The sequence below is a fragment of the Sorex araneus genome, chromosome 2, assembly GCF_027595985.1.
Source record: "Sorex araneus isolate mSorAra2 chromosome 2, mSorAra2.pri, whole genome shotgun sequence".
NCBI lineage: Eukaryota > Metazoa > Chordata > Mammalia > Eulipotyphla > Soricidae > Sorex > Sorex araneus.
Window position 1 is genome coordinate 343,228,135 of NC_073303.1, and position 144,179 is coordinate 343,372,313.

The 144,179-nt window shown below is 38.2% G+C and overlaps 1 protein-coding gene across 1 annotated transcript; it reads right to left on the reverse strand.

Annotated features, from left to right (window-relative positions):
• Positions 1–2,798: 2,798 nt before the first annotated feature.
• Positions 2,799–114,413, reverse strand: KLHL14 (kelch like family member 14). Its single transcript, XM_004606050.2, has 8 exons — positions 112,703–114,413; positions 83,123–83,244; positions 32,329–32,418; positions 22,896–22,974; positions 14,971–15,161; positions 14,727–14,885; positions 9,565–9,722; positions 2,799–4,853 (listed from the first exon to the last, which is right to left on the reverse strand). Exons 1-8 carry the CDS (start codon positions 113,647–113,649, stop codon positions 4,713–4,715), a joined length of 1,887 nt encoding a protein of 628 aa, XP_004606107.1. The 5' UTR covers positions 113,650–114,413; the 3' UTR covers positions 2,799–4,712.
• Between the last annotated feature and the right edge of the window lie 29,766 nt (positions 114,414–144,179).

A 144,179-nucleotide genomic window follows, 5' to 3' on the forward strand; every position in this document is an offset into this window, starting at 1 on the left:
GAATGTTCAAATATTGTTTTATATGAATTTTTTGCTTTCTCTCACTGCTATTTTATTTCTATCAAAATTTTGACATCTTTTAGATTAGGTACATCTAGGAAATGAGACTTGATCCATCACAATCCTCTCATTGTCTTGTGAGAACATAATCTATAAAGATACCCACTAAAATGTACTAATTGACTTTGGTATGCTTCACCAATCCTATTTCATTTAGCTTCTTTTACTCACTTAAAAATGTTAGGTAGAACCAAGAAAATAAGGACAACAGTGTTTGTATTAAAATCTTTTTTGGATATGTTCATCAACACTCCAATATGTTCAATCAACACTACAATGTAGATCCCTACATTATAGATACCTACAATGTTGATAATGATTAACAATTTGCTTAATGTTCTAAGGATTATACAAAGGGAGAAATGTAAAATTGGCCTTAATAGAGGAAAACAAATGTAGGCACTAATTTTAAGCTCATAGAGACAGCTTAATTAATTAAAAAATTTGGTCCTCATTCACTATTCTATTGTTTTCTTTATGTTTGTTTTGGGACATACCAAGGGTTTCCTCCTGGTTCTGTGCTCAGGACTCACTCGGCAGCATGTAAGGCGTGTGCCTTACCATCTCTACTGTCTCTTTAGCCCCTGCTATTCTAGTTTTAGGCCATAATGGGTCTAGATGTGAATTTAAAGTAGTGGTTACTTGGATTAGAAAAAAGAAAAATTAATTCATGTAGCTGCTCATAATCAGCACTGGAGCTTTTAAGAATTCAGTTAAGAAGGCCTGCAACTACCAGCTATTTGCTCAGGAAAAGAAGTAATGGAGAGCATCATGTAGAGGTACATGTTTTCTTTTTTTTTCTTTTTTAATTTTTTTATTTTATAAGTTAGTTCACAATATTTGATAACCTTTAATATTCAAACATAAATCCCACCACCATTACACCTTCCCCCCACCAAATTTGGATATTTTCATCCCAAGCCCCAAGCCCTGTCTCGAAACACAATCGAAATAATATATTTTGTATGATCTGTTATGAAGAACTGCTGAACATGCTTGCAGAAAAGTGTTCATATAGGATGCAGTGTGAAGATTGTTCTATGTTGATAGGATCCATTAAGACATTCTATAGGATATCACTAACACATTCTTAAAGTTTGAGTGATGTAAGATTTGGTATATATATATCTGAAAATATGTATATATATGTATATATATTTCCCTTTATGATTTATTGCCTACTATCTGAACTCCATCAAATATGGTGTGGTAATTTTGGAGAATGGCTGGGAGTGTCTTATGATGTGTCACAGCCGAGCAGTCCAGGAATACGTTTACTCATGTGTGAGGTTTGGCCTGAGCATGTGGAGAGTGCCATTGAGCGTGGTGGCAATTGGGTTGTGGAGGTTTTCAGCTGCCAGAGCTGGGTCCCTTTGGGTGGAGAGGACTCTCACCCGCCCCCCCCACTCTGGGGCACCCCAAATGAAACAGCCTGACACGAAGTCTGGTGACATGTCTGTGGGGGTCTCATGTTATGCTCCCTCCTGGGAGAAGTAGTCGTGTGATCTGGACGGTGGCTGATGATGAGATTATCTGGCGCCGGCAGGAGGTGGTTTATAGAGTAATCCCTGGGTCACCGAAGATTGGAAGAAGCAGGCAGAGGATCTCTGCTCCTGGGCCCCACTGAGCCCAGAGTCTAAGGTCACAAAGTCCCGAGTTACCTGGGTTCCGTAGGACTTCACTCATGCGTGAGGTTTGGCCCAAACATGTGGGGGGTGGCCTTGAGTATGGTGGCCGTTGGGTTGTGGAGGTTTTCAGCCGTTAGAGCTGGGTCCCTTGGGGCGGGGAAGGCTCTCACCCACCCCCCTCTGGGGTGCCCTGTGTGAAACAGCCTGGTGTGGAGTCTGGTGGCATGGCTATGGGGGCTTCATGTTATCCGGACATGTTTTCTATTCTACTATCCACCCTAGCTTGGATAGGCAAAGATCTAGGAAAGACAAATCTCATTGTCCTTGTTTTCATGGAGCACTAGGAAAAATTTAGTGAACCTTTAATAGCGAATTTGATAATCAATAATGGTGGATTGGCTGGGAGACATTAAAGCAAAGTCTTTTTAATTTACAGGCTCTTAGCTTGGAAGGTTGTCCAAATATTATCTTCAACTATAATACTCAATGTTCCCTATTTCCTCCCATGGTACCTTTCTATGTCTGGAAAAAATTATTTTTCATATAAAAAATTAAGTGCCTTGTGTAGATAATTGATCTACTTAAATAATATATTCTTTAAAAATGTGTAGCATATATATGTGCACATATAGTACTTCTAATTATTTATTTCTCTATGTATGTATTTAGTTTCAATAGAGCCTGGTAAGCTACCTGTGGCATATTCACTATGCCAAAAACAGTAAAAAGTCTCACAATGGAGACGATACTGGTGCCCACTCGAGCAAATCTATGAACAATGGGATGACAGTGCTACAGTGCTATGTATTTAGTTAATAAATCTTGGATGTTATGCCTCATAACAATTATTCCTGCAGAAAAGTCAAACTGAATGATTTTTGTCTCACTACAGTTTTTAAGAAGCACTATATAATTTAACATTTAAAATTGTATGTATTTATATATTGCCAGAAAGATGAATAGACTTTAAAGTGTATCTATATAGGTATAGTGAAAATATTTATACAGCTACATATTACAAACCTTTAAGAAATTCAATGTTGAGATTTATACATATGATTTACAAGTAGGAATACAAAGATACAGTTGATTAGTACATAAAGATTTTATTTAAAGTTTTTTCCTTCGAGCAAGCTTCATTTATACATTCTAATACTGTACAAAATTTACATTCTCTGTGACTTATTTATTCACTTTTCACTTTCTAATAGTTTGTGTCTTTCTGAAACACAGAAAGCTTTACTTATAGTTCTCATAAATGCTTTTATTTTGGCTAGAAATAAAAAATAAATGAAAAACAGGTATAAGGAAAGCAAAATTCCTTGTATAAACTGACTTTCAGAGGAAATAGTGAGAATTGATGATAAAGATTCTGAAGCAGACCTTGTTCTCTCCATGACATCAGCAGGGATTTTCCCATAAAGTACTGTAACTTCTCTTTCTATATATTCTTATGATTTCAAGGAAAAAGAAATGAAAGTTGATTGCACTGGATATATATATATTTATATATATATTTTTACAACGGATCCTTTGGATCTGAACATACAAATAAATACAAAACAACAAAGATTGCACTTTACTGTAGAAACGGCATTGGAATCCAGTACACCCATCCATCATGACATGCTCCACAGTGAAAGCGTATCACCAAGGCATTTAAAAAATTTGTAGTTTCCCCATATTGTTGTTGAGAATGACACATTTGTGGAGGGAGACAACAATATCTCGGGGGTGACTAAAAATGTTTGGGGGTTCATCTCTCACCGCTGTTATTCCATCTCTATAGAGCTAAAAGAACTGACTTTATGTTCCTGCCAGTTTCAGTCATTGATTGGCCATACTGACACTATCTCATGCTTTCCTGACCTCTGCTCTTACACTCCTCAGGCTCCTGAAGACAACCAGCAATTGCTCACGTAACTGAGCTCAGGCATCTCTGGTGATTACAAACAAATATGATGAGGGGAACGATGAGGGTAAATCATGTCCTGCTCTAGAAACAAATCTAGGGTCATTTGTAAAGTGAAAGGTGAGGAAAGGGGGAACATATTTTAGGAACGTTCTAAGTTGCATGTTTTAGGGACAGAGAGACATCTAGCATTGTACATAAAAGAAATTCTCCCTTTTTTTTTTCTGTCTTTGGATGCTTAAAAAAAATCTCCCAGTTTTCATTATGGGTTGTTTGGGTCTGTTGTATTTTACTATAGGCTGATTTCTCAGTCCTACTATCTGAAATAAATGACAAGTGTGTTCATAACATGTATTGCAAGAAAAAAAGAGAAATCACAAGCCTTTGATAACTGATTAGTGACACATTATACATATTTTCTTCATTTTTAAAGATAAATTTGACAAACAGATATTTTGACTCTGGTTAGCCTAGGATCTATAGGGTAGAAAGCAATTGCTACAAAATATAATATCTTTCTCTTCTCTTGTTCCATTATGCTCTGTTAAGGGCAGAAATTATAGAAAGAAAAACTCTCCTCATTAATCTGAAATGATTTTCTATAATTGTGTTGCCTATGGTGTCTGTGAAGTAGCCATAGATTAGGAATATAGAATCAAGTGGTAATTTCTGTAATGCGGTTGTAGGTAGTTTGGTGGGTCCAATTTCAAATAATTTATGAACACAATATCCCCAAAACTTTAACATAGAGCACATGCAAGTAGATTACAATGCACAATACTGATCTTAGGTCTCTCTGGGGGCATTCTTCTGTATTTTATCTTTCTCCTTTCTGAAGTTAAGATTCACATGAGTTTTTGTAAAGCTGGGACAAGTTAAAACCAGTCTGAAATGGAAGAGACAGTCATCACAGAATGTTTGGTGTGATCCGAGTTTCAGATGCATTAGCTGTTCAAGAACAGGTCTTTTTCTTTTGCAGTTATTTGTAAATCATCAGAAACTGAAGGTGGGTTTCCACAGTTGTACCATTAGAATGCATTGATGTGACCATAACAGTGATGTCACTTGGCACTCCTAGAATATGATATTGTTCATTTCTGGGCTTCCTGGTGTTATTTGTTATAAGGTACACAGGCAGGCAGGATGACTGTTGCACAGGCTGGGCCTGCCAGTGGTTCTGCCACATCTCCTTCGAGTTCTGTCCAGGTGCCTTTTTCAGGACAATAGCATATTGTAGATGACTTGTAGGCCCCCTGTATTGGCAAGAGCAGAGAACATTTGAAGAAGGAAATTCACAGACACATAAGGGTAATCGTATAATATTTTCATTGTCACTGTCATTGTCATCCCACTGCTCATTGATTTGCTCAAGCGGGCACCAGAAATGTCTTCATTGTGAGACTTGTTGTTACTGTTTAGAAAATATTGACTCCCTGCTCTTTTTTTTTTCCTTTTTGGGTCACACCTGGTGATGCACAGGGATTACTCCTGGCTCATGCACTCAGGAATCACTCCTGGCGGTGCTCAATGTACCATATGGGATGCTGGGAATTGAACCCGGGTTGGCTCTGTGCAAGGTAAATGCCCTACCCACTGTGCTATTGCTCCAGCAACTGACTCCCTGCTCTTGCTACAAAATTCCACAAGTTTTTTTTTTCCAAGGGAAAGTCAGAGATTGACAAGGTTTTAAAATTGTGTTTGTGTGATAACAAAAGTCAAGCACCCAAAAAGTCCTAGGTGATCAAAGTCCTTTAAAACTAACCAGACATTGGAAATTATCCAGCTGATTTACCTAAAAGAAAAGCAAAATTCACCTTAAGTATCAAAAAAATTGAAGTAATTTTCTACTTAGATTGCTGTCTCACTTTCCTATTTTCATATTACTACTGTAGAGTATAAGAGTTGAAATTCAAAACCAGTTTAAAATAAACTTGAAGACCTGCCAACTCTGTCACATACTTCATTTATTTTTTTAAATGTTTTGATTTTTTTAATTAAAATTTTATTTTATTAAAGCACTATGAGTTACAATACTTCATGTATTTTTTGAATTCCCCATAAGAAGTGTTTAATTTTCTGGGATTCTTTTGGTTAGCTTCTGGAGCTAGTGCTTGTATAACGTTTTCCTCTCTAACCAAAACAGCTTTGTCTCTATCATAGGAAACAAATAAAATTTCCAACTAATCTAATGATCTGTTTTTGAAAGTGTACTCCCGGTGTCTCATTCCAAACATTTAAACTCCTGCAGCTAGTAACCCTACACCCAAATATCTAGTTACACTTGAGTATAGATTTGCATCCATATAACTAATAACTTTTAAAAGCTTCTCCAAAACTTTATATAGCAATGTTACCTGATGTAAAGGAAATAAAACCCTTAATTAAAATTAATCTTTTAATTTCAGCACCAGATCAAACTCTCAGAGCCTCACATATGCGAGGCAAATGCTGTATTACTGAACTCTATCTCCAGCCTCCCAATTTAAATTGGATATTGTAAAAACAGTCATCATTTAAGAAGTGAATATGCAGACCATTAGATTTATGTCTCTTGATTTTGCAGTAAATTTGAACTATACTTTCTCTGGTGTCCTTGCCAGAAAATGAAATAAAATTGAAAGGTAGAAATAAGAAGAAAAGGGAACTTAAACTCTTATATTACAGTTTCTGAAAAATAAGGACATGTGGGTTATTTTGTTTTATTAGAGTCTTTTGCCCCAGCGCCTGGCTGTCTTCACCGGGGCCTTTCAGAGGGGGTGAATTGAGTTTTCCTCCCCTCCCCGAGCAGAGCCCCTGAAGCCGAAGATCTTGGAACCAAGCCACAGCCATGCTCAATGCTCCTCTCCACACGTTCAGACGAGCCTCACATATGAAGGAACAGGCAGAGGGACCCAGGAGCGCAGGACCTGGGGCTGAGATCTCCAAGCCTGCTCCGGTCGGGATTGGACCTCTTCCGCCCAGATCCCCTATTTTCCAGTAGCTAGGCGGTCACACCCAGAAACTGTCCCTGGCTGTGTAATCCCATCAATAGCCAAGACCCAGAGACTATAAAACCAAGCTCCCGACATCTTATAGCCTACTTCTCCCTCTTGGAGAACCTGGCAAGCTATGGAGAGTATCCTGCCTGCACGTCAGAGCCTGGCAGGCTCCCCGTGGCATATTCATATGCCAAAACCAGAAACAATAATCAGTCTAATTTCCCTGACCCTGAAGGAGCCTCCAATGCGGCACCGTTGGGAAGGACGAGGAAGGAGAGAGCTTTCTAAAATCTCAGGGCTAGGATGAATGGAGACGTTACTGAGACTGCTCAAGAAAATCGACGATCAATGGGATGATGATGATGATTTTTATTTGTTTTTGTTTTTTTGTTTTCTTTTCAGGTCACACCCAGCGATGCACAGGGGTTACTCCTGGCTCTGCACTCAGGAATCACTCCTGGCGGTGCTCAGAGGACCATATGGGATGCTGGGAATCGAACACGGGTGGGTCGGCTACGCGCAAGGCAAACGCCCTCCCTGCTGTGCTATCGCTCCAGTCCCGATGATGATGATTTTTAACTTAAATATTTATTTAGGCATTGTAATTTACAAAGTTACTCATAGTTGAGTTCCAGGCATACAAAGTTCCAGTACCAATCCCATCACCACTGTCAACTTCCGTCCACTAATGTTTCTCTCGTACTCCCCAGCTTGCCTCCTAAGACAGTCACATTTTGAAGTTTGGTTGTTGTAGGTTGAATCTCAGGCTTTCAGTGCTGTTGGTTCTGTGGTTCAGATACAGAGATATACCACAGTTCTACACCACCAATGAGCCAGTTACCCTTCTTACCCACTCCCTTTCTTACCTCTGTTTCTCCTCTTCTTAGTTCAACCCCCCCACCCCCGTAGTTTCTTTTCTTCTCTATTGAGGGTTATATTAAATAACACCACAAGGTAATTACTAGTTAATTTTAGAATATTCAACATTCTATAAGCTAATTTTACCCCCCTTTTCAATAAGTCAATGGCATGGAAAAAGAAGTGAGGCAGGGTAATTTTTAAAGATTGCAAGAGATGTATGAGATATAATAATCAAGTACAAGTAAGCCTTATTGATTTCTGGTTTGAACATATCAACTTGAAGAATGTATTTTTTTCTCTAATAAGAGAAATTTAAATATGGTTTGTATATAAAGAAATCATTGCTAATTTGATTTGGTATCATGATGTAGTGTGTTTACATAAGTAAATTATTAAGATAGATACTGAAGCATTGAAGATATAATAATATAGAGTGTGCTTCAAATAACTTGGATCAATTATTTTTAAAAGGTGGAACGATAAGAATTATAAGATGTTGAAGCTGAATAACTCCATATAGTCTCAATTTGTGTATATGTTTCGAAATCATAAAAGAGATAAGTGAAAAGTAGTGAAAATTTATTTTATTGTTTGTTTTGGAGTCATAGCTAGCAGACTCCTGACTGCACTCAGGGATTCCTCCTGATGGGTTTGGGGGAACATGTATGATGACAGGGATGAACCCCAGGCTGGTCACATGCAAGGCAAGCACCCTACCTGCTGTTTGATGGCTCTGACCCCCAGTAGAGGCAACTTATACATCCAAAATATTAACTTCAGAATTTTGAATAATTCATTTCCAATTTTAATTCATGACTGATTTAGAACTTCTCAGATACTTCAAATAATTTTAACACAAATACTTGTAAAACCACTTCAGTCGATTTTTAGTTGGAAAGTCAGAAAAAGCACAGGAGAAAAGAAACTCATTTTATTTTACTTTATGATATGGATGACTAGTTAGCAAGCTATTCTATAGCAAACACAATTTTTCTCTTTTACTACTTAAAGTACCTTATTTATTTATTTATGTATATACATATGTATATATGTGTGTGTGTGTGTGTGTGTGTGTGTGTGTGTGTGTGTGTGTGCGCGTGTGTGTGTGTTGAGGACCTCTGGAACTCAGCCATGGCCATGCTCAGGGCCACTCTTCACACGTTTGGACGAGCCTCATACATGGGGGAGCCAGCGGAGGAACCCAGGTGTGTGGGACCCGGGGCCGAGATCTCCAAGGCTGCTTGGATAGGGACTGGGCCTCTTCCACCCAGATCCCCCATTTTCCAGTAGCTAGGCAGTCACACCCAGAGCGACATCTAATAGCCTACTTCTCCCTCTTGGAGAACCTGACAAGCTACTGAGAGTCTATTGCCCACTTGGGAGAGCCTGGAAAGCTCCCCATGGCATATTTATATCCAAAATACAGTAACAGATATATACATACTTCTCGGAGAGCCCGCAAAGCTACCGAGAGTACACCACTCACATGGCAGAGCCTGGCAAGCTACTTGTGGTGTATTCGATATGCCAAAAACAGTAACAATAAGTCTCATTCCCCTGACCCTGAAAAAGCCTCCAATCATTGGGAAAGATGAGTAAGGAGAGGCTGCTAAACTCTCAGGGCTGAGTGTAATAGAGAACTTACTGGTGCCTGCTTGAATAAATTGATGAACAACAGAATGACAGTGATATATAAATATACATATATATGTATATGCATATATATATATATATTTTTTTTTTCCCTTGAGAAGGTACATGTGGAGCTGGAATGAGTATGGCAGGTTAGAGTGCTTGCCTTGAAGAAGGATGATTGGAGTTTTGGAGTTCCATCCCCAACACCCAGATAGTCTCCTGAGACTGCTTGGAGTGAACCCTGAGAGCAGAGACAGGGGAAAGCCCTGAGCATTGCCCGATGTGGGCCCAGAACACCAACAACAACCCTGAACAAATGAAGGTATGCATTGGGTGGTAACACATTGTAGGTGAACAAAACAGCAGGTTCAACTCCATCCCCCCCGCCCCCGCCCCGCGCCACACACACACACACACACACACACACACACACACACACACATACACACACACACACACAAAAGAGGAGGAGGTAAAAGTGGATACATACCATACTCCAACTGTAGCCTCCCACTAGGTAAATGCTGTCGTCAAGCACTGCACAGCCAGGCCCACTTCGACCCTCCAAAATGGGAGTCTGAAGAATGTTCCACTGGTCACCTTTTGGGTCATAGCACTCTACAAGCATTACGTCAAGGTGGGAGAAACCTAAGTGATATCAAAATGAAACCACAGAAACATAAATCATGGGTCCCAATTTAAAGCAAAGGACTTCCTTAATTTAAAAACAAAGGTCTGTACTAGAATTACAAAGTAGATAACTTATGGTATTTGGAGACATACACCTAAATGTATTTGTGAAATTGGGAGATGGCCAGAAAAAAAATACAACCCACCCTCAAAACCAAACAAACCAACACATTTTGGGTGTTTTTGATTAATTCAGAGCAAGAATGTCTAATTAGATGTCCTTGATAAAGACTGATTATATGAGAATCAATCTTATTAAAAATGGTTTTTCCATCAACAACAACAAGATTTTAAAGTAAAATCTTACTTTAAAGGGTTTAAATATGATAATGGCTACAATAAGCTTTTATGGAGTGCTTAAAATTAGAGTTATTTCCTAAATGTTTTACATAGATGCATGCACTTAATCCCTTTCCACCACTCTGTGAGATACCATTATATTAATTTTATCAATGAGGAAACTAAGGGACAGAGAGAATTAATGACTTAAATGTCACCTACCCACAAGTAGACAAGCTGAGATTTGAACACAGGCCTTAAAACTATATTTACATAGGTTTGGACTTTAAAAGACAGTCTATGTTTGTAAACAATTATGACTTTGTGAGTGGCTTCTAATATTCAGTGATCAAGGTCTACAGCAGGGAGCTAACTTCCACTGGACAGCTTCTGCTCTCACTTTTAATAAAGTTTCTTAGTGCAAAAACTGTGTCACAGAGCATAATCTAGGTCCCTAGATTCTATTAGAGTCCTGCTTTTATTTTAGGGAGTCAAAAATTCCCACTGGGAGCTTCATGGTCACTGAACTGACCAAATCTTTAACGATTTTTCCCCCTAATTAAATGCAAGTTAGAGATATTTACTAGCTGACGTTTGCAATGCACTTACTAAATTAACCAACATACTGGACTCTCCAAAGTAATTGAGAAGACTGAACAAAAGTGGATTTCTTTTTATTTTTGAAGAAGTAGACAGATTATTTAGGGCCATTAAGTTTTTACACATATAATAAATCACATAGATTTTGGGAACAAGGGAGCAATATGCTTGTTGCAACTCTGGGGTATATTCCTTTCCTTTACCATAAAGAGGTTGATGATCATTTAAACATGTTTTATGATCATTTTTAAAAACATCCATATAACAAGGAATTAGGAAAATCTTTGCTTCTGAATTTCTAGTGATATTTTATATTTTATGATATTTATATGTGTGCCTTCTTCATGCCAAGTACCTACAGGAGACTGCAATGCTTACTACAAAGGAAATTATCCCTATTTTACAAATAAGAGGTTAAACATTTTTTGTCATTTCAAAAAATATCTTTGTCGGGGCTGGAGAGATAGCACAGCGGGTAGGGCGTTTGCCTTGCACGCGGCCGACCCAGGTTCAAATCCCAGCATCCCATATAGTCCCCTGAACACGGCCAGGGGTAATTCCTGAGTGCAGAGCCAGGAGTAACCCCTGTGCATCGCCAGGTGTGACCCAAAAAAGCAAAAAAAAAAAAATCTTTGTCTTTAAAAATATCCTTTGTGTAGTTAACATTTGCAAACTAGAAATGATAATTATCTCTATATGACAAAAAGGAGATTAAATGTCTTTGTTGTTGTTGTTGTTGTTTTACTTTGTTGTTGTTTTACTTTGTTTTGGGGGCTGTATGTGACTGAGTTTAGGGCTCTGTGATGAGGGATCACTCCTGGAGGTCTCTGCAGGGACTAAATGTGGTCTGGGGATTGACTCAGGTCAACAGCATGCAAGGCAAATGCCTTACCCACTATTCTATCTTTTTGGACCTAAGAGATTAAATATCTTGAATAAGACAACACAGCTGTAAGAGTGTAAGAATGCAATGGATTCCCTCAGTCTCTTTAAATCACAGCAATCTCATTTAAATTATCATTACCCAAGTCTTTCTCATCAAGTGTAGACTTAAATGTTAAAGTTTATAAAATATTTAGGCAATAGTGTGCCAAAAATTTTAGTAAAAATCATGTCTTACTGTAGGATAACATTGGTTTGCTCTTCCTCCCTTGCCACAAGGAGTTTGGGTTTAAGATGAGGGACAGACACTCCCATTCCTTTGTTTATCTGTAAACTCTTCTCTGCACCCTCCTTCCCAACCAGTTAATCACCTTTTCCCTAATCAGATTCTGTTATCTTGTAAGATCAGATTCTTCTAAGGACTCTGAATTTGTATTGTAAGTGTCTTTTGCATAGTTTACCTTAGAGCAGTGGCCTTTCTGTATGGACACAGGAAGACAGTTAATAATATGCTTTGTAACTTGGGAGCTGATTGACTCCAATAATATTTACTCCTGGGCATCTGCTTTCTCAATTCAGTTGCCCTTAGTTTCTAGCACCTCAAGAGCAGGGTCCCCATGAGGGACAGAATGGACCCAGGGCAAGCTGTGAGAGGTTACCCTGGCATCGAAATGGGCCAGGCCAAAGCGCCACAATACTCAAGTATAAGTTGAGAGCATGGTCATAGACAAATGCTGTCACGATCCAAAAGTAACGACGAGACTAGGACCCTGCTGGGGTTAGGAAGACTAACCTGGCCTGAGGACTGTGGTCTGGATTATAGAGCGAATGTCCTCAGGAAGAACCAGACTTTAAGGTTATATCTCTTACTGTGCTCATACAGGATGACATTGCTAGAAATATTAGAAGTAGATTTACTATAACTATTTAAATAGATTACTAGCTCACACCCTGGCACACCCTTGTTTGGACCCCCACCCTTGAGTAGATCTCCTTAGATAAGATTTCCTTAGATGAGATTCTGTTAATCTCCTAAAGAAATGGTCTTGCCCTTCTTTGTTCGTTTGTTAATGTTAAACTCACCTTTGTGCTACGGCCCTATGTAATTTGCTATATAAGCTAAGACTGTGAGACAGAAGAGGAGAGAGAGGAAGAAGACAGAAGAGACAGAGGAAGAAGACAGAAGAGACAGAGGAAGAAGACAGGAGAAGAAGAAGGAGACAGAGGAAGAAGACAGGGGAGACAGAAGAAGACAACACAAGAGAAGACACAGAAGACACACAAGACACATGGGAACACACAGAAGCGAAGGAGACAACACAGACAGAAAAAGGCACAGAAGCAGAGACAGAGCAGTCGGAAGAGACCAGAGGAGAGACTACAGAGACAGAGACAGAGACAGAGACAGACAGAAGCAGGGGAGACAACAAAGCAGAGCTCAAGGCAAAAGAAGTGAGAGTGAGTGGGGGTGAGAGAGAGAGAGAGAAGCAGAACGGAATGGAGATTGGAATAAACTGCAACTGATACCGACCAGCCTGGCACTCGACCAGCTGGGCAATCGTTCCTTCCTTCGCCTGCCCATCTCCATCAGCCTCTCCGGGGTGGGGGGAAACGCGGCGGGAGAGATAGAGCGCCGCTGCCTTGTGCCCCGCTAGCCCCCTCCTCTTTTGTGTGCTCACACATCTTAATATAAACTATATTGATGTACAGGAATAGAATACAAATTGAAATATAGAAGCAACAGTGAAAGAGAAAAAGAATAAAAAGAGAAATGTGGGGATCTGGGAGAGAGTTAGTGCAGAGGCCGAGTTCATCCGTAATACTTCACGGTCCCCTGAGCACTACTGGTAGGAACTCCTGAGTACTACCAGGTGTGCCACAAAACATAAGGAGACAAAGAACCCAAACAAAAAGAAATGTAGCAGAAAATGCACAGGGAGAACATTCAGATAAACAGCCAGGGGTAGACTAGGATACTGACATTTCCAATTGCATTTGAACTGGAAGAAATTTGCATACATAATGCTTATTGTTTAGTCCTTATTACATTTATTTGTAAATATGTAATAGGAAAAACACAAAAATGCGTGGGTTTAACTTATTTGAGTGGGGGCTCCCCAACTATGTCCAGGGACTCGGAGCCTCCTTCCAGCTACGAGCAGGCCAGCAGTGTGGGACTGATGGCTCACTGCTCAACCCAGTGACCTGGTGTTGCTCAGGTCCCGCTGCGTGGCAGCCACCAGAACCCCCCCCCCCCACAGCAGTGCTCAGAGACCACTACCAAAGCCACCCCAGCAGTGCTCGGGGACCACTAGGGCTACATCTACAGTGCTGAGGGGACATATGCTGCCTTTGAGCTATCCTTCTCCTGATGCTGTTTAGCCTGTTTTTAAAGATGGGTATACTATTGAAAGGTATATGACAGATGAGCCTTCTCCACCATCATCAAATAACCATATTTCTTGAAGGTCAGAGCTGGGAGAGATTTTAAAGCTGAACTAGATCATGGCTTAATTTTTCAGATGAGGACAAAAAGATTCAAAGCAGTTCAACAACCTGCTCAATATCATAGCTAAGTTCAATGTTATATGCAGGCACATAAAAAGAGGCTCCGTATACATAAATGTGGAAGGAAAGAAGCCAAAATAGGATTTTCTGTAGACTATGTTTTAAATAAGTTTACTCATTAATAAAAGCAAATGGAAAGAATTTGAGAATCATAGCATGATCTTGAGTTCATTAAAGAAATTATTCTTAATTCAGATGAAATTCTAAGTGTTTTATTTGAGAAAATCATGTATTTACTCCTTTATGCAGCTTTGACTAAAGTTCTTTATGATTACTACAAAAAACAATTTTCTGGAAAAATACATTACTGTAACATTGGTGATAAGGAATAATTTATTTTACTGAATTCATTGTTACAACAAATTGTGCTTTTCAGTTATTAATGTTCTCGGTTTTTATTTTCTGCAGACATCATTATTCATTTCTTTAATGTGTGTGGTAACTTAAAAATAATCCTATCTGCAAAAGAGCCAAAATAAATGCTTGCCCAAGGGTACTGCTAATTTACACAGAGTAGATTTTATTTGGTCAACATGTTTTTTACTTGGTTAACTATGATTATCTAACGAGAAACCCCCTTAGCAAGGAACATGAGATGCAAATGCTATTGTGATTTGAAAAAAAAAAAAAGACCTTTCAAATGATTTCCTCCAATTGCATACAAGCGATCATTCATTACAGCCAAAGTGTGGATGGCGCGTTTTGTGTTCATATCTTGTTTTCGAGCCCAGACATCCATTACAGGGTCATAGCAATATAGCCAAGGGACATATTCTCCGTTATGTACACCCCCTGTGAATTAAGCATATACATACAGACAAGTCAAGAAAGGGCCTTGGAACTATACTTTGTGACAGAAAGTAGTGGAATGACTTGCCTGAAATGTAAATCTTCCCGTTGTGCACTGCTCCTGCATGAGCGGCCAGCGGCTGAGGCAAAGAGGACACGTAACGCCATTCGTTTGTTTCTAGGTTGTAGCACTCCACGCTAGACAAGTAGCCGGTTTCATTCCTTCCACCAATGACGTATAAATGCTTGTCCAACCGACAGGCATAGAAACTGGCCCTTCTACAATGAAAAGCTCATCATCAGTCACCAAAGGGAAAGAAGGTACATCCTAGTTCAGGCAGGGACCACATTCTTGGGAAGGGCACCTAGATCTGATGCATTACCCACGATGCTTAACAATTTTATAGTACATAGTAGAGGAGAAATACACCAATTCTTTGATTTTGCCCCTTTTATCTTTTTTTTTTACTTACACTGTTAAGATAATCATTAATATTTCGGGTATTTGATACCTTTTAAGGATATCACTGCTCAGGAAGACAAAGTAAAAACTGAGGTAGATAATATAACAATAATAAATTATCTTGACATTCACTTTCCTTACGGTCCTTCAAGGGTCATTGTTCCCAATTTATAAGAGAACTACATCATCAAAATTTTTCTTCAATTATAATTTTTTTCTTCTCCCCTCCCCTTCCTCCCCTCCCCCTACTTCTGCAAATAGAGAAACTTTTGTGAACTGAATGTAGAACTGAAATTGTAGGATTTTCACCTATATGGCTTTTTCCCTTAAATTTTATATAGCTATAGAATATTTTTTTTAAAGAGGGACTGTTTATTACATTATCTCATGATGTCATCAAAAGCAAAAGATATAAGCTGTGTTAAAAGGAATGGAATCAGGGAGACAATTCTGGTATAGGTCACATACCAGGAGAGAAATATTGAGGATGTAAATTAGAATTTTATTTATTTATTTATTTTGTTTTTTTTAAATTTTTTATTAGAGAATCACTGTGATGCACAGTTACAAACTTATGAGCTTTTGTGTTTGCATTTTACTCATACAGTTATCATTTACCCATCTCTCCACCAGTGCCCATTCTCCTCCACCAATGATCCCAGTATCCCTCTCACCACCCCCACCCCATCCCCCACCACCCTGTAAATTAGAATTTTAGAAGACATGGAAAGGGGGATGCAAAAGGTATTTTAAAAAGGTTATTTATTTATTTATTTGTTTATTGAATCACAGTGAAATACACAGTTACAAGTTTGTTCAAAATTGGGTTTCAGTCATATAATGTTCCAATGTATGTCACTTCACCAGTGTACATTTCCCATCACCAATGTCCCTGTTTCCCTCTCATCCTTATGTCAGGCACTTCTCTCTGTCTCTGTCTCTGTCTCTGTCTCTGTCTCTGTCTCTCTCTCTCTCTCTCTCGCTCACTCGCTCGCTCGTTCTCGCCCTCTCCCTCTCTTCCCCACCCTCTTCCTCCTTTCTTCTTTGGACATTATGATTTGCAATACAGATGCTGAAAAGTTATTATGTATATCCCTTTACCTAGCAAAAGGTATTTAAAAGGATGATGTAAGTAACAAAATACTTGAGGGAGAAAAAGGCTTGAGAAAGACTTAAAAAATTAAAGTTAGGTTGATTAGTTTAAATCTTTTTCTTTTTCCTTTTTGTTTTTGCGTCGCACCTGGTAGTGCTCAAGTTTATTTCTGGCTCTGCATGGTGCTGGGGTGAAACCCTGGTTGGCTGCCTGCAAGGCACACACCTTACCCACTGTACTATCTCTCTAGGCACTGATGAGTCGAATCTTAAGCAAGTCTTTGACTCTGCTTTATTTTTCTCATTGATGATAAGGGAATAATATACATTATAAGGATAACATTTTGTTCAATAATTGTTAAGTGCCAGTCTTCTCATATAATTTTTATTAGATAAGTTCGTGGTTATCATAAAAACTGATGCCAAGACTTTTGGGTAATGTCAATAAAAACACTAGAAATCCACGAGTATAATTTTTGTTTTGGCTTGTTTTTGGTCACACCCAGCAATGTTCAGGTGTTACTCCTGGCTCTGCACTCAGGAGTTACTCCTGGAGATGCTCGGGATACCATTTGGAATGCAGGGGGATCAAACCTGGATAGGCCATGTGCAAGGCAGACACCCTACCCACTATACTATGGCTCTAGCCTCAAATCCTTTGAACTTTTTTGAGTTTACAAAATATTCAAGTTGAGTTCACAAAGATGCCAGATCTCCCTGAAGACATATTGTCTGCTGTATAATTTATTGGGTGTGTGTCCTTTGATATGTTTTTTTTACCCTCTATAGGGTTGTTCAGCTGTAGTAATGGGGATAGTAATACTACCTTCCTTTCAGGCATATTTGCAAATATATATATATATATAGAAGGTGCACGTATATATATATTGTTCATGCTCCTGAACCAAATATAAAGTTCACAAAAATCAGTCAAGACATTTGCCAACAAAATTTTATTAGTATTTTAAGTTGCAACTAAATCCTATAAACTTCTTTTAAATGTTTGCTTAGATGGTATATTACAATATGGAATTATATATGTTTTCTTTTCCATCTCTTCTTTTTTATTTTAGGCACCAGGATTTACAAAAGCTTTTAATATTCCAGTTGGGCATTCACTGGGGGATTCACTCAGTTTCTAGAATTGGTATATACTACTGGTGATGAAATGTTTATTTTTATTTTATTTTTTCCAATTTTATTGAGGCATAATTGACAAATAAAATTGTAATACATTTAAAGCATATATGTGATGTTTCCTGTATGAATATCTTGTGAATGGGATTCCTAAATCAAGTAACTATTTTTTTATTTTTATTTTTATTTTTTTGTAAGAATACTGAGGATCTACACATACCAAAAGATCTACACAGATAATACTGTATATAATACAGTATTATTAGCTATTGTTATTGCTCTGTATTAGATCCTCAGATTTTTCAACTGAGAAATTACAAATGGAAGGATTTCCTTCTTTTATATGGCCAAACAATTTCTATATAGTTAAACATATATACACACACTAAATTTTCTTTATCCATTTACCTGTTGTCAAATATTTATGTTGTTTCATATCTTTGCTATTGTGAATAGTCCTTCAAGGAACATGGAAATACAGATACCTTTTGAAGATACCTTAAATTTCTTTGGATATATATGTGGTAAGATGATATAATTTTGTTTTTTAAATAGTTCAGTTGTTTTTTAAATAGTTCTGTAACTGTTTGTTTTATTCATCATTTTAGGAGACTATATTGGCTACACTTATCTTTAAACTATTTTGTCTTGGTGCTTTTGAGAAATATATGTTCTGTAGAATATTCTGAAGGATGATAAAGATTACCAATACTAGAGAAACGAGAAAAAAGAATAGAAATTTTTTAAATGACCAGATAAGACAGATTTTAATAAAAAAAGGGTTGTTAATATGAACTCAGTTCTTTTGAACAGTTCATGAAGGTCTGAAATTGTAATAAAATTTTAAGAAAACACTGCATATTGATGTTTGCATATGTGTATTTCTAGAGGAATATGTTTTAATAAAGATTTGGGGAAAGTTTTTAATTTTAATTTGATTATAAGGATTTTCTAACCTATAAAATCTTGGGTTTCCTAATACAGTTGATAAAAATTCACCTAACTATAAAAATAAATTTAAAAAAAATGTATAATTGAGTACATAAGCATGAATTACTGTTTTATTCCATTTCCCTAGCTAAATTTCATTTGGTCTCATTGAACATGATAGGACAAGGTTATTTTACTAGGGCTCTAAACTTCTTGTTAAAATGTTAAATTGAAAAGGCTGACATGTGTCTACAAAAATCCTTGTTAAAGTAAGACAGGTATATCTTTATACCACTCACATAGAAGTAGGTCAACACCTCTATTCCATACAATCCTTTGACAGGTCTTGGAGCCTTTGAAATCATTAACTGATTTAACAAATGGGTCTTCTTCACACATTTAAATAATTTAAACTTTGTGAGCTGTAAAGTGGGCAAGATTCCGAGCCCCCCCGCCCCCCGCCCCGCCACACACACACTGAAGAACAAGTCTAGAAGAGAAAATGCTTGAAGGCTATTAAGTATGACAGCACTGTCTTAATTCGAAGCTCAGACAGTGGAGAAATGTAAAAGTTCTCCCTTTAGTAATATGAATTCCTGTTATCTAATCTTCATTTCAGTGTTCTCAAATTTTTTGATTTGGTTCCTTCCCTATTGTGGCACCTATCAACTCTTTTCAGCTGACACATTCTTAATATGCTGCTCCGTGTGTACTCCTAGCTTTATCCACACAGTGTCACTGTTAGGATCTAAATGGGGGGAAAGTCAGTAAATTTCACTACCTGACTACAGGAGCAATGAACATTATATAGAAATTCAAACAGCGAAGATGCCCAGTCCGAGTTACTTCCCTGACACACTCAAAGTGGAAATGCATCATAGAAACACTGATTGTTGCTGCTGAAACTGTGAACATTAGCTTAAGGCTAAACTTTCACTGACTACCTCTCTTTTGGAAACCTTCCCTCCCGTCTTTCGTCTTTCTGGCACGAAGAACACACCTGGTGTAAAGCTATTTTATTTATTTATTTATTTATTTTTGCAAAAATTCAAGATTACTGATGTTTTAATGAGATTACACTATTTGTATTTGGAAGGGCTCATTTCTTTCTCCCCTAGTCTCTCCTGACCCACTGCCCTAAGATATATCCAATATATTAAAGTACATTTAAAAGGGCTATGCAAATCTGCAAGCATGATTTGAGCCTTGCACAGCTACACAACAAGTCTTTAGAAGTTCTTTATGACCCTTTGGGCAATCAGTTTATATCCTAAAGCATAAACTTCAATCACCACAACATGATAGATTGAATTTCTGATTTTCATTATCCGGTTGAAAAGGACAGTTTTCAAATAGGATGTTCTCACACCCTTTCTTGTGAGACTGCTGGAAACAAAATATTTAAATTTGGACACACAGCTAAAGTATTTGCTTCAAGCTCTCCACTTGCTCTGTGAAACATCAGCTTTGTTCTCTAAACTACTTTTTCTTTTTCCTTTCTATTTCCCTCCCTTCCTTCCTTCCTCCCTTTCTTCCTTCCTTCCTTCCTTCCTTCCTTCCTTCCTTCCTTCCTTCCTTCCTTCCTTCCTTCCTTCCTTCCTTCCTTCCTTCCTTCCTTCCTTCCTTCCTTCCTTCCTTCCTTCCTTCCTTCCTTCCTTCCTTTTTTTCATCATCTAGGGTCGATGATGGTAAAATTAATATAATAGTGGTCTAAAATATCTTCTTTAAAAAAAATTTAGTCACCCAAAGCATTAACATTGATTTTTCATTTTCAACCTCTCCTTGCTGAAGAATCAAATCATAAATCCGATATCAAAACAATCCACTAGCATTGCACTTAAATTTATATTTTCATATAGCCAGTTGTTCCATAAACATCTAGGGACCAGACATGCAGTTCATGAGCTGGCCCCCGGTTAAGTAAGCCTACAGACTGTGTGAATGAGGAAGGTAATTGGCACTTCTATTATCTATATTTTTTCGGGTTTCTGATTGGTAGATCTATGCTTGGCAAAATATTCCAGGAAACCGAGCAGCCACTTCTTTAAGGCTGGGCTATTCTAGAAGTCGCTAACAAGTTGGATCTATTAGTCTCAATTGTTTTGCTAACTTCCAAGCCCCATAATGACTTCGGTGCAGTTTTGTAACAGCTAGAGAAAGGGAGGAGGTGGAAAATCTCTGTTTAATTTGATTCATGAGCTACACAACACAAAACTAATGAAATGTTTCAAGAAACTTCTATTCTGATGTGAAAAGTCTCATATATTTTAGTGTTTTTTTTTCCCTTTCCTGCTTAATCACCAATTAAACCAGGCTAGTAACTGATAGTACTTGCTATTTTGAATGGAAACTTGGCAATGACAGAAAAAATTCATTTTAAGTTATGGACTGCTGCCTGGGTCAACCAACCCATAGGAGATATGGAGCTAGAAGATTGACTGGGCATTTGTGAGAGCTGCCTTTTCCCATTCAGCTCTGTAAGGAGCTCTTTATTTGGTCTATCGAGTTGATTGTTCCATATCTAAAAAAAAACTTCTTTTACTAGGGACCTGACATGATATACCATAATGACTTAGAAAGAAACGTTAAACAGTCCATCCTGTCAACGGTGGCTGCCGGATGCCGACGGACCATGGCAGGCCCTTTTATCAGGTCAATGAGCTGCTAAAAATTGTCTAAGTAGGACCCTGCCATGATAGGCCATAGTGCCTCAGAGGAAGTCATTATAGAATATCAAGTAAACAATACACATTTAAAAAAAATTACTAATTAGGTTTTGCAGCAATACTTCTCATCCTTAGGGGCTCTACAGTGAGATAATTGACCGCGACGTGAGTTATGCCTCCCAAACCAAAGGCATGAAGGTTAATTATCATGGTGTGCAGCCCCCAGCAACGGGGCCCATGGTGATAAAATGCTGAAATTTCAAACATATTATGGATATTATTTTTGTTAATAAAATATTTTTTAAAAAATGATTTTTGATTAAAGGGTAAAGTGATACAGCAACAGTACAAGAAAGCAGAAAATAATTCGTCAAAGAGAAAAGGAAGATGCACTAGAGAAAGATAGTTTTCTGTCACATGGATTTACAATAGGTGGATTGAGAGGTTTGTCAGGATGTTGGTTGGCTTAGAATATTTTGTTTGTTTTGTTTTTGGGCCACACCCAGAGTTGCTAAGGGCATCCTGGCTTTGCTCTCAGGGATGACTCTTGGGAAGGCTTGGGGGAACATGTGGGATGTTGGGTAGAACCAGGTTTGACAGCATGCAAGGCGAGTGCCCTAAATGCTCTACTATCACCTCAACTCCAACTTAGATGCTTTCTGGAGACACCTTTGAACTAAACTAGACTTTTCTAAACATGTCTTTGACCTTTACAATTTGTACCGCATCATTTTTGGTGTACCACTTTTAGTTTCCTGTAAGGGAGTTATAATATATTCATGTGAAATATAAAGTTAGATATTAAGTATCCCTATAACATGGATTCATATATCTTGCTATAATAATATATACATATTTAAGTGAATGGTATGAGCAAAACATTTTCTTTTAACTTGGAATTTATAATTAAGGCTCTAATTTGAATTCAGTGTAATCTAATGGAGTATTTTATAAAAGAGATGCTAAGGTGAAGAGTCATGGGGGAAGAAAAAAATAATTTCAAACATAATTCAATTGAGGAGATAGGTCAACCTTATATTTACATCATATTTATGATGTAGAATTGCTCTAAGTATCTAAGGATACTTAGATATTGAGATTTTTTAAAAAACAGGTGTTAAAATATAGTTATGAATTTGCTAATGCATATTTAGACAACTTCCAGGCCTAGATAAGAGACGAAATGTGTGTAAATGCAATAGCTATCCTGAGTTTTGGTACTAGGATATAAGGGTGATTAATTAAAAAATGAGAGGACATTTTGCTTTTTTAGAAAACTAACAAATATGCCCTTGAATGTCTGATGGAGGAATATATGAAAAGAAAATGAAGGGATCTGAGTTATTGAGATGAAATTTTTGATATTTCTGTACTAAACTGCATCACTTTGAAAATGTTACTCTACATATCAATTATGGTATCTAAATATACTATCACTAAGAAGAGTAGAATGGTCAGTGAAATTCTAGCTCTGCTTGCCAAAAATTTAATGCAATGTTATAAATGTAGATGACTTATATATTCCCACCACCCCCTATATTAGGACAAATTATTGACTGATTATTTTTCTCCTTTGAATTAACAAGCCAGTTGATTTAAACTGGTGAGGCCAAGTTTAATATTTTGCCTTATATGTCTTTTATCACCTATCATGAAAAACTATTTGGTGTTATGCCTCCTGTGAAGTGGTCACAAAGAGATCAGACACCACATATAAACACTTACCTTTCTTGCATTGGTGGGAGTTGTATCCAGCTATTAAATCGTGGGTCATATCGGCTGACAAAATTTGTACTGTGTTTTCCTGTAAGAATATATTTGAAACATTTAAAACTGGATTCTGGTGTTTCATACTTTTAACAGTATTTTAAAAGAGTCTCTGTTCTCAATTCACACATGTATTAAATCTAAGTGGAGGGATTCTTTTTTTTTTTTTTTTTTTGGTTTTTGGGTCATACCCGGCGATGCACAGGGGTCACTCCTGGCTCATGCACTCAGGAATCACCCCTGGCGGTGCTCAGGGGACCATATGGGATGCTGGGATTCGAACCTGGGTCGGCCGCGTGCAAGGCAAATGCCCTACCCGCTGTGCTATCGCTCCAGCCCCAGTGGAGGGATTCTTAACACTGTATGAGAAGCAACACATTACTAGAAGAACCAATGGGCTCACATAAATCTATTTCCTGTTTTATTTTCTTCTCCTTTTCTTATTGTTTTTGGAAAATGAATTGAAATAAAAATAAATCAAAATAATATGAAAAGTATGTTAAACAATTTTGTCACAAAATTAAAGCATTTTGTTTCTGAAATCTAGAGCCTCTAATTTCCCATCTATGATACAACCATTCCCTAAGCATACACGCTATCCCATATACCACAGATCTGGCATTTGTCCTTGTACTTCTGACTTGCTTCATTAACATAATATTCTCTATTTTCATATAAATTGCAATATATTCATAATTCCTTATGGCTACATACTACTCTAATATCACAACTTCATTATCCACTAGTGTTTCTGGATAACTGGATTGCTTTCATATCCTCGCTATTGTGCTCTGTGCTCCAATGAACACAGGTGTGCACATATCATTCCAAATGAATTCTTTTGTGTCTTGGTAGTAGATATCAAGAAGTGGGATCACCGAGTCATAGGGAACTCTATTCTTAGTCTTTAATGATAAAAGATACAAAAACGCTTGCTGTGGAGGTCTTCTCTCTTCACATAGACATAGTAGCAATCACTATGATGTGTCTGTATCTGGAAAAGACTTGAAGGTGAGAGAGTGTATGTGGGGGATAGACAGCTGCTGTGATATATCACAATCTATTTTTTCACTAAAATGGGAAACATCTTGAGAGCTTGCTAACCAGGTTGTTCCCTCGGTTGAACCCATGAAGATGAGTAAAATCTCCAAGATATTGAGATGATTTTATTTACAAATAGACTGAAACCCAAATAAGAAATAATTGCAGAATACAAGTGTATTTCCATTTTCTGTGGAGTGCCTGAAATGACAATAAACTTTTATTATTTTAGGTAATATACTTGAGGTCTTAACTTCAATAGTCTGTTTTAATCCAGATGTCTACAACTAAGCATTGGGATACAGGTACTGACTTTACCACAGGAATACACAGTAAGAGTGTCTGTATCCACATGCACTCATGTGTAAAGAGACATGTGTAAATAATGCAGTTATTAATTACATAAATATGTTATGACTACTATCTTATGTATTCAAGGTTCTGGGAATATATTAGTTAAGCAAAATATGACAAAATATTTTGTCCAGGGAATATATTAATAAACAAAAAGACAAAACTCTTGTCTTTATCAATAACTAATTAAGTATATTATGAGTAAATGTTGTGAAGAAAACAAGAATATCTGTAAAGCAGGGGTATGATTTTATGTTCACAGATGTTTTCTGAAAGTCCTGCAAATATCTACCAATGGGCTAGGTGGGTAGAAAGTCCTGGGCTGCCATGAGTTCAAAACCAGTAAAAGTGTTGGAATGACTTGAACAGAAGTCAGAGGTTATCAAGGTTGATAAAGGTTATCAAGGTTAACACAGTAGACTGGTGTAGTATTGTGCATTTTTATATGACAAAAGGAAATCACTGGGTTAAGCATATAGGAAATATGTGAACATTTCCTTCTTACAAAGATCACTAAGGATGCTATGTGTAAGTAGACATGTAGAGGGTCACTACGGAAAAGGAGGAGCTGTGACAGGAGCCACAGCAATAGTCAAAGCAAGATTTTGCCTATTTTTTCTTCCATGTATCTTGTGGATGCAGGTCTCATGTTGAGGTCTTGTATCCACTTTGATCTGACTTTTGTGTACAGCATTAGGTAGAGGTCAGAGTTCATTTTTTACATGTAGCTATCTAGTTTTTCCAGAACCATTTGTTAAAGAACTTTTGCTTGCTCCACTTCATATTTCTTGCTCCCTTATTAAAGATCAGGTGATTGCATATTTTAGGGTCTGTTCCAGGATATTCAACTGCATTCCATTGGTATGCAGGTCTATCTTTATTCCAATACCATGCTGTTTTAATTACTACCTCTTTGTAGTAGAGTTTGAAGTTTGAAAAAGTCAACTCTTCTTTTTCCCAAGGATTACTTTAGCTATTCGTGGGGGTTTATTGTTCCATATGAATTTCAAAAGTGTTTGCTCCATCTCCAAGGCCAGGAAAAACAGGCCAGGAGGACTGGTCAATGGTTGGTCAATGGTGTGAGAGATGGAAGGTAGTTAAGATAAAGGAGGATCCATTATGACAATATTAGTTGGAAATGATCACTCTGGACAAGAATTGAATGTTGAAAGCAGGTAAAGGGTTATACATGAGAACCTTTAAGCAACTGTATTGTGAACCATAGTCCCTAAAATGAGAGAGAGAAAAAGAGAGAGAGAGAGAGAGAGAAGAAAGAAGAAGGCGGAGGAAGAGAAGGAGGGGAGGAGGAGGAGGAGAGGACAAGGAGAAGAAGGAGAGGAAGGAGAGGAAGGAGAAGAAGAAGAGGAATAAGAGGAAGAAGAGGAAGGAGAAGGAGAAGGAGAAGGAGAAGGAGAAGGAGAAGGAGAGGGAGAGGGAGAGGGAGAGGGAGAGGGAGAGGGAGAGGGAGAAGGAGAAGGAGAAGGAGAAGGAGAAGGAGAAGGAGAAGAAGAAGAAGAAGAAGAAGAAGAAGAAGAAGAAGAAGAAGAAGAAGAAGAAGAAGAAGAAGAAGAAGAAGAAGAAGAAGAAGAAGAAGAAGAAGGAAGAAGAAGAAGGAAGAAGAAGAAGAAGAAGGAAGAAGAAGAAGAAGAAGAAGAAGAAGAAGAAGAAGAAGAGGAAGAAGAAGAAGAAGAGGAAGAAGAAGAAGAAGAAGAAGAAGGAGAAGAAGAAGAAGAAGGAGAAGAAGAAGGAGAAGAAGAAGAAGAAGAAGAAGAAGAAGAAGAAGAAGAAGAAGAAGAAGAAGAAGAAGAAGAAGAAGAAGAAGAAGAAGAAGAAGAAGAAGAAGAAGAAGAAGAAGAAGAAGAAGAAGAAAAAGAAGAAGAAGAAGAAGAAGAAGCAGCAGCTGTCATAGAGGCAAGTTGGGGTGGGGGGGTGGCTTGAAGGGGTGGAAGGAAAACTGAGGAAACCAGTACTGGGAAATTACACTAGTGGAATGATGGGTGTTAGAACATAGTATGACTGAAACATAATCATTAACAGTTTTGTGATGCTCTATCTCATGGTGGTTCAACAAAAACATAAATAATTAAAAAATGTTCAAGGCAAGAACTGATGACACTCTGAGTAAGATATATAAGCAGAGATAGTAAGATGTGGTCAGATTTGGGGTCTCTTGCATAAAAATAGCTAGTAATATTTCTGATGGATTAGTATGAGAAATATTAGTGTGAGAAAAAGCAAGTAACTAAGGAAGACAGTCAGGTTTTTGGCTTGAGTAACTGGTTGAAAGGTTATACAATTCGTTGATGAAAAGAAAGACCAGAAAGCAGTGGTAAAGGGATGAGGAAGAGTGTTTTACACTTAAACTTGAGGGGTTAATAGTTTCTTAAACTTGAAGATGAAATAATGTTATAGGTCCAGATATATTATTTAAGAGTCCTAGAACAGAATCAAGGGAATTTAGGAAAAGGATATGAAAATAAATGAGAATGGGTCCTGGGAATAAGTTGAATACAAGAGGAAAAATTAGCCCAAAAGTTTTTTTTTTCAGATACCAGAGGTAAAATGAAAACTTATTTTTGAAGTCCCATCAAATAGTGCTATAAAAAGGAGTGAGCAACAGAAATTTGACTATAGATTTGGCAACATAGAGTTTGATGGTAACCCTGACAAGCACTTTTTCATTCGATGGTCCTCTGGTGAATTTGGGATGTAAGAAAATATACAAAACTTTTGTTTGGTTTACTTATTATTATGGATGCCAGAGATTAAACTCAGGTCTCCTGCATGCAAGGGATACACTTTACTTCTGAGCTATACACCCAGATGCTGTCTGTGTTATTTAGTGAAGAAGCACTGGAAAGTTCTGGCATATGAAAAACAAAATGAGAAATTTACCTATGTTTGGAGCAGAAGCAGTTACAGTCTGGAATATAGACTAACTGTGTCATGGTGAAGTGAATAGAATAGTAGTACATGATGAAGTTTTTATTTTTTGTTAGTTTCTTATTCTTTTGAACAAGGACGCAATGGCACCCACTGTAGGTTGAATTTTCAGAGGAAGAGGCACTTGAGAAGAGAGAAGTTTGAATAATTTACTCAGGACGTGGCTGATTAGGAAAATTTAACAGAACTGTCTAGTCATCAGAGAGATTTATTAGTAATGCGTGTGGCTATGGGTTTTTCTATATCTACATTTAGTTGCTCAGGATTAGAGGAAGGTGGAAGACATTTTGATTTAACTAGGTATGTGGCGAGCTGGGAATGTGGCTCAGTGGTAAGGGTCTAGATCTGATTCCCAGTGCCTCACCAAAAGGAAAACAACAACAACAACAACCAGAACTGTGATTCTAAAAGTCACCTGTAGTGGAAGGAGAAGTGTTCATGAGAAGGTGAAAGCATTAACCCTACCTGGGAAGATGTCCCTAGTAGAAAGTACAAGTCACACTACAATTAGGTGCTAAATGTCCAGGTATAACACTGTCGCACTTTGTCCCTTTGTTCTCCATTGTGAGACTTATTGTTACAGTTTTTGGCATATTGAATACTCCACGGGTAGCTTGCCAGGCTCTGCAGTGCGGGCGAGATACTCTCGGTAGCTTGCCCAGCTCTCCGAGAGGGACTGAGGAATCGAACCCAGGTCGGCTGTATGCAAGGCAAACGCCCTACCCTCTGTGCTATCGCTCCAGTCCTTTGAAGTGGTAATGAGGAAGAATTAGGGAAACTGATGACCTCAATAATAAGAGTTTATGGGAGGAAGTGATCAGGGAAACATTAATCTCAGGATTCAAACTTGATTCGAATTTTCATTTAGAACGTTTTCATTAGAGGAAAACGTTCATCTCATGGCCAAGCAGTAGAAGTTGCTTTCACATGCTGAGCAGTGTTTCTGCTTTTGTTTGCAGTGGCAGTGGCTTTGCTCAGAGAAATGGCTAAGTACCAGTGATTTGTGGAGTGAAGTTTCAAGGGGCAGGTGCAAAAGAGGGGCAAGACTGAAGGACCAGGAAGATTAAGAAGAAGAAAATTCTAAAGTTTGTATAGGATGTGAAGAGGGACAAACTAGTTTCAGAAGGAAGGAGTTTTAGGGAGTGAAGAAAGTGAGAAAAAATGGGCCGATTCTCTCCTTTGTTGGCTTCTGTTGACAGACTGATAAACTGCAAATGAGTAGGTGGTTGTATACAAAGGGATTCTGTATTACTTGTCAGCTCTTTGGGGACTTCTCTGTTTCGTGTGTGTTTTGGATCATCTTCCACTTCTTTTGTAGTGATGCTGCTTTGCCATATAGTTAACTATCGTTTAATCGATGTGAGTAATGGAGCAAAGGTGGCTCTTTTCAGCCAGTGGTAGAAGGAAAGGAAAAAGAAAGAAAAGAAAGTATATCCTGCAGGATATGGGGGCTCAACAGTTAGTAAGTGACAAATCTAAACTGGGCAGTAAATGACTATATGTCCTAATGACACGAATGGCATGAATAGAAGTAACTGTCGATAGCTGAGTTGAAAAAAAATGGTTTCTGTTTATATTTACAATAATATATTTTATGATTTCAAAATTTGTCTTGCAATCAATGAAAAGATTACCTTTCTGAGTTTATATTCATGTTTTAGGAGCATGTATTGAAATAAAAAAAACTTGTATTTCATCAAGAGTGTGCATCTTGGGCACCATTTTTGTAAGAACTAAAGTTTAACCTAAGATTTTATTTTTGGAACTGAGAAATATAAACATTCAAACTCATGGATTTTTTTTCCCAGTTAGAACAGATAAAATAGCAAACTATATTTTATTATAGGATTTTGTTCTTTGTGTGTGTGTATGAGAAATTGAACCCAGGGCCTCATATATGCAAACCAAATGTTGTACCACAGAGCTACATAACCAAAGGATAGAAGTGTTATTTCTTATAAGTTTTTGTACTAATTTATTCTCTTCTAATTTTTAGATATTTTAACATGAAAATCCCATATTTGAGGTGATTAAGTCCCTTCATGGTTTTCTAATTAGGAAAGTATAGGCTTTTTTTGTGAGCAAGTAACAGCCATTTGACATTGTGATATAATTTAATTTTTACAATTTAATTATAAAAACCGGCACATTCAAATTGTTACATAATATCTAATTAGATACCTATGTTTGTGTGAGAGAGCAGTAAGGTTCTTCAGTCAGACAAACCTATGTTGGAATCAGTTTATCTGCTAGCAAGTTACTTAACCTTCTGAGGTCTAGTATCTTAATGCAATAAGTACAGCTACCATAGAAAATCCTCAGAGAATGGTTGGGAGGATTAAGGACATGATACAAGTGAGTGCTCAGCAAAAGTTCTGGCAAAATGTGAGTGCTTAGTACTACTACTAAGACAAAAAAATGTAAAGAAAGGAAGAAAGGAAGGGAGAAAGGAAGGGAGAAAGAAAGAAAGAAAGAAAGAAAGAAAGAAAGAAAGAAAGAAAGAAAGAAAGAAAGAAAGAAGAAAGAAGGAAAGAGAGAAAGAAAGAAAGAAAGAAAGAAGAAAGAAGGAAAGAGAGAGAAAGAAAGAAAGAAAGAAGGAAAAAAGGAAAGAAAGAAGGAAAGAAAGAAAAAATGTGAGTAATGGTTGACCAGATAGATGGAATATAAAACTACATGGAAAATATTGAATGGATTGTGGTGATTTTACACACACACACACACACACACACACAACACACACATACACACATCTCACTGGTATACCCATTCTTTAGCTGTTCTTCATATGGTGGTTTATAGATGTTTCCCTGTGTGAAGAACTGCTTTCTCATAAACAATCCCTCTCACCGACAGCCTTAATACCCATCCATGGTGGAAAACCTAATTCAGTAACTGACGGAGAGGTATGGGGCATAGGACTGGTTTGATTTTCTTCATGGTATGATCAATTCTCTTTTGTTTAGGAGAGTCAGACAAGTGGTTCATTACTGTTTTTCTAATTCTATACAAAATGACTTCACAGGCCACATAACTGGTAGAACTTTGAAAGTTTTTAAAATAATGTGTTTTGATGATATAGAGAGAGCTTTCAAGTCTATACAGGACTGAAAATAGAATTAAAGTAAAATAGAATAACTTAGGTTATATAAAATTTAGTTCAGAACTGCCCTCATAGCTAAGACAAAGAAGAGACACATTAAACCATGTGACAAACATTAGTAATATGTTCCAAGAGTGGACAATATAAAGATATTTTGAAGAAGTTACGTGATGTAGGCCTTCACTTGAGGCCTGGTGAGTGTCAGCGAGAGGTTTCCCACTCGCAGATTCAATACTGTGTTTCTTCTGGTCTTTCCTCACAGCATATTTGTAGAGCACTTTAAACTGAATTGCTATTCCCCCCAGAGGCTGAGATCAGGAAGATTCAATGACCTAGTTTCATAGAAGTCTGAATTAGTTCAAAGATAAAATCTTGATTCTCTGGTCTAGAGGAAGGACAGTGTGCATGATTCTCTTCTCTCCTCTATCCCTGCACCCAACCCAGTCCTTCCAAGCAGTGTTTATAGAAATTGAACAAAAGGCATGGGTATTCCAATGTTTTCTTGTCACTCATTACTTTTATTTTGCTCTTCCAAAAGAAGTTCTTGTAGATTGTTTGCTTAGATAAACCCAAGGTGTATAGTGTGTTTATTTACATAGGCTCCACTCAGTTCAATTCACTGCTGAGGAACAACAGGTTCAACAGTAAATTGGGGGCCTGGGGATAGATCAGCCCTAGAGCACCTGCCTTGCAGGCATCGGTCTCTGAGCCACACTGCTGTTTGTGATTCCTGGTGCTGCAGCAGTGTTCATCATGGCCAAGTGCATGACAACCAAGCATGTGTAACATAAAAAGAGAAGAGAAGGGGGGAAGGATGTAAACTGTGGATTGGGAGTTTATAGTGGGCCGTATGCATGCTAGGGTTCATGGATAACATCTCAAATGCAACACGATAAAGGTAAGCTCAGGAGAGATATCACATGTCATTTTCACTCTGAATTTGTTTCTAACAAAAGTCAGGAACTATTTCCTTTCTCACACAGAAGAAGATGAACCAACAAAACTGCGGGTCTTGGGAAAGAATGTTCCCCTTCTTCAAAGAAATGTTTTTGGAGGGTGGCCTGGATTGTTTTCCTTTAAGGTTTTCTAGAGTGAACAGATGTAACAATTTTCTATAATTTGCCTTGGTGCAGATGCTGAAATAGAGCATTCACAGTAAAATATATGCAGTATATGTAATTTCAGCTGGATGTTCTGGGGTTTTAAAGTAAAAATGTGTACCTGCAAGCTGTTTTATGGCTTCTCGGTCATAATGATCTCTGTTACACAGAAGGCTACAACTGCAACTTCTTCATGAGCAAGTTTTCCAAAAATACCTCTGTAATTTTGCATATTCTGCAAGGCACAGTGTGCTCGCTGGGTTTGGTTTGGGACGTGTGTTAAGATGCTTAATTTCTCCTTGCAAGAAATTTATGATGTAATCATATCCACAGGGAGGATGGTGCATGATCTGTGGAAGTGGCACTCACAGAAGGTACAGTAACTAGAATGGGTGTCAAGTCATAAATGCTGCAGAGGAGCCCCAGCGAAGGTTATGCACAGCGTGTTTACAGATAATGTGAATTTATCAGAACTGCATTACTAGACTGATACAATGAGTGAAAATTGTTGAGGAAGGTGGTGAGAATTTTTAATAGCTGCAGCTTGCTACCTGCCACTAGGGAGTCTATGCTAGCTGGTGGCATTCCTCAAGGGATGGATAAGGAGAGGGGCTGGGGTGGCACTGTGAATTCAAATCCCCAGACAGTCAATGAGTGAACGCTCTGCTGCTTACATCCTCTGCTAGCTCAGGATTGACCCTCCCTCCAATTGTCGGCCCAATCCACTGCTTCGTGCATCTCTGCTGCACAGAAATATATTTTCCATAGTAATTAAAAATGAATGGTGACTAGTGCCTTTCATCACACAGTGCATCCTGGTTGGGACCCCTCTGTTCAGTTGTTCAATAGTTACCATTGGGGTTCCATTGGTCTTCTCCACCCAACACGAACAAGAAGTTTTCTACCTCCACGACGCAGTGGTGGGCGCTGTTGTATGGCATAACTGGAAGAAAGAAAGAAAGAAACCAAAGAAAGGTGTGACATTTTCATCTGAGGACTCAGTACCTTTGCTCAGTTGTTTGCTCTCACCAAAGTGAACAACATGAGAAGCAAAGTCAGAAGAAAGAGGAGGCCACAAGCAGCAGAGCGGGCACCCACCAATCCACAGCAACCTGCCTGGTGCTCACTACGACCTCACCCAGCCCCCTTTGAAGAATTTTACATAATGTTATTCTAAAGATTATTCAAGAACATCCAGTCACGCTGCTTTTGCTTCTGAAGTTCTCCTCACCTGCCTGCGGATGGGGATCACGTTCTAAAACAACGACTGACACTCCCAAATGGTCAGGGTTGGGGGGTATTTCATGGTACAAATAGCTCTGCGCACACTTGGAGCCATTAAGATGCACTGCCCCAACTTGGTTTTCTGGCAATCTTGTCATAAACAGACTCTGGGTGCTTGGGAGCTTTCTATTCCACAACAATGAGCAAGCTGAATTTCCATACAGTTTTAAGTTTTTAAATTAAGGTCCTGCTGATTTAATGCCTTCTCCAAATGTATACGCTTAATTTCCTGTACAATGTCATTAGCAGCACAATCCCACATTTTCTATCTATCTGCTTCGGAGCTCTTCTGTAACAAAGATAAAAACTGTCAGGAGCATCACAAATATCTATTTCCCTCATCTGGCCCTTCTCCCTGCCTGAATGTGATGGCTACTGAGGAGAGGACACTATTCAGAAATCCGCTACGGCAAGTATTCTATGCATTCCACTTCATCGGCATTTTCTTTGGGGACAGCCATATGCCAGAGAAGTGTCATCCTATGTGCACTGCAGTATCAGTTTCTGCTATTTTAATGTCATATGGCAAGTGCAAACGTATGCAGCATTAGTTATCATACCACATACCGTGGTTTGGGCCCAGTGACACCAGTAGGAAAAATGATGTCCTTGTTCAGCTGATCATATGGGCACCTTAAATCTAGGTGAGGACAAATGGGGAGGTGAAGTGCATGTTCAGGCAGGGAACTTATTGCTTGCCACGGATCAACAGAGCACTTAAGAAACCAGTGCAGTGGGAAATCAATATGAGTCAGGGCCAGCTCTTACTTTTTGCTCTTCTGCCAATGCTGAAAGGAGAGAGAAATAGAGAGAGAGAGAGAGAGAGACAGAGACAGAGACAGAGACAGAAACAGACAGACAGAGACAGAGACAGAGAGAGTACATCAGATAGACAGACTACATCATACTAGATTTATTCGGGAAGATATGCTTCACTCACTTAATTTTGTTTTTAATCTTCTATTTTTTTTCTGAAAATTCACTTATACGAACTCAGCTATGTGAATAAAAATAATAAATATTCATAGCTTTGAAACCTATAACATAGCTTCTGAAACATCTGATCAGATTAAGCTCCTTGCTAACAGATTTTAAGAGTTTTGATTATTTGTTTTTATTGTTCCTATTCAGTAATTTTGAACGTAAATACACAAAATAACAAGGCATTGAAACACAGACTCCCTTTTTGGGATTTGTAGAAATTTGGTGATAATGTAGAAATCAGGTATTCAGTGGATTTTTGTGGCTCATTAATTAGCTGTGTGGACTAAAGGAGTCACCTTGGGATTGTCCTTTGCCCTTCAACCTTCAGGTGTCTCTTTGGAAAATGCCTTTAATTAGAAAGGTCCTACAAGTATCAGTTCTTAGTCTACAGGAGCAGAGCATTTGTTGGGTTCATTGAGTCCAGTTTTATAGTAATTTCTAATCTCTGATAACGTAGCAACACTTTTGTTTAGATCTTGCCATTCATTTGTTCCCATTGAGGCAAGCAGAAATTATGTGAAGTAAATAATTCATAATTTATTCTTAGACTTCTTTCTCCTTTGATCACTTCCATTGTGATGCTTCAAGAAAACAAAAGATTCTATTATACCAAACTAATTAATGAAACCTTCAAAATAAGAGAAGTCTTTGAAAGCCCAATATGGAGCTACTTGACAATTTTTATCATTTATCTACATATTTTCACTCTTGTTTTAAGATCTTGTATGCCAGGGGCTGGAGCAATAGCACAGGGGGTAGGGCGTTTGCCTTGCACCCGGCCGACCCGGGTTTGATTCACAGCATCCCATATGGTCCCCTGAGCACTACCAGGAGTAATTCCTGAGTGCATGAGCCAGGAGTAACCCCTGTGCATCACTGGGTATGACCCAAAAACCAAAAAAGAAAAAAATCTTGTATGTCATACTTCTTGATTATTTTGGTATTCTCACTCTTAAATTATTTTCTTCTAAATTACCTCTGTAAATCATGAGGCTATAATTATACACAAACTCTTTCAAGTTTTTCTGCATATAAAGTACTCAGGTTTATTAGAAAATAATCTAAATGAAAATTCCCACATTTAAAAAGTAATATAAATCAAAGTTTTGCCAAGACCTGATTTCCTTGACTTCTGATTAAACCCAAGGGAAAAGCAAAATTAATAGGGCAGCAAGCAAGAGCAAGCATCTGTTTAAAATGGCACCGCGCTCAGCATTCACTGATCATCTCTTAAATAGCCAGAGACACACGTTTGTCTCTTTCTAGATTTCTCTAGAGGTGATACAGGCCTCGCCCTCACACACAGGTACTGGAGAAGAAGTTTGTACTCCAGGTTCATCTACAGCCCGGTGTGAGCTTTTTAGCGTGTCAGTCAGTGAGTTAGAGGGAAAGGGTAAAGAGAAGCTAATCAGGATGAAATGAGATTAAAGGCTGTCTAATTTTACAGCAACTGTGATCCATCAGCCACTGTGAAAGTGACAGTGGAAATGAATGATGGAGACAGACAGGTGGGGCTGTACATTTCACTGATTTATCCTCAAATGCACTGGGCCTTATTTTATTGAGTGAACATGACCGCATTTATCATGACTGTCATCTAAACCCACTTCCCTCCATTTAAAAAGGTCACTTTACTCGGAAGGAGCAGGAGAGAGGCACTTTCAAATCAGATTTAAAATGTAATAACATGTGTTTATAAGGCCCTTTATGAGAATTCTCAACTTCACTGAACGAAGTGGTAAAGAAAAGGGGAACAGGAAAGCAGGAAATTAAAGCGAACCTTTGGCCATCAAAAGAAACATGTTCATTTAGTTTCTAAATTTAGAGCAATTCCCACTGAAATTCTATTCTAATATAGGAATTTAAATAAGGTATTTACATTTAATATTTTAATTAAGAGAGTAGAAAGCAGATAAGAGTGTAAAACAAACGTGGAGACTTCAGTCACAGTATTTCTCTGCAGAATGACTAATCAGTACACCCTGAATAGATGGTAGCGATTGGTACAAGCCGATTCTCTGCCACAATTCACTTATATACCTGTTAATTGTTTTCCCATAATTTTAAGGCCATAAGAACTCAGTTATAGTCTTTTACCTCCCTGTACTAGTGCAATAAAATGTGCTGGAATGTTATGCACAAAATTGGTCTTTGCGCATATGAAAGCAAAGAGTTGAAACCCTGGCTTTTTCTGCAATTGTATTCGTCACTTGCCAGCTATTTACTATATGATAGGCTCTGTGCAGGTGTTTTTGATCTCTATCTCTGTAAATAAAATATGCTATCACATTTATATGTGGCTATCTGTATTATGTCTCAAATTATAACAACATATGTTTCGTTCTCTCCATTCATTTATTTCCATTCAGGCAAGCCAAAACTAAGTGAAAAAAATATAGATTCTAATATATGATTTATATACCTATATTTTAATATCTTTCTATGAATACCACTAGCTGAAAAAGAGACATTACTCATTCATCTCATTTACGTAAGAAAGACTGAGGTCTTCAGAGGTTAAGTCACTTGTTGAAGGTCATACTCAACTAATGAACAGCAGAGATAGAATCCAAACACGAGGATAACTGGATCCCAACTCACGCTCTTATCCATTTCACTCTACTGATTTTCAATAGGTATGCTCATCCAACCAACAAGTAATTACTGAGTACCTGTGTGTTCAATGATGGTGCTCCTGAATTTTCTGTATAATTTTTTGTATTGAATCACATTTTAGATGTTTATTATTTCTATATTGAAAGGAATTCTTAATTAAAGCTATTATTACACACTCCTTTACATTTTTCCTATAAATATTTTAAAAGCTGGCTTTATGAAAGTAGAGTACATTTGTTTGAGTACATTTGTTTGAGTCCAAAGAACTCTAAGCAGATAATTCAGCTAAATCTTCGTAGATTCTATTAGCAGAGATTTTTAAATTATTTATTTTTTTAAACAATGGAGGCATTTTTCAACCTTGTAAGCCTAGAAAAACTATCTTAGACACAGAGGTCCTTTTACTGGAATGTAAAACATGGACTGGGCTTATAGTATTCATGAAGGCTTTATTTACTAGGAAGTCACAATTACTATTTCTTTCCATATTTCATATCTAAGGAATGTGTATTTCCACAGCCAAAAAATATAGGTATCATTCTCAACCACAAATTTCCATGAACCTTCAAACGGAAATGCAAAGGGGTTATGCAAAATTGATAGGAATACTAATAAATGATTATTGAATATTTGTCATTTTGAATGCCTTGATCTCTTTTGGGCCTCAAATAAATAAACTTGCAAAACTGTCAAATATGACATATTTCTTAATTTAAAAAATAATGCTAAAAAGATAATTTTGGTAAAAAGATAATCACAAAAGAGTAAGATATCCTTCTCCCCCTTACCCCCAGTCTTGGATTCTCTACCTCTTTCTTTCTTTCTTTCTTTCTTTCTTTCTTTCTTTCTTTCTTTCTTTCTTTCTTTCTTTCTTTCTTTCTTTCTTTCTTTCTTTCTTTCTTTCTTTCTTTCTTTCTTTTTTTTTTGCTTTTTGGGTGACACCTGGCAATGCACAGGGGTTACTCCTGGCTCTACACTCAGGAATTACCCTTGGCGGTGCTCAGGGGACCATATGGGATGCTGGGATTCGAACCTGGGTTGGCCGTGTGCAAGGCAAACTCCCTACCCACTGTGCTATCACTCCAACCCCTCCTCATTTTCTTTAATACAAATGTCATAGGGTATCTGGACGAACTATGTAGTTCCCTGCTTTCTGTGTTCAAGAATACATTAGGAGACAGAGTGGTAGTCTAGCAGGGTACTTGCCTTGCATGTGTCAGACCCAGGTTCAATCCCCGGCACACCATATGGTCCCCTGAGGCTGCTAGGAGTTATCCCTGAGTGCACAACCAGGAGTAAACCTTGAGCACTGTTGTATGTGACCCAGCCCCTAAAAACATTCATCTATTTTCCCCCCCAACATTATTTGTTCAGTTGCTACTGTATGGAAGGTAATAGCTTGCATGTCAAACAGCTTCCGGAAAGGTTCTCATCAGGGGAAACATGAGATTTTTGTGATTATAAATAAACTGGCACTTTTGCTTCAAATGAGTCCAATGAAGAAAAGTAAAGCATGGTTCAGAAAAGAGGTTGTGACAGGGAGGAACATTTTGGTAGAGATCAGGGAGGATTTTTCTGAGTATGTAACTGGGTGTTTTGGGTCACACCCAACAGTACTTAGGAATTACTTCTGGCTCTGCACTTATGACCACTTCTGGCAGTGCTTGAGAAACTATATGCAGTGCTGAGGACTGGACCAGGATTGGTTGTATAGAAGGCAAATGCCTTAACCCCTTTATTAGCTCTCTGGCATTAATATATGACTTTTTGAAAGAGAACTGATTTAAGAGAAAGAAAATCAGCCATGTAGGATATGTGTGGAAGTCGCAGGCATCAAGATGTGAACACAGGTGAGGAGTGCACAAGGAGCTTCAGAAGTCTGGAGGATCTGAGATAAGGAAGGTCAAGTGTAGACGAGGTGTCATGCTGCAAGTCTGGTCAGGAGATAACACCAGGATGATCTACATTCTTTTTATCAACAGCAGTATTCCATTGCATGAATATCTTGCAATCCATTTCCTTCTGATGCCATTTATTAACCCTTTCAACAAACATTTACTGACACTCATTACATGCAGACACTTTTCTGTTTGCTGGGAGTACAGGAGGGAACCAAGCTGACAGTATCACTGTTGTCATAAAACATACATTGTAGGGCAGAGAAGAATGTAGACAAATACAAAATGCATCACAAACAGGTGAGGACAGGTGCTATAAAGAGACTAAAATGGGACACTGTATTGGAAATAGAGCCAGGATGACGAGTGCCTGCTTGTTAGTCTAGATGGAATGGTCAAGGTAGCCCTGACTGAGGAAGGGTAAAAAGGAGAGCCATGATTAGAAAATATGGGGACAGAATGCATACAAAGATCATGAAATGCAAATGAGTTGGATGTACCTTAAAAGCTGAAAAATCTCCTTGTAGAGCAAGGAGGCTGAGGGCCAAGGAAAGAGGCATGAGACAAACACAGGAGGCAAACAGAGACTGGGTAGATGGGTCCTTACAGACTAAAGCAAGCAGTATGTGCTTTATTCTTAGCATGATAGAAAGACACAGGAGGGGCTGTAAGCAAAAGAATGATGCAACCTGATTTGTGTTTTTAAAAATCATTATTCTTTTTGATAAAGATGTCATGATAATAAAATAAGGATGAAAATAGAATACTTTTTTCCTGAACTAGACAAGAGATGGCAGAAGCTTGACCAGGAAGGGACTGTAGGTTTGAAAGAAAGGGGTATGAGTGAAGGCTGCTTCTATCATGAATAGTCTTCTGAAGACTCGTAGACAAGTCTTGAAGACAAGTTACTTGTAGGTATATGATTCAGACATAGGAATTTATCTATAAAATTCATTTCTCCTACAGAAATGTTGGAGCCAACGGAAGGGTGCATTTTTCATGTTGATGCATATGGTCACACTGTAGTCTATTTTCATTTGAAATTTCACTAATATAGTAGGTCAATAATTGATTTAAATAAAAACTTATTTAGTTATGGAAAGGTAAAAACATTTTCATACATTTAAAGCCCATTTTCAAATTTTATATATTTTACTTCTGGGTTTGAATTTCTTGATATCATAATTCATATTATATGTAATTATGCATTTTCTTTTTTTTAAGTGTTCCTTTCTGGAAAAAATGATATTTTGTAAACTTTGTATTGCTAGAATGTATGTTTGTGGTATGTTTACTCATTGAAATAAATTCAAATAACAAATACACAGTCCCAATAACAAATATAATCTGAAAGAGAGATGCATCACTTTAATAATACTGAATGATTATTATCTGTCATGATATTGAGGAGGATTATTATTTTTAAATAATTTCTTCAAGATAATAGTATAGTTTACAAATGAGTGTTCAAAAATTTGCTACTTGGTTTTATTGTATCATCTAAACTTTCTGTGAAGATAGGTAACTTGGAAAATGTTTCTATATAGATTAAAAGACACAGAGTAGAACATCTTATGTGCAGCAAGTACTTATTGATATTATTGTCTTTTTCCTTGTTATATTTGTACTTCACTATGTATGAAAACTAGAAATGCAAATGTTTCATGTATTTGGGGTTGATTTAATCATTATGGAAAGTTTGTCTGAAAAATTAAGCCCTGTAAGAAATTCACATGACTCCAGGGAAATGATGCAGTGGGTATGGTGCTTGCTTTGCACACAACTAACCCAGGTTCAACCCCCTGCACTGCTACGTTCACTGCCAGGAACGATCCCTGGGCACAGACCCCATAGTAAATACCGGTTATTTCCAGGTGTAGTCCCCCCAAAGAAAGATTCACATGATATAGATCCAGTGATGGAAAAGTTTTAGTTAAGATTCTGAATTAACCAAGGATTGCCAGTACTTGCTCTTCTATTCTAAGTTGTTCTTTAAAAAACAATGTTTTTGTTTGCTTTTGGATCACACCCAGCAGTATTCAGAGTTTACTCCTGGCTCTGCACTCAGGGATCCCTCCTGGCAGGGTATAGGCACCCCTATGGGGTCCTGGGGTTGAACCAGGGTCGGCTACATGCAAGGCTAGTGCCTTTCCTGTTATACTATCACCCCAGCCCTTACTCTAACTTGTTCTATACACACTGAACAATTTTGTTTTTTTGTAGTCACTGGAAACAAAACTACTGGAAACAAATTTACTGAAGTGATTTCAAGACGGATAATTCTGAAAACAAATGCATATTCAGTAACAACTGAATCTGTGTCAGAACCAAGAGACAAGGTGTCTCTCTCTCATACAGTTGAAAATTACATTTAATCAACAGCTTTATTGACAAGAGTCATTCTCCTATTACTATTTTCCCCATGTAACCATTATACTAGCTGCATGACTTACTGTTTGTCAAGTCCTGATTGAGCATATTAAAATTTCTATCCTGGGATGTGCATTATATAATGTTTAAGGAATCAATACATCAACAGGTCTTTATACTCACTACCATGTATACAGACTAGAGTGGTAACACAGTGGGTAAAGCATTTGCCTTGCATGCATTCAATTCCTCCATCCCTCTCAGAGAGCCCAGCAAGCTACTGAGAGCATCCTACCTGCACAGCAGAGCCTGTCAAGCTAGCCGTGGTATATTCGATATGCCAAAAACAGTAACAACAAGTCTCACAATGGAGACGTTACTGGTGCCCGCTCAAGCAAATTGATGAACAACCAGACGACAGTGCTACAGCATATATACACCAAATGAAGGGACTTGAAAAATATATTAAACAACTTCTATCATTCCTGAAGTGAGACATCAATGGCAACACAATAGTTGCAGAGGAATTTGACACCCCACGCTCACCTATGACGAATCAAAAACCAGACAGAAAATTACTAATGAAAAAACAACTTTAAAGAGGGAGTTGAAAGGACATGTTTAATAAATATTAATAGTGTTCAGTGTTCTCTATCTTCAAAAGATCCAAGTACACATTTTCTCTAGTGCACAGGAAACATTACTGAGGATAGATCACATGCTGGGACGCAAAACAAGGGTCAATAGTCATGAAGTTTAAAATGGAATCAACTATCTTTTTAAATCACAGTGGAATATATCTAGTAATCAATACAAAAAGTAAACATCTTCCCATCCCCCCAAAAAACTTTAGAGACTAGGGGCTGGTGCGATAGCACAGCGGGTAGGGCACTTGTCTTGCATGAGGCCAACCCAGGTTCAATTCACAGCATACCATATGGTCTCTTGAGCACTGCCAGGAGTAACTCCTTAGTGCAGGAGCCAGGGATAACCCCTGTGCATTGCTGGGTGTGACTCCAAAAAGCAAAAAAAGCAAAAAAAAAAACAAAACAAAACTTTAGAGAATAAATAACATGCTCTTGAATAACTATCGGGTCATTGAGGGAGTACAATAATTCCGGAAAATTGGTGAGAATGAAGATATAGGCTCTTAGGACATATGTGGCACAGAAAAAAAAACAGCAATAAGAGGGGGAGTTCAAAAAGCAACCGCTGTTGGAGAGGATGTGGGGAGAAAGGGACCCTTCTACACTGCTGGTGGGAATGCCGGCTAGTTCAGCCCTTTTGGAAAACAGTATGGACGACTCTCAAAAAACTTGAGGTTGAGCTCCCATTTGACCCAGCAATACCACTGCTGGGAATATATCCCAGAAAAGCCAAAAAGTATAGTCGAAGTGACATATGCACTTATATGCTCACCGCAGCACTGTTTACAATAGCCAGAATCTGGAAAAAACCCGAGTGCCCTAGAACAGATGACTGGTTGAAGAAACTCTGGTACATATATACAATGGAATACTATGCAGCTGTTAGAAAAAATGAGGTCATGACGTTTGCATATAAGTGGATCTACATGGAAAGTATTATGCTAAGTGAAATGAGTCAGAAAGAGAGAGACAGACATAGAAAGATTGCACTCATCTGTGGAATATAGAATAATAGACTATAAGACGAACACCCAAGAATAGTAGAAATAAGTACCAGGAGGTTGTCACCATGGCTTGGAGGCTGTTCTCTCATTCTGGGCAACTCAGAGAAGGGAACAGCAAGTAAAATGTGGTTGTTGGTCATGTGGGGGAAAGATGATGCGGGCCAAATATAGACTAGAGACTGAACGCAATGGCCACTCAACACCTTTATTGCAAACCACAACACCTAACCAGAGAGAGAGAACAAAAGGGAATTCCCTGCCATAGTGGCAGGGTGGGGTGGGGGGAGACGGGACTGGGAAGGGGGGGTGGGATGTTGGGTTTACTGGTGGTGGAGAATGGGCACTGGTGAAGGGATGGGTTATCAAACTCTGTAAGGGAGAAACATGAGCACAAAAATGTATAAATCTGTAACTGTACCCTCACGTTGACTCACTAATTAAAAATAAACTATAAAAAAAAAAAAAAAAAAAAAAAAAAAAAAAGAGGGGGAGTTCATAGCAATACAGGTTTATGCTGTGGAAGGAGTAGCTAGGTGAGGAATGATGAGGTAGCCTGGAGCTGACAAAAAGAAACTGGTTGAGGGTCTTGAACATTGTGGTGGCAGAGAGGTGAGGTGTGCACAGCAAAATTATAACTGCCAATTCTCTTAGAAGAATGTTACCTAAACTATAATTACAATAAAATAGCTTTCTAAGCAGTATAATTAGCAGGGGCCTTCAGATGTTAGTAGAGAATACACTGATATTAATGGTGGGTTTGGAGTTGGAACACTGAATGTCAAAAACGCTATTACCGACAGTATTGTAAATCATGTAGCCTATATAAAATTTTTTTAAAAAGAAAAATAAATAAACTATATGATGTAGTGAAAACAACTCCTTACACCACAGAATTGAGGTGATATGAGCAACCAGGGGTAGAGGATTACAAGTGTCCAGTGGATAAAGAGACTATGGCACATCTGCACAATAGAATACTATGCAGCTGTCAGGAAAAATAAAGTCATGAAATTTGCCTATAAGTAGATAGACATGGAGAGTATCATACTGAGTGAAACGAGTCAGAAGGAGAGGGACAGTTATAGAATGACTGCATTCATTTGTGGCATATAAAAATATATGTATGTAGTAGAAGAATATCCATGGCTGGGGAAAACAGGGATTAGGAAGACTGATCAACTGTTGGAACTAACCACAAGTGTGTGTGGGGCTGAGGGTAGGTAAGATAGAGAAGAGACTGCTATGACAATAATAGCTGGGAATAACCACACTGGACAAGAGCTGAGATTTGAAAGTAGGTAAGGGATATTCTGGATAATCTTTCAGTATCAATATTACAAACCACAGTTCCCAAAAGGAAAGAGAAATAGACAGAGAGAGAGAGAGAGAGAGAGAGAGAGAGAGAGAGAGAGAGAGAGAGAGAGAGAGAGAGAGAGAAGATAAATTCCTGTCATAGAGGCAGGGGGGTGGTAATAGGAGGGATCTGTGGATACTGGTACACTAGTTGAGGGACAGGTGTTGGAATACTGTATGACTGAAATCCAATCATGAACAGCTTTGTAAAAAATAAATAAATAAAATTGAAAAAAAGAGAAAGTGTTTGTGGACAAGGTGGAGAGATACACTGAGCTGAAGTAGTGAATGAGCACCACAGGGTGTGGCCCCAAACATTTACATCTATTTACATTTATGTGGAATCATGTATACACACGTCTTTATATGTAAAAGCTTCAGTGTTTCACTTTAAGATCTACATAAATAAAGAAGAACATTGAAGAATTATTTGTCAACCAACTCATTCATTCATTCAAAACTATGGACTGAGGAGCTCAATTATTTCTTGTAAAAATTTCTGGGGCATCATTTCTGTGTTACAGAGCTCATCATGTTGAGAGAAATAGAGAATATAAACAAAGAGGCAAAATACTTAAAACTCTTGGAGAAGGGTGAAGCCCTAGGAAGAAAAAGGCTAAAACTTCAGATAGAAGGACAAGCTAAGTTATAAGTCTTGAAAGAAATTTCCTAGGCTGTTACAGCAGTAAAGGTAATTGTTAGTAAAATGAACATGAATTAAACACATAGAGATTAAATTCATACCATGTGCCAACTTTCAGCAAGACCCTAGTAATGTTACTTCAATTTCAATTAGACTAGTATATAAAATTAATTATTAAAATGAGATTAAAGTAGCAAATGTTCTTGTGATCTGATCATATTACAAAATCTCAACATTGGAAGTGTTACTATTTTGTTGAGAACAGAGCAAAGGCATTTGGAGAGCAACAGAGCAAATAAAAGTGACAAACGGTTATAGACACTATTCTTTTAGGGCAGTTAGCCTATTCCCTAACTCAAATTCTTTCTGTACCACTTTATCCTTAGGCAGTCTAGCAGCAAGGGTCTCTGTTCTGATTAAATCTCTTGATAGTTCTGGAAGCAGTTGGTACAATTATCAAACAGTGAGCAATGCATTGTTCCTTTTAGATCACCTCTTATAACACTCTTGCTGCGTCAGTGTGTCATTGTGCTACTGCACTTCTTTGCATTGAAGAACATTTCTCTGCAAGGATTTAGGAGGATTTGTTAAATATTCCTAAATCCTGGCCTTTTCCCTGGAAGGAATTCCATGACCTTTTCATGGTGCATAAATATGCATATTCATGTTAACCTATGTGTCTACTTTTGTTACGTCTGGAAAACATGAGAGGCCTTGGGTTAGACAATGAAAATGATACTGAGTCAAGAGCTTAGAACAAACTACCTAAAATAAAGAACATCCACAACCTTAGGTGATGAGCTCAACTGTACCCCTGGCTACAAAGAGGCACCAAGAAGTATGTTCTCTGGAATGTCTGGAACCTGTATTGCTGGAGAAAAGTGGAAAGCGGGAGCTGTGCAGATTTGGAGAGGAAAACACATATGGTAATATGAGTAACTTGATGAGTACTAAAGTTCCTGATTCTCTCTCTCTCTCTCTCTCTCTCTCTTTCTTGTTCTCTCTCTGCAGCATTTTACTGGCATAACTAGACAGTCACTGAATGTTAATTGCTAATTATTCTATGAATATATTTATGAACACGTACAAATATTTGGCACTCCTGTTAGAATATAGTCTGATACCCTAGTGTTGCCACTAATCTAAAGCCATTTTTGGAAACCATCTTTGTAGGACTAGCTAAATGTGGGTTCCAAATGATTGCATATATTTATCAGCACATCCACACTCACACATGTATGCATTTAACCTGTATATTCAGTAATGTGGGAAACAATTAGTGAGTAGGGGTTGGGGAAGGGTAACCGGGTGGTTATGAAAGGTAGTAGAAGTATTGAGCATTTTCTATCCACAGGAGAAAAAGGTTACACTCTATTTTTGCAGATAATAGAGACTGGTAGAACAATTCTTAGGTCTAAGATTTTCATGTCCCCTGGGGCTTGGCAGGCATGGAGAAAAGTTTGAAGGTAAAAGTTTTGCAGACCCATCTGTGAGGGGCCTGTGAAGGGAGAACCAATTCAGAGAGGGCCCACTCTTGTAGATTTTGTGAGAGAACAGTAGACAGTAATTTCCCAAGGGCTGGATTTGTACTAAGAAAGCTTGTTTGCTGCCACCGTTCCTGAAAGAAACCCCTCATCCAAGAAGGCTCATTGTAAGGTCAAGGTGCCCTGCACGGTGCCTTACAGATAACAGAAAGCCCACACCACCATGAGTAAACCATGGGAAGTTTTCTGAAAGAAGTTCAAGATAGACCCCAACAAAGTAGCTCATTAAAAAAACAAAAACAAAATCCCTGAGTATATTTTCCTTTCTGTTGTTGCTGATTTGGGACCATGGCCGGTGATACTCAGGGCTTTCTTCTGGCTTCTGCACTTAGGATAATATAATAGAATGCAGAGCACCTTGTGGTGCTCGTGAGACGATAGGGAATGCTGAGAATCAAACTGGGTTGGTGGTGCACAAGGCAAGCACCCTACCAGCCCTACTATGGCCACAGCCCTGGCATAGCCAGGAGAGCAGGGAAGTCAGAGGAAAAGATCTTTCTTGCCTGGTGTCTTTAGCATTCTGACTTCCTTCTGTCGTCACCTCCTCCAGCTCTGTATCCATCAGAAGGATCACCCAGACTGCTTGGGCTGACTCAGGTTTTTGGAGGACACATCTGCTTCTCTCACCCTCGGGCTTGCGTGTGGGAAAGGATTACTATCATAGGCATGAGATTGCGATTGCTTTCCTCAGAAAGGCTGATTGTAAGGTAGCCTCACATCGATTTACTGAAACCTTAATTTTGAGGAAGTTCCCGTAACCTTCACTAAGAATGGCTGCCTGAGCCCTGATTGTACAAACGGTGTGAGTCTTACTGAATATTTTTGCTTCTGGGAGTATTTTCTTCTTCTGTTCACTTTGTGGTGATGACTTGGGCTTACAAACACTCAGTTGTGTTGCTCACAGGGATGGCACATGTGGAGTCACAACACTGCCACTCGCTTGCTTGCTAGTGTGTAGGAGATTACGCACTCTTTGTCACAGTACTGGGAATCACAAGGAACAGTGATGGCATGCAGCATACGGGGCGGTTCCAAGGATGGAACCCCTGGCCTTTTTTCTGGAAGGCAGGCCCTCTGCCCCCAGCCCCATGCCTGGAGTTTGCACTTCCTATGCTGTCTTATGCACTTCCTGTAAGAACCTCTGGCAGGCTCTCTAAGAAGCTTCCCCAGTAGACAGTTCATTGGTTCTGTTACAGCTCAAAGTTGGAGGGAATAAGTCTATTGGTGTGACTTCAGTGGGAAAGAGTCTTGGAAGTTTGCTCCTGGTTTCCTCTGGACTTTTCTCCATATTATTTTTTCTCTTTTCTGCTCTTCGTATCTTTTCACTATAATCAACTGTAATGTGAGTCTGCTCTATCTGCTGTTCCTTGTAGTGAGCTGGGCTCTCTGATACAACAGGAGACAGGAAACTCACAATAGACTGAGAGAGTGAGCTTCTGACTCATCATCCCAATATGATTGGGACGAGGCTGCTTCAAAATCTTTCTGAGGTAGAATCCACAGGGATGGGGGAAACTCCGATGGGAGGCTTTAGAAAACCAGTGGTTAGAAAAAACCAAGTACTTTACTTCCTCTGTGAATTTTGTTTAATAAACTAAATATATGCATTTACCAAAGACTGTTTCTGAACTCCTGAGGAGCATTTTCATGTGGTGGAAACATGGGTTCCCAATTTCCTGTGGTGGGAACCTCATATAGATCTCTCCTAAATAGCCACTAGAGCCCGACAGTTCTGTCAGAGGGTTTGTCAGAGAACTTGACATTATTGTCCTTTTTATTCCCTCAGAAGATTTGCAGTCTCATTAAAAGAGAGATACAGAAATTTAGCATTTGGAAGGAAGCCATTTGAAAAAGCAACATAGTGGTGTGAGAGTTTTGTGTTAAGGATTTAGCTTAAAAGGCTGGAGTCATGCTTTGCATGAGGGACACTCCGGTTTGACTCCTGACTCTACTGTCCTCTGCATACTATGCTGGAAATTTTACCTGAACACTGCTGGTCAAGGCCAGTTACCAAAACCAAAAATATAGAAGTCACCATTGTCCTTAATCTCACCCATTCCACCCTTCTGATGTCTTTATAGATTGCTTTGCTTTTAGAAACCAGCAACAAACTCTCATCCTGCTGACCCTTACAGCTATCATTTTCCACACCCTCCTCTGGGCCATAAAGCTTCCTGCCAATCAAAGTGAGGGACATGTGAGTAGTTGCCTTGAGATGATCCCATAAGAGCAAATGGCCCTGCAAAGGGGTTGCTGACAAGCAGATGCTAGTGGAGCTGCCAAGTAGATACCTTTCCAGTCCAAGAATAGAATTGAAGCTCAGAGGAATGGAAATGCAGTGTTGAGTGGAAAAGGAGTTCATGGAGTGAGAAGCTATGGCACTTGTGGAGAAAGAATCCTGGTAAGACTTTGAAATTTGTTTCTGCGTGATCATGAAGGTCAGTGCAACCTTGCCCTTTGGGTGATAAGGCCACAGTCCCCCTTTCCTTCCAGGCTTCTTAATACCTTCCCATCCTCTGTTTCATTATCATCACAAAGCACTCAGAATGATCCCTCTAGAACCCAAGTCAGAGCACAAGACACAAGAGTCACTTCTACTCAGTCTTTTCCTTCCTTCATTTTATCCCTAGAGGATAAAACGACCTATAAGGATCAGAAAGGCCTGCTGTTGGCCACCCTTTTGAACTTAAAAAAAAAAACCTTTGGTTTTGCTTTTTGAGTCACACCCAGCAATACTCAGGGGTTACTCCTGGCTCTGCACTCAAGAATCAACTCTTGGCAGTGCTAGGGGATCCATATGGGATGCTGAGGATCGAACCTGGTTCAGCTGGGTACAACCAGTGGTTTTCAATTTCAAATCGAGGATGAGAAGCAATTTGATTGAGGTGAAATAATAATTCAGTAAGAAACTAACTTCCGCTATTGCACTCAATATTGGAGATATAGGTACAATTTCCCCTTTTAAAACAGAAGATAGTATATTGTCATAAAGATCTAAGTTTGGTATCATTTACTTAAGTATGTGAAATTTGGAGATTTGATTTTCTTTATCAGAAAGATGCAGATTTTAATATCTACCTGCCAGAGCTATTCAGAGAATTCAATTAAATTGGTACCTTACAAAATCATCAGGGTCATTACAGAAAAATTATAAAAGTTCTCTTACTATCCCCTTTCCTTACTCCTCCACAAATATTCTTACACTAAAGGGACAAAATTTCAAAAATGTCTTCATTTTCATTATTAACTACTTAATAAAAGCATAAAAATATTTAAGCATGAATTTGCTATAGAGTTCACTCAAGATGCAGTATACTGAGGCAGGAATCTGGGGTTCCCACATGTTGACCTCATCTGCATTTGTGGACAGAATAAAGTTCATAAATTTTAAAGAACTATGTGCATAAAGTGGTTTTAGCTGGCTTTCTAATAACACATATTGCAGTAGAATAAAAGACTGCCTTTAGTCTTTACCTGATAAATATCAGATCCTACTACACATATGAATTAAAAAAAACTTAGTCTCTGACTAATCAGAGACTCATCTGAGAGGGGAAAACTATTATATACACATACACATTTAGTGCTAAGCAGACTGTAGTTAGCAATATTATAGGGGCCCAGAGACTGAGAAAGATGAGGCAAGTGAAAATTAAAATTGTTAGTTGCTTCTGAAAGTACTAGCTAAAGGTAGATTTATGTTCTTGTGTCCTTGAACAAACAGTAGTAAATGGACCCATGGAGAGGTGCTAGGGAATCTAGCCCAAACTATCTGATGCACAAGGACAGTTCTGTGGGGGTGGCGTGTCAAATGAGGTGTGAGGAGTAATAAAGTTGTAAAGACAAGGAGAGACAAAGTCAGGGAGGACCTAGATGCCAGAGTCTGTTCCTTTAGGCAGGGAGGGGTGAGAGAGCTTGAATCTAGATCCTCTCCTTCCATCTTGCTGGTGTTCACTCGTAACTTGCATAGGTTTATATTAAAATTAAAAAGGCATCACCTTAAAGTTCATAGACACAACAACACAAAGTAAAAGGCTAACAAAGGAAGAAGGCTAAAAGTCTAAACAATTTCAAGTCGAGGTCAAGTGAAATGGGAGAGTGGTACATCAAAAAAAATGAAGTAGAGCATTAACTAAACTGAAGCAGAACAAATATATATGTATATATATACACACACACATATATATTACATATTCATGATGTATGTATAGAGGAATAGGCAAGAATATTTTGTGTACTAAAAGGAAAGAAAAAAGGGAATAGCATTAATAACTAAGAACATTGATGTTATTGTAAATAAGACTGCCATTTAAATACCAGCTCACGTTGGATTCATTTTTCTTTCATGCTGATAAAACAGGGAGCAACATTATACCTAGTTCACAGAGTGATGACCGCTTTGGATGTTGTTGCCCTACAAAGATGGAGACTTATTACTCTTACCAACAATGGTGAGTGAATTGTCCTGTTCTCAGAAAAAATAACCTGAGCATCAAAGGCTAGCAGCAAATACTAAATCGATTAAGCCTGTCTTCTTTTTACTGTTTCTCATACATTATTGGGGCTGGAGTGATAGCACAGCGGGTAGGGTGTTTGCCTTGCATGCAGCCGATCTGGGTTCGATCCCTTCGCCCCTCTCAGAGAGCCCGGCAAGCTACCGAGAGTATCCCACCCGCTTGGCAGAGCCTGGCAAGCTACCTGTGGCATATTCGATATGCCAAAAACAGTAACAACAAGTCTTACAGTGGAGATGTTACTGGTGCCTGTTTGAGCAAATTGATGAACAATGGGATTACTGTGCTACATACCCAATTGCTCTCAAGCCCTTACTTTCCTCTTGACTCACTCAGTTTCAGTGCTCATCTTTGCAATGGTGTCCTTGCATATATTCCCAATTGTCTTGCTCCTTTTTCTATTCATCATACTTGCAAAAAAAAAATTCCAATCTTGGTTATATCCATTCCCAAGTCAGCACCCACAATTTGATATGATTAAATCATAACAAGATGAGATATCCTTTAAAGTTTATGTTGTTGTCTAAAATTCCTGCTGTTTCTCCAGACCAGTCGTTATTTATGATTCTAGTTTAGGGTGAGCAAACTATGGCCTAGGGACCAAATCTGACCCACCACATATTTTTATTTTTGCCAATAAAATTTCACTGAAATTTCACACTCATCAGGTTATATGTAGTTAATTGTTGCTGAAGAATTGGGACAGAGACCTAAATGCTTGCAAAATCTAAAATATCTACCTTTTTCCCTTTTACAAAAAAAAATATTTCTGACTCCTATCCTAAATAACTATTTTCTGCTTTTCCCTCTCATCTCAACTCCATGGTATCTTTCTCATTTAATATTTACTGTTAACTCTTATTTTATTAAGAAAGTAGAAACATTAAAGAATATCCCACAGGCTCTAGTATCTTACCTATTAATCATATGCATCTGTATATTTTGAATCTGCCTTTCCTTTGGTGATTAAGGATGAATGGGCTATTCCTACTTATTTCCTAAAACCTTCCATTTTTGTGCGAGGTCCTACCATTCTCTTTCAACTATGAAAGGATTTTTTTTCAGCAACTTTATCATGCTCCCTATCATTAATTTTCCTCTCTTTATTAGATCTCTATCAGTGAAGAAACAGGCTGTTATATTGACCCCTTAAAAAATATTTCTTGGATCAATACCATCTTCTTCCTATGGAACCCTGAACTCTGTTACTTTGTCCATGCATGGTCCTCAAAAGAGTGGTCTTTATTCACAGTTTTCAATGTATCCACTCCCACCTTTTTTTAATTAATCAATTGATTTATTTTTGTTGTTGTTGTTGTTATTGTTCTCAGGGGTAATGCTGGCCTCTGCTCTCAAACCCGGGTCTGCAACATGGAAAGCAACCACCCTGCCACTGTACTTCCACTCCAGTTTGCTTTTACTTCTATTTTGACTTGAACTCATCCTCTTCCACTTTTAGCTTCATCATCTCACTGGTCCAGCTGCTGTTGGAGCCCGTGCTGTTTCCCAGAGCTCATCTTTTGTGATTTATGGGCAGCATATCTGCGGCGGATCACTGCCTCTTTCACAAGTGTCCTTCACCTGGGGTCCCACCCTCTCTAGACCCTACTCTCACAGCGTTTGTAGCTCCCACTCTTTACTCCTTGCTGGCTGTTTCTCATCTGCTCTGTGTGTCATGCTGGTGTGACCTATGTCCTTCCAATCACTTCTCAATTCCATCTGCACACACTGGCTGAGTGATCTTCCAGCCACACAATTAAAAACAAAAGCAAACTGAACCCAAAACACAGTGTAGTTTCACCTGAGCTTCAACTCTCTTGATGTTGATCTCTTAATATCTCTTCAAACAAATTCCCAGCGTGACTCCCAAAGTGCCTTTTCCATCTAAATCAGTATCAACTTGATCCTTCCACTTTTGCCCAGAACAAAACACTTAGTGACATTCTTGACTCCTTTTTGTTGCCTGCCCCTTCTCTGCTTAATAAGGTAAAATGATTCACTCCTCGAGATAAAAGATTTCTTTAAATTTTTTCTTTACCCACTCAAATACATAAAAGGTAAGCTATTATGTATTTATTTTCTAGTATGCTCTTTTCACCTGTAACTATCTGTTAAGCTATTTTTGTTTCAATAAATATAGATTTTCAGAGATTTTTGACACTAGGTATGTACTGCTATTCTTGGTGTGAATATGCTGAAATGTGTCCAACTATCTCTTATTGTAAAAATATTTCTGGTTCTAGTTCACCACTACTATAAATAACAATGATGTGAATATCTCTGTACATATGAATGACTATTTCATTAAAACATGTTTTTGGAAGGCTGGAGCGATAGCACAGTGGGTAAGGTGTTTGCCTTACATGCAGCCGAGTTCAAATCCCAGCATCCCATATGGTCCCCTGAGCACCGCCAGGAGTAATTCCTGAGTGGAGAGCCAAGAGTAACCCTTGTGCATCGCTGGGTGTGACCGAAACAGGAAAAAAATAAAACAAAACAAAAACATGTTTTTGAAATGGACTGATGAATCAGGACAACTATATGCATTTAAAAAAATCTATATTTTCTATAACTGATTTATAAGTGTACAAATACATACACTGTCCAATTTCCTAGATATGCATGATGTGCAAATATTTATGAATGAAAATGCAACAAATAATAATCTGGCAATTTTTACTAATTAGGCTTAATTGTAGTAATGGATACAGTGTATGTAGAAGACATTACAGTCCAATTACAGAGAAGGTGCCTTGAGATTGCAGTATTACAAACCACTTGCAGTAGCTTGCTGATATAGGAGCTCAGACTGGCAACCACAGCTTCAGTTGATGATGATTTAGAGAAGCAATTCACTCAGCATATGATCACAAATGGAACCTAATTCCTCTTTCATCCAAGTTGCTCACTTCGTGATATAACAAAGTGTTACAGTAGTAATATTAATTCTGGTACTAAGCAGGCAAGTAAAAGGTTCTCATTAAAGCAGAATAATTATAGAAACGTAGTCAGAATAAAGTAGGATATTTAACGTGGCTACTTAAATTAACTTCCTAGATTGAATCTTTTATGTGAGGGCTTCCCCTGGAATTCATGGCAACCACTTTAGCATTCCTCATTTTTCAGACACCTGGAGAAAAAATGTTGAAGGAAAAACGAAGTCGGTTCCTTGCTGTGGCCGCAGACACCCATTGCACTACCTTTAAAATCTTCGTTTTTGAACCACTGCAATTCTGAACTAAGCCACTAGATGGCGTACACTGTTCTTTGCTTGCCCCCCAGAAAAAAACATCAAGAATATGCTCAGATAAGGAATTCTGAGAAAGGCCACCAAAAGAAAAAAAAAAAAAAGAGGAAAACTGTTGACAGTAAGACAAAAATTAGATCTTTAAAACTCGGGTGTTTATTTTGTGGTGTAGATCATGCTGAGTTGGAGAACTGTGTGAATGCAGTTTTCTTTACTTCATTCTTCCTAAGTAACTATAAATATTTGAGATGATCCAAAATCTATCTCTGATTCTTTGGTTTGTGACAGAAACATGAATTTCAGATGAGCTCAAGTTTCACTCCTGAAGGAAACACATGTGATTTGTTTCCTTGCATAAAATCATGTAGACAAATACTTAGAGGGTTATCTTGTGCTACTATTGCTAAAGACATTTTATTTTAAGGTCAGATTTACTAATAATTTGATAGATCTACAGATAACTTCTGTGGCATTTATGTGGCAGAGATGTAATTAACTAGAATTTACAGCTGCCCTTTTGTCTAAAAGCAATTTGATCCATAAATCAGTATTGACTTGCTTTTCTATATTTATATGGTGTATAAATGGTTAAGAAATTGATTTGGTTTTCTTTTTATGAAACATACATTCCACACACAGTTGAACATTTATCAATTGAAAATTGCTTCAAGTTAGGAAACAATTATTTATCCCTTAGAAAGAATACACAAAATATTTCTCACCTTAAAGTCCTCCCACGTTTTTACAACTATGCAGATATTTGACTATATCTTCAACATAATTTCAACATTTTACTCTTTATTGAATTTGATTTTTAAAGTAGCAAAGCAGTTTTTTTAAGTTACATGTTTCAGTGTAGGACTTTTCATTTTGTATTCTTAAAAAGAATAAAAAACGTCTTCTTTCCTAAAACGACTCTCCCAGAATTTTACTAATAGCACATGCATTTAAACTATGGATGATCCTTTTTTGATTAAGTAGCTTCACGGAATCCTCTATTCTATCATGTCATATTAACCTAAGTCCTTTATGAATTATAGTCCCTCATCTCAAGTTGCAGTTAACTTTCTGACTTCCTAGTCAAAGATAACAGTAGTAAATCAGTATGATCATTCTTTGGGGAGAAAGTTAGATTCAAACCCATCAGGGCTTTTGGACAGACAAAAATAGCTGTTAAGTTTATTTCTACCAGACAATGAGACAGAGAGATGCCTCCACACCTCGTGCCAGGCTGAGTCTCATCTGGAGCACACCAGAAAGGGGTGGATGAGCCCATCACCTGCCCAAACAGCCCCGGCAGCCGGAAACGTCCAGAACACAATCATCACCATGCTCATGGCTAATCTCCACAGGGTTGGGAGAAGCCTCACCCATGAGAACAAATCTGCTGAAAAACATGATGGCCTCTCAGTGTCTGTGTTGCAAGCTATAATACCCAAAAGTAGAGAAAGAGTAGGGGGAATATTGTCTGCCTTAGAGGCAGGGGAGGGTGGGAAAGGGGGGTTATACCTGGGATATTGGTGGTGGGGAATGTGCACTGGTGGAGGGATGGGTGTTTGATCATTGTGAGATTGTAACCCAAACATGAAAGCTTGTAACTATCTCATGGTGATTCAATAAAATTTTTTTAAACTTTTTTAAAAATTGAAAAAAAAAAACGCAGGTATGTGGGTTTTGTGACAGAAAACCAGGCTTCCACAGAGTTGGGTATGGAGAACTTCCCCTCATCTCTCTGTTCTTCTGGGAGCCTGGCAGTAACGCCCATGAACTTCCTTGATTGCCACATGAACGGTCATGATCCAGAGACACAGAAATAAATCTCAGAAGGGAGCAACAATATATGGAGATGTCTCTGGACCCCAAAGTCACCACACAGTTAAAAATTTAACTCCAGCTATATCACCCTACTTAAAATTTTAGAATTCCTGGAGTGTTTGGCTGCAAATACGCCATCTCATACTGCTCGCTGATAATGACATGCAAAGTAGAGGCAGCTGATCTTGATCAAAGTAAAACATATTAGTACACAAGGCTCAATCTGTAACAATATTTAGTAATCTCTTATACAAGGGCTTAATTGCTTCAGGGTGAAATGCCACAATCTTCTACAAACAATTTTCTAAGGAAACTTTTTTAGATCATTTTTAGTGGAGTATTCATAACAAGCAATACAAAAAAAATTTATGGCCTCCTTTTGGAGCAAACCTGGGGGGTGGCGGCAGGAAAATTCAAAATAATGATGGTGGGAAGGTGTAATGGTGGTGGGATTGGTGTTGGAATATTGACGGTAATAAATTATTGTGAACCACTTTATAAAAATTAAATTAAATTAAAAAATCACAATACAGGGGCTGGAGTGATAGCACAGCGGGTAGGACGTTTGCCTTGCACGCGGCCAACCCGGGTTCGATCCCCAGCATCCCATAGGGTCCCCTGAGCACCGCCAGGAGTAATTCCTGAGTGCAGAGCCAGGAGTAACCCCTGTGCATCGCCAGGTGTGACCCAAAAAGCAAAAAAAAAAAAAACCATCACAATACAGAGACAAAAAATGTCTATTGATGGATCTTCAGCTGAAAAATCTATAAAGTCTGTGAAATTATTAAAAGATCTTCATAGCGCTTCAGAAAGCAGACACTAATTTTATGTTCTCATTTTTTTGGAATTACATTCATCTGACATTTAGAAGTAACTAAAAGGAAATTTTTTTAACAAGAAATAAGATTTACTATACTATAATAATAAGTGATGACTATGTTTAAAAGCAGTTAATTCATCTTTATTGAATGACCAGTATTCTGGTTTTTGTATTATTTCAGTTTTTATTATTTTTTGTTACCTCTTTTCAACCTGTCCTTTTGTTATTTAATTTATAAGAACAGTGGCAATGGAAATTAATTTACCATATCCACTATGAGAAGTTTTTGATTTGTATTATACATTTAAAAAAAAAACTTTTATTTTTATGTGTGAGAGAAAATGCATATGTGTCAGTGTGTGTGTGGTGAGAAATAGGAATGATAAGAATAAATTTTCATGAATTGTGAGGTTTGCAGTTTGCTTAAATTTTAACAATCAGTGTTACCCCTGGAGTTCACATAATTAATATTTTAAAAGTAGTTGTCCCATCCATAATAAGTCTTGTACATAGTTTTAATATTTCTTCAAATATTAGTTTTGTAGATATAGCCCTTTGCATCAAGGCATCTAAGACCTTTTGGCTTAATTTTGTATTATTAACATACCCTTATTGGCCCGATGGGCTTTGTTACCATTCTAGGTTAGGCCCATAAAACCATGGCCAGCTCAGATGGAAATGTCCTCTCTCTTGCAGTTACCTCAGTGATGGGCAGGCTGTTGAATTAACAGCTCCAAAATCTTTCCTGTGACATATTGTATGTAGCTCTGTCACACTATCTTCCCATTGTTCATTGATTTGCTCAAGTGGGCACCAGTAACGTCTCTATTGTGAGACTTGCTGTTACTGTTTTTGGCATATCCAATATGGGAGGAGTAGCTTGCCAGGCTCTGCTGAGCGGGTGAGATACTCTCAGTAGCTTGCCTGGAATTCTGAAAGCAGCAGAGGAATCGAACCCAGGTCGGCCGTGTTCAAGGCAAATGCCCTACCCGCTGTGCTATCGCTCTGCCCCATTGTGTAGGTCACACAAATGAGGCAAATGGACTAAATAACTCATTTCTGTTTGGCTTACTTTGAGTATAAGGATAGTTTTTATTTCTGTCATCACCGCAATGTGAGTAGTCTTTTGGTTTTATTTTGTTTTTTCTTTTTGGGTCCCACTCAGCAGGGCCAGGCAGGTCTTACTCCTGGCTTTATGTTCAGGGATGATTCCTGGAGGGGGTTCTAGGAATCTGATAGGATGCCGTGGTTTAAACCTAGGTCTGTGGCATGCAAGACAAGCAACTTATCTGCTGTATTATCTCTCTGGATCCTGTAGTGTGAGTAGTTTTAGGGAAACAATAATTTGTTACAAATGAAATTTGAAGAGAGATTTAGATAAATTGAGCCTCAAAGAAAACATGTGGAGCTGAGAAAAACAAGGAAAGAAATTCCTCATGATTGCCTGGAATATGTTATAACTTTCATGTTTCCTCATGGGAATTAGATGATGAATTCTAGCATTAACTGAAGATTCAGAAAAAACACTTTAGGAAAAACCAAAGAGCTATTATAAGACTGTTTTCCTTTTTAACACTCATGAAAAATTTGATCTTTGTTTCCGTATGATTATGTTTCTGCATGATTATTGTGTGTTTGATTTCTGCATTCAGTAAATGTTTACTTATTGAACCCTACTCTCTGCCAGGCATTGGACACACAAAACCCAATATTCTTAGAGTTAATTTATTATTTCTCTTTTCACTCTCTCTTCTTCCTTATTGATCTGGTTGATATTAATTACGGATACTGATTTTTTGACTTTGCATCTCTAATCTTTTCCCCTCTGTCATTTAGGGCAGTATTTTTAGTTCTTTCTGGGGAGCATCTCATATTACACCCAGTTTATAATTTTTCCTTCAATTGTGTATTCACCAAATATTTATTAGACACCTACAATGTCCCAGATACAAAGCCGTGTTCGATGGGTACAAACAACTCAGCTCAACATATTTAAGACTAAATTTATCCCATTCTCTTCTAAATTGTAACTTCTTAGTTTTCGAATTTAATCAAAGACATTTGTCCAACTAAGATAGTCGGTCTCATACTTTCTAAGGCCCAGCGTTACCTAATGATAGTTAACTGTGTGAAATGACTTTTAATTTTGCTACTTCTTTATTGTTTTCATAGCCATTGTTGTAAATCAGGTCCTTATTATCTCCTGCCTGAGTTATGCAATAAATGTTTACCCTGCCTCCAATTTCTCCCTTTCCACTTCACCCTAAATTAGCTTTTAAAACACAAATTTAATTATGTTACTTCCCTGCTTAAAGATTTTTGGTGACTCCCCACTGACTATAGAATAAGATCTAAATGTTCTTCACCTGACCCTTTATACCTGATCTCAACCCACCTTTGAGCAGTTTCCCTCCTCTACGATTTCCAAAATTTGAAATGTAATCACACTCTGCTTTTGTTCACTCTTTTCTCTTTCTGCCTAGAATAATAAAAACTCATCACATTGATGTTTTACTTTTCTTCCAGTTTAGAATAACTTTTCTTTGAGTCTTCTACAAGGTAGGCAAGCATTATTTCCCAGAATTTAGAGTTAAAAAAAGCAGGATTCTACAATGTAAATAATTTATGGAGGGTCTGTCTTTTTTTTTTTGAGAGACCCAGAAAGTAAATCTTCTATGGTACCATTATCTAAAAGCAGATTAGATGAAGGTGTGTTATTTTTTTTCGAAGGTGTATTATTTTGCTGAATAAAATTTATTTGGATTTCTAAATTCTAATTCATTCTATTAGAATTTAGACTCATATTTTTATCTGAGGGCATTTTTACACGTAATATCAGTCCTTAAGTTCCATATTCATTTGAATTTTTATGCTAGTCAGATTTTGAAAAATATATTTAATATTTTATAATCATGATAATAAGCCCACATTATTTTAATCTTTTTACATCTTCACAGCAATATAAATATATCTATGATATTGGTAGAATCTAGTTTTTGTGAATATTCAATTAAAATAATACACAGTTTTAGCAAAATTTATAATACATAATCTACAATTTGATGGAAAGACCAAAACCAGTTTTCAACAGACAACATTGTACTCATTTTAGGAAATTATAATAGGCAGTTAATAAACAATCCTTAGGAAAGAATACATTTTAGAAACTTACCCCTCATTTTAATTTTAATTTTTTAATTGTCACGCATCTTATTTTTAAATTTGAACTATGAATAAGATATGTCTTTATCCCATAAATTCACTATTGAAATATCAGTATGAATTGAACATTACTTTCATCATTAACAACCGTAAGCACTCTGAGGTCTTACTAATATTATGCAACAATAACAGAGATCAACTTGTTAGAGGTAGGTCATTTTAAGGATATGCATGACTAGGAGGATATAGCAGTATACCCTAAGCATCTCCCTAAGCATCCTATATCTAGTTTTATCTTGCACTATAATATCATATTGAACTGATTCATTTTTATTTCCAGTGAACGGATTGAGATGTTAGCAATATAGGTCAAGTTGTATTTATTTCCCAAATTTCTTGTCCAAATTTTGAAATAGACCAAATGTTGGGCAACTATATTTAGAATTACATTAAACTGAGTAGTATTTCTTTTTTTTTTTTTTTGGTTTTTGGGTCACACCTGGCGATGCACAGGGGTTACTCCTGGCTCTTCACTCAGGAATTACCCCTGGCAGTGCTCAGGGGACCATATGGGATGCTGGGATTAGAACCCGGGTCAGCCGAGTGCAAGGCAAAGGCCCTACCCGCTGTGCTATCGCTCCAGCCCCAAAATGAGTAGTATTCCTAAAGAAGAAGAAGCATGAGCAAGAGATGAGAAGTCTGAAGAACTACTTCAGGATTTGCTTGTAGTTTGGAAACAGCACTGTCTGTATAGCACTGTCTTCCTGTTGTTCGTCGATTTGCTTGAGCGGGCACCAGTAACGTCTCCACAGTGAGACTTGTTACTGTTTTTGGCATATCAAAAAAGCCACGGATAGCTTGCCAGGCTCTGCTGTGCGGGCGAGATACTCTCTGTAGCTTGCCAAGCTCCCCAAGAGGGACGGAGGAATTGAACCTGGTTCAGCCGAGTGCAAGATAAATGCCTTACCCGCTGTGCTATCACTCCAGTCCCATTAAGTGAAATTAAGAGATTGGCTTTAGAAGACATAATGGGGAGTTAGATTTTATCTTGTCTGATTTTTGGACATTTCTTGCTAGGTTGGCAACTCAAATATAAATTAAGAACGTTACTTAACTCAATATGGAATAAAATAATAGCTTTAGGCATTGATTGGCAAGATGAAAAGGAGATTAGAGGAAAGGATGGGCCAAGGATGATACTGAAGTTTTCAGGTTGATTAAGTGAAATCATTTATTGCACTAGAAAACAACAAAGACAGAATTCTTTTAAGGCAAGATAGTGATTTTAAAGCTACGTGGAGATGTTCAGAAGATTTTGAAAATTACAGTATCTGATAGGTTCCACAAGAGACAAGTTAATGACCTGTCATCAAATGTTATGGATGTTTCCTTCAGGAAAGAATTTTAGGCTGAGAAGGTGCAGGATGGCAATTTACAAAAAAAATATGAGTCACTGGAAAAAAAAATATATATAGCACTACACTTTTGGAGTAAGATGACATAGATGTATAGAAAGGATTCTCTCTGGCCTGGAAGTCATTGCCTAGCAAAACCCTCTATTTTTCATTATTTTAATACCAGATCACAAAGCTTATATGCATATTTAGAAATTATAACTGCTGCCACTTAAATTTTTTTCTCCCTTGGAATGTCTTGTTTTTAAGGTTCCTCCACTCCCCCCATTGACTATCTCAAAAAGAAACGTGGGAGAATGATGAAATGGCACTGTGATAGAGTGAGGAGTCAAAAGTCAAGGACAATACTTCTCTAAACAAAATACATGTGCTCAGAGACTAGTCACCCTGACAATTATAAGCTCTATTCCAGGCCTCTGCACATTTAGATAACATTAGTAGGCAAGGGACAGCAAGAGTAGCAAGGCCCGCATTTAAAGTCTTGCTCCAAGGAAATCAGGGCATTTACTATAATCAGTGAAGATGCACACACTTCAGAGAGGCAGAGAGATACAGCAGTTACCCAGCAGACTTGCTTCCCTGGTGCCATGCATTACCAGTTTGAACAGAGGTTAGAGGTCAGGGTAAAGCATCTCCAAATGGAGCTATTTATGGAAGGGATGAAAGAAAGGAAAGGAATGACTTTAAATAAGAACTTTAAGAGTTATACTGATTAAAAATAATTCACGATTGACACCTACCTCTAGGTATTTGTTGAGACAATTCACATGCAATTTATATTTCTACCTTTTTTCTTATTGACTTAAAAGAAAGGTTCTGATTCCAATCTTCTTCAACACACCCTTTGAAGTGACTAATCAAACTTTTCTTTTTTTTTTTAACTTGACTGACATTCCTCCAGTTACCAATATGAAAATCTTTATGTGGTAAAATATGGTAAAACATTTAATAATCCAGGGGATTATTAAAAATTATTAAAAATTTGGGGAAACTTCACTAGTAATCTCAATTTGCATTCATAGCGTAAGCGCAGCGAACCCACTTTCCTCGCTCATGTAAACCCATAAATACTCATCTGATCTTAAAAGGAGGCAGGGGCTGCATGGGAGGGGACCTGAGACGGCAGCAGAGAAGAGTTTCTCTGGTAGAGAGTCTTGTTGGGTTGCTGTAAGCGTGAAACCTTATCATCAATAGCACTATAAATTATGGTGCCTCAAAAAAAAAAAGGAAAATACAAAATTTCAAAATTCTTTTAAAGACTAATAGGCAGTGTGACTCTCAAACCAATCCTCAAAAAACCCAACTGCAGTGAAAGAACCAGCAACAACGGCACTTCTTTTAGCACAATTCACCCAGCACCATGCATTCGACCTGTGCCCCTCCCTCCCTTAGAAATGCAGTGCCTTTTCTTTATCACAAATGGAGCCTCGAGTCTGATTTGATATGAAAAACACTTATGACAACCAAGAAGTACAAAGAACAGCTATGCTCATGCTCTGTAATCAGAGAATTAAAGAACTCACCAAACCCACCAGAGTGCCCTTCTATTGACCCAGTGGTCTGAGGTCTCACTATAAATGCCATTTATACTTTCTGATATAGAGAAACAAGTCACTAATTTTTCTCTTCATAATCGTGTGAGCAAAAGCATAAAACCGAACCATGGAAACTGCTCTTGATGTTCTGTGGCAAAGAAAATCATAGGGAGGAGGAAATGTAATCTGTTTTTCCAACGGCCGACACTCACAGTCACATCTACTGTAGGGGAATGGGCCTAGTAGAAAGTCTGGTCACAGACTTGACATATGGCTAGTGGTGGGCTCATATTACAGTTCTCATACTACCTGCCTTCACTCTATTTTGATTATTTGGGAGCAACCAGATAAAATGTGATCAAAATATAAAATCCCATATACACATACACTCCCATATACGTACATATCTAATTCTGGTTGGTGCCAGAAAGATAATATACATCTTGGATGTGTCCAACTTCAGTTCAATTCTCCTGTACCACGTCTAGTTCCCTGAACCCCACCATGAGTGATCCCTTAGCACAGAACCAGGAGTAAGTCCTGAATACCACTGGGTGTGGCCCCCAAACTGGAAAAGCAATGGCAACACAAAATAAAAACAAAGCAAAACACAAAGCGTTTAAAAAAAATAGCTCTGATTATAAGGAGCTTGGGCAAAACCTGTTATTACAGCTCCAAATAACCAAAAATGTATCTTTATTTTGACATTTGCCAACTGTGATCAAGTATAGGAAAGACAGTTTTATGAACAGTAAACTCTGGGGCTATTCTGACTGAAGATCCATTAACCAATCCAGGATGACTCTCCTTGGACCATACAAGATTGCACCTAAGAGCTCCCTTTTCTCTGACTTCTGACTGGACTTCGTTTCAGCTTCAGAAGCCTGAGGGAAGGAGGAGAGAAAGGTGAGGCTCTTTTCACACACTGGGGGAAAGTCATCCCAAATGGAGAAGGGAACACCAAGTAAATTGTGAGTGGAGATCCCACGTGGTAAGGGAAATGCGCGCTGAAAGTGGACTAGTGTCCGAACATGATGGCCACTCAATACCCCTATTGCAGACCACAACACCCAAAAGGAGAGAGAGAGAACAGATTGGAATGCCCTGCCACAGAGGCGGGGTGGGGTGGGGGGATGGGATTGGGGGGTGGGAGGGATACTGGGTTCATTGGTGGTGGCGAATGGACACTGGTGGAGGGATGGGCTCCCGAACACTGCATGAGGGAAACACAAGCACGAAATGTTTGAATCTGTAACTGTACCCTTACTGTGACTCACTAATTAAAAAATTAAAAATAAAAAATAAAGAAAATAAATAAAAAGGGTAAGAAGATTATAAAGAACTTGGTGAATGGGTGGGAGTGAATGGATGGATGGAAGGATATTGTATGAGTAGATAATTAACAAATTGTTAAACATGTGAGAGGAAGAGAAGCTTACTTATTAATGACTAAGGCAACAAAAAATAAGTAATTCACCCTTTATAGAAAAAAATTCATTAAATAAAACAATGTAGAATCAAAAAAAATAAAAAGAAAGGTGAGGCTCTTTCCAGGAGATCAGTGTGGCATCCTTTCAGTTGAATGAAGTTCTGATAAGTGGTTTTCTCAATAGTCTTATCTGTCTCTGGTTCTAGTAACTTCACCCTCTCCTTGTTTTTCAGGCCTAAGGATGGAAATAGTGTCCTGTTGTGTTAGGGCTGGGGGACAGAGAAGAACTGAGGACTTCTTGAGGTGTTCCCAGCTATGAACCACGTATTTCAACAGTTCTCTTATTATTAAACGATTTCATCTTGTGCCTGAAACTTGTGTCAGTCACCAACCATGATTTAACTTTGATTATGGCATCTTCTGCGGACTTACATTTGCATTATTTGTAAAGAAGGAGAACTAATTATTTTCATTCAAAATGATTTGAATGAGGGAAAAACTTTGATATATGCTTTTCTAACTCAACTGCTGTGTATGTGTGTGTGTTGTTATGTGTGTGTGAGAGAGATGTTAAATTATGCTAGATAGAGAGGAAACAATGTCAATTTCAGACCAAAAAACTCCAAATAAAGTTTCTTATAACATAGATTAACCAAAAACACACTGAACTAAAGTGAGAAGTCACAAGTTAGAGCTACACATTTATCAATTACTGCATATACTTGACAAATCACTTAAGTACTCTTAATTTTAGTTTTCCAAAAGTCAAAAGCGAGATTAATACTTGACCTATTTATTGCTCAGGGTTACTTGTGGGCTGGGAGAAGTCCCAACAAATGATAGGCTCCAGTTGTGGAGACTAAATAGGGATAACACCAGAATGACTCTGAGAATAAAAATATCCAACAAATAAAGATGTAATATTCTATTTAGCGTTTAGAATTTAGCAAATTCTAAAATGCTGAAGACCATTAAATTAATATATGTTATCAATTAATATATCTCCACTTAAAAAAAAACCTGAAAAACACCCTTAATTAGACTCTGAATTTATAAGAACTCTGTTTTGTGTCTCCAAATTGAGAATCAGAGAAACATCAAAAATATCCACTAAGAAAGTAAAGTAAAATTTACCAGTTACACATGCAGGGTGGGGGGCTGGGGAGGTGGGAGGGAAGGGGGAGGTATACTGTGATTCTTGGTTGTGTAATATGTGCACTGGTGAAGGGATGGGTGTTCAAGCATTGTTTAACTGAGACTTAAACCTGAAAGCTTTGTAACTTTCCACATGGTGATTCAATAAAAGAATAAATTAAAAAAAAATCCAACTAAATTCACAACTTTTTTGACATTATAAAATTTCAAAACCATTAATCTATTAATCTATCTAGTTCATTACTTCCTTCTTCATAAATTTTCTTATTTGGCATATTTCTCATATTATATTCATCTCTACTAAGTTTAATGTTTCTGAATTTCCCTTTACTTACATTCAGTTAGCTTTGACAAATCTATTAGTTTCAAAACTTTAATTTTTATTTAATATTTAATTTTATGTCAATAAAAATACTAAACATGAATGCTTATTTTTTTCAACAACTTCAAAAATTTCTTTTATCCTCACCACTCATCTCGTTTCTTTACCGGCCTACTTTCATCAGGTAACCTTAGTTCTTTGGTCATGATCTATTGCTTATCATTTAACTTTGCTTTGTCTGTGCATCACTTTCATATCCTTATACTGCACTCATAGGTGGAACAAATGTATGTCCACGCTTGGCCTTAAAACTACAGAGACAAATTATTTTATATAACTGCAATGTTGAGTGACGAGAAAGGTTCTAAAGTCTTTGGGTCTTCTAATCTGGCTTCACTATGCACTAGCCCATACTTACTTCTTGACCTTGGCTTCCTCATCAATAAAACGGAAATAATAATGACCCCAATCTCATATTGTTACTCTGAGTTGTTAATGAGGTAACCAGTGTGGAGCATGGCACACCATGTCTTACATACAGAATCTCTCCATGCGCATTAACCTCAAGCCATTGAAGGTGATGAGTGAACACCTCTCGGAGACAGTGTGGTATCATGATTGGTTATCCAACTTTAGAAGGAAAAATATTCAGGCTATGCAACACTAACTCAAATATTTACTAACTGTGCATTTGAACAGTTACTTAGTCTTACTAAGCCTTCATTTCTTTTATCCTCATTAGAGTAATATTCCGGTCCCAATGTAGGTTCTTCTGAGCACTATATGAAAGGATGTATACAATGTGTTTAACATTAATGCCAGACACATATAAATGTTCAACTAAAATGTACAATATTGTTTTTGTATTGCTCATATTAAAACTTTCCTTCTTGTCTTTCACGCCTTTACTACCTTTTTTGGGTATGTTTTGGCTGCAAAAATGATGGTATACATAAAAGATATTTGCAAGTTCAAAGATAGAATTAAAAGAAGCAGAAAAATTTAACCTCACACATTTAAGGACTACACATATCTTTGAATGGCTGACATCATCTCAGCACAACAGTATATGACCTCCTGGAGGACTCCCTGGCTAATGAGCCAATGTTTAGCTACTTTCAGTGCTTGCCTGTGGTCATGAGAAAAATGAAAGTTAATTCTCTGATTCAACATTTGCCCACTGTCTGTGAGGTATGTCTTGAGAGTCAAGCTGGGTTGTGGAGTTAGTCAACAAGGTATATACAATGTCCTCTCTCACTTGTTGGTGAAGTATTTTATTCATATTCAGAATAAAACTGTGTCCAGAGTAAACAATATCCAGAGTAAACAAATATTCACCAAGTCTTAATACAGCTTGTGATTTAAGAATGAGATCTATGGTGTGAGAACACATGAATTCCATTCTTAGTTTTGCATTTACTCATGGTGTTGGAAAAATTAATATGTCTTTATATGTTAGTTTCTCCTCTATGAAATGGGAGTCATAGTAGACGTAACATCATAGGATTGTTGTGAGGATTAAATGAACTAATACATGGAAAAGTCCTAGTCTAACAAATCATAGTTATGATTACTATGATAGCATTATTTTACTACCACGTGGTGCGATTTATGACTAAAACAGATAAATATGCCCTTAGATTGGACTGGGTTATAGTGGATGGCAAGGGCTGGTAAACTACATGCTCAGGCCATCCCTTTTAATGAAGTTTTATTGGAACAAAGTCACTTAGATTCACTTGTGCATCATCTCTGGCTTCTTTTATGTTACAATGTTAGAGCCAAGTAAAGTCCATCATGCTAGAATTTCATGGCTGCAAAGCCCCAAATATTTACTGTATGGCTCATTAAGATAAAACTTTCCTGATTCTTGAAGCAACAACTAATAGCAACTTTTCTCAAGGGGAAACATTAGTATAAAATTATTTATTCTAGGATATATATTTATATTCATGTATTTGCATCCAACCAGGTGACATATTATACACAAGGTCATCTGACACTCAGACGACCTCAAAGGCACAGTTTTTTCTCCCTACTCCCACCAATTCTGCTCAAGGAAGCAACATGCATGAAGATGATGCTACTAACCTACTTTCAGTAGAATAAATGTCCTGCTATTTTCCAGCAGTGTTAATAGATTTTCAACATTCCACCCTCTCTTTCAGTGAGTTTCCATATAAATTCTCCTGTACACTTATATGGAACTGGTTGTGGTGCAGCCTGTAGTTTGGAAAAAAAAATTCGCTCTAATTGAAGCTAGCAGAACTGTAAAGGGAATTGAACTCTCATCCTTGGCTTTCCTCAGGCCGTGGTAGATTCAGGTCTTGGCTATCCTATCTGTAATGATGAAACTTTATTTGGCAGAGGAACAAAGGCTATTTCCTAAAAATGATATGTATCTTATATTTATGTTATTTAAAAAAATAGAGTATGGAAAATGTGAAGTGTTCCCAAAGGTCAGCAGGTTCCATGTTTGTTTTTATCATGTAGCTGTTTCTACCCAGCTTTTCTAGTTCCGGGCAAAAACCAACTTGAATAAAGTATGAAACAAGAATGCATAAGTGGAAATTAGCAAGTTAACTGGACATTAGAGGTACATGTAAATTATGAGAACCACCAGAGATTTTTCTCTGAATTGGACGCAGAAACCTATGGACTTGTATTTGTGACAAGCACAATAAAGAATATCAAGTCTTGCAAATGTAATAACAAAATTGAAAGTAAACAACCATTACACCTATCTGCATGCATCTTTTGATTGTTACTCAGGTGAGAAAAATGATGGGGTTTTTTTTGACAAGAATCATAATAAATAGGAATGTTTTATTATTTTTTTAAAATGGAAAGCTTCAAAGTGGAAGTTATAATTTTATCCTAAGAAATATCTAGGATTTGGAGAGCAGCTACTGATATTTGATATAGCTAATGATTACCATAATGAAAAACTTCAAACAAATGTGTGAATGAACAGGAAACAAAAATCTGGAATTTATCAGTATACCAGAGACTAAAGCGTAATTAGGCATCACTAATAAAAGATAAGATAGACAACTGAGAAAACATGAACATATTGCTTTTCCCTCTTTAGAAAATAATAGCTCACCATGCATATCTTACAACTCTGAATTGTGTAAGTGAGTAGGTGGACACAGAAAGCTGTGACTGAAGTTTCAAAGTGTCTAGAAGAGAAGATCACTTCATTATGAAATAATTTCCACCTGGAAATTATATAATGCAATCATTTTTCTTCAGCCTTCAATTAATAGCAATAGAGATCATAGAAGTTTCAAGAAATAAACTTGCTTGCTTAGGATATTAGTATCTGTTATTTTTTGAAGATAACATTCTACATATATATATTTTGCTTATTTAGGATATTAATATCTATTATTTTTTGAAGAGGACATTCTACATATGTGTATATATTTTTGCATAAAAAGCTGAAGATACCTGTCTTTTCAGAAAAGCTTACTCTCTTCTAAACTTTAATCCTTTTACAATACTCTCACTGTTATTACTACAGCAATAAGGACAGATAAGAGTGCCATCTCTGAAGTTTACTTAGGTCGATATTGGACTCAGACATCTATGTAACCTTGTGCAAAATTACTGAAAGAATCTTTGCCTCCATTTTCTGTATCTGACTAGCAGTCAAGAACACCTAATAGCTAGAGTGCAGTGCCAGGAATTTGTATCTAATAACTGTTTCTCTTATGTGTGTCATTTGCTACGTGAGTGGAGTTGGATTGTGCATGTCCCTCAAAAATGATACTTAAAATTCCTAATCACTAACATCTATGCATATATCCTTATTTGGAAATAGATCTTTGTATATCTGACCAAGTTAATATAAGTTAATGTTGAGTTAGAGAGGGTCCTAAATCCAATGACAGGAGAGAAAAGATTTCCCTAAAGTGCCTGACATAGAGGTAGACAGGGGGTGGGGTGGGGATAAGGGTGATAAGAGCAAACCTGGGGACACTGGTGCTGGGAAATGTACACTTGTGGAGGGATGGGTGTTGGAACCTGTACAACTGAAATCTAATCATGAACAGCTTTGTAAGGGTCTATCTCACAGTGATTCAATAAAAATTATAAAAAGATTTTCCTATAAAAGAAGGGAAGAAAGATTTAGAGATACAAAGAGGAGTGACTCAGAGAAGATGGCAATAGATAAAGTGGAGATTTTGGTAATAAAAATATAAACCAAGGAAGACCAAAGATTGTTAGAAACTGCCAGAAGCTAGAAAGAAGCAAAGAAAGAAACATTCTCTTCGAGAGCTTTGGAGGGATAATGAGTCCTCGGATGCTTGGATTTTAGACTTCTCTAACTCTGAGAGCTGTGGAAGAATAAAATTCATTATTTTAAACCACCCAGGTTGTGGTACTTTGTGATAGCCGCCCTGGGAAATTAATACACCAGGTATCCTAGACAAGAAAGTGGGGATTTGTTGAAGGAGAAAATGAGATGTCAAAGTTAAAATTCCAGTGCCTAGAACAGGACTACATGTGGGTCATTGAGTGTTCTTTGGATCTGGTTATTTTATAGGATCATGTCTTCATTCCCTTATTGAGAGGAGTTAGGGAGAGTGGAAGGCTGCAGGACTCAGCAGCAGATAGCTGAGACAGCTGAGTGAAAGTGAAGATGTTACTGTTATTTAAGTGTATTATTGATACAGGAGCCACTTGTCACAGGAGGTTATTTAAATTAAACTTGTAAACTAAAATAAAAAGTTGGTTTCTCAGTTGTACTAGATATATTGAAAATGCTCACTATACATGTGTGGCTAGTAGCTGCCATGTTGGACCATGCAGAATATTCCCATCACTGAATAATGTTTTGTTGGATGGTGCCAGATGATCTTTTCATTGTGACAGGATTTCTTTGGGAATCAATGAATTAAGCAGACAGATTCTGCTTAGAAAGAGAAACAGACCTGGGGCTGGAGCAATAGCACAGTGGGTAGGGTGTTTGCCTTGCACTCGGCTGACCCAGGTTCAATTCCCAGCATCCCATATGGTCCCCCGAGCACTGCCAGGAGTAATTCCTGAGTGTAGAGCCAGGAGTAACCCTGTGCATTGCTAGGTGTGACTCAAAAAGCCAAAAATGGAAAAAAAAAAGGTCATACTTTTTTAGTATAAGAGATTCCATTATTTGTCAAAGAAAAAAGAATAAGGGGATATAGTAAAACTGAACTTTGAGAAAGGCTCATAGCAGGTCTCACTTGTTGAATGGTCTATTGCTTTCTTATTGAGCACTTTTCTAGAATTTGGACAAAGGCTATTCTATTCAATTCTTTACTATGAAAAATTGGTACTGCAGAAAGTCAGCCTATCTTTAATGCCAGGCATCATCACGGAGAAGGATGACCTGTTTTACTTGGGTCTTGTTGAGATATGCCTAGTATAGAATGGGTTAATACTTTGGTCCCTGGTGAAAGAGGTAAATTCTACAAAGCGACAAATGAGATCAAGAAATCTGTGAGCTACAACCTTTCTCCTCCTCTTCAGATCTAATCATACAGATGAATAAATTGCTATAAAAATACCAAAAATAAAACTAAAAACAATGACTGAATCATTTTTTTTAAAATCTCATGTACTCTGTGTTCAGGTAGCAAGAAATTTAATTCCAGTCGGACCAGTCTCCTGTGATTTTTCCCCCTCTTTCATCTAAGATATTTTTAATGCTCAGAGGCATTATAATAGAAAAGCATGTATTTTTGCCTGGTTTATACCCATCATCCTTACCATTACAACAAGACAAAAGCATTAAAGTAAAATTAATCATGTCAAAAGATTTTCGCAAAAACAAGTGAGACCATGCATAAAGCATCGCTTTGTCTAGTGTGAAGTCACGCTCTGATTAAAAACATATAATGAAAGTGAAAGTGATACATCATTGCCTTAGCAGTAGGGTTTTCTGAAAGTGCTTTGCAGTTTTCAACAAAAAATGTGGAAAAATCTTGGTCTTTAAAACTCACAATGATGATTGTTTTAGCTAAATAATTGGAATCAATCTTAAATTTTTAAAAAGAAATTAAGACTTAATGACTAAACGAGGCATGTCAGTGGGACTGCAATTAGAACACATTGTAAGGAGCATTGGTTTGCTTTGACATCCAGACGCTGAGGTAAGAAAGTGTCTGCTCAGCACTGCCCTTTCACAAAACCATCTCTAATGCTAGCCGAATATGGTCAGGCTCTTTAGGTATCGTCCGAATCATGCTTCCAAGGTACTATCTATCTATGATGCTTGCTCCATCAAAAGCATTATATAAAGGTGAAGATATAGAGTGATCCTTTCTTAGTAATAGAGAGAGTCATTTTGTGTAGGATAGACAAAACTAAACATTCTAACTGACCAGACAATCATGAAACATAGATTTGGTTCCTTGACTCCTCCATAGAGTTATCTCATGGAACTGAAAGGAAACAGTTTGCTTATTTGCACTTTGCCTTAATTACTCCTTTATTTTAATGAAGATATTTGCATATAATAATCACTCACCCAATTATCTTTTCATTTTTTATTGTAATTTTGAAAGTAATTTCAATTTTTTTAATGAGTTCTCTCTAAATGTTACAAACCACTTTATCCTATGGAACTTATGACATTTACATAATTCATATACTTAGCATAATTCTATTGTAGATGTATAATAAGTTACATGAGAATAGAAATATGTAATATAATAATTTACAATAAACAGTTGATTGGTGAAAAAGTTATCAAATGTAGGCATATTGAATTACTTAAAGGTAGTATGTAGCACTGTAGCACTGTCATCCCATTGTTCATCGATTTGCTCGAGCGGGCACCAGTAAAGTCTCCATTGTGAGACTTGTTGTTACTGTTTTTGGCATATTGAATATGCCATGGGTAGCTTGCAAGTCTTTTCCATGCAGGCGGGATACTCTCATTAGCTTACTGGGTTCTCCAAGAGGGACGGAAGAATTGAACCCGGGTCAGCTGCATGCAAGGCAAACACCCCACCTGCTATGCTATCACTCCAGTCCTAAAAGGTAGTGTAAATTAAAATTTTTCTACCCCCAGATGCATAAAATAATATTTTGGATATATTTTTTAGAAATTTACCATGAGATAGAGGCATGGAATCTTCTGTGACTAAAAATAAGGACACACAAACGCCAGGAGAGACACATGTGAATAGGCTCTATTTCCTCTGACTAATGCTGCTTATGGAAGGAGAAAGGAGTTTTGGTATGTGACAAGGAAAGTAAGTGAAATATATCTTGAGGGGCCAGAGCAACAAACAGTGGATAGAACACTTGACTTGCACGCAGCTGATCGGGGCTTGATCCCTGGCATCCCATATGGCCCCTGAACCTTGCCAGGTGTGATTCCTGAGTGCAGAACCAGGAGTAAGCCCTGAGAACCACTGGGCGTGGCCCCCAAACAAAACAAAACAAATTTATTGAACTTTGGAGTGCATTGTAATCACCAGGGTTTAAACAAATACTTGGATTATTCCCTTTCTTGAGAGGATTGCACCTCGTCTATTTTGAAGTCAGATGTTGTGACATGATTTGTTGTTGCATTAATTTGCAGCAGAAGCTTAATGAGTGTAAAAAAAATTTCGATTCCTGTGCCATACAGTAGTGTTTCCATCAACCTGAGTACCAGAAGGAGAATTCATGAAACAGATGACAACTAAACCTACAATGGATATGTGACATGAAGAGAAATAAGCCTTTACTTACATAAGTCATTAAAATGTGGGGTTAATTATTATGGCCTCATAACCCAGCCTAATCTAATCTATCTAATGCAGACTTTAGAACCAAAAGGGTCTGAAGGGTCTGACAAGGAAATTGGGAAGAGCAAACCATTTGGTTAAACTGTTCTTTGCTCTTATTTGAACAGCCAATTAATTATTTAACAAACTTCTATTTACTATAGAGAAGTTGGAAAATGATGTTGATAGGGCTTATTGGCTGGTATTGGCTAAAGTTGGCATGAGCAACAAAAAGGGATGACCTCATTAAAAAATTTGTTTATTTATAAGCAGGATTGAAAGGACATAGAATTCAAAAATTTAGGTGCATTCAGCATTAAAATAAACAATGATTTTCAAATATCATTTGTTGAAAGACTTCATTTATATATCTCATACCCAAAGTGGGAAGAATTTTGAGGATAAAAAGTAAATTTAAATTAAACAAAATTAAAAGTACGGCTTTCATAGTAATTTCATTGTATCTGAGTACCTTAGAAGTAAGTTTCCATGATGGATAAGACATTCAGTATTCTTCCAACTTGGAAGAAAATTAAACAACAGATTATCTATCTATCTATCTATCTATCTATCTATCTATCTATCTATCTATCTATCTATCTGTCTATCTCTATTTCTTCCTTTCCATATATATGGAGGTAGAAAAAGAGAAAGAAAGAAGGAGAAGTGTGGTATAAAATAGAGACTTAATGAGGACAAGTAAATAAAGATAAAACAATCTAAGAAATATACGGGTATTTTATCATCAAATACTGTATTTTATTCATCAAATATAGTATGATGATAGAGTAGATAAAAACATAAAAGTAAAGTTTTATAGAGGATTCCTTGTCCAGCCTGTACCAAAAGGCCATGAAAAGAAGAAACTTAAAATAACCATTGCCTACTCAATCTCTAGAGACTTAAACTGAACTTAGAATACTCTTCTAGTCACACAAAGAGCCTGCTTCTCATATTCACTTGAGATATTGCTAAGGACAATAATGGATACATCGCATAGGGCAGAGCGAGGGGCTATGGAAAAAAAAAAGAATGATGAGAAGAACTAGCAAAGGCTCTTATCCAGAAACACAACCTTAGATAGGCATTCTTCAAAATGCCTAATTTGGTAGGAATGCTAAATTATTCTATTTCCAAATTAAATTGTTACTGTTCCTATCCTGCCTCTAACATCATTTTGTAGTATGTTTGAGAGGACGAGATAATTAAGTATATTTCCAGATCAAGAAGAAAGTCAAGTGAAACTAACACTGAGATGATTGTTTCCCACCAGGAGATCTGAGATGGCCAGCACTGAATTTAAGGGCTTCAAGTGATAAGATCTCCTTATATGGAGGGCTGAATGTTCCTTGAGCATGGTAAGGAGAATATACCATACATAATTTCCTGTTGGACAGAATGTGGTAGGCTCTGTATCATTTGTATTGTATTTCTTTTTTTTTTTTACCAAATAATTGCCTTTTCCTCCTTCTAAGCTATGGTAAGATTGTAGGACATCACAGAACATCCTTCTCCCTGCCGAGTCAATGGCAGAAAATGTGAGATGGAAATCCCATTTTTCCAGGAACCTGAATGACTAAGGGAGATAGATCTTCTACCAAGTTGTGCTGGACAGGTAATATAAGTAAAAACATATTGTTGTTGTTGTTGATTAAAGCCTCTGAGATTTTTTGGAGTCATTTTTACAAGTTTCATGTAGAAACACAGCTTTAATTTTGGACCAAAGATAAATCTTTGTCAAATCTTTGATAATAAGAGCAAAGACAAAGCTTTCCCCCTATCTCTGGTTCTATGTGAATTCACCATAGACTAATATAGAATAAAAAGACACTAAGTAACAACTATATTCCACATACTAAGGTAGGAACTTCATTTGTACTATCTTACTTAAATTTTACAAAGACTCTTAAGAGGTGAGTCTAATTATATTCTATTTGTAGATAAGAAAACAGGATCAGAGAGAATGCATCCTGTCTGAAGTCATACCATCAACAAATACCTGGGGTATATTTTAATTAGGTGAATCTGAAAGATATTGAGCTCTGTGTGTGTGTGTTGTGTGTGTGTGTGTGTGTGTGTGTGTATTGTTTCACTATTGACTCTGTTTTAAAGTCAGAACTAAAAGGTCAAAAATCACAATGAATTATGGTTTGTTAGTAATTTTAAGTGCAAATTTTATCACTTTAATCAATATATCAAAATTGTATTTTTGACTTTGGGGAGTAGGATTCATTCTATTTACCTATACCACTTTTATTCTATGAACATCATAGCACTATAGCACTATAGCACTACTGTCCCGTTGTTCATCGATTTACTCAAGCGGGCATCAGTAACATCTCCATTGTGAGACTTCTACTGTTTTTGGCATATTGAATATGCCATGGGAAGCTTACGGCTCTGCCCTGCAGGCAGAATACTCTTGGTAGCTTGCTGGACTCTCTGAGAGGGACAGAGGGTCATACTACACCAAATTCATTGAATTAAAATTCATCAATTCCATTTAGAGATTTGTAGGTGAAAGGGGTCAGCACACATTAAATCCCATTCATCTGTTTGAACTTATGACAAATGGACTTGTTGCTTACATGGATTTGTGATAGTGAGGCAGCACCGTTTGATGGAAATACAAAGACCAGTGTTATGTTCCTCATTCTGCTACTAAATCATCGTGTGACTCTTATGAACCTCCTTTCCTTCAGGCACTTACAATAAAAGTCCAAATTGTGAATCTGTCAGAGAATTGCGTGAGTTTTCTGGTTTCTGCTAGTATCTTTTGGATATTGAATTTTTCCTTCCGCCCCCATTATTTGAGTTCAACCATTTCAACCATGCATATCACTTCTGAGAGTTTTAGCATATACTATTAACTAACTTGAAGTGATTTTATTTCACATCTTCACCTGGACACCTGGCTAACTCATCTCATCCTTCAGTTCTTAGTTCACACAGGACCTTCTTTGGTGATATTTTCATGGCTCTTAAATAGATCATGTATCTATATGAGATACATTTTACATAAGTGTTTCATATATTTTTTAAATCTAACTTCAGATCATGATCTTATTTCGTTATTATACACTACTATCTGGATTAGTTAATGTTAGTTTACCATTATCTAAGCTTATTAGTATCTTAATTATGTGTGATGGTAGTTTTTGACTCAGCAGTATATCTTTTGTATTTAAAAAATGACTGTCACATTAAAACTATCTAGTATTTTGAATGAACAAAATGAGTATGTAAAAGAAGAGGGCTGGTCAAAGTTATCATTTAATCTTTCAGTACTCAAATTCAACGGTTGCCAGATTTAGCTTACAATTTGCATAGGAAAGATGCATAGCACAATCACACAGTTCGTATGACTCATGCCTCCTTCAGACCAGACTCAATGAAAATACTACAGCTTGTGTGCAAAAAAGGCATCAGAAGTATCTGTATATGCGCTGCTCTCTGCAGAAAAAGCAATTGCTATATTTAGAATATATATAAACAAAGTCAGTTGTTTTCTTGAGGCACCAACTTTGGTTGAAATAAAGCATTTGGAATGACCACCATACATATACACAGATACATATATATGTGTGTAAATATATATGTATATATATACTTTAAATCTATGAAAAATCCACTAATGCACTGATGCATAATACACAGCAGCAAATAACTCAAGATATATAGCAGCGTGCAGTCATGTATCTCAAATTAGAATTGAGCTCATTGAAGTAAAATTAGATGCTAACGTATTTTAAAAGTCCAAACATAATTCTTTCTCCTTCTTTGTCCAAAGTCATGGAAACAATTATTCATGAACTATAACAAAAACTTCCAAATCCAAAAAGAGCAATTGTCATGCTATTACATAAAATCTTCAGATTACTGTCTGTTTTCATAACACTTAAAACTGTGAGGGGTAGATAGTTCTACTCTTAATTCTTAACTATTAAAAGTATTTAAATAATTTTTTGAGATAGTCCTGTATAAGCAGTTTCTCAGTTAACTCTCCCACCCATCATATACCCTGGCCCCCAACTTCATACTCTACAATATTTACACAAAGTTTTTTCAGTCTTTCACTTTTTTGGCTTTTTGGGTCACACCCATTGATGTTCAGGGGATACTCCTGGCTCTGCCCTCAGGAATTAGTCCTGGTGGTGCTTGGGAGACCATATGGGGTGTTGGGGATGCAATCTGTGTGGGTCGTGTGCAAGGAAAATGACCAATTTGCGTACTTTTGCTCCTGTCGCTATTTCAATTTCTTGAAGGTTCCAACTCTCTTGCTTTTTGACTTTCCCAATATTGGGTTCTGTAATTAAAATACTTTCTACCTACCTATCTGTTTCTATATTCTTATCCAGTTTTTCATCATTACAGGTCACTTCTAGAAAAGCTAGAAAAATCTAGAAAAGATTTTTCCACGCTTTTTCTAGTCATTCTGAAAGCACTAACTCATTTTGTAAGCTTCTCCTGCAGTGAGAAAGACTCTATCCACAGATTGTACTTTAGAAATTAAATTAAATCAAATAGAGAGTTTCATTTCTTGGTAATAAAGATAATATGAATAAAGGAAACCCAAAGATATAAAACCCTCAATTTTCCTTCCAAGCAGATAATAATAATAAGGAATAATGGTTAGCTTCTCAGTTATCTTGATTTTCCTCCATTTGTCCTCTCCTCTAATAAAGCTTAAAAATCTGAATGAACTGATATCAAGAAACAGAAAGATCAAACAAATAAGTTCTACTGAGTGTATCAGTGTACAGCGTTCAATATTCCTTGAATCATAAACAATTAGTCCAGACTTATTGGATCTGATCAAAGCTATATTTTGGAACTGAAGTTCAATGTCTTACATAATATCTATTTCCTCAGTTACTAATTGTTCAACAGTTTTGAAAGTATATTTCTCAAAAAATAAGAGAAGTCTGACTGCTTTCTGATCCTTATGATAGTACAGGGCGTATAACAGGTGTCTGCCTTGCACGTGGATCACCCCAGTTCAAATCCTGGCACCAGTTTGGTTCCCTCAGGACAGCCAGGAGTGATCTCTGAACATGGAACCAAGAGATATCCCTGAGCACCATTTTTGGTATGAGTCAAAAAACCAAAAATAGTAATAGTAAATTAAGGACACCAGTCCTTCCCGTGAGGGGGGATTAAGGTAAACATCCTCGAAGGATCAGAGGATATAACCCAGAAAACCTCTGCACAACAATTTCCACTGTTTGCTGTGCCTGAAAATACAAGTCCGCAGTTCTTGTACTACCAATTAAAGGGAAGAGCTACAAATTGAATGAAAGAAAAAAAAAAGGTTATTTCCCCCCAATCTCAAGTAAAAGGAACTAGGGCAGGTCAAAAAGGAGAAGGCCCTTCTAATTTAGCTCTTCTCATTTTCATTCAAATGTTATTAAGGGAAGTTCACCATTAGCACATGGAAGGTTAAATTTATATTTGAATTCCTTTTTCCTCCTGTCATTGTTCACTGAATAAGAAGCCTCTACTAAGTAGTCTCTCTTATCTGAGCTATAGAACAAAGAAAGGCAGTTCCTGGAAAACACCTTTTCCCATAAGGGGAAAAAAAAATGGTCAATGGGGAATACAAACAGAATGGATTTCAGTGCTGTCTCTTGGAAGGAATGGAAGTTGTTTCCACAAGTGAACTTCATAAAACTTTGGTATAATAAATAATATTAAAAGTATACAATGCAATGGGATTATTTTGTTTGATTTTTGCACTAAGAATTTAGGGCCTGTAAAATGCAAAAGGCATTTCTCTCTCTCTCTCCTCTCTCTCTCTCTCTCTCTCTCTCTCTCTCTTTCTCTCTCTCTCTCTCTCTCTCTCTTGCATTGACCATTTTGGTCTCTCTCTCTCTCTCACACACATTAGCCATTTTAGTATTCATGTCTCCTGTACTGCTTTCTAATAAGTTAAGAATGAAATGGGAGACTGTACAGGAGTGAAAAATTAAAAAAAAAAAGCAGTAACAAAAGGGTATTTTAACTTCCCCTTTATTATAGATAGTCAAGAGAACAACAATGCCAGTTTTGTTATCACTTAACGCTCTATATTTGCAAAAGAAGTTTACAGTTATTTTTGCATGTTCTTTTTTCAGTACTTTTCTGATAGAGATAGAGACTAGTCTTATCATCAACAATATGTCATATTAAGATGATTTTTTTCCAGAAAAGGAAGGTAAGAGTGCAACCTGTGTCAGTGTGTTACCAATTTTTTAAAATCCACATTACTAAATATTTAATCATGTCACTGAGGTTTTTTCTAATGGGATAGACCAAACCACTGAGTGTTGCATTCTGTTTGCTTCCTGTCATATAGATTCTTTTTCACTTCCATTCACTCCACTTGATTCAATTTGCTATTATTGAGGTGAAGTCATTATAGAGTTCCTTTTATTTGGGCACACTTGATGCTCAGGGCATACTCTTGGCTTAGCACTAAGGAATCACTTTTAGCAGGCTGTGGGACCATATGGGGTGTCAGGGATCAAACCCGGGTCAGCTCTGTGCAAGACAAGTCAACCTGCTATACTAGCTCTCTGGTCCCTACACAGAATTTCTTAAATAAAAATATTAGAACATGTGAGACCTAAGGGTAAGAAAATTACGATTGACTTTCTTTTTAATTCTTTGTTATATAAAATAGGAGTGGTATGTTTTTCATAAGTGGATGAGTGTGCTTCTGCCCACAGAAAGGTGTTTATTTTTTTAGAAGGAACTTGCCTGTGAGATAGGTAGAAAAAGGTTTTCTTAATCCAAATGGGCAAAAGAGACTCAGAGACTAGCTGACCTTAGGTTTTACTTGTTTTTTTTTTTGTTATCTTATTTTTCAGTAAATATGAGGAGAGTCAATGAATACACGTGTAGATCCACACTAAGAATTACTCCCAACATTTATTGTTATCATCCCTCTCTGTCAGTTTAATCACCCTTCAGGTTTCAGCAAGTAGCAACAGGAAGCTCTGCAACATCAACGTTTTGTTGAATTTGGGAGAATTTGGATAGTTTCTTATTTCAGTAGAAGCGTTTCTTTCCTTATTATCAGAGAGCTCAACGAGTACAGAAATCTGTCAGTTTTCTGACTTATTTATTCGATTTAGTCAAATAAATGCCTTCATTAAAAAAAATACAAGCCAACAGCAGAAATCATTCAGATTAATTGTGTATTTCCAACAAACCTGAAGAGTTTTCTCTTGGAGCCAAATTGTCACAGCCCAGCAGGTAAGAAACTATTGTGTCTCCTTTTTAAAAGGGTCACACCCAGTGATGGTCAGGAGGCCTTGGGGGTCATTCTGGGTGATGCCTGACCCAGCAATATGGGCCTAATTGTTTAGTGCCATATTGGCAGCATATTGCCACCAGGATCACACCTAGAGGTGCTGGGATGGGGGCACACATGGTGTTGGTTTTCAGACTCAGTCCTGCATATGTTAGACATATGCTCTTCAACTTGCACAATATCCCAGCTCAATCAATTCTATTATTTATTTAATATTTTAAAAGTAATATTTGGAGACTCTTAGGCCAGTGCTCAAGGGTAATTTAGGCCCTGGTAATTTAGAAAAATATAGAAAATTGATGTCCTAGTCCTAAGCAAAGTGTCTGTTGCAGAATAACTTGTGCCCCCTCCCATGGAGAGCCTGAGTTGTCCAATGCCTCTAAGATGCGTTCAATCATTTACCTAACATTGGTAATGGAGTTACAAAATAGCAATAGTGATGCAATTTATTGAGTCCATTCTCAATACTACATATTTTATAAATAATTTTATTTTAAAGACACTTAAATGGTGCTGACAAAAAAAACATGGCTTGGGGTTGAAGAGATAGTAAGTGGGTAGGGTGCTTGCCTTGCATGCTGCTGACCAAGTTCAATCCTGGCACCACACTGTCCCCTGATCCCCTGACCCCATGATCCCATGATCCCCAAACACATAGCCAGAGTGGTTTTCAGTACCACCTATGTCGTCCAAAATGCAAAGGAAAAAAGGAAAGAAAAGAAACCATGACCCAGAGCAACTGGATGGCTTGCTTAAGATCACAGACATGGATTTGAACACTGGTCATCTTGTTCAAATTCATGCTTTCTTATTATGACCTCTATCTAATAGCTAAATCAGGCTGTGAAGAAACATAACATGGGACTAACAGTTGGTCAAGGACACTAGAACCTTAGGATTGGCTTACAGGACTGCATTTATTAGGGGCAAGGGAAGGGTAGGCTGGGGGAGGGGATAATTAGGAGGGGACCCTGAGATTGGGTGGAGGGAAGTGGACACCATGGAGGTGAGTGTGGCATTGTCAAGAAAAAGTTAAATTAGACAGTGGAAAAAAATTGAGAAGAATGGTCATATGTACCAGTCCATACCTGTACTCCTAAAATTAATTAGTAGTTCTTCATTTCATACTCTAAAGCATGCCGGTTTGGGACATACACTGGGTAATCACTACATCTCTGAGCATGGCTTACGGTGAAAAGACTTTTCTTAGGTATTGTCCACATTACTTTAATTAACCTTTTTGTCTTTAATGAAAGATTTCAAACAAGCAGCTCATTGAAGCAAGCCTGTTGTATTTGGGAAAACAGATGGTTTTATGAATGAATATCATGCCCCACTCAGGTCTAATTCTCTATTTCTGTTTTCACACCTTAAGAATCTTTTGTCCACTTTCTTTTCTGTCTCCTCCTCCTCCTGTCTTTGTTAGTCTCTAGAAAGTCCGCAGAAACAAGCATTCTCTATTGATCAAAAGTAAGAAAACAAATTCCCTGGGTTTAGTTTAGTTTCTGATGAATCTTTAAAATGCAACTTGGTCATTAATTCAGATGTTTCAACCATTATTAATGGCATTTTTGTAAAAGGTAGAATAAAAATTGCTTCAAGGTATCTCTAACTTATTTTTCTTTCTTCCTTCTCCTTAATTAATCTCATTGCTACTATTCCACTACTTCTTCACTACAACCGTAGTGTATAGGTGTCCAGGGAGCTTTCTCGTTGCAGTTCCTGGACAATGCTACTGCAGGTTTCGCTGGGGTAAGCCAGCTCCGAAATGGATTATTTCAAGCACCACCTCACATGTCTTTGCAACTCTTCTGCTCTTGTGGGTAAACTATTGTCCTGTTTTTATTACTTCGAAGGACTTTCCAGAAAAGAAAAGGAAATAATTTTCTTTTAAAAAAAATCTAATAAAATATATAAACTGCTTAAAAGACACATGCAATAAGAAAATCTGACTTTCACTTTTGTCGGGTTTAAATGCATGGCTTTGATTTATGGATCAAAAATGCTCATTTATTATTTTATCTATACAGCTCTGGGCAATTTTGACAGTTAAAATTTAGTTTTATTGACCAGTGCAGCCACTGTGCCCACAAGGGTACGGGTGCACACAGCCTGCTGCGCTCAAGAAGCGATGATTTTTGATTCCATGACTGAGTCAGATTGGGAATCATAACGGATATAACAGTAAGTTCCAAATCTCAGTGCCCAAGGCAAGAGGTTTGCTGTAAAACACAATCACCCTTTTAGGAGGGGAGGAGGAGAGTCTTGGGTGGAACTCTGCAAGCACAGTTTAATGTGGCTGGAGTAGGCCACAGATTTATCTGTCCATCCAGGCTCTGGAGCAATGGAAGGGAGAGGAGTGATTCTCTAAGGACCCAATTCTACAGACTGAAGATTGAAGAGCAAAAATGACCCCAAAGCAAAACGGCTGTTAAGTACAGAGACAATGAATTAAACAAACATTTTGATGTGAAGATTTTTCATGAGTGTCATTAGCCAACTTGTCACTTTCGTGTGGACCAAAAATTCAACGGAGAATTTTTTTTCAGAAGGTCTTGATCACACCCCTCCCCACTTGCAGTACGTACAGAAACATAAACTCTTGCAGTGATTTCAGACCACTTGGTACTGAGGCCTCTTCAACTACCAAATTGGCCACCTCTGCAATGTTAATTTAGTCTTTTACTCTAAATCCCCCGTGATACATAAACAGACCTCCAAAGAGTAACAAATCAATAAAATGTCTAATTTGATTAAACATGTTTTCGAATCCAGCAAGACAGCTTCAACCTGAAATAAATAGTTGGGTAAATAAATAAAGTAGAGCACTCACTCGTAAGTATTTTCCATGTCTTCTTTTCATCATCGTAGTACTGCACCAAATTGCTGGGGAGCCGGTCCGGCCCAGGAGGCAATCCTCCAACCAATAACAGCATTTTCTTGTTAGAGCGAATTCTTCACCCAAAACAAAAGAGGAGATGAATAACCACATTATTGTAGAGCCTTTTTAGTGGCAACGAAATCATAACCATCAAAAGAATGTTCCTTGCTTGCAGATTTCTATTTCATTTTTTTCCTGTTTCTTCTCCCATTCATGTCTCAACAATTTTTTTTGAACCACACAGAAAAATGATCAGAAGAGCAGCATATCTCCATACTCATGGAATAATAAGCTCCCTTTATACAATTTGTTAGAGGTTCATTCTAGAACGACCTTTTTCTTATATTATCCCTTTAAATCATCACTCTTTACAGCTGAGTACACATGAAATGCTCTGGAGTTGTACTAAGGTTAAGCATTAAAGTTGCATGTCAAAAATCGTATTAGTCAAAATCATTATTATAAGCCATTCTCCACTCAAAGAACCTTGAAAAAATTAAGGTTATGCAGAGAGTTTGTGAGCCAACTCCTTAATCACCCGAGGAACTTCAAATACTAGTTTGGTACAATTAGTAGCACAGGACTAAACGGGGATGGGTTAACCAGTACCAACAGTACTTTCCATTTGTTTAATTTAGCAGAGACTTTCGCCTTCATCCTTTCCCCAGCTACTCCTCCCCCTCCTGCTCCACCTCCTCACCCCTGGGCACCACTGGCGACACAGCAGCACCAATTGGTAAAAATGAGACTGTGAGGTTGTTTTGAGCCTCCCCAGAGTGGAGCCCTGCCAATGCCTGCCACTGATCCAGCGGCATGAACCTGCTCAACTGTGCAAAGTCACTCTAATTCCCTCCCTCTGTTTTTCTACCTTCTCCCCCAGGGGGCAACCACTGAAAGGAGTGACTACCCACCCATCAAGAGCTGGCAATTCGCTGCTATTAACCGTGACTGTGATTCCCAGTCTGCCTGGCAGTTCCTGAGAACAGGCCTGCAACATCTCATATGCAGTAAAAGCCATAAGATGCACCCTGGTCAGCACACTCGACCTGATGGATGGAAGAGTCTCAGGAACTGTAATGGATTGAGCACAGTTACTATTGGAGTAGGGCGGGGAGGGCAGACCCCCACAAGGGGCCTGCTGATTTAACGGTCGCTTTACATATAATTGAACTTTTCATTTACCTGAAAGGCTGAAGGTGGTAGTGGAAGAAATGGAACAACCATGATTGAAAGGAAAAGTCAAGAAATACAAGAGATTCCCCTTCGATATGATCACAGTGTACTGCGTGCCTCGGAATCTATTATTACATATTCAGCCTGTCGTTCTGACTCAAGGACGCTTGGCAAAGTATGCCCTTGCGGAGAAGCACTGTTTGTTGGTTAAGAACCTAACATTCGGAGAGTTAACTTAATACACTTAATGACATTTCCATGTGAAGGAATGGAACAAGAGAATTCCTTTAATGAAACACTGGTGCCATTGAATGCATTGCACATGCCCCAGTAGGAAAAATACCTTCTGGAGAAACTCCTATTAGGAACTCATAGATAGAGGTAGCCATACTCACAGAAGAATTCCTAATGTAATATTAATTTTGTCACCAACGGAAAAAAAAAGATTCTTCACCTTGAATTTAAAATGCTTTGAAGCTAAGTCCATGTGCTCTACAAACCCAATATTTTGGAAACATAAACAGAATATATAATGGCAAAGAGCTCTAGACTAGGAGTATTTCAGTAATTGGGGTGGTTTGTTGAGAGAAGTTCAGGAAATTCAGTGTGTGAAAGCACCTCTATTATTTGGAAACAATACACACAAAATTCATATGCCACATAATCTCCTGAATGCATATTCACCTAAATAAGAGGCTATTTAAAAAATATATAACTTCAGTCCAAATAATCAACCCATTTTCAGTCCCAATTTTAGGAGTCCCAATCTCAAATTCAAATGAAAGCAAATCTTTTAGGTAGTTATAGTTACCAGATACAAACAGACCTGCTGAACAGAAAGTCCTAATTCTGTGACCGTGGAGACAGGACACTTCTATATGCTGCTGGACTACAGGTAGGGACAGAGAGGCCAAAATCTGCTAGCAAGAACTAGAGAAGCAGAGTCACTGCAGCAGTGGGTGACCAAAGCAATGAAATCAAACCTCTATTATAATATCTCAATCAGTGTACTGTTTTTTAAAAATGTGCTTCATGTGTGATAAAGGGAGATAAAAGCATGATTCAGTATCTATTTGCATAGCATTGATAAGGGTAGATCCTTGAACTGATCCCAATGGGAATTTCAGTGTCCACATATATGGGCCATCTCTGCAGAGAAAGAAACACTATAGAATGCTTGTTCTGTTTCTCTGAAGAGCCAACCACTGTCATCTATCTGTCTTCTAAGAACTGAACTGAGACTATCCATACAGAAGCCACTGAACAGAGATCAAGTGGAAACAACTTTCCTCATGAATACCAAGATGCAAATACCAAGTCCAGCAACTATGCAAGACTCCATATAAACCAAGACAAATCTCAGGACCACTCTGGGCTCCTCAAGGAATATGATAAAAAATTGCATAGAACTAAAGGACCTACCTACTCTATTGATTATGAGGTTTTTTTGTGAAGAAGCAGTGTTTTGAGTTCACTAGGTATGGTTTTCTTGGTGAGTTATATTTATATCATCACCCATTTGATATTTTATGGTATTGAAATTTTATTATAGTTAAGATAGCTTGTGATTTTTATGACTTTTTACTTAAGTTTCTTTCTAATACTCTCATAATAAGTTTGTGTTATTCAATTTTCCAACCCAATTCAGTATTATTTAATTCTAAATGAAATTAAAACTCTACCTTGAAAGTAAATCGCATAAAAACCAAAAATAGGTTAGATCATGTGAGTAGCATCATAGTGTTGGAGAAAAGATAAAAATAAAAAGAATACTCTGGGGGCTAGAGTGATAGCACAGCAGGTAGGGCGTTTGCCTTGCACGAGGCTGACCTGGGTTCGATTCCCAGCATCCCATATGGTCCCCTGAGTGCTGCCTGGAATGATTCCTGAGTGCAGAGCCTGAGCATTGCCAGGTGTGACCCAAAAAAGCAAAGAAAAAAAAAACCACTCAACATTTTTCTACCTAGAATGACTTCAAAATAGCCCTCAATGGTAGGTAAACTTGCATTTTACTGAGAGTTAAGAAAGTTTCTATAGTCAAACAAAGTGGCACAAATAGTACTCTAACATAAGATTCTAACTTTTTCCAGGTCCATGGTCTTTCATATGTTTAAATTAAGTATTAACTTTTTTTTTACTTGATGTACTGATGAAGACCCAGGTAACTCAGATTCTAGTGCTAATTTTTCTATTCAATTCTTAGAGCCTAGTTTTCCCATCTTTAAAAAAATAAGTATTTCATTTGCTTCTTCAAAGAGTTATCATGAGTGTTATATAAAACAATGTATAAAAGCTCTATGTAAACTCAATAGCAAATTATAAATCAATTTTTAGATATTGTCAATATGATGTGGGTTTTATTTCAATATATTAAACCAAATGAAATAGTTAAAAATAAAAATATTTTTTCTGAGATTTTTGGTGGGTTTATTTATATATGCTTAAGTATATATACATATTTATGTATAAGCTACTTAGAAGACTTCACTAACCAGTTGCTATCTTATAATTACATGTTCTTAGAAAAACCAACAGGTTAATTATATTGGCTATGTATTGAGCCTTGTTACAGAAAATACACATATGAACATTACATAATAGCTGTGTACCTATCCGGAGTTAAGTAAAGGGAGCTAATAGAGATCACTCCACATTTCCTATTTCTTAAGAATAAAATAAATTTAAAAAACCATCACATATTTTACTTTGATATAAATGCAATGTCAACTATTCAATTACTTGCTGACAGTAATACACGTGAATAATTCCTGTGAAAAAGCTTCCATTCTTTATACAACATGCAATTATAATAGTGACAATGACAATAATGACAGATAATAATAAATGTGTATTGGTATTGAAACCTCTGATTATCATGCTATTTATTTAATATGTGTGAACTTCAATTTGAATAGGGCATGAAAAAAGATACCATGTGAATTAGAAAAGTAAAATTAGGAAAATCTAAATTAACTTGCAGAAGGGAGTTTCAATTTTTCTTTTCTAAGCAGTTCCAACAAAGCCTTACAGGTTTAATTTTAGAGGCAAAATATACAAATGAAGTCATACTATGATAATTAGAATTTCTTCATATAGAAACATAGTACACATTTTTAGAAGCTCTTCCCATAGGGGACCAATTTAGTCAAAATTAGTGTCTTCTCTTTCAATCTGTTAGCATTTAAAAAAATTTCCACCTCATGCTACATCTTAAGCACTAACTAGTCCAGTCATATATTTATCTAGTCTAGTCTAGTCCAGACAAGGAATTAGAGAAATTTAAACAAAGGGCTGCATATGTTATACTTAATAATATTATTTTGATGCATTTGATATGATTTTCTAGATTCTTACATAGAAAAATATAAGGTTAAAAAGGCAATGTAATTTGAAGGTCTCCTTTGTTCCATCTCAGTAATTGCCTAACATTTACCATGTGTCACATTTGTGTGTGTGTATGTGTGTGTGTGTGTGTGTGTGTGTGTGTGTTCTTGCTCATACATACTTTGATTCCTGGGATGAATGATTGAAGGATGACCTAAAACCTCCTGGTGTAAACAAATTTTTCATCATACTGGTTTTCTAAGTACAGTAAAGTCTCATTTATTTATATTTCAGTGATTTGGAACTTTAATAATTGGGAAACGGGCCAGATAAAATTTTCCTTTCCATGATACATGGAAAAAAGTTTTCACTAACTGGTGGGCAAGAAATTTAAGAAATTGCTAGGTTTTCTGGCATTTTCAGAATGACCTATGTAAATTTAGAACAAATTCACTTTCAGATTAGGAATATTTTTCATTCATTTATCAAAGTATTTTGCAATGTTCTAAGAACCATTTAATCAGTGAACTTGAAGAAAATGTTGAAGTCACTTATTTCAGTAATTTCCAAGCCTGGCAGGTCACCAGAGTAATCTGAGGTTATTAAACATTGTTAGATGTATTTTTTTTATCCTTATGCCAGGCTGAAAATCTTGTCTTCAAGAGCTTTGATATTCTACCTTTCACACCTGTGGACGGGCACCTGTCCTGAGTCCATGCACCAGCAGTTCTAACTAAGGCAGTAGACAAATGGAGGTCAACCTTTCTCTATCTGGTGGCCAACATTGGCCAGTTGAAAGCCACTGTTCTAGAAAAAAAGTTCCAACAAGTGTCCATTATAGCAATACTTCAAATATTGAAAGAGTTGCAGCATGTCTTTCACATGTTTGAAATCTTCACCTTTTTTGGGCTGGAGTGACAGCACAGCGGGTAGGGCGTTTGCCTTGCATGCGGCCAATCCGGGTTCGATTCCCAGCATTTCATATGGTCCCCTGAGCACCGCCAGGGGTAATTCTTGAGTGCAGAGTCAGGAGTGACCCCTGTGCATTGCCGGGTGTAACCCAAAAAAAAAAAAATCAACAAGAAATCTTCACACCTTTTTTTGGATGTTTAAATTTTTCTCAGAATCTTGATCACTTCCTTTGACTCGGCTCTGTACTCTCATTGACCATTTTAACTATGCAAAGGTAGGAATTGTACACAATATAGCAAACTATGTTATGTGACAGATACCCTATTTTTAAGACTCTCTAAAACTATAATAGTCTTTCAATAATCATACTGCAGTGTTGAGTTTTTGTTCAGCTTTCAGCTGACCACAAATATATATTAAAAAAGAAAAGCAAAATATATTGCTTGTAAGTCAGTTTTTTTTCTATCCTATATTTCTTTAAGTTAAATAATTTAAGCACAAATGACTTTTAAAAATGATCTTATTTGTTTTGTTTACCAAATTGATGTGACCTATTTATTAAAAAGCTCACCCCACTGAATAAAAAAAATGATCTTATTTGTTTATATGTTTGTTTGGGGGTCACAGTCAGTGGTACTCTGGGATACCACCTGGCTCGAGGGCGGGGGTGGTCTTTCCTGGCTGTGTCGGGGGTAGAGCCCAGATGTCCCACATGCAAAGCATATGCTTTAGCCCTTTAGGTTATCTCCCTAGCCCTGAAGAATATTTTTATCTTTTATACTGGTTTAGACATTTGGTTTTAATTTATTAATTGTTTGGCTTCCACTATGTTCAAGAACTGTTCTAAACCCCTAGCTGATGACAGAAATGTTGAGAAAAGGACGGGCCCTTCGGGTGAGTCAAACAACTATCAACGAATACTCCAGCCATCTCCAAACACCATAGGTAAAATTAAGGGAAATGGGGCTATAGACCTGGGTATAGGTTAGTAACGGTATGGAGCTGAAAGCAGGGATATCAGCTTCGCAGGTAGAAAGGTAACTTGAAGTTTCTTGTGGGTGATCCTCTGTGCACTGCTGTTTCTGATGGCGCTATGGAGAGGCCTGGCCCTGTCTTGCTTAGAAACTTGCTGCCTTTTTAGTCGGCCAAGGTTTCTTTGCCCATGGGGTCATTTATCTCTTCTTATTAGAAACAAGGACTGGAGCAATAGCAGAGCAGGTAGGGCATTTGCCTTGCACACGGCCGACCCAGGTTTGATTCTTCCATCCCTCTCGGAGAGTCCAGTAAGCTACCGAGAGTATCCTGCCCGCAAGGCAGAGCCTGGCAAGCTACCCGTGGCATATTTAATATGCCAAAAACAGTAACAACAAGTCTCACAATGGAGATTTTACTGGTGCCCGCTCGAGCAAATTGAAGAACAACAGGACGACAGTGCTACAGTGCTATTAGAAACAAGAGGGATAGTCTTTCTTCCTTGTTGTGCATTACTTGCCTCTTAGCAGTACTGAAACATCATGATTTTTGAAGCAGGACAATCTGACTAAAGATAAAGGCTACTCAGTTAGGGTGACACTTTGATTTTAATTCTTCTTAGATGAATGACTTTGTCTTCTTTGGCCTCCTTAATGTAACTTGTAAAATAGGGAGAATAATTGGCATATATACCTATATGTCCATATTACTATAGCATATAAATAAGGTCAGGGAGATAAGACTGAAGCACATGCTCTCCATTCTGGAGGCCCGGGTTGAATCCCCAGTACCACGTGGTCCCCCTGAGCACTGAGGTGGATCAAACACAGAGCACAGTTGGATGTGGCTCCCAAACCACAACAAACGAAACCAAACCAGACCCCTAATAAGTAAATGCTAACTATTCTCTTCTTTCCCACCTTCTCCTCTCCTTTGTCATCATCATCATTATTATTACTGGTTGTTCTTTAGTGTAACTTGCAGATTTGATAAGCAAGTTGCTTATGTCCCTATCCAAGTATTATTACCTAAAAATAACAGTGTAATTCCATTGTTTAGATATTTTAATGATCCCCATTTATTCTCTCTGAAGTTATGCCAAATCAATGGGACTTTTGCTATGCAGTTCCCCATATTTGTTAAAAGTATATGATCTTTTATTGAAACAGATATTTGATGGAAAATACTAAGCAGTTTTTAAATGATCAAGAAAATTGGTATAGTCATCACCCTCTCATCCAAAGGTCAAGCTAATTTTAAGAGTCATCGTGACCTGGATTTAACTTTTTTTTTTTCCTACCACTGTAAAAGGTTAAGTCCTTGGACTGGTAGCCAATCTCTTAAAGCCCCAATTGCCTCATCTGTAAAGTGGGAATGCTATTAATGTTCAATGAAGTCATCTAGGTGTAACAAAAAAATTAAAATAGTAGCTCCTTGTGAACAAAACTACTTTTAAAAATGGAAAGACAGGGGCCGGAGATACAGTGAAGTGAGTAGGGCATTTGCCTTGTACACAGCCAACCTAAGTTTGATCTCTAGCACCCCATATGGTGTCCCTCTGAATCCCATCAGCAGTGATCTCTGAGCTAGAAATTAGTCCTGAGCACTGCTGGGTGTGGCCCCCCAAGCAAAATAAAACAAGGCATTTTATGCAGTGAATTCCCTGAATGACTATTTCTGCATAGAGAAAAGAGGATAAAGAAAATGCAGCAGGAAAAAGCTGTGGAGACTGAAAGGAATTGAGACTCTTTCCCATGACTGGAATTCCAGTGTCCCTTATTAAGCTATGACAGCTAAATATTCTATGCAAGCAGTGAGGGGATGGGTCAGTTCCCATTTGGTGTCGTTGCAACCACATATACTCATGATTTTGAATAGGAAAAGCCAGGAGTTGCAAGGCCACAGAGATTCTCAGAAATAGTGATAGGTTTTGGAATTACACAAACCATGGGATGACAGGGCTTTGTCAGACTTCTACTAGAATTTTCCCAGATCTGGGAAGTGACCAGATGAAACCTGGGTTGTATATAGAAAATATTTGTCTAGTTTCTATGGCAATTATTTAATAAATAATAACTATTACTACTTACAGTTATTAACCTTGAGAATCACTTACTTGAAAAAAATCAATTGGATCTTTTCTTTTATTGCTTAGAAGCCCTTCAGCTACCGGGGGTTGCAGTACTTATAAAGTCAAATATTGACTGTGTAAGCAAATTCTATAAAAGTATACAAAATACTGAGCTTCCTACAACATTAGTGATATAGTCCCTATAATAAATTCAAACTTCTTACTCTCTTGGCTGCCATCTCTCTCTTAAAAGGATGTCATCAAACATGATATCCAAATCACCAAATCATATAGTACTCTTAATTCATCTCTCCCCCCCTGTTTTTTTTAAATTGGTGTAGTAATGCTTTGTCAAGTCCTAAAGAATCTAGAGCTGTAACATTTGTTCATTCTATCTCTTCATTCCAGCCAAACTACCATCAAGATGATTCAGCTGGGTTGGCACACTTAATATGTTGCAATAGTGACGTCCTTGCTTTCTTCACTCTTGTTTCCACCTCATGTATTTGGCATATGTTGTCAAATAAATTTCAGCAAAGCCTGACATTAATGATCGATTACTTCAATCCTTTATTTATAAACTACAAAGAAATTTCCCATCATCTATCATGTCAAAAATGTGCACAAGTATCTCACCTTACACCTTTCCTTTCTTCCTCTTTCACTCTTGCAGGCCTTGCTAGAGATGATCTTTAGGGTTAAAGGGATTTATGAGTTAAGATCTGAACACACTTGAATGGTGGAAACTGCTTAGACTGGGCGGGGTGGGGGGGAGGAGTATGCAGGGAAAGATCTGGCATCATGGGCCAGGAGGAGACTTGAAAGTCAGCTAGCCTTCCCAAAACTTCAGCAAGAAAGGTACCCAAAAGTCCCCAGGGGGAGCTGCTACCCTTTTCTTAAAATTTTCCAGAGAAGTAAACTCCCTTGAGAATTTGTTCCAGCTGATTTGCTGTTGTATTTAGGTTTCTTTATCATAGCTGTTCTTGGTAATTACACAGCAGCTTTCATCGGGAAGAGCCTTTAAATAGACCTGATAATGCCTCTCTGAGGTAGATAAACACAAAGTATCATTATCCCCATTTAACAGATGAAAGAATAGAGGAAAAAAGGCTTGGACACCTTTTCCAGTGCCTCGGGATGGGTTTTATTTCCCCATACCACAAAGAAGTGTCTCGAGGGCTTTCTCACACAACCTTTCCCGATTCTCAGGTGTGGCCAGACAAAGTTTCTTTCCTTGTAGGCTGCGCTCCTCCTCCCACTTTGAGTCCTGGCTGGACAGTGACTGGGGAATGGCCAGTCATGATCATTATTTAGTTTTTTTTTTAAGTGAAAGGAACTTCAAGATTTGTTTGGTCACAATATGGAAGACTCACTGAGAGAGTCTCGGATGATACACAAGAGCTAAATGGGCTTAGTATAGGGAGTGCTCAATCCATCATAAGAATGAAAAATATGGGACAAGAAGACAAAAAGAGTCAAAGTTCTTTATAACCTTACTGTTTGGTAATGCCATTACAAGTTCTTTATCATTCCTTTCCCCCCTTCTTCTCTGTTTTCTGTTCTAGCTGGTGGGTGTCAAAGGTCAGCAGGGAAGGAGGAAAGGCCATGTTTCTAGACCACAAGGTGGCAGTGTCAGGGGCCATATAGCAATGAGAAGATTTTCTGAGTAACTCAAATCCAAAAAGACTTCCTTTCCTGTACTCTGTCCCAAACCCCACAGTGTTTTATCCCTACTTGAGCATGCTCAAATAATGAGTCTTGTCACACCACCACATTCATCACTGTTATAGTATATTAATGCTCTTCTCTTTGTTCTGTAGGGTCAGTGCTACCTCACAGAATGGGAGTCACCCACGATAGAGTGCAAGCTTCACCAAACTTCAGTTATTAGCACAGTACAGGGCCTTCGAGATATTTACCGTGGTCACATTTTATATTATTTACTTAATATTTTCAACGGGCTGGAGCAATAGCACAGTGGGTCAGGCATTTGCCTTGCATGCAGCCAACCTGGGTGCAAGTCCTTTGCCCCTCTCAGAGAGCCCGGCAAGCTACTGAGCATATCTCACCCACACGACAGAGCCTGGCAAGCTACCCGTGGCGTATTTGATATGCCAAAAACAGTAACAAGTCTCACAATGGAGATGTTACTGGTGCCTGCTCGAGCAAATCGATGAGCAATGGGATGACAGAGACAGTGAATATTTTCAACACCTTACTTAAAAAAAAACACTTAATCATAGTCTAAACCAGTTCCCAATGCTGGCAGCACTTAAAAATAATCCACAACAGTTTTCCTTCCCCTTCCCTTTCTTGTTATTGCAACATAAACTTGATTGCGGTACCCACACACCTGGTTGTGGGAACTGTCCTTAGTTTCCCTGGGAGAGTCTTTTTTTCTGGGCCTGGGCAGTTTGAAGGGGCCCACCTAGTGGTGCTCAGGCTTACTCCAGATTCTATGGTCAGGGACCACTCGTGGTGATGCTGGGGGATCATATGTAGCCAGGAGGATCTCTAAACAGGGCTAGCAGCATGCATGGATTACACCTAAATCCCTGTACTGTTTCTGATGAGATGGAGTGAGGTCAGGGATGCTATGGCTGTAGACAGCCCCTGTATTATTTCTCATGCATCTTATCTTGGAGAGTGTTTACAAAGCATTTAGGCTCAGAGTATTTCTTTGAAATTCTAATTTTATGATTTACAGTGGGACTCAACATTGCCAGTTTTATAAAAAGCAATCTTTCTGTGTGATTCTAATTTAAAATACTTATTAAAATAATTTTTTAAGCATAATATTTATGAGTCATGGGTTTCATGGATTAATTTCCCTTTTTCATAACAAATACCAAAAGCAGAAATACCTCATTGAATTATAAAAATAAATCTAGAAATGGTTTCATGGAGACCATATGAAGATGTTCCATACTTTAGCAATGGAAGGTGAGACATAGCTGTGGATACACTAAATGGAAAAAGCACAAGACTTAAACATCTGACCCTCAAAAAACCTAGTTAAATTTCAATTCTACCTCTCCCTGTGTGTTTGAATCTGAGAGAGTTGACTCCGTTATTAGTGACTGTAGTTTTATATGTTGTGATTATTATTGACCATTTTTCTTCCACTTCTTCACTCTGACCCTGTAGCATTGCAGGCCTTCCACTTTTTTTTTTTTTATCCACACATTAATTCCAGGTTGTTACCATGTCCCCCCAGCACTGGCATCGAGTAACTTGATTATGCATTTACCACATTCCTCTGGGCACCACATCTATAGACTGGCTAGTAATGGAAGAGAAAGTTCAAAAGGAAACTAAGGTCTTCATCTGAATTCATGTAGGTCTCCCCACAGTTTATATGATATGCTCAAAGGCTAGAATAGGTGGCTCTTTTCACTCATACCATACCTGACATTCTGTTCTCAGGCCTTTTCTTCATGAGGGACAATGGCATCCAACCAACTTTGTACTCACTGCATTTCCCTCACTTCCAATCCCCACACCTCCCAGATTAAAGCTTCGTTTAGTAACTAGAAGCAGTTGAGTATCTTTGCTTGATTACCTATATAATCCCTAATTCTGATACCTAGTATTTAGTGCCTTTCTTCTGAAGAGCATAAATTGCAATGGAAATAGCATCGCATTAATCCTCTTGCAGCCCTGCGAGGAAGTTGCATTGCAAGTATCACCTCTTAGACTAATCCTGTCCGTGGTGTGGGACACAGAGTCTCAGGCACCCTAGCTCAGCTTGCTACCTAACAAGCTAGTAAGAGAGTGAAGGTTTGCTTGAGCAAGGTACTTCTTGTTCATGAGAGAGATAGTTCCAGATAGCCTATCACAAAGGAGCTCTTCAAACTCCATATAGCTTAGTGACAAAAGAAGACAAAGAATCGCTTTCATGCTGGTGGTGGACTCATAAGCAATGCCTGCACTTAAACTCCTAATACAGCCCAATTATTAGACTATGCTGCCTCCTGAGAGCCAATCTCATTACCGACACTTTTCTCTCTTTCCTCCCATCTGGCCAGCTTTTTGAAGAGACAAAAGTGATTTCTGACCTGGGGGAACTTTGGTACCTGCTGCATGGGAAAAGTGTGGCAAGACAAAAGATGACAGAACGATGTTGAAAATTTCAGCTCAGGATATAACTCGTGCCATTAAAAAGACTGTGTCTGAGAGTCTAAGACATCTGAGTGGAAAGTGACTATTTTAATACAATTGCATGGCAGGAAAAGAAGTTCAGTCATTCAGGATGGTATTGAGGGCAGAGATGACCAGATCCCACGGCACGATCCAGAGCCTGGTCTTATTCATTACTGTGACTCCAGGGAGAGATTCCTCCCGGGGAAAACGAGGAAGCTGGTTCTGAGGAACTGGAGACGGCCTCCTGCCAAGCCGCCTGTTTCCAGCTGGAGAGTCACTGCGGGAGTGGCCATGCAGGGAGACAGAGAAAAGTTAGTTAGTCACCGAATCCATTATTCCGGCTTTCTGGAATATTCATCCCGAGTTGGTGTCCATTTTGAAGGAAAGAGAGTTTTCAGCTGACGGTTTCTGACGGGGCGGAGGATTTATTCTTAGGGGGAGGGAATAATGCTATGAAATCATCCCGAGGTTGATAAATAAAGAAGGTTATTCTTATTTTGGGGTAGATAGGCAGCAAGGGACTGAGGCAGGCCTGGGGTGTGTGTGTGCTGTGGAGACAATGAGGTGTGGCTTGTGGGATCCAGCTTAGGGACACCCTGCTGCTGTGGGTGAAATAGGAATCTCTTATCCTCCTCCTCCTTTCCTCTCCCTCTCCATAGGGAGCCAGTTCTTTCTGTTCTTTGCTGCTTCACCAACCCTGGTGGGGCTATATGCTAAAGTAAACCCTAGAATGAGAGCTCTGCAGGGTCTAGGACCCTCCAATGTCCTTCCCCCAGGCCCCTTGAAAAGGGCATTTGAAGAAGCCCTGGAGAGCACCCCTCCACCCCCACCCCTGCCATCAGCTAATCTGTAATGGTTATCAATCATCAGATCTTTGGCAGACACAAATTATTCTACAAAAGTTTCCCAAATTCTCTGAAGCTGAATTCTGGACACTATACTGGGTGACTTGAATTATTCTGAAATTTTTTTTTGTGTGTGTGAAAGTAGTAGCAAAATTTTAATATCAGGTAGCAAATCCCTTAGAATCTAGAAACTTTAATAACTTTCCCTATAATGTGTATCTCTTTCCACATGTCAATTAATCAGATTTCTTTTTAATTTTGCAATACAAGTTCACAAAATCTCTACTAAATTACTGCCCATATTACTTCCCATCGAATATAGATATGTAGCAAATGGGAAAAGAAGAACAATTGTTTGCTTTGCTTTGCGTTTTCAAGGTGTGAATTATTGCTGGTAGTCAAAGCATCTGGGATATTGTCAAACAGGCAGTCCTTGGCTCCACACTCCAGATAGATTTATCTACAATCTCCGAGAGAGAGCGAAAAAAGTTATGTTTCATTTTTTCAAAAAAAGTTTTCTGGGTTGATTCTTAAGAGAACTACTGATTTAGGGGGTCCACAAGGGAGGACCTTCTTTTCCCCCTCCTCACTTTACATTACTGCAAGGGCTATTAATATATTGGTGACTTGACTAATTGTGCAAATGACTACATAACTTTGTCTTATGAAACTAATTGATAAATTTCATTTCTCTTAGTTTCCTAATTTGTTTTTTAAGTCCCGACATGAGGACAGTTGTGGAAAGGCATGAACTTTGAAGGTGATAGGGTACAGAATACTATAGACTGAAATACCACTGTAACCATATTGCCTGAATTATAGAATTAAAAAGAAAGTCTTTTGTCTTAATTTTGGCCCTCATCACAGACTGGATTATTTCTCTCCCACACCCAAAATTCTCATTGAAGCCCTAGTTCCCAATAGGAGTGTAGCTGGAGAAAGGGCTTGGAAGGAGGTAAATTAGGTTAAATGAGGTCATAAGGCTGGAACTCTAATCTTATAAAAACTAGTTTCCTTATAGGAAGAAGACAATATACCAGATTCTGTTTTTTCTCTCTCTGCCCAAGTATACAGAAGACAGATCATGTGAGGACACAGGGTAAGCACCAACAGTCAGGAAGAGAGAACCTCACAAAAAGCCAACACTGACCGCACTGTGATGGTGAACTTCCCATCTAAAATATGAGGAAAATAATCTTTGCAGTGAAGCCGCCATGTCTATGCTCCCTTATGATGACAGTCCTTGCAGATGAGCAGAGCCGGCCTTAATAGGCTGACACGACCTGCCAACAGGAATGCAGGATTGGATTCTTGGAGATCACTGAGTCCCACACTCAGTTTTGAGACCTGATACTGAAAAGGGGACCATCTGAAATCCAACTGGTGTGGCTGACTTGAGAAAGAATCTTCTGAATTTCACCACACAATGGCCACTGTTTGCAACTTTGCAACTGTCCTCTGTGTAGGAAATCTGGAATAAAGGGGCATGGGTTCCTTATCTACATCTCTGCTGACTATCCATCCAGCTTCTCTACATATTTGCAGCACATTTTTTTTTGTTTTGGATGAGGGCACATATGGAGGTGTCCAGGGTTTACTCCTGGCTCTATGCTCAGTGATCACTCCTGGTGGGCTTGGGGGCCTATCTGGGCTGCTAGGTTGGCCGCACGCAAAGAAAATGCCATAATCACTGTACTCTGGCTTCATGTGCAGCACGCTTGTAAATGATAATAATGTTTCAATGCATGAAAGACAAGCAGTATGGATAAGAACAGATAGAGCATGAGCTGGCGAGAGTATAGGGCTTAAGGGACCAGCCTGTGGACAGCAGCAGATCATGTTTCAATCCCTGGTATGAAGTATGTCTCTTGCCTCCAACTATCCCACATACAACCCAAGTGATCCCTGAGCACAGAGCCAGAAGCAGGCCCTGAGTGCACTCAGGTGTGGCCTAAATTCTCTACCCCACTCCTCCCTGCATAAAGAACACATACAGCAAGCCAGAGAGATGGAGCAGTAGGCTCGGAATACATGCTTTGGAGGCAGGAGGTCTGGGTTCCATCCCTAGCACGGCAGATCTTCCAAGCAATCCTCGAACACAAAGCCAGAAGTGACCTCAAAGCACCACTGGTATAGCCCCAACCCCCCAAAAAAATAAGTAAAGATGAAACTAACAGAGACAAATGCTTCACATAAACATTTCTGAAAGGCTCTAAAATCTATACAGCTACAAACATGAAACTTCTTCGTACTTCAGAAATTTTGAATGTTTTGGAGGAAAGGGGTTTGGGCTGCATCCGGTGGGGCTCGGGGCTCACTTCTGGCTCTATGCTCAGGGAACACACCTAGCAGTGCTCCAGAGCCCAGATGTAGTGTTGGGGACGGGACAGGCCCCTGTACAATCTTTCCGGCCTCTATTGAATGTGTTCGATGCTCTGAAATGTTATAGTTTCTTTGCTATTAAAAAAAATGTAAAGCATTCTCCAGAAAAATCTTTCTAAGGTGAGATCATTCTTCATCGGTCAAAAAAGGCTATTGTTTTCCAGAACTTGAGCTCTCAGTTTTTGACTTGAGAGGAAAAACTCTGAGGTTTGTTCTATGTAGGAATGAGTGACCCCTTTTCGGAGTGGATTTCTGGCATAGACTAGTTACTGGTTTAGTTTGCTGTTTCTTAACTCTGGAGAAACTTCATGAATATATAGGAGAGCATTATTTTATCTATGAAAAATGCTTAATTCTTTGAGTTTGGTTGGTTTTCTCTCTGCCCAAATTTTGAGCATAAGAACCTCTGAGTAACAGCAGAAATTTGTGAGCGCTCTAAAGTGACCATCTAGATTTAGATACTTTAAGTGACTAAGACTTCTGCTTACTTTCTTCTTGTTTTGTTTTGTGGCAATGGGCTGGAGCAATAGCACAGGGGGTTGCACATTTGCCTTGCATGCAGCCGACCCGGGTTTGATTCCTCCATCCTTCTCAGAGAGCCCGGCAAGCTACCAGGAATCTCCCAACCACACGGCAGAGCCTGGCAAGCTACCCGTGGCGTATTCGATATGCCAAAAACAGTAACAATTCTCACAATGGAGATGTTATTGGTGCCCACATGAGCAAATTGATGAACAACAGAATGACAGTGCTACAGTGCTTGTGGCCACAGCCAGTGATGCTCAGGGGTTGCTCCTGACTCTGAACTTTGGAATTACTCCTGACAGTGCTCAGAGGAACATAAGAGATGCTGGTGATCAAATCAGAGTTGGCCACATGTAAGGCTAGAGATATATACTATCACTCTAACCAAATATCTCCCTTCTAAACACAGACACACACACACACACACACACACACACGACTAACTTGAAGACATTATATACATTTTTAGAATCTGTTGATAGTGAACTCTAAGAATTTTAAAGTTAGCAGGTACTTCTGATAAGATCTGTTCTTATCACATATTCAGATAAAGAAAATCCCTGTTAAAATTCCTAGGACTTTGCTCAGAACTATAGTGGTTACTTCTAGTTTTTGCTATGTAATAGATGTAAACCTTTAACAGAAAGCAAGAATTTAATTTGTTAAAGAAATCTTAATCCAGGTAGAAACCATTCCATCCAGAAGCACAAATACCAAGCTCAGGAAATGATTTGCTTAGCGTTATTCGGTGTCCACACATACAAAGAAAGAATAAGTAACTTAGTATTACTGGTAACTTACTAAGAAGAGAAAGTCATTTCTTACTGTGAGTAGCTAATAGTTTTGCTCCTAAGGAAAAATTTCAAGGAGACTATAGCAAAGGAAGAGGAAAACTAGAAAAGTCCTTCTCGTGATCCATCTCTCATTACATGTGAGAAAAACTGCCTTGATGACAATGTGTAGTGAAGCCTTCAGCTGAAACTCAGCCCTGACTGAAAATGCTGGGTTGTACCATTTTCTTCTGAATGCCACAAAGTATGGCTTCTTTCTATGCCCTATCTATTGAGAGCATCTTCTCCAGGTTTTCTCCTGACATATTTTCTCTTCTGCAATGATTTTGAGTTATCACTGTTTAGTTGAAATTTTCATTTTCATTTCTCTCTATATTGTATAAACATAGTTTGAAAGTTTTGTTCAGTTTTGGTCTATACCCAATGGTACTCAAGACTTTTTCTGTCTCTGTGCTCAGGATTCACTCCTGGGGGTGCACGGGGGAATATATGGGGTGCTGGAGAGCAAACCTGAGTCAGCCACTTACCCACTATTCTATTTCTCTGGCTCTTCTATGCTACTTTTAAGGAAATGAAAGTAAATAACTTGAATAATGAATTTTTTTTCATTGAATAATAACATATTTGCCAAACCAAACCCAGATTATGCTTGAGAAATATAAGGCTTAAGTCAATATTATCACATAAGGAGGGAAATAGGCACCATTCAATCTTTCATATTTTCCTGTGCAATACCAAGCACAAACTTTATAAAATAAAAAATACGCATGTTTGGTAGGAAAGTTTCCGGAGAATTTTCTACAGTACATCTGCGTGCACTTTTCCATTTTTGATAGAAATTGCAGGAGGTAGCCAACTGATAAATAACCCAACTAAAATAAAGGATCAAGGGACTTGGCTAGACTTCTCTCAAAATAAGTTTACAAGTGACCAATGAACATAAAAAAGTGACTCTTTACAGCATTCATTACCATTCACTAGGAAAACATGAACCACAATATAATCGCATAGCACACATGCTATGATGGCTATAAGTTGAAGACAGTTAATACATTTTGGAGAAGATAAGAAAAAAATTTAAGTTTTATACTCTGCTGGTTGAGAATACAAAATAGTGAAGCTGCTTTGGGAAATATCTGAAGAGCTCCTCAAAAGATTAAATAAACTTTTACTTTCTGTTAACTGAATTAACTTAAGACTTGGTAATTAACATCTGAGTATTGCCAGGTGTGGCCCGACTTCCTACCTTGCCTCAAATACTTAGTAATTTCATTACTAGGTATATGCCAAAGAAAATGTACATCCTTATCAAAAAAGTTCATGTGTTTTTCCTAATTGCACTATTTCTAATAATAAAAATGCATGATTTGGCATAAAAGAAAGTGACAAATTTATTTAGTGGAATATTATTGAGCCATAAAAGGAATAAAGTCAGACAAAAAAAAAACCTTTGGACTATTTTGATTGACACCAATAGTAAAAGAGATCATAGATTAATAGTACAGACTGACTACAGAACTGTGCTAAAATCAAGGGTGTGGTGATTGAAGGAATAAAGAGTGGAAGGGGGCAGTGGAATGTGAAGGAAGGCTGGTGGTTCTTTGATGGTGGGTGTGGTATACCATACATTTGAAGAGATGGAACATGTAGTCCCAAACTACACTAATATTGCCTCAATAAAAAAGAACAAAATAGGGGCTGGAGTGATAGCACAGCGGGTAGGGTGTTTGCCTTGCACACGGTCGACCCGGGTTCGAATCCCAGCATCCCATATGGTCCCCTGAGCACCGCCAGGAGTAATTACTGAGTGTAGAACCAGGAGTAACCCCTGTGCATCGCCGGGTGTGACCCAAAAAGCAATAAATAAATAAATAAATAAATAAATAAATAAATAAATAAATAAATAAAAACTCTTTAAAAAAAAAAAAAGAACAAAATACTCTTACATGCCACATCATGGATGAACTTTGGAAAGATCAACTGGGGTTGCCTAGCTCTTCAATAAAGTACTGGAAATTACTGTATTAAATGTTTTAACTGGGTCAACTGTATGGTATGCAATTACATCTCAGTAAAGCTATTCAACTTAGATCTGTGCACTCTCTCTCTCCTTTTTAAAACTTTTCTTGTTATATGGATACATCAAGCAGATGGAAGAGCCTGAATTTGGTATAAAATAGTTCGTCCAAAGGTGGACACAATGGTCACTTAGCAAAAACATTATCACCATCAAAACAGTACTTTGGTCTCCCATTGTAAGCATCCAGCTGCAGGGAGCAGAGGGAGAATGGGTTTGGTGATTGCCTTGAACAAACAAAGTTGATCATGTCCCTGGTTCTGCATATTGTCCCCTGAGTACCCCAGGAGTAAGCCCTGAGCACTACCAGAGAAATCCCAAAAGAAAACAACAAAAAAAATCCAGCATTAAATTACACATATTATATTGAATTAGGAGTTCCAATAAGTGAACTCAAGGGAGAATTAGATATTAGATCTATTTCTATAAAATTTTTTATAATAGTGCATGACATTGATATACATATGCACATAGAAAAACATATGAGCACATATATTTACATTGCAGTCCTTAGCAACAATATATCCTTTTGGAGTGAGCACTAGTAAAAACCTTAAGATTAGGGTGATTACATGAAGTGCCTTTGGCAAAAGTGGTACAGTTGCCATGGTAACCAATCCACAATATTGGTCTGTGCTAGGATGTACACACTTGTGGTCCTATGATATACTGATATTGGCTGGAATCTCTCAGAGTATCAATGAACCCTTATGCCTATGAGATAAAGAGTGCTAAAGATCTATGTTGTGTTGCATTTGAAAGCACTTAAGTTTCTCCATTAGCTTCTTTCACTCACAGATCTTACATCCCCCCTTCAAATCCTTTCCTTTTGCTTTATATGTTCTCATCAATGATTTTGAAGAGTGCTAAAAATCAGGGTGAAACAATGGGCTAATGCTTTGTTCTAAACAGAACTTATAAGTATGACTCTTTTGGGAGGGTTAAAAAAACGGACTCTCTCAACCCAATAAATCTTTAATTAGAGCCTGATTGAACAGCCAACTTCCTTGATTTCTACACACAAAATAGACTTTTACCTGATAAAAACACATCTCAGGAGTCACTGTACAGAAAACTTAAAGCTGACAGCCAACATTTCCTTTGTGGATACATACACATACACACACACCCATCTATGAATGTGTTTCATCAATGCCTCTACATTCCCAAGGTCCCTCTCCTTTACTCTTGGCACTTTCTTTTTTTCCTCCGTCTTCTCTGTTTCACTGGCCTCGCCTGTCTTTAGAGGCACCTGAAGGCACATAAGGCACAGAAGTAAAACCGACTGTCATTCTTCAGTTCACTTGTGTGCAGCCTCCAGTGAACCCGTCTCCATACGGTGGCCCAGCTGAGCTCTGAGAAAGTTCAGTCTCTGCTCAGGTGCAATTTGCCACCCTGCTCACAAGCTCAGAAGGCGCAGAAAGTCAGACTTATGCACGAGGCTCTGGGAGAAGAGAAATGATGCCCCCTCTATAAGAACTTCCTCTATAAAAGAAGAAAGGAAAGAACTTTACACCTAACACGGTCATCAATTTGAAGAATTAAATGTAAATTGCTGAGAGCAATCAGAAATTCTAATTTTTCTACTTCCTTTTGATGCCCTTGTATTAACCTTCAGGTCCTTCAATATCTTTCTTCTGGTCTTAAAAATCCAGATTAAACTTGTATTTTTAAATGAAATCAAGGGCTTTCTTTAGAAGAAAGAAGAGCAAAATGAGTTTTCTTGATAGGCAACAAAATACAATAGGGAATTTTTCTTAGAATATTATTTAAAAATTAATAAGTTAATTTAACATAGAATTTGTTTATATAGTATTTTCATTATGATCCTTAGCAAAATTCTGAGAAGTAGAGCTCTCTATACTTATTAATCTATTTGATTGATACAGGGACCAGCCAATGTGGAGCTGGGATCAACACAGGATTGCAAAGATAACAATAATTCTACTATAATGTTTCTTTGTTGTCTCAGTTCAAGTGAAAAAGCATGTAGATTTTCCCACTCTGGAATTTCATCTGTGCATTGGCTAACCCTCAATGGGCTGGATCTTTCTCTGTGCTTTGGACAATGCTTCATGTGTAATCTCTTGCCACATGCAGTTTCTTTCGGTCCTGGAAGGACCAAACTCTTTCTGCTATAGTGTTCATGCACATATTCATCTCTAAGCTTGTGCCTTCTCCAGTTGTCTACCTTACCTCTCCCGTGACACCCGTTACTATGTCGTTCAAGGTTCATCTTAGACTTCTGTCAACTTCGGTACTCACTATGACAAGTTATAGCACTCTGTAAATGGTCTTTGGAATCATGACTAATGTACATCATATGTATTATCGCTTCTTTTTCCTTGAACTGTAAACTACATAAGTCAAAAATGACTGTCTTGGTTTTCTCTGTATCTCATTACCTAGGAAAGGTAAACCCTAGGAAAGGGTTTGCTGCATTATATATGGTCAATAAAAATTGGGGAGATATGTGGTTCTGCAACACCTCAAGTTCCATCTGTGGTGTGAAATAATCCTAGAAAACCTGTTCAAAGTTGTAAAGCTCTCCTTGCTTCTTAAGTCTGCTGAAACCTTCAATTATACTGAACACTACAAAGGTAAATTTCAATGTTTATTTTATTCTACTGGTAGAACACCTTGTCCCTTTGAACTCTCGTGACTCTACTGCCTCACCTACCACAAGAACAAAGTATTGTTTTATAAAACATCTTGATGAACTCATTAAAAACTCATAATTATGGAACTGAGTTGAATTAGAGAGTGAAAGTAGCATGATTGAAACTTTTGTGGAACGATTTTTTTTTCACTTTTGAAGAATGCATTTCTTCTTTTATAAATGGAACTTTTTGAATTACAGAGAGAAAGTAGCATGATTGAAATTTTTCTCTTGTGGAAGCATTTGTTTATGTTTGAGAAATGTATTTCTTCTTTTTTAAGTGGAACTCTATAACTATAAATAATATAAGTTGGATATGCAATAATTTAAGTGCTTCTAAATTTGCAGTTATTTGTCCAACAGCTATAAACATCTACTCTGTAAGCTTTAGAATTTTAGTATCCATCTTTATCCATCTTCTTCTGCTATTCCTCTTCTCCCAATATAGTTTTCTTTTTATCCCTCAAATAGTTTATATTTAAAAAATGTCTTTAATTTCCCAAGTTCTTAGTATTTTTTAACTGCATTTTTAAAAAGAGAGTGCTGCATACTCAGAGGTACTCAAGTCTTACTCCTGGTTCTGTGTTCAGGGATCACTCCTGGAATTGCTCAATGGACCAGAAAGTGCTGGGGACTGAACTATAATTGGCTACGTGCAAGGCCTTAACCCCTGTATTATCTATCTGGCCCCTGTTTTGTTTTTCTTTTTCCAGTCTCCTGCTTTAAATATTTTCCTCTTTCCATCAGAAATGTTCACTTTTATTTCCTCATTACTGTAGGCTTTCTCATTACTTTCTGGTTTGTTTCTAATGTTGCAAATACTTCTAATCCTATTTTTAAAATGAATATCATTGATTTATATGAACACCTTTCTAATATCACATTAAAATGGACATATTCGTTGTCTATCCTGTGGCAACTGAGAGTCCTTCCCCTGGTTAACACATTTTTTCTGACTATATTATAAAAGTGTTTAAAAAGAAATCATCATTAGTAATTCAAGAATCATGAATTACTTTAAATTCAATAGAAAGGGTATAGCAATGAATATATTCTCTGGAATTCTAAATGAATGACAGAAGGCATAAACGTTTCTAGCCTACCAATTTTTAAAATGATTTTCTTGAAACAAAATGTAAACAGAATAAATTTCCAATTAGAATCATCATATTTCATGCTATAAAACAGACAAGCATGCTTATAATTCTGGCTTCAACCTGTTGTATTTATCACCTGTAGTTTTCATAAAAATGAATAGCTCTCTATCATCCCCTTGGAAACAAAGCTGATACCATTCCAGACTTCAATGCATAGAAATCTAGGAGGGGAAAATTGCTCTTGCTACAAATTGAAGCCTTAAGGTTTTTGCATTGCTTTCATAACTCTCTTTCATAATTAAAACAAAAGTTTTCATTTTTACTGATTTATTTAAAAGATAAATGGCTCATTTTATTTTAAAAGAATCAGTATCAATTGCCATATCTCACCAACTTCCCAATTTATCTCCTTAATATCTGTATTAATAACTAAAGCTGGTAGACCAGTAGTAACTGATTTTGTCATTCGAATGCATTCCTCTCACTCTTCTTCATTAGTTGGGTGGTTTGAAGATGCATTAGAAAGTAGGGATTTTTAATTAGTTCTATAGTGTGCTATAAGAGAGATATGGAAGGTGTAGATTAGAGGTTGTTTTGTTTTGTTTTAGGGCCAAACCCTGCTATATTCAGGGATTTACTTGTCAAGCTCATGGAATGACTTCAATTAGTGAGAGTAACCACTATTATTATTGGCAAGGAATGGTCAAGTGTATCATTTTTTAATTTATTCCCATTTTAAAATTTTCATTGACTTTGTCAATTCAAACTAAATAGACCCTAATCCGAAGTATCCACTTCAATATTTAAAACCAATACCAACTCATATTACACCTTTTGGGAGCAAAATCAGTGACTGAATTGCATACTTTGATTACAAATATTCAAGAGTCAGTGCCCCTCTGGTAGTGGAGAAAGACATATAAGCCAATCATACTTCAGCATGAGTGCTCCTCTGGAAATTATTCAATTTGCAGAAGACCTGGAGGTTCTAGAGACATTTATCCTGCGAATTCACTCAGAGCCCAGACAACATGTGTCCTTTACTTAAATCAACTAAAGATAGAGGACAGCATTTATAAAAATAACTATTCCTTTTGTGTTTATTTATGGGCCCACTGTCCATTTTGTGTTTATTTATGGGCTCAGATCAGATTGTTGGCTGTGTTAATTTCAGAAAGTATGTTAAATGTACCCAACTTCTCTAGTTTCCTCCCGGGAATGTCTATCACATCTATAACACAAAAATAATATCTAGGACTTAAAAAATTACCAATCTATGTGAATTGGTCCTGCATTCTGTGTAAATGAAAAAAATGGTAACTTATTTACTGTTTTAATTAATATTTTTATATTTTCTGGGATGGCTAGTCTTAAGTCCTATTTTGGAATGTTGAAACCATAACTTGACATGGTAGAATTTTTAAGACTTGAACTAATTCTAAATAGAAAGAGAAAGATTACTGTGCCTCTTTCTATTAGTATGAGAGAAAAATTTTGTGTTCATTTTATTCATTGACACACTACAACTACCTAAAACGGATTTGGCAAATTGATTAATAAAAAATTCCAGTCCACCTCTTATTTCTGTACAGCCCAAAAACTAAGGATGATTTTCATATTTTTAAATGACAAAAAAAATCAAAAGAAGAATAGCATTATATGACATGTGAAAGTTGCATGGAATTTCAGTGCCTGCAAATGAAGTTTTACTGTAACACAAATTTGCCATTCGCTTATATATTATTTTCCTATTTGCTTCTGCACTATAGAAAAGAGTGGCATAGTTTCAACGGAGAATGTGTAATTCTAAAATCAAAAAGTATTTGATATTATACAGACACACTTACACAGACAGACACACACAAATACATACAGACACACATACACGCAGACACAGACACTCACACAAAGGGCTGACTGCTGGATAAGAACACTACCTCTTCTCTTCCCAAGTCATATATACAGTAATATAATCATGTTTCTTTTCAAAAGGAATCTTAAGCCTATGTAAAAGACTAACGCCAATCATATAGCATCCAAGCATAGAGAAACACATTCTAAGGATAATGGTCTGAATGAAAAACAAACTGAAAGCCTGAATTCATACTTTGGCTTCTCCACTTATGAGCTGTGTGACTAAGGGCAAAATGCTTAACTTCTCTGTGCATTATTTTTCCTACCTTTAAAGTGAGTTAAAGATGTACCTATTTCTTAGAATTGTCATGAGAAATAAATAAATAAATTATAACCTGTAAAATGTTGGAACATCACCTGGCATATGGCATCTGTTATAATTAAGTAACATTTTAAAGTTAATATAATGCAGATACTTAAAAAACAAGGTAGTAAGTGTACCTGAATGTGTTCATAAATATGGGGAAAATAGATGCATGACTTAAAATTTGAGTATTGTCTCCCTTTATTCGTAAACCTTCTAAATAAGCATAATGTGCTAACATCTATTCTAATTGCCTTTTGATTGTAGCATATAACTTTTAGGCTCCCATACCTGTGATACAATTTTATAATCAATGGTCTCGTTTTGGATAATAAACAAATTGCATTCTGAATGGTTGAATAATTTCTGATACAAAATCTAACTACCTAACAACTTCTAATCTGAGTATATCAAATTGACATAGAGTGAAGTAACAATTTTGAGAATGCATGGTTATAAGATTAGTTTGCTTTTCTAAGGATATTATTGAGTTCTTAAGAAGAGAACTAATAGAAAATGTTATCTTACATTTAAAGAAATACTTTCTAAACACCAAAGTCAAGAACCAAAACTATATATTGATAAATCTAATTACTTTTAAATCATTGCAAGTCACTTTAGCAAACAGATAATTAGTATGCCTAATGCTTAAATAGATTTTACATTAATATGTGTAAATCTTTAAATAGAATTTTTTATAGAAAGTAAAATCTTTATGGGGTAGCCATCTAACTTCTAAAATCTATAATCTCTAACTTCAGTATAGGGCAATAAGTCTCCTGATACTTATTTTACTAGTGCTGCTTATAAGTTTCTATGACTAAATACAATTTTAATGTTTTTAATAATGGCTTTTCCAAAAACTTTTCAAAGAACTTATTATTTTTATTTCTTGATGTATGAAATAGAATTTTGAGTGTTTTAAAATGTCGATTTGAGCCCAATTATCTTAAATTAACAATGTACATATTAAAATACAAGAAAAATCTTATTTATTTAGTTTAACGCTTGGTTCACTAAATAAAATATAAATCTGAACCAAACGGCATACTCAGAAAAACTTAGCAACTAGAGCAAAAATTTGGAACTATAAAAATCTTTATGCTTGGGCTGCTTTATTTTCTAGACTTAATAAAATGCAAAATTATGTAATGGTCTTTAAAATTGTTTAAAGTATTACATTTATTATTCTATTAATAGCTCTGCTTTCTATAGATAACTTCCTACATAGGAAAACTCTCCTTAAAGTTATTATATTTGTTTATATTTTGTGCTTGTTTCAACAGTGCACTCAATTTTATTTCCAAGTTCTCTAGATTTGAGGAATTCTTCCATATTTAGACTTTAAAAACCAAAAGTGGATAAAAGATAAAAAAAACCACAATCTTTCTTGCAGATGTCTTCAATAAAAGTGATCTAATCAGAAAACATTTGTCTAACATATTTATCCCTCCATTTAACCATGTGTAAGATCATGAGAACATCTTTTATATGCTGACACAATAACTAATGGGTCAATATGATACAATTGGTTGCAACTTACAGCACATTTGTCTACACAGAAATGAAGACCTTGATGGTTAATCTTGCATTATTTTGGTGAATCAAAATTAGAATGATGTCATTAGTTCTTAAAAATTAAAATGCTAGTTAGTGATAATGGAACAAAATATATCACTGTGAGATCCACAATAGGTTTACATTAATTAGTTTAATTACATTAATTAATTAACTAATTAATGAATCAGTTCTGTTTCTTCTGCATTTTAAAGGAAATATGGTTTTCTCCCCTGTAGAAGTATCAGATTCTTACAGCATCCATGACACTTGTAAGCATTCAGTGGTCAGACACTGCTACATAGCCTTCAAATGACATGGCCCAGTGAAGCTGGAAGGTGTCATCAGGAGGTAGGCAGCCTGGTATCAGCCGGCCACCAGGACAGAGCCAGCAGGCCTCCGCTGGTGGACTGAATCCAGGCAAAGGTAGGAAATAAATTTTGCATTTTGAAAACTGACTCTGCTAACACTGAAGTCTGGGACATACTTTTAAGATAAAAGTGAACTGAGGGCTTCAGAAAGTGCATATACTGGATCAGATGTATAACATTCATTGTCAAATAAATAAACTCAATTTTATTAGTCTAGATTAGCCATACATTAAAATCTGAACACATGCGTGTCCATAACTATGGTGTCTGAATTCTTAAATATGTATGATATACTAAATTAAATGTTCTATGGTCACTTAAAAGTGACAAAGTTAAAATAACAAAATATTAATCATCAGTGTCCATTGATGTGGTAATGCCCATCGCACTAAGTTGATCAGTTTGGTTTTCAGATCAATGAAAGATATTTACTAAATAAAATTATATTCCATATCCTTGGGGCTGGAGCAATAGCACAGCGGGTAGGGCATTTGCCTTGCACGCGGCTGACCCGGGTTTGATTCCCAGCATCCCATATGGTCCCTGAGCACCACCAGGAGTAATTCCTGGGTGCAGAGCCAGGAGTAACTCCTGTGCATTGCCAGGTGTGACCAAAAAAGCAAAAACCAACAAATTATATTCCATATCCTTGTTGGACTCCTGTGTTCACTACCTGAGGACAATGTGATTGCTGGCATTTTGAGATGGAGCAGGGGTTTCCAAGCAGTGCTCTGGGGCCCTAGAGCCCCCCAAGATCTTGGCCAGGCAGTTCAATGCTCAACTCTGCTTTCCAATGCTGCTTGGTCCCAGCAGCATTGGGTGGTACTGGGGGCCACTGGGACCACTCTCACCGTACTTAGGGTCATATAGGGTTAGGCCCTGTTGTGCTCCCAGACTCATGTGTACCAAGCATCAAACTTGGGGTGATGAGCATGCGAGGTAAATGCTCCGCCCTTTGAACTATCTCTCCCATCCCTTGAACACCATCTTCTGTTATGTCTCTCCATTGACTCTTCTTTCATATATCTTGGAGGGAAAAAACAAAAAGATTCTAAGCTCATTATATCCTACGCCTTCTGTGGGCCTCTCCTGAACATCACCAGTGATACCTGAGCAACTGTAGAATATGTTGCCCATTTCTTGAAACTTTAGCTACTTTGGTCTGGCAGAAATATCACAATGACAAAATAAACACTTAATCCCATAAGGCTGCATGAAGTGGAACTTTAGACATCCTTCGAAATGGAAAAATGCCACGATGGAGTTTTAAACCACGTACTTCCAAACAGAACATCTTGTAGCCTGACTTCTGGAATCATAATTTTTATCATGAGAAACAACTAGCATATTGTTTCTTTTTTCTACAAAGAGAAAGAAACCCTCTGCTACATTCATTAAAGAGGGTTTCTAAATTGGAGCCAATGAAACATGAATGTCAATTCCTATGGTACTTTTAAACAATCTCAGCGGTATTTTGAAGAAAAAAAACAGCCCATCATTTCTCTTGCTCCTTTAATATGAAATGCAACCATCTTCCACAGAGAGAGAGAGAGAGAGAGAGAGAGAGAGAGAGAGAGAGACTCTAGATTGCAACAAAGGCAACAACTCCTCCAACTTCATCTGACTTGAAAGCCCTCATGCAGACCTAGTAAAGCTAGTAGACTCTCCTCTCAGTTTGCATCCAAGCTCTCTTCTGGACTGGGAACTACTAGACACGATGCTCCTTGACACCCTGAAACCTCTTGCAGGGCTTCCGTCTAAAAGTAAAAGGAAAGACTTTCCACAAGATAGAAAGTTTTGCATGGGCACATGATGCCAACATTTCCTAAAGCGACCTTAAGAGATAATGCATTTCAGAGTTCTCACTTCCAAAGACAGCAGAAGCCAGGCCGGGCGGGGGAGGAAAAAAAAAAGGAAAGAAACAACAACAACAACAAACAACAACACAACTTGACTGTAGGAACGAAAGCCTGGGCGCGTCATCTAGCCAGGGCAGAGAAGCAGAGGGGGGAGAGGGGGGGGTCTTCTGGCAGAATTCCTCTTTCCTGAGGTCAGCTCCTGTTGAGATTTGAAGGGAGGACCCGCGAGAGAGGAGGGTTGCCCCGCTGTACCGGCCTGCGACTCCACCCGCCTGTCAATTTCAGACCCCAAGTCCCACAGTGGCCGCACTGGGGAGTCGGAGAATGTGGCTTTCCGGCGCCCAGGGATGCTCTTAGGCCAGTTCCCCATTGACCTTCTGGGGACTCGGAAACCAACTTTCCCCCCGCCGTCCGATTTGTTTGTTTGCGTTGGTTCTCACTCTGCCAGCGCCCGCAGCCCAGCCCACGTCGCCCTCCCCTTCCTGTCTGCCCCCTCCCCTCACTCCGGCCTTTCGGGCTCCCCTCCACCCCCTCCCACCTCTTTGTTGTCTCCTACCTGCTGGCCAGGCTCTGCCTGCAGTGCTGCCTGAAGGGCATCAGGTGGTAGTTCATGGCGTCCAGCAGCAGCTTCTGGCAGACCGGGTCGGTGCGCATGAAATCCACCGACTGGACCCGCTCCACCAGCTCCGGGGCCGGGATGAGCGCGAAGCGGAGGCGCTTCATGAGGTCGGGCGCGTACTGCATGCGGGTCTCGCGGTCGTGCTCCAGCCACAGCACGGACATCTGGAAGAGCGCCAGCTCCGACTCCACGGGGGGCGGCAGCGAGTCCAGCAGGGCGCGCATCTCCTCGAAGTTAAGCAGCAGCACATCCTCCACTAGGTACTTGTTGGCCAGCTTCTTGGTTTCCTCCAGGCCGTGCAGCGCGGCGATCTTGCACACCTGCTTGTAGTTCTGCACCGAGATCTGGTCGTTGAGGAACTGCACGCAGAGCTTGGTGACCTGGGGGATGTGCAAGATCTTGCTGACCGACAGCACCTCCTCCACGGTGTCCAGGGACAGGGTCACGTTGGCCGTGTAGAGGTATTCGAGCACCAGGCGCAACCCAATGGACGAGCAGCCCTGCAGCACTAGGTTGTTGATGGCCCGGGGACTGGTCAGCAGCTTGTCGTCGGGGGAGGAGGAAGGCGTCCCGGGCTCCTCCTGCGGCGGCGGCTGCTGCGGCGCCTGCTGCTGCGGCGGCGGCTGCTGCTGCTGGTCCTTGGGAGCCCCCAGGCCGTCCTGGCCGCCGCCCCCTCCCCCGAGAGGAGGGTGGCTGGAGAAGAGCGATCGGAAGTACTGCGAGCAGGAGGCCAGCACGGCCTTGTGGCAGTGGAACTGTTGGCCCTGGGCCGTCAGGGTCACGTCGCAAAACAGCTGCTTCCTCCACAGCAGGTTGAGGCCGTGCAGCAGGTTGTCGCTGTGGCTGGGGTCGAAGGTGGAGGTCCTGTCCCCGGATCTGGACATGGCGAGCTGACTCGGCGCACCTGGCTTTAAACCCTCCTCCGACCTGGCAGACGGGTGGGGGATGGGAGGGAGGGGAGAAGGGTAGTGGAGGGGGTGGGGTGTGGTCGGGGTGGGGAAGGGTGTGAGGGGTGGGGAGGGCGAAGAACGACAATCAGTGCTCAGCGTGACTCCTTCCCGGCGCGCTGGGGGACCCCGACCCTAGAGGAAGGTCTGAAGGTGCTGGATCCGTGAGCGCCACCAGAAGGGGCCTGTCTGGGGGGTCCGGGCACCCGTTCTGCTCCCTGCCACTCCTCGCCACCTCCCGCACACTTCACCCCTCACTTTGCTAAAAGCCACCCGGGCTCTCGGCTTTTGGCAACGCCCGCGGTGGCAGCAGCGACGGCAAAGTGGCGGCTGAGGCCGAGACACCTCGTGGGCTTGTGTCCATGCCGGGCGGGATGAAGGGAAAGGCCGGGGAGTGGGGAGCCGAGGGGGCGCCCCGAGAGCGTTGAGGAGACCGAATTCGGAAGGTTCCAGGTCAACTTCAGCCTGCAGCTTTGCTTTTTTTCTTTTTCCCTTTTTATTTTGCTGTCGGTCCAGTTTGGGGGAGGGACAGGAGAAGGGGTCCAGCAAGCGTGCGGGCGGGAGGGTGGCGAATCTTCGCCTTTCCAGCCCTGGGAACCCCTCCGATTATCCGTGCTGCCCCGAGAAAGTCCTGGGCCAGTGTGTGAGGGCGCCGAGCAAGCCCTTTCTTCTGCCGGGAAAGTGCAGCGGAGCGCGGTGAGGACCAGCTCGGCGGGCTCGGCAGAGGCGGGAGCTGTCCTTATCAATTCTAGCTCATTTCCCTCACCCCGGCCCTGCCTGCTTCCCTGCTCCGCAAACTGTTGGCTTCCCCGTCATCAGTTTTGCTAATTTTCCAGAGGCGCCTTTAGAGCTGGCTGGTGAATCCCTCCAGCCCCCCACCCCCGGTCCTCTCGCCCCCGCCCCCAGCATTTTTGAAGCGCCGAAGTTCCGACGTTTTTCAGCTCCCCCCACCCCCGCCCCCACGTCGCCCGGTGGCACCTTAGCACATGAGGAGGGAGGAAGTGGGACTACTGGGGTGCATTCATAGCCGGGGCCCGGAGGCCCCAGAGGGGATTGGTGGACGGTTCTCCCTCCCGGGCCCCGAGCACGGTGCCTTTAACTCCAGGAACTCTGAGAAGTTCAAGTTAACCGGCAGGTGTAGGGGGAGGGGTGGGGGATTGTGCAAGGGGTGGGGGGGGGGGGCGGAGAAGCAGTTCGGGCTGGGGTCTCTGCATCCCACCCAGCATCACAGCCCTCGGCTGCAGCTGCCTTCAGAGCCCCTCCGCATGGTCCCTAGCAGCCCCCCACTCGGGCACACCCCCAGCCCCCCACACTTCCCCTAGCCCTGGAACTACTTCTGGAAAAAAAAAAAGTCTGAACCGCCAGCACATCGGCCGAGGAGGGCCGGTTGGGGGAGGTGAGGCGCAAATCGATGGCCAGGTCCTTAACCTGTAATTGCACCTTCCAGGGCGGTGCGGAAGGGGACCCCGCACCCACTTCCCGCCAGCGCGCCCGCCGGCCCAGAGCAGCCGCCGCCGCCGCCCGGCTCCGAGAGCTCCCGCCGGACCTGCCCCTTCCACTGCGGCTCACTCTGCCCTGCCTGGCGCCGGTCCTGGATCGCCGGCTTCCCATGGACACCCGACTGGGCTCCTCTCCACTCACTTTACCATCCCGTTCCAGGAGGACCCTAACCTCCCGCGAGCTCCCTCCGTCGGCAGCACCCCCCCACCCCGCCCCCCCGCCTCTGGCTTTCCTGAAACATCTCCCGGAGTGTCGCTCCCTTTAAGTGGACCCGGTCATACCTCTCTCTCTCTCTCTCTCTCTCTCTCTCTCTCTCTCTCTCTCTCTCTCTCTCTCTCTCTCTCTCTCTCTCTCACGCTTCGTTGTCCGCGCCCCCCCATCTTTTCCTGTTCCCCTTCCTTCCTGTTTTCCTTTGCCTCCCCCCCCCCCACTATCTTCTTTCTTGCCATAGGAGTTTTATTCTTTATGAGCGTTTGCCACACAACTACTCCCCCCCCCCCCGCCCCCCGCACACACCCCCAGACTCCCTCCCAGACCCTCCCCCCGCAACCCCAAAGACAGAACAAAATACACACAGGCAGACACAAGGCCAGAAACTTACCTGCTTTCAACCAGCTGCAAAGTCAAGGCTCACTTAAGCTCCCCCCAAAAAATCAATTGTCCTTCCTTTTTAAAGGTTTGCTCTCTCCTTGGGAGGGGGAAAACACCTTCTGGTTCCCAACTCCAGGCAGTCACTCTTTACAATTTATTTTGTCGTACATCATTTGATCACCATGAATTAGCAACAGCAAGAAAATGTAGGAGAGGGAGAAAAGAGAGAAAGAGAGAGGGAGAGAGAGAGAGAGAGGGAGAGAGAGAGAGGGAGCAGAGCTTTCTGCAAGAGAAGAAGAAGAAAAAATGTACGTGTGACAAATTATGCTACCAAGAAACAACACATCATTATCCTTGGGCCTGGGGCTCAGTGAGTCGTAACGAGAGTAATAGGAAATCCACGGTTGGGGAGAGAAACGGTCGTGCTTGGCCAGTAGAGAGAGACCATACAGGGGGATGGATGCTGGAGAGACTCGCAAAATTATGGCTCAAGGCTATTGTAAAAATTGTCGAGCGTAAATGACTGCGATTTCAAACATCTTTGGAAGAAAGAAGGGGAAAAAGCGAGCCCCCCTCCCTCCCTCTCCCTCTCTCTCCCTCTCTCTTCTCTCTCTCTATAAAGAACCGTCAAGTTTTAGTGCGCATTGCTAATTAGTCAATTTCTCTCTGCCTTCACAGGCTGGCGACTTCGCTGCTGAGCTGAAACTGCTAATTTCTGTGACCAGCTTTTTTCTTAGCTGTGATCTGGATGAATGAGTAGCTGTCTCACAGAGATGACAAAAATAAACTCTAATCCCCCCCAAAATTTCCACTACATCTTTCTCATGCATAGATTTATGATCTTCAAGCGCGCTGTGCAATATGCAAACTTTTTTTTTTGTGCCTGTATATATGCTGTTGTTTCCAGATTTCATTGGTATGCTGCTTTTCCCCTTCACCCTCTCTCCCCACCCCACACTCTGAGATGCTGAAACCATTTGATCTCAAAGTATGACAAGATGCCACTTTATAGTGTCCTGGTGTTTGGGGGTTGAGTCTGACTTGGAAGAGGCAAGGCCTTTGCCTAGGAGGTGAGAGGCTAAGCATGCACACCAGGGACAAGAGACATAGAACCTGATAGAATAGAGAACAGCCTTTTGCTTTATATTCTGCCCCCCACCCCCCAACTCTTCAAGCTTTATGATCTTGTGGGAAAACATATTTTCTCTATCATTTTGTCTGGTGAAACAATCATCTCCGAACTTCTCTGTCAGCTCTTCAATAGATAAGCACTCAGAAGCCACATTTCTTTTATTTGAAGATTATGATATTGTCAGATTTGTCTTTCAATTAAGAATCTTCCTCCCCTCCCCCCACTAGGAGCTGGAATCAAGAGCTAAGAAATCCAGCTGCAATTTCGCAAATGTAACCTTTAAACTTTGGAGCTTATCTGATATATGAGGAAGACCACAGCCGGGTTCACATTTTTGACCCTGCTTAGCATGCAAAATGAACTCCAGCATGATTCTGGAATTTTAGCTGTACCAGAGATTCATGTGCATTTTGGTAGAGGACATGTTCTCTAGGCTTATCTCATGATGTATTGCTCCCTTACATTTATAGCCCTGCATTTTGGTTGTCAATGGGGGCTGGAGGTATCCAAGAAAAAAAAAAAAGAAGCAGAAAAAAGGAAGGTATGTCCTTGAATAAAAAAGAACAGGAAAGAAAGCTGGACATGAGTTAAACTGAGTTGTGTTTGCTATTAACTGTATGATGAATGAATGATAAATGAATGATTCATTCTAATTTTTATGTGCTCTGATTAGATAACTTATTACAATAAACATCAGAGCATCATTGAAAGGGTTTTTGCCCTCCACTTTGATTTGTGAGAGATGGAAAGACACCTGCTACAGGGATGGGAACTGTAAAATCTTGGTTGAGAAATAGGGAATTCCCCATTTAGAATGATACACTTTAACATGTGAATGAGGTATTCACTTTGAAATAAATGAAGAGGGGCAAACAGAAGTAGTTATCTCTCACAAAGGACCTTTCCTATCAACATCCTAAATTATGAATAAGACTTCTTTAATCAGATATTGCTGAGCTGCCATGTTCTCAGATTCCCAGTTATTCTTTTAAACCCCCAATATATGGTAAAATAATAGAACATGAATTTGGGGGGGGGTGTTGTTTAGAGAAGCAAAAAAACAAAAAAAAACCAGAATTGGAAATAGGCCAAATCATCTGACCTTGCTATTGCTTTGGTTACTTTTTCTTTTTTTTTCTTCTTTTTTTGTTTTGCATCTTAAATTGGAAGATTGTATGACTAAAAATAGTGGCTTTGTTGAGTTCATTTTCAATAGAAATCAAACTATTAAGTATGTAGAATGTTAACCAAACTCTATGCACGCAAAGTGCAATTTGTACGGTAATATCTGACTTAAGTCTTTTGTAGGTTTCCAATGAAGTATTTGGAACTAAAACCAAAGGTGAATTGAGTATTATCTCTTAATTTATTGCCACCCCCCCTTTTTTAAAAATAAAGTATTTTTGCAGATATCAAAATATTCTGATTTTTTTTAACTTACACGGTATTCTGATGATTATTAGGACTTTATTTGTTTCCAAATAATACAAAAGTCTGATTTCAAAAATCAAGTCTATCTTCCCCTAGATTTTAAAGTTTCATTGCTTGAAAATATTTAACATTTCAAAGAAGAAATGACAATCTGGTTATTTTGCAAGCAATCAGAACATTAATAAAATCCTTCCATAATCTATGCATTAACTGGCCTATGTATCATGTAACTTTCACACCTCCAATATCTTGCTTTGGTTTAGACTGAAATTATTGCAGAACTCACAAACGACATGACACTATTTACAATAAATCCTGTTATGAAAGATTCAATTTGCAGCAATCAGATGCTAGCTACTAAGCGATTGTAAGTATCTGAATTTTATCCTACTTCACTGTTCCACGTACAGAAATTGCATCTGTGTATTTGATCTGTCCTGCTGAGCACTATCAGCAGCTTGCATCTCTGCCACTATTGTTTTTAAAATGGCAGGAAGGACGTGACTAGTCAAGAGCACTCAGCAGGATGAATTTCACATGGCATAAGAGGGGCTAGAATCGTCTTATAAAAAAAATTACGATCCTGTAGTCACTTCATTCAAGCAGTCTTCATACTTTGGCAGAATTATCAAAATTATTCATCAGTGAACCTGCATTTAAACTATGTACAGAGGAAAGATTCTGAAACTGCTACCACTGAGCAGTCTACTGGAGCTGCCATTAGCTCTGCTCAACCCGGTCCGCCTCCAGGGTGACAAGGATCCAGGCAGTTCAGTGGTTCTGTCTGCTTACGGCCATTGCCCTGCACGGGATGACCTCAAGATCCTCTCCAGAGCAGTGCTTGGCTGCCTAACATGCAGGGACGGCCACACTGAAACTTAACTTTCTTCATTCTTGACTTTTCTGCTTAAGATTTATGAGCTAGTACCGAATTATGTAAACATCAGAGCCTGGCTTCCCTTATGTCTCTTTGTGTAGGTAAATATCATTTCCAATGGCCTGACCTTTCAAGATTGGTCATAGGGTAAAATGGATGGCTAGAAGGAGAAATGTTTAGTGGTGGAGGGAAATATACACTGGTGAAGGGACAGATGTTGGCATGTTTTATGACTGAAACCTAATCTTGAACAACTTTGGAACTGCGCATCTCACTGTGATTCAGTTAAAAAAATAAAAAAATAAAAATATATTTTAAAATCAAGAAATAATTTCATTTCATAGATGGGGTAAATGAATAAAGAAAGACTTCATTCATTGCTTCCTCAAAGCCAGGGGGGTAGGTGAAAGTCCAACTTTTAGGTGTTTAGTGTTTTATTTTTAGAATCTTGGACCAGAGATATCACAAAACTAAGAGCATCATGAAATTTACTGAAGAGCAAAAATCTGAAAGAACAATAATAGGCAAGAAATAGTGCTGCTGGCTAGTATTTGGTCAAAAGTTAATGGGTTATCCTTGCCCAAGGACCAATCCCAGAAACTTGGCCAGTGCTTCAGCATCTAGTTTTTTTTGGCAATGCTGTTGTTAGCTGTCTCCTAAATACATCCCGCTTTCATTATACAGAAGCATGCCCAGGTCATATCCTTAATAGAGGTCTACATGTCAAAAGTACACCCTACTTCTGAGTAAACTAAGATTTAAAAAAAAAAGTCTTTTGGGCTACTCTCAGTGGCACTCAGGGCTTACTCCTTGTTCTGTGCTCAGAAATCAGTCCTGTCAGTGCTTGGGGACCATATATATTGACTATCCTTGATCAATATTCAGCATACAAGGTCAGCACCTTAACACCTGTCCTATCTCTCTGGCCCCTAAGCTCAGATCTTTTTCCACTGTGAAATTTCTCTTGGAAACTGTGGACAGAATTAACAATGGGTAAAATTTATTGAGTTTCATTCGTCTGTGATGGACACATCTAAATCCCTTAAATATTTTGTTTTTGCAGTCCTTTTGATGAATGATGAATGTGGTAGATTTTAAATCTTATTTCTACTTTACAAACTTCCTGATATAAATACCCCATTATAATATGGCTTCCCATGCTTTCCCATCAAATGTGCAGTGTCTTCCCACCTTTTAAAAGTGAGCTGGACTGATTGACTTGCTCTGACCAATTGACTGTGTCAGAAGAAGACTTTGTCATTTAAAAATTGTGCCAATTTTAAGTCTTGGGCTCCAGAGGTTGGGTATGTCCTGACCCTCCCTTATGGAACCCTGCCAGCTTCCTTGTGAAAAATCCATGTTAGCCTGATGGCAGTTGAGATGCCATATGAGCTAATCTTTTCCCACATGATCTGGTGGCATCTGAGCTCAGATGCATCAGTGGACCCATCAAGATAGTAGAACCAACATAATTCAAATTACCTATTTATAGAACCCTAAGCTAATAAAACACTGCTATTTCAAGTCATCAATTTGGGGGCAATTTGTTTCATTATAATATAGTTAGTAAAGATACTACCATATAAACTAATAAAAATTCTACCAATGAACAAAAAGATATGCAGATACATCAAGTAAAATTTTCAGGGTTCTGTAGTTTTTCAAAAGAACTTAGAGTCACACCAACACAACCTACAACTTGAAATGAACTATTGTACTAAGATATCACATCAGAAATGCCGATTTCCTGTTAAAATGAGTCATTCATTTATTCATTCAATAATCAAAATTATACCATTTAATGTATGCCAGGCTATGTGGTAAATGTTGAAGAGGCAAGATAGCATCTATGATCCTGGTCTTTAAGGGGCTGAATTTCTAGTATAATCTTGTAGGAGAAACACAAGAAAATTACAGGCAACAAATGAGTAAGTGCAATGTGATAATTGCTCTTATAATAATAAGTTAATGCTTAGCTTCTTGAACTATGGATCATAACCCATCAAAGTGACCTGTAGTTGCCAGAGGACAATTGCAAACTTTTTGTTTTAAGATAAATTTATGATTCCTAATCAATAAATATTTGACACACATAATTACTTTATATATCTAGAATTACATATAAATTTCTGGCAAAGGCATAAATTTAACAAGTCTTGTGCCAATGAACTACAGGAACAGAAGAAAGAGTCCTAACTTTTTATATAGCATTCATTTATCTGAAATGTGACTTTCATATTTATTATTCACTGCCTTGTACAGTTTCCTATTGAAGGAAGTTAATTTTAGCACCTCAGCTATATTATAAACTATCCGATAAAATCTCCCATGGTACATAGTTCCATACGTTGAACAGAGTGGTTATTAGTACAAACGTTGATATATTAAAGCTCTTTTTCAGACTTTTCAGGATAGCAGTGAAAGGGGGTGGGGGTGCTTAACAGAGGCTATGTTGAGCATTTGTCTGAGATGTTGTCATTCAGTCTTTTGATTATACTGATCTACTGTCTAAAATTGATAAATATTTATAAAATTGGGAAAAAACAATTTATTGTTCACAGCACATAGATATGAGAGCCTAATAGGACCTTAGTGAGTGCTTCCCTCAAACCCTTCACTTACGGCAGCAGAATGCTCTAAAAATTTGAAGAGAGTAGTTACTTTAACTGTAATATTAATTATACTACAAAACAGAAAAAGCTAGTGTACAAAGATAGGATTGTAAACAAGTAAGGATTCTAGAGTGACACCATCTAATCTTCTACTTTGTATCTATTTGATCTCTGTCCAGATTACTGCTCTATGAATGGGAATAATTATAGCACTTATCTCTTAAGGTTTTATGCCGCTTAAATATTTGCAAATATTTATAAAAGTGCTTAGAATAGTATCAGACACATACTGAGAATCTTGAATTTTTTTAAAGCCTAAGAAATTAGAGTATTAGTTTTCTTTTTCATCTTTTTTTCTTTTAATTGTAGCTTATGCTTACCAACCAACAATTCCATGTTGGAAGAATAACAGAAATCCACTTTGCTCATGATTGCAGTAGTCAATGATGTTCTTTTGGGAAGAAGCTTGCTACTTTAAGAGAAATTTCACTATTTTAACTTTGGTCCCTAGAACTGTATGTTTCAGTTTGGCAGTCTATAGTTTATTTTGGGGGTGGTGGGAGTTGGTTTGTTTTTATGGGCCACACCCAGCGGTAACCAGGGATTATTTGTGACTCTACACTCAGGGATCACTCCTGGTGGGGCTTGGGGGATCATATAGTATGCTGGAGATAGAACTCTGGTCAACTACAGCAAGGGAAGTGCCCTAACCACTGTACTATCTCTTCATGGTACATATAGTCTTTAATAATTATAATTAAAAAAACCTCTTTTTGTTTTATTTTGTTTTGTTTTTTGCTTTTTGGATCACACCCAGCGATGCTCAGGGGTTACTCCTGACTTTGCACTCAGGAATTGCTCCTGGCAGTGCTTGGGGGACCATATGAGATGCCTGGGATCAAACCCAGGTCGGCCGCGTGCAAGACAAACGCCCTACCTGCTGTGCTATCGCTCCACCCCCCCTTTTTGTTTTAAAGATCATTTATTATCTTAGTATTTATATCTAAGACTCTTAGGTAATTAAGATTCGAAAAATAGAGTATGGTCATTTAATACTATTGTTATTTGAACTATAGGTTGCAGAATATAGTCCCAATCATGAAAAGTAGCTTTTGGGGGAGGAGGCAATGGACTTTTGGGGCAAAGTTTTTCATTGGTGTAATGAATGGGCATGCTGTAATTCACTCAGCTCTGTCTGACAATACTTTTGACTCTGAACAAAACTCTTTTCTTTTATAAGTCTCAATTTTCTCACATTTGGAGAAAGAAACACATTTTCTTCATTTAAACTTCTCTGTAGAGTAGCAGAAAGAAAAGTAACTAGTGTGACTGTTCCCTGAAGAACAATTGAAAACTTTCCTAGTTACTTGTGGAATAAGCCAAAAGTTTAGACAATAGGGGAGAGAAAATTCTTTTCAAGAAAACTTTCCAGAGGTGTTTTACTAATCATCTTTGTGGAAGTAATAGAATATAAAGAAAAGATTAAAAATTGGAAATATTTTGAGTATATTGACAAAAATTGTATTATTTACATTCATGAATAACTTATTTTATCTGCATCAAAACTTTTCAAAGCTGAAGTGTATTGAAAAATATTTGTTTACTTTCTGAATGTTCATTAAAGAAAAGCACAAAACTCCCAATAAGAAGGGAATGCATCTTTATCATGAAGAGTTATCATCTAAATTTGCAAATTATTCTAATCACCTACTCCACCCTCAACTTTTGTTTTTTGTGGCAATAAATGTTTTTCTTTCTATTGGTAATTCTTAAAAAGATACAAATTGCTGTATTGGAATATTCACCATTCCATTGCATTTTTTATAGTTATTAAGGAGAAATGATCCAAGTTTCTTAGTCACATGCCTATATAGTTAATCATCAATGCCATTTTATCATTACAATGATATACCATCTATGTGAAGTCTAGTTTGCTGCACAGAAACCTGTTCATACTTCGAAGTACCTATTTCCATTCTTAGCTTTCTTGATATTAAGGCAATTTTCAGTAATTTTCTTCATATTTCAGAGGAATCTTAGTATTTTCTCTGCTTTATTTCTTTCCTTATGCTCCCTTTATTCCTCAACTGTACCACAGAACACACATTCTATTTCTATTACAATTGTTTTATAATACATTTTGTAGTATACCAGTGCAATTGTTCAAAATGTTCAAATTCTATGACTTAATGTTTTATATTGTTAAGTATTGTTTGACAGCATGGATGAGTTTTGGTATTCAATTGGATGTCACAAATTATTAAAAATTTTATTTGGTATTTCTATTATTTTTAAGGCATATATAACCAAATAGTATATTTTCTTAAAGCCCTATAGTGATACAGAATACAAAGGCAATCTACAGATGGGAAAGGATATTCACCCAATACCCATTCGATAAAGGGTTGATATCAAGGGTATATAAAGCACTGGTTGAACTCTACAAGAAAACATCCAACCCCATCAGAAAATGGGCCGAAGAAATGAACAAACTTTTCCAAGGAAGAGATACAAATGGCCAAAAGGCACATGAAAAAATGCTCTGCATCACTAATCATCAGGGAGATGCAAATCAAAACAACCATGAGATACCACCTCACACCACGGAGAATGGCACACATCCAAAAGAACAAAAGCAACCGCTGTTGGAGAGGATGTGGGGAGAAAAAGACCCTTCTACCCTGCTGGTGGGAATGTCAACTGGTCCAGCCCCTTTGGAAAACAATATGGACGCTTCTCAAAAACTTAGAAATTGAGCTTCCATTTGATCCAGCAATACCACTTCTGGGAATATATCCTGGAGAAACTAAAAAGTATAGTCGAAATGACATCTGCACTTATATGTTCATTGCAGCACTGTTTACAATAGCCAGAATCTGGAAAAAACCCGAGTGCCCAAGAACAGAAGACTGGTTAAAGAAACTTTGGTACATCTATACAATGGAATACTATGCAGCTGTTAGAAAAGATGAAGTCATGAATTTTGCATATAAGTGGATCAACATGGAAAGTATCATGCTTAGTGAAATGAGCCAGAAAGATAGGGACAGACATAGAAAGATTGCACTCATCTGTGGAATATAAAATAACAGAGTAAGAGACTAATACCCAAGAACAGTAGTATATAATACCAGGAGGAAGGCTCCATAGCTTAGAAGCTGGCCTCACACGCTGGGGGAAAGTCATCCCAGATAGAGAAGGGAACACCAAATAAAATATGATTGGAGATCCTGTGTGGGAAGGGAGATGCATGCTGAAAGTAGACTAGAGACTGAACAGGTTGACCACTTAATACCCCCATTGCAAACCACAACACCCAAAAAAAAGAGAGAGATCAAATTGGAATGCCCTGTCACAGACGCGGAGTGGGGTGAGGGGGATGGTATTGGGGGGGTGGGAGGAATACTGGGTTCATGGGTGGTAGAGGATGGACACTGGTGGAGGAATGGGCCCTCAAACATTGCATGAGGGAAAAGGCAGCACAAAAATGTGTGAATCTGTAACTGTACCCTCACTGTGACTCACTAATTAAAAAATAAATTAATTTAAAAAAGCCCTATAGTGATATTCAGCTACTGGTATTATGTACCATATGACAGACAATTATGAACTAGAATCTTTTCATTTTGTTTTTGTATCTTTGAGTTTAAAAACAGAGAAATATGGGTCAAGATAAGGATAAATGCAGGTTCTCTGTGAGGACTTAACTTCATCTTCAGGAATATTTTGTGCATATTTTTGTAATATGCAAATTAATTTTCTTGGCTTTCTAACAGTGATAGAATAACCAAATGTGCCAAAAGAAAAATTTGGCCATGTTCTTACTGATAACATGGAAATCTATAGAATTTTCATCTTTAATAAAAAAATCTCATTTGTAACTGCCTTCAAACTTGAAATGTATACACTATAGACATGAAATTTCTATAGCATCTTAGTACTAGATAAAATTTGTCAGCTGAATATTGCATGTAAATGATTATTTGCTAATTTAATGAACATATGCTATAGATATCTGGGGGAAAGCTCAAGTGTAATAATTTTAATTAATGTATACAATATTTAATCTCAAAGGTAATTTTACGTGTAATTTTCAGATTTGGTATTTTCAGCAATTGGCAGCTGTTATGTTTTTTTCTTTGAAACTCTTGTTAACATGATGCTTCATTTAGTATTGCTTACAAGATAAAGATGTTTTTAGAATGAACTCTTAAGTTTACAATTTATTTTGATTTAAGAAAAAATTGGGAGGATTCAATAGAGATTTCCCACATGCTCAGTACCCAGATTTTAAAATATTATTTTCTTAAATAGTAGCACTATCGTCCCACTTGTTGGACTAATTGTTCATCGATTTGCTAGAGTGGGCACCAGTAACATCCCCATTGTGAGACTTGTTGTTACTGTTTTTGGTATATAGAATATGCCACGGGTAGTTTGCCAGGCTCTGCTGTGTGGGTGGGATAATCTTGGTAGCTTGCCAGACTCTCCAAGAGGGACAGAGGAATCGAACCTGGATCAGCTGCGTGCAAGGCAAATGCCCTACCCGCTGTGCTATCGCTCCAGTCCTTCTTAAATAGTATGATGCATTTTTACAGCGAATAAACAATAGTAATGACTTTATATTAACTAAACTTCATAGTTTATTAATAAGTCCTCAGTTGTTTTTGTTTTAGTGTCGTAGATTAAATCCAGGGATTCATGCATGAAAACCATGCCCTCTGCTTCTGAGCCCCATCTACAGAACCAGATCTCCTAAATTTTTACTTAATGTCCTATTTTCTGTCCCAGGATTCTGTCTAAGAAATCACAATAGGTTTAAACATTATATTTCTTTGAACTTTGTTTTATTGTATGGAATCTCAGTTTTTTTGTTTTTAATTAGTTTTTAGGAATACTGTGTGGCAACATGTAGAACACTCCTCAGTGGGGAGTTATCTGATGCTTTTCTCATGATTAAACTGTGTTGAGGGGAACGTGGGTGTCATATTTCCATGACATAGTATCAAAGGTACATGCAGCCGACATGACTTATTACTGATAAGGTTACCTAGTTGGGGGTACCATTTTCCGATTTCTCCATAGTATTTGAAGTCTTTATATTTGTTTCTGTACTGTACCTCTTGGTTACCATGCAGAGCCCACAAGGCAAGGTGAGTCGCATTCCAGATCCTTGAGGTGGAATGTCTGCATAAAGTATTTGGAATTCATCTGCTGTAGAGATTTGCTTATTTACTTATGTTTATTTGTCTACTTGATTGTTTTTCAGTATCAGTATGAACACAGGGAATTCATTAATTAATTTGGATTATAGTCCAATATTACTTTATTTTGCTTCTCAAGTTGCTACTATTTTTCTGACTCAAACATTTTCACTTATTCTTGTATTTCTTATATTCTGGTATCCCATACTCTCATCATTACTTTCATCTCCTTTTTCTTTCCTTTCTGGCATAGCAAGATACTATATTCTCTTCTTGTGTATTTCACATTCCAATCCTGAAATCAATCATTTCTCTAAGAATACTGTTTCCCTCATTTCGATCTTGATATTGTTCATGAAAATAGGAACATTAGGTATACTCACTTCAATTTGGGTCTTTTTTTTACACTCTCTCAGCTGAGAGAGTACTCTGGGACCATATGGAATGCTGGGGATCAAACCTCCATCGGCTACATGCGAGGCAAGTGCCTTACTCGCTGTACTATTTATCCAGCCCCTAAACTGCACCTTTCAGTATCAACTTTCAGATTTACTATTTAATAAGGTTATATCTTAAAGATCTTTAGAGTAACATTCACAAAATAAATGATTTGCAATTAAGGTTTAGTGCCTTTTCAATTCAACTATTCAAAATATCTTTGTAACAGAAGAGAGATATCAGGGTCCTGTGACCTTAGAGAAAGACCTCAAATACAAGTTTATTGGGCGTAGACTGTAAGAAACAGTATCTTGGGAGTGTCACTGTCACTGGTCACTGTCATCCCGTTGCTCATCGATTTGTTCGAGTGGACACCAGTAACGTCTCTCATTGACAGACTTATTGTTACTGTTTTTGGCATATCCAATATGCATGGGTAGCTTGCCAGGCTCTGCCGCGCGGGATCACTACTCTTGGTAGCTTGCCGGGCTCTCCAAGAGGGACGGAGGAATTGAACAAGGGTCGGCTGTGTGATAGGCAGATGCCCAACCACTGTGCTATCACTCCAGCCCATCTTGTGAGTATAGAGACAGTAAAGCAGGCTGAATGCTTGACGTGAACATAGTTGACCTGGGTTCAATCTTGGATACCCTATATGGTTCCCTGAGCACACCAGGAGTGATTCCTAAACACACAGCCAGGAGTAAGCCCTAAACAAAGCTGTGTGTGACCCACCCTCTGCAAAACACACACACAAAAACAGGAAAAAGAAAAAAATAAACTGGCCTATACTTGATCTTGCTTCTCTTAGGCCACTGATATAAGAAGTTCATGTAAGTGGGATTTCATTACCTAAGAGGAATGGGAATATTAATTATGGGATTTGAGGGCTGAAGATGTCGAGTGCTTGCCTTGCATGTGTCAGACCCTGGAGTTAATCCTTGGTATTTCAAAATAAATAAAAAACATCCTCCCCAGAAAACACCTCTATTGAGGAGCTCATTATTTGGGGGCCAGTAAGATAACTTAAATCTTAGAACATGCCACGCGTGCAGAGAGCCAGGCTTGGTTCTCAGCCCTACATGGTCAGCCAAGCTCTGCTGGGTGTTGTCCTGGCATTCCTCGTATTGCTTGGTCTGAGCAGACCTGAGGGTCCATTGTCATCACTTTTTATAGCATAAATATTCTGCTATCTTATAATTCTATGTATCTATTTTGTAAATAGGATAATTATGCAAACATGCAATCATATTGTACATCAGAAATAAGTAACTATGTTGTCTGCCAATTACTTCTCAATAAAAAAATAAAAATAGAGTTGGAGAGATAACTAAGAGCTTAGTGTGCTCTCTGCATGTGGGACACCCCCAAAATTGATCCCTGGTCTTACATTGAGGTGGGAGTGGCCCCACAGCACTGCCAGGCATAGCTCAAAATCTACCTATCCCCTCTATAAAATATGGCATGATTCCAGCAACATTTATATATTTTTTTTTACGGGGCTTATTGTGTATTCAGTACATATTATAGAAGATGAGAACAAACATTGTGAAGTTTGAAACAGGGCAATGACACATGGACTGCAGTAATTACAAAAATTAATCTACAACATTTATATTTTAAGGTCACTGTCACTGTCATCCCGTTGCTCATCAATTTGTTCAAGTGGGCACCAGTTACGTCTCTCACTGAGAGACTTATTGTTACTGTTTTGGCATACCCAATATGCACAGGTAGCTTGCCAGGCTCTGCCATTCGGCACGATACTCTCGGTAGCTTGCCGGGCTCTCCGAGAGGGGCGGAGGAATCGAACCTGGATCAGCTGCGTGCAAGGCAAACGCCTAACTGCTGTGCTATCGCTCCAGCCCATATTTTAAGGTAAGTACAAAAATCAAGAAAGCTAATGTACTTGAAAATAATGTGTGAACCAATAAAATAATGGAAGAAAAGGTTGTTATTTATATTGTTTTACATACATAAGGTATATTTATATGTGAAATCTTAGGTAATACAGCATTGCAGTTAAGAATATAGACTCAGCCAAATGTATACTTGGATCAAAATTTCAATGCACAGTTTACTTAGTTAAGATTAGGTAAGAAACATTTTTTTTCTAGGAGAGAGAGAGAAAGAGGAAAAGGCAGGGGTGAGGGTTGGGGTGTTGAGGGATGGTGGTTGGGAAATAGGGGACATTGGTGGTGAGAAAGTGCACTGGTGGAGGGATGGGTTTTGGATCATTGAAAGGCTGAGACTGAATCATGAACAGCTTTATAATGGTCTATCTCACAAACATTCAATAAAAAATTAGAAAAAAAAGTAATGTGGAGTTCATGCCCACTTGAGTCAGCTGAATCAATGGTTGAATAAATAGAAGTATTCCTACATTAAAAAAAAAGATGCATTTCTCTCAGCTTCGGTTTTCTTCTGGGTAAAATGGGGTTCATTTATCCCATAAATTTATCAGGTGAATTCTGTGGGAAAATGACTTGTATATGAAAAAGATTCAATATCACTTGATATCAAACTCAATATCATTTGATCCTAATAAGCAATCCCTCGATAAATGTGTAGTAAATCTTTGCTCATGTTGACTTTCCTTGCTTTTAGCATAATCTTCAAGGGAGCATGGAAGGAAATTATAAAGTTAATAACATCCTTCTTCATTTTAAATGCCAAATTCTTTTTTTTCCTTTTTGGGTCACACCCAGTGATGCACAGGGGTTCTCCTGGCTCATGCACTCAGGAATTACTTTTGATGGTGCTTGGGGGACCATATGGGATGCTGGGAATCGAACCTGGGTTGGTTGCATGCAAGGCTTTACCCACTGTGCTATCACTCCAGCCCTAAATCCCAAATTCTTAATAATACTTTCCTTGATATAATACATAGAATAGGGATTCCCAGTTCATAAAGTAGGGCAGACCTGGGAAAATCCTTTTGAAGTAAGCAGTTTTGGGAACTTAGCTCTGAGTGACCATAGATGTATTATTTTCCAATTCAATGATTAGAGAAAACTTTACACTGGGAAAGTCTCTCAGATGCATGATCCACTTCCAAAGGCTCTGGAAGGGTCCTAGCGATCTGTAAAAAATTTAAAAATAAGTCATTTTAATTGCAGTCAATTTTCTCCTCCATTTCCACATTAGTTTTCTCTGGTGTCAGGTGGCAGTAGAGAGTCTAATGGGGACTTAATGTGGATTGAGCCGGATGTGGATTAATCGGGAATTCAGTGTGGATTGAGCGAATAGGGCATTACAGAATGTACTTATGAGTTTATAACTATTTCTGTGGGGAATGGGACTGTTGCTAGCCTTCTCAATGAAGGAATCACTGCGAGGAGTATTCTGACTTCTGTACTGGGCCCACACTTGTAGAATCAAGACAAGAAAGAGTATAATTGGATTGTGATAAAAATGTTCACCATTCTTGAAGATTATGGTGGTATTTAATATGGCTTCTTGCATGAGAAAACTTGAAATCTCACAGCTTGTCTTTTAAAGAAACTCAGTGTTTCCAAAATATATCATGTTACTAATACATACTAGTTGCAAAGCTGAAAGTAAATTTTAAAGCAAGTATTTTTTTTGCCAATCATGTCACAAAAATAGACTAGAGAGGATGACTGAATAACTTTTCTCTGTAAAAATGCTATTAAATAAACCTTTGTGTAACTGAACGCTATAAAGCCAGTATTTTAGAGAAAATGAGTTATTATAAAGGTGCCAGAAATACAGAGGCAATAAGCAGCTAATTAGTTAAAATTTGTTTTCATGGATTTTGCAATGTTTGTGGTACGGATAGTTTTTAAAATTTGTTATTTGACGACCTCAGAATGGCTCTGCAGAAAAGTGCCTGCCTTCCTGGTAAAGTTGTGGCCATTATTTCAATCCTGAGCACCACAATGAAAGGTGACCTTCCCCACACTACAATCAAGTGGGTGTGAGCACCATAACCAAAGGGTTTAACCCTTGATGAGTAGGACAAACAAAAGTGTGAAACACAACAAGCAAGTGTGCAATTCCCAGCGAGCACTTTAACCAAGGGTGCTCAATCCATGCATCACATTAACAATAATAAAGGGAAGTGATGGGGGAAATTTTGTAAACTTTTTTTTTTGTTTTGTTTTTTTCTTTTTGGGTCTCACCAGGCGATGCACAGGGGTTACTCCTGGCTTTGCACTCAGGAATTACTCCTGGCGGTGCTCAGGGGACCATATGGGATGCTGGGGATCGAACCTGGGTCGGCCGCGTGCATGGCAAACGCCCTACCTGCTGTGCTATCACTCCAGCCCCGAAATTTTGTAAACTTAAGTAGTACAGAATATGCATCTTTCCCTGTATATGTGACCCACTTATTTGAGAATTTTGTCAAATCTATATTTAGTAGTTATGGAAGTATATAGATTTCTCTGAGGCACAAAGATGCGAAACTGAATAAATATTTCCTTTTAGATCATTTGTATTTCATGAATCTTCTCTTGTGAAATGATGATTTTAGTCTCTGAGAGCTTCCTTCTGTTTGCATAACCCCTTCCTTTCTGGACTAAAAGAATCCTGGGAGTCCCAAGGGCTCAACTTGCTACCTGGAGTCAGTTAAGCAATTAACTTGTCATCACTGGAGATGAAAGACTTGGAATTATCTGTTCTATTTATACTAATTGTATATATGTATATATAATCTATGGACTACACTATGCATTCATAATTCATCAAATAGAATATTTAATGCTTTGTACAAGATAATTTTGGTGTCCAGTATTACTGTTTTGTTTTTTTTTTGCTTTTTGGGTCACATCCAGTGATGCACAGGGGTCATTCCTGACTCTGAACTCAGGAATTACCCCTGGCGGTGCTCAAGGGACCATATGGGTTGCTGGGACTTGAACCCAGGTTGGCTACGTGCAAAGCAAACACTCTATCCACTGTGCTATCACTCCAGCCCCCCAGTGTTACTTTTTTAAACAAATGCTTTGAGGTTGTATAACAGAATAATTGGTGCTGTATGAGCGTTTGATTATTTAATTCAGAATCAGGCATTGTCAGCTTAATTCTGAAATCTTCAGAAACCAAGAAGTTCTTTAAGTATCAAAACTCCCTATCTGATGTTCTTAAAATAAGATAGGTTCACAAGATCAATTAAGCAACTTTCTCTTCCTATGACACTTTGTTCCAGCATCCACATGTTGGAATCTGAACTGTATCTGCGTTAAGTGAAACCTCTAATAAAAATAAAATTTATTGAAGTGACTTAAAATCTGCCTAGTTATTTTGGAAAATAAGGTATTGTAGATCAAAACAACGGAGCAATCTAAATAATCAACTCTTTTTTGTGAAGTATAAAAGATAATTTGGTATGAATCTACACATGCAACATGTATAGATATAAACCCACTTATGTAAGTGTACATGCAATAGACATATTTATACAATACACACATATTTACACAGATATAAGTAAACATATAATATAAAGATTTATTACATGTGTTCACTTATACAATTTAAAAATTGAAACTTAAGTATTACTTTGCCCCTCTTTAGAGGGCATGATCTATTTTTTCTTACCAGGACTTGTGTGGACTTGTTAGCATTAGTGGACTAAGAAATATGACTGGTCTTCTACAACCACGTGAATTCTACTGTCACTGTTGTCCCATTGTTCATCGATTTGCTCCATTGGGCACCAGTAATGTCTCCATTGTGAGACTTGTTGTTACTGTTTTTGCCATATCGGATACTCCATGGGTGGCTTGCCAGGCTCTGCTGTGTGGGTGGGATACTCTCAGAAGCTTTACAGGCTCTCTGAGAGGTATGAGGAATCGAACCTGGGTTGGCTGTGTGCAAGGCAAACGCCCTACCTGCTGTGCTATAGCTGCAGTCCATGAATTCTACTATTTAAGAAAATGTATAGATGTTTGCTCAGTGGCGTTGTAAATTCCCCAAGAGCGGAGCACCAGGTGGCAGATGCCAACATTAAGCAAGTAAAAATAATTTTGATCTATCCTTTAAACACTTCAAAAAAGACAGTGTCACCCCTCAACATCCCAATGCCTACACTGCTCTGCACCACAGTGAATAGAGAAACGTGCTTCAGGCAAACAGGTTTTCGGAGCCCATCTCTGGCATCCAGGCAGCAAATAGAGACAAATGAATCTGAGTTGCAAATTAGAGTATAGTTGATCAATTTGCTCTCAAACAACCACAAATAATACCAACTTGTTATCATAACGGTCTAGGCAGAAATTAACTGAGGATATCTTCTAGTACCCTCTTTGTATTTGAGAATGTTTGTCTTCACTCATATATTCAATTGAAAAGATATATAATTCCCATAAGAACCCAAGTGTAGCCTAAATATTTTCTGAAGTTAAAGCTTGCTTTCGTGTAAGCTTTCTCTTACTCTGCTGAAGAGAATGAATTTACCCCATGAAATAACACTCCTCCTGAAATATTCCTAGGTCTCCACAACCTACAGATAATAACACACCAGTAATACTTATAGACACTGATCTATTAAAATCACTTTCCTAAAATACCTACAATCTTTTTATATAAAACAGAAAAATCATTAAAGCTATGGTTTTTCAGACAATTGCTTTGTCAAATCTCAGGAAATTGCCTAATAAATTGTATACATGCATCAAACATGAACACCAGAGAAGTATAACAAGCTATGTATTTCCAGTCCACTTGCTTTTTCATCCAAATACTAGCTTCTGTTTTCAAGAACAATTCTATATCCCTTTGAAGGCTATCATAAAATATGACTATACCTTTATCTATCAAACTAAGTAGAAATAATTGAAACACTTAATATGCATAGCAATAGAGAAATGCATGAATAACTTTATTATTAATGTCTATTGATTATTTATATTTTGAAATAGGCAAATGTAGCTGCTAGTAATTTTAGCATATAAATCTATATGTGTATTTTGGTTTTACCTGTTTATTGACAAATTTAAATCCACATTATGGGCATTTTTATTGCTTTACACACTTATTTGATAGGCACATAACCAAGGTCAGTTTACAAACTAAGTAATATTTACTCAATTTGATTACCATGTTACATTTCTGAGCTTATTTTCCCTTTGGAAAATGAACTGTACAAGGAAACCCAGTAAATCTTTACTTAAAATTCCAAACTTTAGATTGATTTCAGCAGTGAGTTTGTATTGATCTCAAAAGCTTTGCGTTCCTAACTAAAAACTAATCTTTATTTCACCCTTTAGTGACTGCAGTCATAAATATGCTCTCTCCTACCAGTGTAGAGTGGATTAATGGTTATTGGAGATTGGGGCTTCCAACTAGGTCTAGAAAACCTTAACCTTTGGAGGACAACATGAAGGCATTTACCCCTTGTCAGCTATAATCCCTAGGTCCATTTTTGACATTTACCTGAGTGTTAAAGAGGAAGCAGAGCAGGGACAAGGGAATCAAACTTCAGAGATTCTACTTGGCTGTTAATCACTCATGGTTAGATTGACGGCAGTGCCTGATCTAGCTGCTCCCCACAAGCAGAGTCACCAAAAGACAAGGCCCTGCTGTTCCACTCTGGAATACAGGTTAAGTCCTCCTGGGGAAGATCTTTATGACTGCCTTCAAGGAAGAGCTTATTGCGTTACTAAAACCCATATGTCATTATCCTTCCAATATTGCTATGTGGAAGGAAAAGGCATTTAAGTATATGTCCAGTACATTTGGAAGACCTAATTATATAAAGACTAAAGTGAAAAATAATGGAGCACATTTGAGGCAGCAGCAGAAAGGTGGATAACAATATTGTGTACAGCAGTATTTTTCAAAATTTGGTCCTTAGTACATCCAAAGGACATAAATAGAGTGTGAACTTAGAATTTTAGGAACATCAGCTAGCACACAAAAGAGTTCCTATGTCTCATTGTTATAATATTTTACCCTTTCCCTATTTTCTGTAGTGGAGAAAAGAATTTTAACCTTCTTGGACCTGATTTAGATATTATTAACTTATCAAAACATGCATAAACTGTCTATCTCTTCAGCAATGAAACCTTACTTTTTATTTAAGTTCTCTGCCACTTCATTATTATCTTCTAGTCTTCCGATATTTACATGCAGGAAGGATGCTTGTCTGGGATCTATCAAATATGTCCCTTAAAGAATGGGAGCTCTTCTTTTCTTTTTATTCTGCTGTGTGGGGTGAGTCTATATCAGCTGGAGCCTGAACACTGTGTCCTAGACATGAGGACATGGCTAGTACCTGGGATTAGTAGTTCAAATTGCTTAATGGGAACTGGCTCCTTGAGGATTATGAAAATACCACATTGGCCTTGGACTGCCGCTGATGAAATCTCTTTTACAAGAGAGAAAAAGACTTGAGTTTAATACCTCTCTTACTGTGGGAGGGAAGTAACTATAATATACATAGGGATTGAGATTACTAAATGATACAGACATGATTTAGGAGTATGGAGTGAATTTGAGGTGAAATCCTCCCACTGTGCGTAACCCCAATTTACCTTAGATTTACATTAGATTTACATTAGATTATGAGGGTGACAGTAGTGACTGATATTAGTGATGTTTGCTTAAGTTTATGTAAGCATAGGGACTTGGGATCGAGGGGAGGTATTCCTGGTTTTGTTTAGAATTTCATGAAGGTGTGTGTGCTTCTGGCTGGTGCCCATAGGAAGAAGATAAGTTTGAAGCAACTCATTGAACACAGGGATTCTGGGGCGGATGGCAGCCACAAGGACAGTTGTGCACGCAAAACTCTAGATTGTCCATTAAAGCAATTGGTCACTTAGTGGTACCTTCCATGCTCCATGAGGTTAACATTTATCGAACTCTGGCTAACTGTTACATATGGATAAAAGGCAGTGTCTTAAAGCCATTTGAAGTTTACTTCAAGAATTCATTTTACTTTTAGGAAGGAAAATTTGTTTTTTACTCTTCCATTATATTTTTATCTTGACCCCTGATCATATCAAGTCTTCTACGAACCACACTTCCAATCCTTATTGTGGTGATTCTTAGATAATGTGCGAATGTACAGAAAGCCAAGTAAGAGTGCCGTATTTCCTTTGCTGACAGTTGGCCCACTTATTGAGGTCATTTGTTAGAGGTTACTGACTTCTTTCTTTTCTCTCTCTGCTATAAATGCATTTATCTTCTTTAATATGATCAATTTTACAGATATGTTATTGGTGTGGCTACATATTTTTGTGCACAAATAACTCATCATTGAAATTCACATCCTAATATCTAGCCTGACCTTGATTGTGTTAGAATAAGAACTTAGAAAGAATGTAGTCTTTGGACTGGTTGTTTCAGTATCACCCAATGGTTTATTCAAAGTGCAGACTTAGCTCTATCCTAGATCTACTGATTCCAAAGCACTGCAGGTGGTGCTCAGCAATCTGTCTTCACAAGATTTGGAAGTGATTCTGATGCCTGATAAAGTCAGAATGAGTCTAGCTACATGTTTTTTTTCACCCATTTTTTTGCCACACCCATTAGTGCTCAGGACTATATCCTGGATGTGTGCCCAGGGATCACTCCTGGCTGTGCTCAGGGAATCATATGTAGTGCTGGGGATTGAAACCAGGTCAGCTATGTGCAAGGCAAGTGCCTGGCCTGCTGTACTATCTCTCTGTAGCAAGATCTCCTAACCAATTCACCTTGAATGCTTAAAGGCAGATATTCCCTGTTTTCACACAAGAGAAATCTTAGACTCCTACATGTTAGCTATTGAACATTTAATTACATTACTTTTATCTCATTTATCTTCAACCTACATATAACTGCTCAGGCAATAACATTACTCAATTTGTGCTAAAATAGCACTAATACTCCTAATAATAACACCTAACATTATTTAGCCTTTTTTTCTTTAAGTATTCAAAGTACTGACACACAAAGTTTTAATTGATAATGCAACCAATTCAAATATACTATCAAGGTCAGTGCGAATCAATTGCAGGAAAAAGCATAGTGAACAGACACTCTTGAGGGACCATATTTTAGTTTTTTCTTTATAGCTCCATCTATTTCACTAGCACTAGAAACTATATTTGGACAGCTGGGATCGGAGTTGGGTGTGTCAGAGAGATACTGCAGGGCTTAAGGTCTTCAATGCAGCTTATTTACTTAGATACCTCCTACTACATGGTCTCCTGGTATCGCCTGGTGAAGCTCTTGAGAGTGACCCTACTCTAGCACTACTGGGTGCCTGGTAATCCCTGGCACTACAGGGCCCAAGCAACGTTTCATCCTCAGATCCTTGCTTTGTATCATCTGTTGGTACACATATGGGGTCCCTGGGCCTTCTGAGCTCTGTTTGGGAACCCCACCCTCTCAGAAACTGTACTTGGTAAATAAGTGCTACTTAATGGAGAAACATAAATATGAATTAAGTTCAATTGTGATTGCACTAATGAATCTGTGGGAAAATCTGTGTGTGGGAGGAGCTTAGGTCAAATTCATCTCTATAGAAGGAGAATTTCATTAAAATATTCCAATTTTTAACTATATATTGGCAACAAATATTAATACTCACTAAATTGAAGACGGATTGTAGAGATTGACCTATTGCCTTCATTTTAAGAAAAAGCATGAATCAAGATAGCAACTGAATCACACTCAAGAGGCCAAGATGCTTTGTGTCACTATTAAAAATATGGTAGAAAGGGGCTGGAGCGATAGTACAGTGGGTAGAGCGTTTGCCTTCCACGCGGCTGACCCGGGTTTAATTCCCAGCATCCCATATGGTCCTCTGAGCACCACCAGGAGTAATTCTTGAGTGCATGAGCCAGGAGTAACCCCTGTGCTGCACCACCAGGTGTGACTCAAAAAGAAAAAAATAAATAAATAAAATTGTGTAAGATTTTTTTTTTCTTTTGGGTCACACCCAGCAACACACAGGGGTTACTCCTGGCGCTGCACTCAGGATTTACTCCTGGCGGTGCTGGGGAACCATATGGGATGCTGGGAATCGAACCTGGGTCAGCCATGTGCAAGGCAAATGCTCTACCCTCTGTGCTATCACTCCAGCCCCTAAAATTGTGTAAGATTTTTAAAAAATGGGAGAAATAATTTTTAGAGACACAATAATATAGCATTTATGAAATAATTGAAAGTAATATTAATTTCAATTTATAAGTATCATATAAGTTGGGATATAATTCAACATTAGTTTAAAATATATTAGTTAAGTAATTTTCAAAAGATAAATGTAGTCTTATAAAATGGGAGAAAACAAAACAAACTCTAAATAAACTGGTACCAATATATGTGCTAATTTTATTAAAGGCAGTAATCAATTATGCTTGCTACTATTTCAGGATTGTCACACTAACATATATTTTAGGTTTGATAATATTCTCACTTTAGCTCAGAAACTTAAAAAACATAGCATCAATCTTAAGACTCTTAATCTTTTCATAAGCTTTCCAAAAACAGCAAATCCTAAACCACAGTGTTTTGAAGCAAACTTCTGATAAAGAATTTGGAGTATTTTCAATCAGAATAATTTAAAATTAAATTTCCAGAAGTGTGCTTTGGTGGAAAACACTCAAAATTTGGAGTTAGAAACTTGAACTTGATTACACCTCTATTATTTACTTCCTATAAGGCCAAGTAGTTTATGTCACTGAGTCTCAGTTTTCTCATCTGTAAATAGGGAATGATATTAATGCATGCCATATAGGGCTTATGTTAACACCAAACAAAATTATACGTGTTGACTTTCTGTCCCAGTGCGTATTAAATAGAAAGTACTTAATACATGATAGCTTATTTATATATTTTAAAATATTATTATGAGATTATTATATCATATTATTATTATTAAAATGTGCATGTACATGTAATCATTTGTGAAACAAAAATTTCATGAATTTTGTTTCTTCCAGGAAAAAAAGGTGAATCAATTGTAGATACAGAATTACCCTCAAAATATAGAAAATTAAACCAGCTTGATTACACAAATTTCCTCAATTAGTACAGCTAAAGATCCACACAAAATCTGAGAATATGAAGAGCTTTACTAATTTATACCAGGAAAACTCGTACAAAATTTCTTAGTAATTCAGAAGAATATGCTCTTTACTTTTTATGTTAAAGGATGAGAAACTAGATAAGCACTTGTAGATAGCCTACGTATCTTTTATTAACAAGAAAGTTGCTCTGAGTTTTCAAGGAAAAAATAAAAATGGCAAGGAAAGTGGAGGAGAGCTAAAATAATCCTATAATAAACTCTATAAGAAATTATATCACCATCTACCACTTATCCTAAAGGAATTGTAATAAGGATGAAACTGTTAATCTGGATGCCTACTACTTTGTTATACTTTAATTTTTTGAATCTCTAACTTTCCCAAGCTCTTACTCAACTTCATAAACAAGTACTGTGGAGATGAATGAGATACTATATCTACTCTAGCGCAGTAAAGGTGAACTCTGATGAACAGAGTTCACTTATGCATTTCTTCAGGACAATAGACAAAAGGCAACTCAGAGCACCCAAATAAGTGCTGAATACAGTGCAAAAATCAGGGGAGTAAAAATATCTAGGAGACAAAACAATAAAAAAAGCCAAATTTGAGAGATTTTATGATAACACTTAAACATCATGCATATCTTATAAATAGTATAACAGATAATACTTCTAATATTATTTTTGTAGTTATGAGCATAAAATTATTTATGTACAGCAGTAGTTTTTAAATGTGGTCCATAGGACCTAAAAGTGGTTGAAATCCTTTTAGAAAGATGATGAGGTAGGGGCTGGAGAGATAGCACAGCGGGTAGAGCGTTTGCCTTGCACGCGGCCGACCCGGGTTCAAATCCCAGCATCCCTTATGGTCCCCTGAGCACCGCCAGGGGTAATTCCTGAGTGCAGAGCCAGGAGTAACCCCTGTGCATCGCCAGGTGTGACCCAAAAAGCAAAAAAAAAAAAAGATGATGAGGTAAAGAAAATTCTTAAAAGTATATACAATATTTTCTGTGCTGACACTGTACTAATAATGGGAAAATACTATTGGTATAAACTTGGTATCAAGGCAGCAGCACCAAACTGAACTAATAGTCATTATATTTTCAAATGCAGTGTCTTACCAGTTAAAAGAACTGTTGCTGTCACTTAAGTCTTTGATGAAATAATTAAAACATTATTTTTCCCCTACCTCAACCTTGAGTATTTTTAATACTTTTTGTAGCAAATGGGAAGTGCTTTTGTATACCAAATTAAGACATTTCTTACCCATTTTTCATAATTACCACATCATATTTGATGGAGTTCAGACAGTAGGCAACAAACCATAGAGTAATATATATATATATATATATATATATATATATATATACACACACACACACACACACACCTCTTGGAGAGCCTGGCAAGCTGCCAAGAGTATCCCGCCATCCCGCCCTCATGGGCAGAGCCTGGCAAGCTACCTGTGGTGTATTTGATATGCCAAAAACAGTGACAATAGGTCTCATTCCCCTGATCCTGAAAGAGCCTCCAATCATTGGGAAAGATGAGTAAGGAGAGCCTGCTAAAATCTCAGTGCTGGGAGGACTAGAGACGTTACTGGTGCCTGCTCGAGTAAATGGATGAACAAAGGGATAACAGTGACAGTGACAGTGATACAGTGATACAGTAATCTTAAGGAAAAGTTCTTGGGCAACTGAGCTGCATGCTAAGTCAGCTATTTTCTAATAGAACTTGACTTAAAACAATAAATGGTGGATATTTTCAGATGTGGATATAAATAATCTGTCATTTCAAGAAAAATAATGGACACTATTTATTGCTAAGGATAAAATTTGAGCCTCACAATTAAAATATAATTTTGGAAAACCCATACTTACCATTTTAAACTTGATAAAATTAAATAAATATTTGTCAAATGATATTGATGATACTATTAGCTGATATTATTTTTAAAATATTCTACAATGATATCTGTCAACATTCAGAAACTTTGCATAATTAGTGAAGTAATATTTTCCAAACACAAAGCTTGATGAAACCAAATTATGATTGGGTAAAGGGTTCCATAAAAAATGCAAGGTAGACCGATGAATTAGTCTAATGTAGAAGGCACAAAAAGTTAATGCCCATAGTTTCAGTACCCTTACTGAAACTGATCTCTAAAGAACTACCCCTTATTGAGTTTTGAAGTCCTACCGAAAAGAATATCCAAAATTATCTGACATGACTTCAAAAAAGTTCCCTCTCTTTTCTAATTGCATGTAATTCTGAATTTTCTTCCTATGCTTCTACCAAAGCAACATGTTTGAGTAATACATTTCAACAAACTATGCATAAGCAGATGTAAGAATCTAGTTTTCATCTATTAAGTCTGACATTAACATGATTTGCAAACACTGAAAGTGCCACAGCTCTTACTTTTTGAATAATATTTACTTTCATTTCTTAAAATTTATTTTAGCTTGAAATATAAACTTGCAATTTAAACATTTAATGTTCACAACTTTTAAATAAATGAATATATATTTGAACAGTTCTGATCAAGTTCTGTGCAAAAACCGCATAGGCATCTGGGTTTTTGACCGTTCTGTTACACAAGAAGGGAGACATCCACGACATCAGCAGCTATCGCCCAATCTGCCTGCTGTCTGTCGTCTACAAGTTGTTTGCTCGAGTCATCCTGAAGAGAATAGGCAGAACACTAGACAAAGGACAACCATGCGAGCAAGCCAGGTTCTGAAAAGGATTCAGCATGATTGACCATATCCACACAGTAACCAAACTCATTGAAGTTTCCCAAGTGTTCAAGATGCCACTCTGTCTAACGTTCATTGATTTAAAGAAGGCCTTTGATTCTGTTGAGACTGAAGTGGTCATTGAAGCCATATCCAAACAGGGCATTCAAACTCAGTACATCAGGATCCCCTGTGAGCTTTTAAATAACTTTTAAATATTACGGATTCACCACCAGAATCTCACCATTCTACAAGAAGCGATCATTGACTTAAAGAGAGGGCTTCAGCAGGGTGACACCATTTCACCAAAACTCTTTAGTGCCACCCTCGAGAACGTCATGCAACAACTGGAATGGGAAGGAATGGGAGTGAAGATAGACGTTCAGCAACAATACCACCTCTGCTTCGCTGATGACATCGTTCTCATGACACCAAACATTAGCCAAGAGGCACAAATGCTGGCCGACTTTGACTGCAAGTGTGGAAAGGTCGGAGTGCAGTTGAGTCTCACCAAAACAATGTTCATGAAAAACAAACTTGTCCCTGACGTTCCATTTGCTCTCAATGGAACAAAAATCTCCAAATGCAGCAGCTATGTGTACCTGGGTCGAGAACTCAACATGAGGAACGACTTGGCACCAGAACTGCACTGGAGGAAGAGAGCAGCGTGGAACACCTTCAAGAGCATCGAAGAAATGATTAAGAGGACGAAGAAACTCCAGCTCCAGCCACATCTTTTTAACTCCACCATTCTTCCTGCACTAATATATGCCTCAGAGACCTTGGCCCTATGAAAACAGGGTGAGAACGCTATTTGGGTATCCCAAAGAGGAATCGAGAGAGCTATGCTTGGAGTATCACGTTTCACTCAAGTGAAAGAAGGAATCTGGAGTTCTGACCTTTGTCAAAGATCAAGAATCAGGGACCCTGTCTCCTTTGCCAAGGCGTCAAAAATCAGATTTGCCCGGACACGTAATACAATTTAGAGATGACCATTGGACTAGAGCTGTTACCAATTGGATTCCATGGGATGTCAAAAGACCACGTGGCTGCCTACCAACGAGATAGTCAGACTTCTTTGTCAAAACCCTGAATGAATGGTTTGAGGGTCTACCTGTTCCTAGAGCGACCAGATATCATTGGGCTACTCTAGCATGCGTCAGGGATGAATGGAGACGTTACTGGCTCTGGCTTGAGCAAATCGAAGACAAACAGGATGACAAGTGATACAAATGATACAAGTATTTGAATATCTGCCTTCAAAGTTCTTATATTTTAACTATTAGTGGTTATAATTCATATATAAAATTTTCTTTAGATATTCAATATTTACTTTTTGTAACATAGTGGTCACACCCAGTATTGCTCAGAGCCACACCTGGCAATGCTCAGTTTGGTGATGTGGGTCTGACAGCCCTGGGGCCACCAGAGCTACCAGGGTGGTGCCTGGTGCAATAGGGATTAAGTTTAGATCCTTGCACATGTTAGGGACTTTACCACTGGAGCTATCACTTCATCCCTAGACTACTCAGGGATTTGAGTAGTCTGGCTTTGCACACAGGAATTACTCCTGGAGGTGTTCAGGGGACCATATAGGATGCTGGGAATCAACCCGGGTCGGCCGCATGCAATGCAAATGCCCTGCCCACTGTACTATCGCTCCAGCCCCTCAGTATGTATTTTTAAAGAGTATAACATTTCCTGAGGCAAAATGTCCAAAACCCACTAATATAGACTATAAAAAAAATGTTTGTTGGTAGTAGCTATTTGTTTTCCCAATTATATTACACCTATTACACTTTTCCTTCAACCCGAGCCACTGTATTCTTTTGTTTTCCTTCTTCCTTCTCAGAAAGGTTCTTAGGAAGATCTCAACAATTTTATCCAAATGTTGCATTGGAGCATAAGGTTAAATTGCTGTGCTGAATATCATGGGGGTCCCTGTGAGTGTTGGAACTCATTAATAG

Bases quoted from the DNA above. Each gene is read 5' to 3' on its own strand.
- KLHL14 (XM_004606050.2), bottom strand. From the start codon at position 113,649: ATGTCCAGATCCGGGGACAGGACCTCCACCTTCGACCCCAGCCACAGC. The intron at 83,245-112,702 runs GTAGGAGACAAC...TTTTGGGTGAAG, and splicing joins AGGCAGAGCCTGGCCAGCAG to AATTCGCTCTAACAAGAAAA. The intron at 9,723-14,726 runs GTCTTTTTTTTT...GATATCACTTAG, and splicing joins TGGAGGAAATCATTTGAAAG to GTTTCTCCCACCTTGACGTA.